The 140,569-nt window shown below is 39.6% G+C and overlaps 9 protein-coding genes across 9 annotated transcripts in view; 7 read left to right on the forward strand and 2 right to left on the reverse strand.

Moving 5' to 3' along the window:
* The window catches only part of dbnlb (drebrin-like b), a gene marked incomplete at both ends in the record, with an annotated part of 16,708 nt that extends 8,027 nt beyond the window's left edge, over positions 1 to 8,681 (forward strand). Inside the window, 6 exons of the mRNA XM_083905047.1 lie at positions 945 to 1,016; positions 1,306 to 1,435; positions 6,643 to 6,747; positions 6,931 to 7,061; positions 7,148 to 7,235; positions 8,545 to 8,681. Of these exons, the coding sequence (XP_083761173.1) occupies positions 945 to 1,016; positions 1,306 to 1,435; positions 6,643 to 6,747; positions 6,931 to 7,061; positions 7,148 to 7,235; positions 8,545 to 8,681 (663 nt within the window). The remainder of the gene's footprint in view (positions 1 to 944; positions 1,017 to 1,305; positions 1,436 to 6,642; positions 6,748 to 6,930; positions 7,062 to 7,147; positions 7,236 to 8,544) is intronic.
* Positions 8,682 to 9,602: 921 nt separating this feature from the next.
* On the forward strand, positions 9,603 to 31,456 carry arid5a (AT-rich interactive domain 5A; the record flags this gene model as incomplete). The annotated part of the gene is made up of 7 exons (XM_083904659.1): positions 9,603 to 9,651; positions 20,754 to 20,827; positions 24,334 to 24,502; positions 24,931 to 24,983; positions 27,607 to 27,704; positions 27,794 to 27,953; positions 30,326 to 31,456. The coding sequence occupies 7 exons, from the start codon at positions 9,603 to 9,605 to the stop codon at positions 31,454 to 31,456; spliced, it is 1,734 nt and encodes a 577-aa protein (XP_083760785.1).
* Positions 31,457 to 34,755: 3,299 nt separating this feature from the next.
* On the forward strand, positions 34,756 to 38,158 carry gins4 (GINS complex subunit 4 (Sld5 homolog); the record flags this gene model as incomplete). The annotated part of the gene is made up of 7 exons (XM_083905246.1): positions 34,756 to 34,854; positions 34,992 to 35,078; positions 36,263 to 36,376; positions 36,461 to 36,558; positions 36,652 to 36,740; positions 37,834 to 37,924; positions 38,062 to 38,158. 7 exons carry the CDS (start codon positions 34,756 to 34,758, stop codon positions 38,156 to 38,158), a joined length of 675 nt encoding a protein of 224 aa, XP_083761372.1.
* Positions 38,159 to 42,087: 3,929 nt separating this feature from the next.
* Positions 42,088 to 44,437, forward strand: ppp1r3c2b (protein phosphatase 1 regulatory subunit 3C2, duplicate b). Its single transcript, XM_083905459.1, has 3 exons — positions 42,088 to 42,158; positions 42,264 to 42,333; positions 43,096 to 44,437. The coding sequence occupies exons 2-3, from the start codon at positions 42,314 to 42,316 to the stop codon at positions 43,961 to 43,963; spliced, it is 888 nt and encodes a 295-aa protein (XP_083761585.1). The 5' UTR covers positions 42,088 to 42,158; positions 42,264 to 42,313; the 3' UTR covers positions 43,964 to 44,437.
* Positions 44,438 to 46,514: 2,077 nt separating this feature from the next.
* phyhip (phytanoyl-CoA 2-hydroxylase interacting protein) lies at positions 46,515 to 55,713 on the reverse strand. The gene is made up of 5 exons (XM_083905436.1): positions 55,594 to 55,713; positions 52,258 to 52,434; positions 49,770 to 49,944; positions 47,705 to 47,822; positions 46,515 to 47,612 (listed from the first exon to the last, which is right to left on the reverse strand). Exons 2-5 carry the CDS (start codon positions 52,432 to 52,434, stop codon positions 47,066 to 47,068), a joined length of 1,017 nt encoding a protein of 338 aa, XP_083761562.1. The 5' UTR covers positions 55,594 to 55,713; the 3' UTR covers positions 46,515 to 47,065.
* Positions 55,714 to 59,076: 3,363 nt separating this feature from the next.
* Positions 59,077 to 65,915, forward strand: polr3d (polymerase (RNA) III (DNA directed) polypeptide D). The gene is made up of 9 exons (XM_083905239.1): positions 59,077 to 59,193; positions 59,973 to 60,141; positions 60,246 to 60,289; positions 61,587 to 61,738; positions 61,852 to 61,976; positions 62,798 to 62,969; positions 63,584 to 63,831; positions 64,923 to 65,075; positions 65,168 to 65,915. The coding sequence occupies exons 2-9, from the start codon at positions 59,983 to 59,985 to the stop codon at positions 65,282 to 65,284; spliced, it is 1,170 nt and encodes a 389-aa protein (XP_083761365.1). The 5' UTR covers positions 59,077 to 59,193; positions 59,973 to 59,982; the 3' UTR covers positions 65,285 to 65,915.
* A 1,254-nt stretch (positions 65,916 to 67,169) lies between these two features.
* gpat4 (glycerol-3-phosphate acyltransferase 4) lies at positions 67,170 to 94,365 on the forward strand. The gene is made up of 13 exons (XM_083905044.1): positions 67,170 to 67,273; positions 69,821 to 70,472; positions 75,121 to 75,190; positions 75,310 to 75,610; positions 79,520 to 79,594; positions 79,677 to 79,766; positions 86,656 to 86,749; positions 86,887 to 87,002; positions 87,094 to 87,149; positions 87,264 to 87,349; positions 90,248 to 90,376; positions 91,505 to 91,584; positions 93,242 to 94,365. Exons 2-13 carry the CDS (start codon positions 70,305 to 70,307, stop codon positions 93,348 to 93,350), a joined length of 1,374 nt encoding a protein of 457 aa, XP_083761170.1. The 5' UTR covers positions 67,170 to 67,273; positions 69,821 to 70,304; the 3' UTR covers positions 93,351 to 94,365.
* A 2,999-nt stretch (positions 94,366 to 97,364) lies between these two features.
* Positions 97,365 to 121,140, forward strand: inpp5l (inositol polyphosphate-5-phosphatase L; the record flags this gene model as incomplete). Its single annotated transcript, XM_083904450.1, has 15 exons — positions 97,365 to 97,450; positions 102,781 to 102,822; positions 104,334 to 104,434; positions 106,243 to 106,327; positions 112,951 to 113,014; positions 114,752 to 114,855; positions 115,077 to 115,129; positions 116,689 to 116,808; positions 117,283 to 117,367; positions 117,631 to 117,726; positions 120,077 to 120,151; positions 120,285 to 120,358; positions 120,433 to 120,544; positions 120,651 to 120,722; positions 121,099 to 121,140. The coding sequence occupies exons 1-15, from the start codon at positions 97,391 to 97,393 to the stop codon at positions 121,138 to 121,140; spliced, it is 1,185 nt and encodes a 394-aa protein (XP_083760576.1). The 5' UTR covers positions 97,365 to 97,390.
* Positions 121,141 to 130,426: 9,286 nt separating this feature from the next.
* nkx6.3 (NK6 homeobox 3) lies at positions 130,427 to 133,966 on the reverse strand (the record flags this gene model as incomplete). The annotated part of the gene is made up of 3 exons (XM_083905476.1): positions 130,427 to 130,648; positions 132,096 to 132,265; positions 133,522 to 133,966. The coding sequence occupies 3 exons, from the start codon at positions 133,964 to 133,966 to the stop codon at positions 130,427 to 130,429; spliced, it is 837 nt and encodes a 278-aa protein (XP_083761602.1).
* Positions 133,967 to 140,569: the final 6,603 nt, after the last annotated feature.

Raw genomic sequence — 140,569 nt, forward strand, 5'->3', positions numbered from 1 at the left:
GTCCCTCAACTTTCTCACTGTCTCGCTGTCCCCGACTGTCCCTCAACTATCTCGTTGTCCCTCAACCGTCTCGCTATCCCCGACTGTCTCGCTGTCCCCGACTGTCCCTCAACTGTCTCGCTGTCCCTCAACCGTCTCGCTATCCCCGACTGTCTCACTGTCCCTCAACTTTCTCACTGTCCCTCAACTGTCTCTGTCCCTCAACTGTCTCACTGTCCCTCAACTGTCTCGCTGTCCCCGACTGTCTCACTGTCCCTCAACTGTCTCGCTGTCCCCGACTGTCTCACTGTCCCTCAACTGTCTCGCTGTCCCCGACTGTCTCACTGTCTCTCAACTGTCTCGCTGTCCCTCAACTGTCTCACTGTCCCTCAACTGTCTCACTGTCTCCCGACCATGTCACTGTCCCCTGACTGTCTCACTGTCCCCCCTACTGTCTCACTGTCTCCCGACCATGTCATTGTCCTCCAACTGTCTCACTGTCTCGCTGTCCCCCGACCATGTCACTGTATCTCAACTGTCTCGCTGTCCCCTGACTGTCTCACTGTCCCCTGACTATGTCGTTATCCCCCAAATGTCTCACTGTCCCCCGACTGTCTCACTGTCCCCTGACAGAGACATGAGGAACTGTGTTTAACTTCATATTTGTAGGGGTCGAGTCTCACGCGACTACATTTAAACTATAATTTGATTCTTGATGCATATCAAATTGTGTATTTAATATTCCATAATTATAATTAGTATTAATGCAAACGGAATAACATATTTATTTACAGCAGATGTTATTTATTTCTATTCAATCTTTACGCATCTGTAGAAAAATACTGAGAATAAATACATTTTTTAGCTGTAAAACATGCGACTCCACAGCTTTGTGTTTGTTTTGAACGTACCTGAATAATCAAGTGTCAGGAAGTGAGTGAGTGTGAGCATGTTGACGTCATCAGGAGGAGCAGAAGGAGAAGGAGTCGGTGCAGAAGAAAGCAGTCAGGAGAGGTGAATCTGTGGAGAAGGCCAATGTGAGTCATCCACACACAACTGCTACACAACTGCCTCTAAACACACGCCTTGTCTTTATTGCACGAGTAATTCATATCATAAACATTAGATATTTTATTTACAGTGTGTTGTATCTCACCTTCACTCTCAAATCTCAAAAGAAAACTTTTCATCAAACGACCTGAGTGGATACAGCCTAAAATATTCCGATATTATTGATAAGCCACATCGACGCAGCCTTAGCCGCCGCCCTGTTAATAATAACCTTGTGTCTGTTGTGCATTAAAACTAATGATTTATCGTCCTCAGGAGGCGGCTTCTCTCATCTCTCAGCGAGCCATGAACCCCAGAGAGATGTTCATGCAGAGAGAGAGAGGAATCACTCCCAGTGGAGTGGACGTCGACGTGCCCTCTGCTGCCCCCACCAGTTCACAGCCAGGTATCGCAGCAAAACAACACCAACACTCAACTGTTAGCTTCTCCTTTTTACATGTCTTTCAATTTCAGTTGCAATTTAACTTTTCAAGTCCAGATTCAGTTTAATATGTGAATTAAAGTGCAACTAAACCACTTAACTATGTTTTTGTAGGTATAAACCAGTGAATATGTGTATCTAGTTAATGCTATTTGCTGATCTAGGTGCACATTCTCACAGTTTAGTGATGAATTTATATGGGATGTGATGAACATGTGCTGCCCTCTCTGGTCAAACACCAGCTACTGCATTTAAATGTTGCCTCTGGCATCTTTGTCCCAGGCTCCTCCCCCTTTTATAAACGCAGGAGGTTTAATTTTTTTGTCGCCTTTCGTTTCATTCGGTATTTTTTTTAGTATATTTTAAGATAAGATAAGATAAGATAAGAAGTCCTTTATTCGTCCCGCAGTGGGGAAATTTCCAATGTTACAGCAGCAAGACAATAAGGATAAGGATAATAAATAATAAACATGCATTACCAAAAAGAAATAGAATCTATAAAGTACAATATATAAAGATATTAACACTGACTATAAAAATAGGTTTAAAAATAGAATGTAGAATGTACATTACAACCGTTCTGCAGAATATACACAGTATGCACATGGTATTTATAGTGTAAGGAAACAAGGCTGAGCTATTAAATAAGGATATGGATATTGCACTGATGAGAAAACTACAGTATAAAAAATTTGACAGTATGAAAAATGACAATATATTGCACTTAAAAAAAGAAATTTACATTATGAAAAAATATATACAGTATATTACACCAATGAAAAATTAACAGTATATTGCACATGGAGTGTGTGTGTGTGTGTGTGTGTGTGTGTGTGTGTGTGTGTGTGTGTGTGTGTGTGTGTGTGTGTGTGTGTGTGTGTGTGTGTGTGTGTGTGTGTGTGTGTGTGTGTGTGTGTGTGTGTGTGTGTGTGTGTGTGTGTGTGTGTGTGTGTGTGTGTGTGTGTGTGTGTGTGTGTGTGTGTGTGTGTGTGTGTGTGTGTGTGTGTGTGTGTGTGTGTGTGTGTGTGTGTGTGTGTGTGTGTGGTCTACTTAGAGCAGTACTTGTTGTACAGTCTAACAGCTGCAGGGAGGAACGACCTGCGATAACGCTCCTTCAGACATTTTGGATGTTTTAGTCTGTGACTGAAGGAGCTGCCCAGTGCTGCAATGGTGTTCTGCAGGGGGTGGGAGACATTGTCCATGAGAGATGATAGCTGATAGCTTTTACAGGGACAGTGCACAATTGAGAGTAATTGAATCTCACACAGCTGCAACTCGGTGTCGGATTTCACTACCAGGCCACGCCCCCTTGCACTGCTCTCCACCCCCCCCCCCCCCCCGCTTAAAATGAGTCTCTAAATTAACGCTAAACTTTAAAAACAGAGGCGCACATACGCAGTACACAGGTACGCTGGTTATTTGTTAGCGCTGCTCTTTTCCTTTAATAAACAGACCAATCCAGTTCCACTGTAGGTGGCGCTAACCGGCGCTAAAAGGAGCTAATGCAGCTAACGGAGCTAACTGGTAAACGGTGCCTTGACTCCGGTGTCGCAGCACGTAAACATGGCGTCATGCGCATCTATTTCACCGTCAGTCGTCATGGAAATGCGTTACGTTTAATTTTTTTGTCGCCTTTCGTTTCATTCAGTATTTTTTTTTGGTATATCTTTACAGGGACAGTGCACAATTGAGAGTAATTGAATCTCACACAGCTGCAACTCGGTGTCGGATTTCACTACCAGGCCACGCCCCCCTGCACTGCTCTCAGCCCGCTTCGTTGGGAAGAGTTAGCTTCAGAAGAGGCTAGTTTAGTTACGCTTTAAAATAGGGACGCAAATCTTTGGGTGGCTCACGATTCGATTCAGATTCTTAGGCTCACGATTCGATTCAAAATCAATACTTGATTCAACCGATTCGATTCATATGATTCTCGATTCAAACGATTCTTCATTCAAAAATTGATACGATGCATAGTGTGTTCAGGCAAATTATGGCATCAAAACAATACAGTTTGTATAAGATAATGTGATAATGTGATCACACAAAGGCAAACATAAGACAAAAGTTAACATTTATTCATTCAAAACAAATAAAAACTTACTTCCTGTATAAAAAAATAACTTGCATAAATAAAAGCTTAGGCTGGCTGCCTTTTTCTCCCAGAAGTTACAAAAATAAACTTTACACAAATAACACAAACTGGTGTTTTGTGTTGTTTTTCAAAACAGACACTTAAAGGTGAAGTAAGTAGTTTATAGTGACATCTAGAGGAGAGGCGGAGGACTTCCGCTACAAGTAAAGCGACGCTTGATTTGTTCTCTCGTGTTTGTCCCTACAGGCTCCTGTAGAAACATGGCGTCTCGGCCCGTGACCATGTTATTTTACATGACTTTTTGAAACACTACGAAAATGAAACTATTATGCAGCGACTAGACAATGCAGGAGCACATAATATGTATAAAAAAGTGGATTTTGGGTTCATATAAACCCATAAATACTACGCAGTGTCCCTTAAAAAAAGATTCACAATCGTGGATGATTATGTAATTAAATTGTTCAGCCTTATTCAACGCCGTCCTCTTCCCAGTGCTGCTCCTCTCCCATCAGACTGTCCAGTTGTCTCTCAGTCATATTTAACCACAGTGTCTCCATCACAGTGTCCATGTCTTCTTCTTCTTCTTCTTCTTCTTCTGCTTCCCCCCTCTCTCTCTCTGTTCTGTGGGTGCTTCCATGTTGTGTTGTCTGGTCTCAGGGCGTCTGCACAGCCCCTTTCTGCCTCAGCAGGCGTATGAATCTGAGCGAGTCGCCTCACCTCAGCGCCGAGCTTCGCCTGAGCCGGCAGGCTCCGCCTCTCCCGTCCGCGCAGCAGGTGTGAGATTCACAGCGACACACAAAACACTCCACACAGCGGCTGCGTCCACATTAGTGCGTTGTTGTGTAAAAATGCACGCGTTAAAAAACGCTGATGGAGCATTTAAGGGTCCAAACCAAGGTTGTTCTAGTTTTGAAATGGGCATAAGTTTTTTATTTAGTTTTTCAGTTAGATTTTTTTGAGTTTGAATTTTGATTGACTAGTTTTAGTTTAGACGCGAGTGACGTCATGTTTACGTTATCTTGACTCCCAATTGTTAAAATAAGTCTCTAAATTAACACTAAACTTTAAAAAACAGAGGCACACATATGCAGTAACACAGGTACGCTAAAGTTATTTGTTAGCGCTGCTCTTTTCCTTTAATAAACAGACCGCTCCAGTTCCACTGTAGGTGGCGCTAAAAGGAGCTAATGCTGCTTTCCGGTCAGTTGTCACAGAAACGCGTTACGTTTTAGTTTTTTAGGTATTAATCAGAATACTTTTATTATCCCGGAGAAAATTGTTAACATTTAATTTTAATCTTAATTAGTTAAGAGAAAGCCTTGACTTGTTGACGCTGAAAAGGATGAAAAAATGGATTATCGTATCCTTTAATTTAATTATTTAATCTTTAAAACCTGCAGGTAAATCAAAAGTCAAACTTCAAATGGTGGAAAGACAAGGCTGAATTTATCTACAATTCAGTTTAGTTTTAGTTAGTTTTTATTTCATTTTTTATAAAAGTCTCCTTTTTATTTGTATTTCAGTTATTTCACTGCTAATTTTAGTTTTAGACTTAAGTTTTCGTTAACTATAATAAACCTGGTCCAAACGCACGAGAATCTGCAAAATTCTCAAAACGATTTGAGAGCCAGGAAAAGCTATTTTTCAAAATAAAGCGCAAGGAACTAAGTGGAGAAAATCTCTAAATGAATGAATGAAGTTAAGGGGATTTTTTTTGTGTGTATGTAAACATTTCCTGAAGCGATGCCTAGTTTACAGAAAAGTTTGTTTTCCACTGGTCCAGACTCAGATCTTCCTGTGAAGAGGAACAGTGACCCAGTTAAGCTGCGCTCGCGTCCTGGTCGCTTGGTTTCGCCCCCAGAGCTCCGCTCTTTGGCTTACTTTCAGTTTCGCTCTATTGTCGTCACAGAAATCCCTTCATCTTCATTTTCTACATCGCTGTTTCTCGTTATTGAAAACCGAGCGAAAACAAAAAGTGCACGGGAGAGAGAGAGAGAGAGAACGCCGTTTCCTGTTTAATCCGGCACACGACAATCTACGCGTTGTGCACGTGAAGGAAAACACGTTCACGTGATTTTTCAGCTCCTTAAATGTAAATATTTTCTTTGCTCCTTATAACAAACTATTTTTCCTGCCTTTTCTGACATTTCATGGACCAAACTAATTGAATAATCTAGAAAATAAGTTGATATAGATGCTGATACCAGGCTTCATCCTCTAAAATGCTAGAAATAATGACCATATTAACAATTCTCTGAGTAGAAAACACAGTTGAGGTTGTTTATGGCGTGAAACCGTCTCTTTTATTGTGATTTAAAAAAGTGTGACATAATCCTTTTGAGTATTCATATACATATAACATGTGAACGCACACACTTATATAAATAAATAAAATGATTCCGTTTAATGTTTTATGATTTTTCAGCTCCTTAAATGTGAATATTTTCTGGGTTTTTTTGCTCCTTATGACAAAGAAATCATCCAAACTGATGTTTTTCAACGTTTCATGAACCAAACTGACGCTGATACCAGGGTTAATCCTCGAAAATCTTTGACTGAGCAGATATCTCAGTAGAAAACACAGTTGAGTTTGTTTATGGCATGAAACAATCTATTTTATTGTGATTTAAAAGGCGTGAAATAATGCTTTTGTATCACAGTAGTGAGGTGCTGGAAAAACCTTGAAAATGGACCTTGAAAGTGCTTGAAACTTTTCATGTCGAATAATTCAAATGAAAACCGTCATAATGTGGACGCAGCCCTCACACAAACCATGACAGACACTGACTCAAAGCTGAGTTTTCTCTTCATCGTTGTCGTGCGTCATCGTCTTCATTGTCTGTTCGTGACACATCGAGCTTCCATTCATCGAACCTTTGTGTGTTTTTGGAGTTTGCTTCTGCTGCTGCTGCTGATCTTCAAACACTGCTGCTTATGCTGCTGCTGCTGCTGCTGCTGCTGTTTTTAAAGATCAGGGATGAAGAACGTCCTCCTGGTGTTCTCCAGCCTGTGTGGGCTTGTTCCTCGTGTTCCTCTGTACCCATGCATGTCTGTGCTTGTGTTTTTGGGTGATAAGAGCCTGATGATGTGGATGAGCTGGAACAGTCCAGGTGTGAGTATGATGATGATGATGAGCAGCAGCAGAAGGAGGCGGAGTCTGCTCCTCAGGACCAGCACAAAGGTGGGGGCCCGTGTCACATGTTCACTCGTCTTCATCTGCTTCTTTACACATACGTGCTTTCTTCCCAGAATGTGGATTATTCCCTCCAGAGATACTGTCATGGTGCTGCCACCTGCTGGCGGACGGACGTCACAGCTCAGACATCAATCACACTGACGTTAGTTAAAATCTTGTCTTTTTCAGAGGAGGCTCCAGCAGCAGCAGCAGCAGCAGCAGCAGCAGCAGCAGCAGCAGCAGCAGCAGCAGCAGCAGCAGCAGCAGCAGCAGCTGTCAACACTCCCGTCCAAGAGCCGACGTATGAGGAGCCGGCGCAGGTGGTTTTATTTACGCCCAGTTTCTTCTTCACGTAAATTAATCCAGACAAAAAAAACAACACATTTGACCCAATGTTTACCGTCAGGTGGAGGAGAATAACTTGTACGAGGTGCCGACTGACGAGAGCTCGGAGAAAACCGTCTGTGCCAGAGCTTTATACGACTACCAGGCTGGTGAGCTGTAGACGTCCTGTTTTTATTTATTTTTTTAAATGGACACCCTACATTAATATTACCATTTAACCCTGACGAAATTAATCAATTACTGAATTAATCATCAAATATCATCTAAATGTGAACATTTTCTGGTTTCTTTGCTTCATATAACAATGAAATCATTAAAAGTGAATCATTTTGGTCATTTTAAATCATCATAATTTCCAAGTTTCGCTCAATTGGTTTATGGAGAACATAATTAAGAGATTATAAAAATGGCTATTAATCGATACCAATTTTTTGTTTTGGACCTATCTGATCAAATATAACAGATTAATGATGACAATGATACAAAAAAAGTCTCCAAACTACAGTTCATGTCTTATATGCAGTAAATAATGTCTAACCTAAATATGAAATACATGAAACGGGTCATAAAAACAACAAAAAACAGTCATTTTTGGATGAAAAAAATAAAGTTTTATCAAGTTTCTGAGATCACAAATTGGCCATTCATTGGCTGGTTAATAAATAATAATCTAACAAGTTCACAGTATGATATTTATTACAATATACAATGTGATAATAATGTAATACAGCTCTGTATATAATGTGTAACATTATTTAGCTTATAATTGATAGCATTAGCTACATATATGGGCCATAAACATTAAAATCTAAGTATTTACCATAGAAATACCTATATTGGTCAACCACTGTTATTAATGTATTGTTCTATCTTTAATATTCAGTGTTTGTTAGGTTTTTAACTCTGTAAATCATCCTTTAAACTTCCCTGATTCTCTGTCCGTCAGCCGACGATAAATCGCAGATAAACAAACGTTTTATCTGCATATAGGCTAAATCTACATTTTAGTCGTATATTACCTCTAATTTAATCACAGATAAACTAGCGCGTCATCTACATAGAGCCTAAATCTACATTTTAGTCGTATATAACCTCTAATTTAATCGCAGATAAACAAGCGCGTCATCTACATAGAGCCTAAATCTACATTTTATTAGTATATTACCTCTAATTTAATCGTAGATAAACAAGCGCGTCATCTGCATAGAGACTAAATCTATATTTTACTAGTATAACACCTCTAATTTAATCGCAGATAAACAAGCGTGTCATCTACATAGAGCCTAAATCTACGTGTTTGTCATATATTACTTCTAATTTAATCGTAGATAAACAAGAGCGTCCTCTACATAGAGCCTAAATCTACATTTTATTAGTATATTACCTCTAATTTAGTGTTTGTGAGGTTTTTAACTCTGTAAATCATCCTTTAAACTTCTCTCTCCGTCCGTCCGTCAGCCGACGACACGGAGATCTCCTTCGACCCCGACGACATCATCACGGGGATCGAGATGATCGACGAGGGCTGGTGGCGAGGATACGACCCCAACGGCCATTTTGGAATGTTCCCAGCCAACTACGTGGAGCTCGTCTAGCCTTCTTCCTCCTCCTCCTCCTCCTCCCTCCTCCTCCCTCCTCCTCCTCCTCCCTGTCCTCCCCTTCCACCCGTACAGACAGTAAAACACACACACACACACACACATCAAGGACCAATGAACACATGTTTAAAAAAGTGGTATCCAAAAAGAGAAAAAAAAGCCATTTCATGAAATGATTGGTGTTGATGGCGTAGTTTAGGGATCGGTGGAAACCTGTAGCCCCTCCCACTCTTTACCTGTAAATGTGATGATGCAGTTCGTTGTCACCGTAATAACTTCTTACATTTCTAGTTCACATTCCTTTAAAAAAAGTGACTTCAGTTCATTCAGGTATTAGCTTTAGGGCTGAGTATCGCTGCTGATTCTCCTCTGATTCACTTAATGAGATATTTCACTTTACACAGAGATTTTCACAGAATTAAATGAATACTTCACCGATTAGCATTTAGCACTAGCTTAATTGTTTTCTTTCTTACGTGCCCACCTGTGGCACTTGTTTCTGTTAGCGTAACGGTAAGACGGCCGACACTGTTTTCATTCTGGGAATGAGGTCCCGTCCGCCATCTTTGCTAACAGTTACAATAACAGGACCAAGTGTCGCTGGTGGTGAGTTGAGAACTAGCTTCATTCTTTTCTTTGTTGTGGCCACCAGTGACACTTGGTCCTGTTAGCGTAAAGGTTAGCAAAGATGGCCTACACTGTTTTCATTCTGGGAATGAGGTCCCGTCCACTTACGAGTGGGTCTAAAAGTGGACCGGACCTCATTCCCAGCATGTAAACTGTGTCCGCCATATTTGCTAACAGTTATGCTAACAGGACCAAGTGTCACTGGTGGTGAGTAGAGAATTAGCTTAATTGTTTTCTTTCTTACGTGCCCACCGGTGGCACTTGTTTCTGTTAGCGTAAAGGTTAGCAAAGATGGCGGACACTGTTTACAGGTACGCCAGGAGGTCCCGTCCCCTTACGAGTCGGTCTAAAACGTGTGGTATTAGAGTTGCAGTTTCGACTCAGTGGAAACTGAGGTTGGGAAGCACAATTTTTCAAAAATACTACCCCTATCCTAGTAATACAAAGCTAAATGCTAAGCGGTGAAGTATTCCTTTAAGAGGGAAAATTGTATAAAAAATGTGCATTTCTCTCACCTGGTACGTCATTAAAATATCAGGATATTATCGGCACAATATCGGTATCGGACGATAATGTATTATTGGAACAGGTTGCAACCTCCTTGACTTCAACTACTACACTTTTTGGTTATTTTTTGCGTACAATGAAAGAAAATCTACATACTGTATATGTTAATGTCACAATAGAAGAGATGAAAACATATCGGCATTGGTTATAGAACTCCCGATATGTCGGCATCTCGGGTGTCCGTTAACGTCAAAAATTATTCGTTAAGTAGTTAACGTAAACACATTTGTGCATAATTTGACGTCACAGTGCAATACGTGTGTTAATAATTGAAGCTCAAACGTTAAAAAACGGATTAAAAAGTAATCCAGTAATGACGGGAAGAATCAGTTTGTTTGATCTCAGCCCTGATGATGATTTTGTTACTTGTAGCAAACGCGTCTGAATATTTCAGGAGACGATGTTTCCACTTTGTTGATGTTTTGCCTCGTTTGTGGTTTTTTTTGCCTTTATTTAGCGTCAGACTGAATTTTCCTCTTTTTTATTATGATTATTCAGATCATTCTTATGATGCAGTTGAAACCTTTTTAGTTTTAGTAAAGTGTTCTGACCGTGGTGGACGTGAATATTTAAGATGAAACTCAGATTATTGCTTGTTTTTTGTTGCTGTGTTTCTCCTGCTGAGAGATTGAAAAACAGGCGGAGTTTCCCTTTAACTGTGACTGAACTGAGTCTCCATGCTTTGTTTTCGTCTCAGTCCTCGAAACGCTGTTTCAACACGTTCAGTCTAAGCAATGATCGTTTATGCTCGGTCAGATTAGAGCGGGTTATAATCTGAGGTTGAGATTATTTCAGATAATCCTGTGGGATATCATACGGTTTGTTTTCATCTCAGTCCGATCATTTCAACACATTCATTCACGCTAAAGTCAAAATAATGATAATTTCTGCTCTCTGATTAACAATATAGATTCTGTCAGATTAGAGCGGGTTATAATCTGAGGTTGAGATTATTTCAAATAATCCTGTGTGATATCATACGGTTTATTTTCATTTCAACACATTCATTCACGCTAAAGCCAAATAATGATAATTTCTGCTCTTGTCAGATTAGAGCGGGTTAATCTGAGGTTGAGATTTGGTGCATAACTACAGATTATTTCAAATAATCCTGTGTGATATCATACGGTTTGTTTCCATCTCAGTCCGATCATTTCGACACGTTCATTCATGCTAAAGTAAAAATAATGATAATTTCTGCTCTCTGATTAGCGATATAGATTCTGTCAGATAAGAGCGGGTTATAATCTGAGGTTGAGATTATTTCAAATAATCCTGTGTGATATCATACGGTTTGTTTCCATCTCAGTCCGTTCATTTCAACACGTTCATTCACGCTAAAGTCAAAATAATCATAATCTCTGCTCGGTCAGATTGGAGCGGGTTATAATCTGAGGTTGAGATTATTTCAAATAATCCTGTGTGATATCATACGGTGCCGCACTGAGGGGAAGTGAGAAAGAGTCCTCGCTCTTTTAAACCTTTTGAGGGTCGGCGAACAGAAAAAGGGCATAATGTGTTTGTTGCGTCATTCATTCATTCATTCATTCATTCATTCACGTTTGTTTTTCCCAGAGTCTCTATTATAATAATAATGATGCACAGACATTCTTCATAATAAAAGAAATAAACAAAAGCGGCAGCATTTCTTCGTATATCTTTTCAAAGGAGTGTTGTGATGTGAAATAACGGAGAATAATCTGAGGGATTTTCAGAGGTTTAACAGTAACTCACACACACACACACACACACACACACACAGCGAGACCAACTCTGTGTTCGCTGTAAAATCAGTTTCCTGGAATAAGACGCTAACAGCTGGGGAATTCACCACGTTAATGCATAGGTTTCATTTTCACAAGAAATATCAGATTTTTATCTTCACCCACATCCTTCACTCACTGCTGTGTGCGAGCGAGCGAACGACACGTCTGAATAATAACAAAATAATAACCATGTACAGTATAATCTCCACTTAACCTCCTGTAGCCGTGTGTCTCTTTCTCACGATCTTTCTCAAACCAATTTCTATACGAGTTTTTATGGACATATTTACAGGTTCAGGCTGTGAAATCAGCCTTTAATGAACCAGAACTCTGTTGTAAAAGAGATTTTTCAATGTTTTAATCCTGGTTAAATGGGTCAAAACTACGGTGGCCCTGAGGTGCAAAACACAAACGCAAATCACAAAACACAAACACAAATCAAAAAACACAAACGCAAATCAAAAAACGCAAATCACAAAACGCAAACGCAAATCAAAAAACACAAACGCAAATCACAAAACACAAACGCAAATCAAAAAACACAAACGCAAATCAAAAAACACAAACGCAAATCACAAACGCAAAACACAAACGCAAATCAAAAAACACAAACGCAAATCAAAAACACAAAAACATTAACTCAAAACGCAAACACAAAAGCAGAAAACACGGATGTTAAAAACACAGACAAACAATGAGCGACAACACTGGTCAATCGCGGGAAACAACGTTTTGCGTTGTTGTTTTTTGAGTTGCGTTTCCGCTTTGACATGCATTTCCGTTGTGTTGTCTGCTTTTTTGTTTGCGTTTTATGATTTGCGTTTCTGTTGTGAGATAATGTTGTTGTGTTAAATGCTTTTGTGTTTGTGCGGGATTCGAACTGTGGCTACCTGTAGTGTGCACTTCTACATGGAACGGCAGATTTGTTTCCCTTTTTGAGTTAATGTTTTTGTGTTTTTGATTTGTGTTTGTGTTTTTTGATTTGCGTGTGTGTTTTTTGATTTGCGTTTGTGTTTTTTGATTTGCGTTTGTGTTTTTTGTGATTTGCGTTTGTGTTTTTTGATTTGCGTTTGTGTTTTTGATTTGCGTTTGTGTTTTTTGATTTGTGTCGTGTTTTGTGATTTGCGTTTGTGTTCTGCACCTCAGGGCCACCGTACAAAACTAACCCAGATCAGCTCTAAATCTACACGTGTTTACAATTGTACAACAAAAGACACACTAAATTCACATAAAAGCTGAATAAACCACTCAAAAATCACTGACGATTATGGTCTGCAGTTTAATTTGAGGCAATATGATGAAAAACGGTTTACACCGTTCGCACATTTGACCCTTGAATTTGAGGAAATCGGTCCTGGAAAGTCTTTGAATTTTATGTCAACATAGGTGTGGGAACCCTATGTTATAGTTAGTCTCCAGGGACGTCCACCATCTTATTTTAGTGTTTTAAGATGTATTTTAAAGGTCCCATTGTGCAAAGTTCTGCTGAAATTATTGAACATTTGGCTGAAATTGAAGCTAAATTAAGCAAAGGTATGTTTTGCAAACATGTATAATCTCTATAATTTATGTTTCACTACATTTTTACAATAGCAACTTATACGAATACGAACTATAGGCTGCATAGTTTTTATAAAAACGCCTAAAATGGAAATTTTAACAAAAACAAATAACACATTTAATAACGTTTAAGCTCGGATCTTGACTGGCTGCTGGTGTTAAATGTGCATTTATTTTAATGACGTTCTAGTATATCAAAAATATGTATGTAAATATCATTCTGCAATTACATTTAATTGAATAACCCTATAATACACAAATCAAATACGACGTTTGAGCAGTTTGCGGAATCTGAAATTTGAGCTGAAATTGTCCTCAGATTTAATCGGATATCAGCTTCGTCCTGAGATGAATCACCGTGTTGTCTGGGCTTTAGTTTCAGGAGAATTTCCACACACTCCTACACGTCGTCTCACAACGCGGAAGCTTTTGTAATATTTACTCCCACTGATGTTAAAACCTGAAGCAAAACCTCTCTCTCTCTCTCTATTAAATATCTGTTGTTATATAAAGTGGAAATGTTCATTTTCTTCGTGTCAAAGCTGTTTGCGCAGCACAGAAAGTGACAGTTTCTCAGCATGACGGGAATCTGAAACATGAGCACATTGTTCTCAGGATTGTGACTCACTTCAGACCAGAAATCTTTCTTTTCTTCTTCTTCTGTTTCGTATTCACAATATTTTCTCCACTCGCTCTGCTTTGAATTGCGTCCATTGCCCTCGACCTCAACCTCACATGTTTGTGTCAGTGAAAGTCTGAGATGAATGGCTGGGGATTTTCTCTTCTCTCATGATGATGATGATGATGTTGATGATGATGTTTTTGCTCATCATCCCCACATTTGTAACATGGTTAATCTGCTGCAGCTGACAACTCAACAAGAGTTTCTTCAAAACATGTCGCTGTTCATTGGAATCAAAATAGGTTTCTTATAAAGTCTCATTTCACCACATAAACGGCAAATATTCTCAAATTTCAATGTTGAAATAATCGCAGATAAACAAACGTTTCATCTGCATAGGGACTGAATCTACATTTTTGTCGTATATAACCTCTAATTTAATCGCAGATAAACAATCGTGTCATCTGCATAGAGACTAAATCTACATTTTAGTCGTATATTACCTCTAATTTAATCGCAGATAAATGAACGTTTCATCTGCATAGAGACTAAATCTAAATTTTTGTTGTATATTACCTCTAATTTAATCGCAGATAAACAAACATTTCATCTGCATAGAGACTAAATCTACATTTTATTAGTATATAACCTCTAATTTAATTGTATATAAACAAGCGTGTCATCTGCATAGAAACTAAATCTACATTTTAGTCGTATATTACCTCTAATTTAATCGCAGATAAACAAGTGTGTCATCTGCTTATAGACTAAATCTACATTTTATTAGTATATAACCTCTAATTTAATTGTATATAAACAAGCGTGTCATCTGCATAGAGACTGAATCTACATTTTAGTCGTATATTACCTCTAATTTAATCGTAGATAAACAAGCGTGTCGTCTGCATAGAGACTTAATACTTAATTGTCAAAACACAACAAAACTTCAAACTCACACCAGATCACTGTTCTTCATCTTGACATTAAAACTGTTTTTAAAACCCAAACCAAAACTTGTTTTGTATCTATTACAAAAAAAAAGGCGGTGAGTGAGTGAGAAAAAAAAAATCCCTCTGAAATTAGGACAGTTTGTCGATATTTGGTTAATTTGACCTTTAAATCTTAATGGTTCTGAAATGTCAAAGTCAGACGGGGGAATCCAACATCCTCCTTTTGACTGATTTTAAAAAACATGTGAAGGAAAAATTCAAAACTCTGTCGCTCCACAATGTTTTTGTTGTTTTATCATTTTACTGGTGACGGAAAAAGAAGGTAGAGTTTTTAAAAGGTCAAAGAAAACAAAGCAGAATCTCTAAAATCAAATTAAATCCAATGCACAAATGATTTATTTACATCGTGTTTTTGTTGAATTATGCTTTTAAAAATATCTTTGTTTATTTATGTTACCGGAATGAAATTTTACACAATATCATTCAAACATTTTCTTTTAAACATTACTATATTCACATATTTGCAAAATTGCAATAAATTCAATTTGTGATTTAAACGATTTGTAGATATTTGAAAATAATCCTAATTTGAGATTCTTAGATTATGATTCATCAGTTTTCAAGTGAGATTATACTGAGTTTGGTTTCGATATATAAAATTCTATTTGAGATTTGGTTCCGAGATAATGTCGTCACTCTTTTGATTTCAGATTTAAATATCTTTTATTTTAATCTGAGATTTGAACAATTTGCCTTATTTGATCGTGAGATTATGACACGTCAGTTCTGGAAGTGAGATTACGAACAATTTGATTTCCATATGAAATTTATCACAGAAATATTCATGACTGTTTTTATTCCATAAATAATAATAATCACTTTATTTTGAAGTGACTTCTGTGTTGAGGTCAAAAAAGCTGCATCTGCTTGGACTCTTTGGCATTGTTTATTTTTAACTCCTATATTTAAGGCAACGGTCAGTCGGTAGAAACCATTTTGAAGAAGTAACTTCTGCCTGTTCCTTAAAACGTCAGCTCTGAACTCTTCTTCGTCCTCATCATCATCAGAACCTTTAGAGAAGCCGTTTACTCAACACGACTCAACTCTGACTCAAAACTAGTTTGAATTTTTCCAATAAAACCCCCCTCATATACTCTGTGTATATTTACTGTCTCACATCACCGTTGAATTCAGTGTTTTTTCTTCTCTGAAATGTCCAAACATAATAATAATTTAATAATATCATTATAATATAATTTAAGCACAGATAAACAAGCGTGTCATCTACATAGAGACTAAATCTTCATTTTAGTCGTATATAACCTCTAATTTAATAGTAGATAAACAACCGTGTCATCTGCATAGAGACTAAATCTACATTTTAGTCGTATATAACCTCTAATTTAATCGTATATAAACAAGCGTGTCATCTGCATAGAGACTAAATCTACATTTTAGTCGTATATAACCTCTAATTTAATCGTAGATAAACAAGCGTGTCATCTGCATAGAGACTAAATCTACATTTTAGTTGTATATTACCTCTAATTTAATCGTAGATAAACAAGCGTGTCATCTGCATAGAGACTAAATCTACATTTTAGTCGTATATAACCTCTAATTTAATCGTAGATAAACAAGCGTGTCATCTGCATAGAGACTAAATCTACATTTTAGTTGTATATTACCTCTAATTTAATCGTAGATAAACAAGCGTGTCATCTGCATAGAGACTAAATCTACATTTTAGTTGTATATTACCTCCGATTTAATTGTAGATAAACAAGCGTGTCATCTGCATAGAGACTAAATCTACATTTTAGTCGTATATTACCTCTAATTTAATCGTATATAAACAAGCGCGTCATCTCCATAGAGCCTAAATCTACATTTTAGTCGTATATTACCTCTAATTTAATCGTAGATAAACAAGCGTTTTATGGTCATTATTTAAAGCTAAATACAACATAAATATGCATACAAGCCACAAATAAAGTTACAGTCACGGTGAATGAACAGATAAATTAAAAAATAAAAAATGGTCTAAATAAAGTCTTTGAACCTCTGGAAATGAGTGTAAATGACACAAAAACGACAATTTCTCAAAAAAAACGTCTTTGTTCCAGAAACGGCTGCATTTTAGGAATCGATGCCCAAATCAGGAACTAAGAGTCAAAGGTCGCTCATTGTTGCTGCTTAAGCTAAAGATTTCTAAGAAAAGCTTTTCGACAATGAATCAAACCATAGTTTTTGTTCCGTTTATGAAGACTTTGTCTTAAAAAGGTGTGTTTTTAGCACACATTAATGAATATAATGAATGAAGCTGATATCTATTGTAGCATCGATACACATCTTAATTTGAATGTCGTGAGCTGTTTTTATTGTTTATATTCAAACCCAGTGTTTGACACTTTGTTTTCTTTCACTTCCCTAAACTCAGAATTGCGTCTGGACGTTAAAGGTCACCACGTTTTATTCTGTCAAGAACAAACTCATTATAACAATAATGAGAAGAATATACCGTGTGACTCATGTAGTTGAAGGGTCTTAAAGATACAGTATGTAACCTACTGTTAGCAACAAAACCCAAAATCACGTCTTCTTATTTAAATATTCAAATATATTTATTTTATCTTTAATTTTTTCCAAATAAATAATAATAGTAGCACCCATATCTTAAAATGGACAAGGGACAAATTATTTTCTGATTGTTACTAAAAAAAAAAATGTTCTATTAATTTTTTAATAACTATTAGCTAGTGTGATCGCATATTTTAATAAGAATAATAAAATGTTGATTTAAGACAAAAAGTGAACCAACTTTCCATCAATATATTGCATTATATTATATTAGATATTATATTGATTTTGATATAACCCTGAACTTTCTCAATGGGACTGAAACATGTTGAATTTAAATTGCCGTCAAATCCGTGATCTGAATCAGATCTTACTGAAATCTACTCTGATGACAGATTATCTAATCCTGCACACATATACCAAATTTTGTTAAAATCCGATAATCTTTGACAGAGATATTATTTCTTTTTTTTTGACAGTTTTTTCCATTGTAAATGAATGGGATTTCTTGACAGTTTGATCGTGTTTTGTGTCGTTGTCAGTGGGTAAATTCTTACCAAAATTTAATCAGAACTTACTTGGGTGATCAGATACACATCACATAAAATTCAGATTGAGCTATAGATTATCTAATCCTGCACACATATACCAAATTTTGTCAAAATCCGATTAACTTTGATAGAGATATTATTTCTTTTTCGACAGTTTTTTCCATTGTAAATGAATGGGATTTCTTGACAGTTTGATCGTGTTTTTTGTCTTCGTCAGTGGGTAAATTCTTACCAAAATTTAATCGGAACTTATTTAGGTGATCGACTACCGATCACCTAAAATTCAGATTGATCTGTGAAGAAAAAAAAAAAATCAACTGCACACAGTTTTTACATGGTTTTCCGTTCAAATTGGATCAGATTAAGATTAGATTGTGTGTGAAAGTAACCAGATGAGATTATTAAGTAAGAAGAAGAGGAAAAACAAACTGAAACAAACCAGAGAAAAAAATGATGAGGCTGCGGTGCCTTCAGTCGACCAATGAAACTCTTGTGGAAACACCTTCCTATTTCGAGGTGACGAGTCGAGGACGGAGCTTCAGAGTCTCACACTGAGGACAGCGCGCACACACACACACATGGGTGAGTGTCACTTTTAAACTTTATTAACACCTTTATTTACACCACATACCGTTGTGTTTTCACTCTTTTTATCGTCAAAACTGTGTTGTTTTAGTTTTGCTAAATCTTAAATACGCTGAAGTCTTTATTCACGTATTCTTCTTTCTTCACTTATTCTCCTTTTTTTGCTGTAAAATGTGATATTTGATGATTTAAATGTCATAGAAAAGTCGTATTTGTAATTCTGAAGAAGAAGTAAATCACAAAGTAAAGTACAGATGTGTGAATTTTCTACTTGAGTGCAATTTTTTTGCAGTTTTACACTCTGAATGTGAAATTGTCCTAGTTTTTATCTCCTATGACAGAAAATGTTGTGTATTTTTAATTTAAAGGACAAACGTGTCACAGAAAAGTCATATTTATACTTCTAAACCCCCCCCCAAAAAAGGACAATAATCTGTCCGACATTGTAGATTATTATGGTTAAAATCGTGTTAAATGAGTGATGGGCTTTAGACGAGCAGTATATTATATATTTTTAAAAAAGCTGACGTGAAAATGCAGAAGTTGCAGCGACTGAAAGCAGAATTTACGGTTCAAGCCGCAGCACAGGAAACAAGTGATCTCAGAAGAGAAGTATATTGGTTTAGCTCAGATGATAATATCGCTGTGGGCGAACAGTCGCTGCTGCTGTTCACGCCGTTTCACTCGTTCACGGCGGCTTTTAATCCCGACTTTAGACTTTAAACGTTCGTCTTTAAAGCGCCGCGTTCCTTCTAAACTGTGCAGAATAACGCGTTTGTTTCACTATCGCCTCGAGTCTCAATATCGGATAGAATTACAGTGCAGCTCACGAGCAGGAAGTGGTTTTGCAGCCTGTGGTTTTATATCAGACTCGGTTTAACAAAAAGGTTCGAGTGACTTTTTTTTTTTTAAATGTTTGTGGGAATAAGTGTCAGAAAATGGACAGAAAGAAAAAGTGCTTTGAATACAAATATCTGTTTCTCTGTAAAAATGTGATCGATGTCTTCATTGAGGTTTTTCCTCTGAAAACCAACATTCACACACATTAACTGTCTTTGTAGAAAGTAGCTTAAAGTAAGCGGATACTTGATTAAAAGTACAAATATCTTTACCAGAAAAGTAATTTTTCTTAAGTTGTTATATTTAGAATGATATAAATACTAGTGCTGTGCAAAAGACGCAAAAAAGACGCTAATGACGCCATGTTTACGTGCCACAACACCAGAGTCCAGGCACCGTTTACCAGTTAGCTCCGTTAGCTCCTTTTAGCGCCAATTAGCGTTAGCCTACAGTGGAACTGGAGCAGTCTGTTTATTAAAGGAAAAGAGCAGCGCTAACATTAACAGTCTTTGTATAAAGTAGCTTAAAGTAAGCGGATACTTGAGTAAAAGTACAAATATCTTTACCAGAAAATGTACATGATGTAAAATGTACATAAGTTGTTATATTTAGAATGATATAAATACTAGTACTGTGCAAAAGACGCTAATGACGCTAATGATAATGTTTTCGTGCCGCGACACCAGAGTCCAGGCACCGTTTACCAGTTAGCTCCGTTAGCTCCTTTTAGCGCCAATTAGCGTTAGCCTACAGTGGAACTGGAGAAGTCTGTTTATTAAAGGAAAAGAGCAGCGCTAACATTAACAGTCTTTGTATAAAGTAGCTTAAAGTAAGCGGATACTTGAGTAAAAGTACAAATATCTTTACCAGAAAATGTACATGATGTAAAATGTACTTAAGTTGTTATATTTAGAATGATATAAATACTAGTACTGTGCAAAAGACGCTAATGACGCTAATGATAATGTTTTCGTGCCGCGACACCAGAGTCCAGGCACCGTTTACCAGTTAGCGCCGTTAGCGCACCTACAGTCGAAACTGGAGCAGTCTGTTTATTAAAGGAAAAGAGCAGCGCTAACAAATAACGTTAGCGTACCTGTGTATTGCGTATGTGTGCCTCTGTTTTTAAAGTTTAGCGTTACTTTAGAGACTCGTTCTAACAATCGGGGAGTCGTCACACGCGTCTTTTTCCGGTCAGTCGTCATGGAAACGTGCGTTAGCGCGCGCTAACGCTCACGCCGTTAACATTCGACAGCACTAATAAATACAGGCCATAATACCAACTCTTCTTCTTCTTCTTCTTCTTCTGATTTTATTTGGTAGTGACGAGTAACAAAGACGAGAGTGAGAGGAAATTGCTAAAGTTGCTATAAATATAAATTAACAAAGTATTTGTACTTCTTTCCGTCTCTCGTCCACAGCTGAGGACGGAGGACAGAGTGAGACGTCGTCACAGGCAGAAGTCGACGCTGAAGACAAGTGGACGATGAACCAGGTAACAGTGTAACCGCACACGTTTCATTGTCTCCAATGATATATTTACATATTTATGTCTTTATTCCACGCACACGTTTATATTGACGTATTGTTTATATTTGAATCGAGGGTCGATGCCGTCAGAATTATGAGATTAAAGACAGAATTCTAAGATTAAAATCAGAATTGTGAGATTAAAGTCAGAATTCTAAAATTAAAATCAGAATTCTAAGATTAAAGTCAGAATTATGAGCAAAAAAAAAATCTGAATTATGAGATTAAAGAGCCTTGTAATCCTGAGATTGTGAGTTAATTTGTGTGATTATTGCCACATAAAGAAATGTTTCTCACAACTCTGTTACAATTTCATTATTAAGAGAAAACGAAGCCTTGTAATCCTGAGATTAACACGTTGTAATGAAAAAACAAGAATATTTTGAGTCTCTGAAGGGTTTGTAGAGAACGTTAATCTCAGCAGATTTGTCCAGATTAACGTCAGTCAGTGCTGGTAAAGATGAAGAAGACGTCAGTTGGACGTCTGTCAGTGATGATGGGGATTATTTTTTATTTCCCTGAGTTACAGTCAGTGACTCCTCTGCTCACAATGACTTTGTTTTCATTTCCCTTTTTTTGTTTGTTCTTAAAGTGAATTCGAGATGGTGGCAAATTCTGCTGATTGTGAAATGAGTAACGAGGGCAGAGTGACGATTGAGCTCTGGCCGTGAGATTATCAGCTCGTCAGATTATCAGACCTGGATATTTCACAGTGTGTGTGTGTGTGTGTGTGTGTGTGTGTGTGTGTGTGTGTGTGTGTGTGTGTGTGTGTGTGTGTGTGTGTGTGTGTGTATGTGCGTAGAGAAACTCGTCACTCTTCTGGTAACTGAAACGAGACGCGGCTCGAGAGACGCGAGCGCTTCGTCAAATTTCCTCCACAAACGCATCGCCTTGGCTGCGAGGCGAGCGGTTTCCTCGGCGACCTCGAGCCACAGTCACACACACACATATACACACATATATATATCACACATATATATCACACACACACATACATATATGTGGACACGCTGACATCAATCAGTCACCCACAAGGTTTTCCAACAAGTGGAAATTAACTGAATGTCGTTTCACAACAGTGTGGAGTCACATCTGCAGCACACACACACACACACACTTCACACACTCTGTGTGTGTGTGTGTGTTCTTGTACTTGCAGCATACTGAGGACCAGTGAGGGTTTTTAGTGAGGACATTTTGGCCGGTCCTCACTTTGTTTCAAATCACTTCCTTAGGTTGCTATAACATGCTATACTCAATTTGTCAAAATTGTCGACATAGTATTGTATGAAGTTTTTGTCAAATTTTGGACCAAACATTTTTGGTCATTTTTAAAAAAAAAAATTGGTCGACATAGTATTGTATGACGTTTTTGTCAAATTTTGGACCAAAAATTTAAAAAAAAAAGTTCGAAAAAGTTTTTCAGCCCTTTTTGCTCTGGGGCTCCACGTGCAGACATTTTATGGTACTGCAACAAAGTAGTTCTTTGTAGTTGTCATTCATGAAGTAGATATTTGTAATTGTGTTGATTTATAAAGTGGAAATGCTGGTCCTCACTTTGTCAGCAACCCAGTCCTCAGTATGCAGCAAGTACAAGAATGTGTGTGTGTGTGTGTGTGGCTTTGACGTTTCCTGTACACAACCATTGATGCATAAAACTGAAAGTTTTGTGAATCACTCACCGAGAGTAAATCAGTCAATCTGACAGAAGTTACTTTACACGATTGTCTTTTTCTTTTTACGTGAACTCTTAGATTCAGAGTGAAATAATGTACACACAGTGGAAAAGTCAGTGTGTGTGTGTGAGAGACGCTGTGCTGTGACTCAGTCGGGGCTATCTTTGGTTTAAAAAAAACAGGCCTGCACCTTCACTATTACTCAGAGTGGAGGCCTAACTTCTGGGAACCAGGAACCACATACAGGAACTGTATTCACTATGAAACCACGGTGAGACCATTTGTTGTATAATGACTGAAATAAAGACACCGCGAGTTAGTGTGTGTGTGCGTGCGTGTGTGTGTCTGACATTGTCCGTTTTGTGGTTGTCAAAAAATCGACTGACGCAAAAAAGTAAAAAAGGTCTGCGGGGAGATTACGCGTCGTAATATTTAGCGTGAGACGCAGCAGCAGCAGCTGCAGAAAGAAGGTCACGGTGTCACGGTTAAATTTCAAATATCATCAGCGTTAAAATAGAGAAACAAACGCCTCCTCCTCCAGTTTCTCTTCTTCACTGCCGTCCATTTAACTGATGACTTTAATTCTGCTGCCTTCACTCTTTCATTTCTGCTTTCACACAAACCACAAACAGTGGCTTTGTATTCACGTCCAGTCATCGCTCCATATCTAACATTTTAAATATACACAGTGTGTCAATAAATCAATAAATCAGTCAATAAGAGCAGTGACAGCAGTGATCCAGGGTGAAAACACAGTGTGTGTGTGAGTGGAAATTTGACAAATGATGTAAATGAGAAGCTGCTGCTGCCTGTTTGTGTTATCAGAGCGTTCACATTCATGTGTTCACAAACACTTTTTAAAGAATTCGGGGAAAATAAGTTCATTCTCAGAGAAAAGTGACACAATTTAGAATTTAAAAGAATTTTAAAGAGAGAATTCATTGAAAAATCTTAGAAATAATGTTAAACATTTGAGATTAAAGTCAGAATTCTTAGGGAAAAAAATTCAAAATTTTGAGGGAAAGTCAGAATTCTAAGATAAAGGCAGAATTCTAAAATTAAAGTCGTAATTCAGAGTAAAAAAAGTCAGAATTCTTAGAAAAAAATGTTAAAAAACTGAGATTTAAGTCAGAATTCTGAGATTAAAGTTGGAATTCAGAGTAAAAAAGTCTAAATTCTTGGAAATAATGTTAAACATTTGAGATTAAAGTCAGAATTCTTAGGGAAAAAAAATAAACATTTTGAGGGAAAGTCAGAATTCTAAGATTAAAGTCAGAATTCTAAAAGAGAAGTCAGAATTCTGAGCTTAAAGTAAATCAGAATTATAAGAGAGAAGTCAGAATTCTGTATATATAATCTGTATATAAAACACAGATTATATCAGTTATATTAAGAGATATAATCTGTATATAAAACACAGATTATATCTGTTTATATAACAGATATAATCTGTAAAACACAGATGATCACAGTAGTATAAACAGATATAATCTGACACAGATGTTGATAAAGGTCTCTCTCGTTGATCTCGTTCTCCTCAGTTTTAGATCATCATAAAAATCACCTTTCCCAGATTAACCTCGTCAGTTTTCTCTCGCTGACCTCAGTGATTGACAGCTCTCTCTCTGCTGCACACAGGAAGTCTGGTGGTTATTATTGAAAGTCGTGGTGGAAAAAAACACTTTCAACATTTGTCTCCCATGAGACGACAGAGAGCGTCTTCTTCCATCTGTGTGTGTGTGTGTGTGATTATGAATTTACCTGTGTGTGTGTGTGTGTGTGCGGTCACCTGCAGGCGTCTCCTCCCGTGATCGAGATCCACGACTCGACGACCGAGTGCGAGGAGGAGTCGAGGCTCAGCCCGGTGCAGACGGAGGAGAAGGCGTTTGTGTCCAGTCTGCACTCGTTCATGAAGGACAAAGGTTCAGCCATCGAGAGGATTCCTCATCTGGGCTTCAAACAGAGTCAGTTCAGCCCTAATCCACCTCTAATCTGGACTCTCTGTCCTTATATACACCACAGTTTTCACACGCTGCAACATCTTTGCTCATGGACACATGTATAGACCAGCAGAGCCAGGAATTGAACTCGCCCAACCACTGAACCTTAATACTTATGGGTTAGGGTTATTTAGAACATGACTTTTCATACTTAAGTACAGTATAAATATCAACTTTAAGACTTTTACCTCAGTAATGTTAGCATTTTCCCTTCCTCTTTGATTCATTTTCAGGAAAAATTAATAAAAACAGAAGGGAAAAATTAATGAAATGAATAAAAAATGGAAGGAAAATGAATAGAAATTGAAGGGAACATGAATAAAAACAGAAGGAAACATGAATAAAAAGATGTGTTTTCGTCAGATGTTTAATTTTTGTGTGTTTTTTTGCAGTTAATCTCTGGAGGATTTACAAAGCTGTAGAAAAACGTGGAGGCTATGAAAGTGTAAGTATATATACAGTACATATACATACATATATATACATATATATACTAGGGATGTGAATCTTTGGTCAGCTCACGATTCGATTCAAAATCAACTCTCGATTCAAACGATTCTCGATTCAAAAATGTATACGATGCGTAGTGTGTTGAGGCAAATTATTGCATCAAAACAATCCAGTTTGTATAAGATAATGTGATCATGTGATCACACAAAGGCAAACTTAAGACAAAAGTGAACATTTATTCATTCAAAACAAATAAAAACTTACTTCCTGTACAAAAAATAACTTTAGCATAAATAAAAGCTTAGACTAGCTGCCTTTTTCTCCCAGAAGTTACAAAAATAAACTGTACACAAATAACACAAACTGGTGTTTTTGTGTGGTTTTTCAAAATAGAAAATAGGAATATATACACTGTATATATATATATATATATATATATATATATATATATATATATATATTTATATGTATGTATATATATATATATATTTGTTTGTTTTGTTTACGTTCCACAAACACCTGAACTGATGTAAGACAGTGGAGTCAAGCGTCTGAGTGGAAAATGAGCAGAAGGTTTTTAAACCACAGAGCAGTTTAGGACAGTTGAGGCGTCAGCGCCCCCACACTGTGGTGATGATGATGATGATGATGATGATGATGATGGTGATGATGATGAGGACACTGTGGGACACGCTCTTCACACTGTGAGACGCTGAGTTCAGGCTCTTAAACCAGAGCTGACCCTTGATCTTCAATCCACCGCCACAGTGTGTGTGTGTGTGTGTGTGTGTGTGTGTGTGTGTGTGTGTGTGTGTGTGTGTGTGTGTGTGTGTGTGTGTGTGTGTGTGTGCGCGTGTGTGTGCGTGCACTCTCTAAAACTCTTTCATCTCGCTGCTTCTTAAGCTGACGCTTGAAGCCTAAACTGTCTTTACCTCTGAGACGGTGTTAACTGTGACACTGAAACAGGTCACACAATTCACACTGAAATGTGTGTGTGTGTGTGTGTGTGAAGCTGTTAAACCACAGCCCTCAAACTTAAATGACCTTAGGACCACTGAGTTTCTAGTTTAGAGGTAAAAAAAATGAATATTTTAGTACAATTTCATCCTTTAAACACGATGATTTTATGTCATTAACTAACATTTCTCACGCTGTGTCTCTGTTGGTTTTAAGACCTTAATGATCTGAGTTTATTTAGGACGACCGTTTTGGAACCTACGACCACAAACTCCTTCGTGCTGCACTTAATCATCTATTTCCCTTTAAATAGGAACATCATTTACATTTAAAGGCGCCATATTATGTAAGAATGTGGCCAAAAACGGTTACTACATTTAAATTCAAAATACAGAGGTTTTCTGACGTAACTGGCAACCCTGTGGTCGCTCGGCAGCTGAGACTCTACTGACTGCAATGATTGGTAGACGGCGGTAGATGGCGCCACATGACGCCAAAACATGATTTCAAAACATAAATATGAATTGCAGTCTGCAAAATATTTGTTTTCATGCAAATATTTGCAACAGTTGATTTAGATTTATTACATAATGCACCTTTAAAATAAAGTAGAAAAATATTTACTCACATTGTAAATGAAGTAGAAGCTTATTTTCCCATAGAGTTCTTTTTGTTGTATCCAGTGTGTTTCCCCCTAGTAGCCATTTGTTATACTCCCTTCAGCATAAAAACCTTATGTGAAATTTGATCATTTAAGATTTTTTTTTAAATCAAATTTTCTCTTTTCATTCACGTGCAAAACTTTTGAGATTAAATTCAGAATTATGAGATGAATTCTCAGAAAAAAGTATGGGGAAGAAAAGTAAAAATTCAGAGATTTTAGTTTGAATTCTAAGAGAAAAGTTAGAATTCTTTGGAAAAATGTCAACATTTTGAGAAAAAAGTCAGAATTGCGAGAAAAGAGTCAGAATTATATATATGTATATATATATATATGTATATGTATATATATATATACATATACATATATATATATATATATATAAAAAGTGAAAGTGTGGCTGCTGACACTCAGTATCTTCCACATACAGTACATGTATGTATATATATATACATAATATGTTTATTATATACATATATATATATATATATGTATATATACGTATATGTATATAATTGTAATGATGAAGTGTTTGTAAAAGTAAATAAAATAAAGTAGTGATAGAGAGGAAAATATTTACTCACATTGTAAATGAAGTAGAAGCTTATTTTCCCATAGAGTTCTTTTTGTTGCATCCAGTGTGTTGCCCCCCCCTAGTGGCCATTTGTTATACTCCCTTCAGCATAAAAACCTTTATGTGAATTTGATATTTTAAGATTTTTTAAAATCAAATGTTTTCTTTTAAATTAAATTCAGAATTATGAGTTGAATATATATATACATATATATATATATATATATATATATATATATATATATATATATACGTATATATATGTATGTATATATATATATATATATATATATATATATATATATATATATATATATATATACGTATATATATGTATGTATATATATATATATATATACACGTATATATATGTATATAATTGTAATGATGAAGTGTTTGTAAAAGTGTTTTTTCGTCTTTAAACAGGTGACGTCACAGCGTCTGTGGAAGAAAGTTTACGACGAGTTGGGAGGAAGTCCAGGGAGCACCAGTGCTGCTACATGTACCCGTCGACACTATGAGAGGTGAGGAGGACAATGATGATGAGGAGGAGGAGGAAGAAGATGATGATGAAGAAAAGCAGTTTAAAAAAGGCACTTGTGTGTTCCCTCAGGCTGGTGCTGCCCTTTGAGCGACACATCAAGGGCGAAGAGGACAAACCTCTGCCGCTGAGCAAACCCCGGAAACTGTATAAGAGGAACGTGGAGAGCAAGGTGAAGAAGGCCGAGGTCAAGAGGTCAAGCTCTCAGCTGGACACGGACGTGGACTCACAGGTAACCAACGGTCTCGTGAACGGAGATATGAGACGATGGGAGAGACTTTTTAAAATGTGACTCAGATGCTCCACGAAGCACAGATGATAAAATTAATAGTTATTTCCATTCAATCTGGGGTTTAAATGGCTTTTTGACCAACGGAAACTTCGGACAATCTATGTCTAATGTTTGATTTTTCATCATTTCTGGCACAAAACTCAACTTTCTATCCGTGTTACGGCCGTTATTTTGATCTTTCTTTATTGTATTAGAGACCTTTAATTGACCTCCGCTAATGAGGTAAATGTTTTCGCTGAAGTTTGTCTGTTAGCAACATAACTCAAAAAAAGTCACGGACAGATTTGGATGAAATTTTCAGGAAATGTCCGCAATGGGACCAGGAACAAGTGATTACATTTTGGGTGTGATCCATGCAGGGGTGGGGGGGGGGGAGGGGGTTGAGCTGCCTTGGCGGAGGTCTGCGCTCTCCGAGTGCTTTTCTAGTTGTATGATGGAAAAGCGCCATAAGTATTAGGACCTAATACAGGGTATCTGCGGGGGGCTTAAAAAGTCTTAAATCCAATAATTTGAATTTAAAGGTGAAGTTAGTAGTTTATAGTGCCATCGAGAGGAGAGGCTGAAATTTACAACAAAGAACTGCTCCTCTGCTCACCCCCTCCCTTCCCTGAGCGCTACGATATCCGCAGCCGGTCAAATGTCGTCCTCGTCGTCTTTCTCCGTGTCAGCAGATGAGGTTCGTGAGGTGAGGGAGAGGGCGAGCTACCGCGGCCGTAGCAGACGAAGCGGAGAGAGTGGAGGCGGGACTTCCGCTACAAGTAAAGAGACGCTTGATTTGTTCTCTCGCGTTTGTCCTTACAGGCTCCGGTAGAAACATGGCGTCTCGCTGCTAACAGTGGCTATGCAACCGCGGCCCGCGACCATGTTATTTTACATGACTTTTTGAAACACTACGAAAATGAAACAAAAACTATTATACATTGACTAGACAATGCAGGAGCACATAATATGTATAAAAAAGTGGATTTTGGGTTATATAAACCCATAAATACTACATAGTGTCCCTTTAAGGCCTTAAAATGTCTTAAATTTGCCTAAAATCGGATAAAAGGTTTTAAATACAATTTTGAAAGGTCTTAGAAATCGTTACTTTTATTTAAAAAGTGCATAAACTTCAGTCTCGCTTTGAAATGTTTCCAGTTTTGAGGATGCGATAACAACAATAACCACAACACGGAACTAAAGTAGGCCACCTGTGCTGCCCGGGGAGAATTTATCGAGCACCGCTAGCTAGTGTGCTGTGCGCGCACCGCGGTGTGTTACAGCTTAGCATAGCAGCGGAGAAAACTTAACGAAAGCCCACAGCTAAGCCGAATTGCAAGTGGCCAAAAACGGTTACTACGCTCAAATTCAAAATAACAAGGTCTTTTTAGGTTTTGTTTTCTGACGTAACTGGCAACCCGTGGTTGCTCGGCAGCTGAGACTCTACTGACTGCAATGATTGGTAGACGACGGTAGGTGGCGCCACATGACGCCAATACATGATTTCAAAACATAAACATGATTTGCAGTCTGCAAAATATTTTTTTTAATGCAAATATTTTGTCTGTACTGTTGTTGTTGGTGAGTTCAGTTTGTTATATGAACATTATTCCTGAGTCTCTGTGACATATTAGGAGGATTTTATGGCCAGTTGCTTTAGATTTATTACATAATGCACCTTTAAAATAAACTTTAATGTATAAAATAAATGTACTCACATTGTAAATCAAGTAGAAGCTTATTTTCCCATAGGGTTCTTTTTGTTGCATCCAGTGTGTTGCCCCCTAGTGGCTATTTGTTATACTCCCTTCAGCATTAAAACCTTTCTGCGAAATTTGATATATTAAGATTTTTTTTTAATCAAATTTTCTCTTTTCATTCATGTGCAAAAACAGACAGACAGAAACTTTTGAGATTAAATTCAGAATTATGAGATGAATTCTCAGAAGAAAAAAAAAAGTCTGGGGGAATTCTGGGGAAGAAAAGTAAAAATTCAGAGATTTTAGTTCGAATTCTAAGAGAAAAGTCAGAATTGCGAGAAGAGTCAGAATTCTATTTTTCTTTTTAAAAGTCTGAGTCGGAGAGAAAAACATTGTGAGCGGAGATTAAAAGTGAAAGTGTGGCTGCTCTAGAGCAGCAGTGGAGAATGATCGAGGCGACTGGAAGATTCCTGTTCCTCCTAAAAGCTGACACTCACAGTGTCTAGTATTTAGTGGCTTTAGATTTATTTCATAATGCACCTTTAATTATTTGACTGCAGAGACCCTGTTATATGTGACGAAATCATGTTTTTCTCCACTAAATTGAGTGGTTTTTTTGTTGTTTCACAGATCCTGACCCACAGGAGTCCTGACGCCGTGATGCGTCCTCGCTCTGCTCTGTGGTCAGACAGACCGTATCCAGACCGCTCTCAACCAAACAGAGACATGTGCTCTCCTGTCTATGCTCTCCTGCCCGTCCCCTCATCCACTCCTTGGACGTCTCACATCTCACCTCCTCCTGCTGCTCCTCCTCCTGCTCCTCCTGCTCCTTCAGAGGTCATCTCTCCTCTGGAGAAGAAGAAGCGAATGGCTCAGGCGAGCCTCAGCATGGCCGCAGAACCTCCGCAGAGCGAGGACAAAGAGCGTCCCTCGGTCATCTGCTGCTCACAGTCTCCGGCCCGGGCGTCGTCGTCGTCTTCCAGTCCGAACTGCGCATCCTCCGACGCCTCCTCCCCGCTCCCTCTGTCCTCCTCCTCGTCCCGCAGCCCGTCCCCTCTCTCCGTCTCATCGGAGGACTGTCCTCCGACGCGACCTCAAAGCTCTGTTCCGTCCACCACTTGCGGTGAGGATAACCGCAACGATGGCTCTCCGTCACCGACTGCTGAGTCGATGCAGAGTCAGAATAAAGACGGCGCGGCGTGGGAGCCGCTCCGCAAACACCTCGCCCTCCGACCTTTCCAGCCGACGCCGACCTCCAGCTTCACCAAGGTCGTCCCGAAGTCGCCCGCGCAGCTCCTGCGACCCGCTCCCATCAGGCCGAGCTACAGAGGCCACCCGAGCCGCTCGCTGCAGCAGGACGACGCCGCTACCGCCGCCGCCGCCAAGAAGCTGAGCCACGCCACGCCGTGGCTTTACCACACGGAGAGGAGGGACAATAAATCCAGGACGATGCTGCAGAAAGTCCACGCTCTGCCGCAGAGTCTGTCCCACCCCGCCGCCGCCGCCGCGCTCCCCGTCCTCTGCGTCCTCTCCGGCTACGACAAGTCGCAGAGAGACTCTCGGCACCTGCCGCCGTTTCACCCGGTGTTTCTGCCCAACAGGATGAGGCTGCCGCAGTCGCAGCTCATGTACCACCGCGTACCCGTGGCTCCGGGACCGTCGGCGTATCCGTATCCTTATTCTTATTCTGTGCCTCTGTTAAACCCTCAGCCTGGATACACTTTACCCGCCGTCAACCCCGTCTATCCGCACAAGCTGTGATCGGGTTTTTTCCCGCCAATCTGTTCGATCCACGCGAACTCTCTTGCGTTTCTGATGGACACGAGGAAATAAAATCGGAAAACTCTGATCCGATTCAGCCCAATCTTGGAAGAGACGGCTGGATTATCGCTCTGTGTATCTGATGGATTTTGGATTGTTTACCGAAGCTGAAGCTGAAGTTTCTTCTTCTTTGTTGTGTAGTAGAATCTCAGAAGTGCCTTACCCAGTGTGCACTGCAGGTCTATATTAGTATATCCTGCATTGGTGTTGGAACCGCAGATTAAAGCGGAACTAGACTGGAAGTTCCAATATACGCTATTTTTTAGTGTGTATCTGCGTCATTACCTTGTTTAAGAAGCCCTGAAGTTTCGTTTTTTTGCCAAACTGTGTTTTATTGTAATCTCGGGCTCAGCGAGATCTCTGAAAAAACCCGGTCCGGCTACGTAAACAGCGGTTCACATGAACAGCAGATCGTCCTGCTCCGGGCACTAGTCCGGGCACATCCGGTTGCGTACATTGAACCGCAGAAGAAGAATAACGTCCGTTGTGGAGGTGTTGCGCTTCTGAGAGCAGGTGTGCTGATTATGTCACTTCCGGGTACTGGCCAATCACAAGACAGTTGGGAAGGCTCTACGCTGGCTGGCCAATCACAACACACTCTGTCTTCTGGGGGTGAGATTTATGTCTGAAATATCTCGGCTGAGGAGAGCGTCAGTAAGGAGAGATTTCTATCGGCTCGTTTACAGCAACTAGGAGGTTTTTGAGCATAAAAACAAGTTAATGTATGTAAGTAGACCTCCATAACTAACATATATGTGCAACAGGACCACTCTATGTGACCTTTAATAAACCGAAGGAAACTGACAAGACATGGCCTCGTCCACTTTGCGTCCACGTAGGGCTGGGGGCGATATGGTCTCAAATCAATATCACGATATATTGAGCAGCTCACCTCGATAACAATAAATGAACGATAAGTTCGAAGCTGCTAAATGACCTCGTCGCCTAATTTGCATAATTGACCATTTGCCTGATATAAATGTCCGAGTGTCTTAAAGGGACATGAACATACAGGTAGTCTGCCTACCTACACACACACAGCCAAAAACAACTTTTATTTTATTTATTATTTATTATTTATTTTTTTAATTATCGATTGAATCGATAACGGCAAAATGACGTCGATTAGCGTCCTAAATTTCGATAACGATACATTTTCGATATATCACCCAGCCCTACGTCCATGTTTAATCCAATAAATTGTAGAATGGAGACAACATTGCGTAAAGTAAGTAACGCATTTGTTCAGCAGTTTAATGGGATTGTAAACACATTTACGCAGGATTATGAAAAACAAAAACAAACTTTGAGGTGCGGTGGAAACGCACACAGACTTATTTTTCAGTTAATGAATTCCTTGGTAATAAAAGTTGCCTGGAAACGTTGGTGGAAAAGCAGTCGTATAAACACTCCCCTCAGTCCGCGCTGATAGTTTTGCTTGACATGAGTCTGTTTTCTACGGTGGCCCTGAGGTGCAAAACACAAATGCAAATCACAAAACACAAACACAAATCAAAAAACACAAACACAAATCAAAAAACACAAACACAAAACAAAAAACACAAACACAAATCAAAAAACACAAACACAAATCAAAAAACACAAACGCAAATTAAAAAACACAAACACAAAAGCAGAAATCACAAACACAAAAGCAGAAAACACAAAAACATTAAGTCACAACGCAAACACAAAAGCAGAAAACACAAAACACTGAGTGAGCTAAAGTGAGTTAATGATTTCGTGTTTTCTGCTTTTGTGTTTGCGTTGCGTGATTTGTGTTTCTGTTTTGAGGTAATGTTTTTGTGTTTTTTGATTTGCGTTTGTGTTTTTTGATTTGCGTTTGTGATTTGTGTTTTTGATTTGTGTTGTGTTTTGCGTTTGTGTTTTTGATTTGCGTTTGTTTTGTGATTTGCATTTGTGTTTTTTGATTTGCGTTTGTGATATGTGTTTGTGTTTTCGATTTGTGTTGTTTTTTGTGATTTGCGTTTGTGTTTTGCACCTCAGGGCCACCGTAGTGCACTGGTAATGTTAGCCAGGAAAACCAAACAGATGACGAATAAAATCATAAACATAGCTCAACTTCAACAACTGTGACGGAAATTACTCAGAATTTTTTTTACCGTAAACTTCACTTCACATATTTACATTTACGAGAAAAACAACCACTTCAAAGACAGAATTTTCCCACATAGATGATATGAAAACATGCAGTTACGTTAAATATGTGGATTTACATACAGATTCTGTTTCCGCTCTGTTCCTCATTGTACTGTGATGTGACGTTTGTTGTAAATATTGTGTGTATAATTATGTTGTGCCTTTTTCAGTGTATTTAAATAGGTCATTATTAAATGATCATGGATGAATAAAAACATATACATGAATATTAAAGCATTTGATTGTTTATTCGTCAACTAAAGACATCTGGGAGGAGGATTTATAATATTCAACCCCAGAAACATTTTCTAATTTCAGTCAAAAATTGAAATTATGAATGTGGGTTAGTGCAGATTAGAAAGTCCAGCGTAAAACAGTTCTCTGTGGGACGTTAGTGTGAACTTTGTGATCAATAACAGAAGCAAGAGTATACAAAAATAGACGAGTTAAGGTTATACACAATAGAAATAAGTATGTTTATGTTACATTTAAATACAATATACAGTATATACACAGTTTTTACGACTCTAAACGTCTAGAAAAAAATAAGTGAATTAAAAACAGTGACAACATAATTTTAAATTACTATATATAATATATATATATATATATATATATATATATATATTTATATAATAATATTTTTTCTGGACTTATTTTGTACTTTCCAAGTCTTATAAGACTTGGAAAGTACAAAATAAGTCCAGAAAAACATGTAGAATGGATATACTACTACTATTACTTTATTTATCCATTTTGGTTAAAATTTTGTTAATAGATCTCGCACTCCGTACCAGGTGGGGGCGCTGTGCTGTTCATCAGCCGCTACGTCAAACCGAGAAGAAGAACAAAGAGGACGTATACGTCACGTCTCGCGAGACTACGGTTCCAGTGGCGCGAATAAACAAGGAGTCCAGTGACAGCTCCGCCGCTGTTTGAGCTCAGTATTCATCGTTTAAGCGCAGTTTTGTTTGTGTTAAAGTCGCTTTAAAGTTTCTTTAAGTGGTAAAGGAACAAACTTTAGTGTCGTCGAGTTCGGTGTTTTTGTTGTTGTTTTCGTGTTTCGCGGAAAGAAAACGATGTCGGACGCTGTGTCGGACGGAGGCAGCGACGCCAGCCACGATGACGGTCAGGAGGACGTGATGACTCCGGCGGAGCTCATCGCGAAACTGGAAGAAGTGAGACGATTATAAGCGGAAAAAGACTTCCGTTTCATAGTGTTGTTGTTGTTGTTGTTGTTGTTGTTGTTGTTGTTGTTGTTGTTGTTGTTGTTGTTGTTGTTGATGATGACGACTGTCTTCATTGTTTGTTTCAGGCTTGGCTCAATGAGAGGTTTTCTCCGGAGCTGATGGAGAACAGATCGGAGGTGGTGGAGTGTGTGATGGAGCAGCTCACTCACATGGTAAACAGAATATATATATTATATCACTTCTATACTCTGTTTACTTCACTTTATTACAAAGTTACTGTGGCCATTTGTAATATATTTAATACTAAATACAAATGTGGTGTTTTTTTTAATCAATGATTTCATTTGTAAAAATGTGTTTTGCATCTGTTGTCAACAAGCATTTAGAGAACTTTGTTTGTTTACATCGCATGTGTCAAACTCAAGGCCCGGGGGCCAGATGTGGCCCGCCACGTCATGTTATATGGCCTGCGAGTGATTAATTGGTCTTAAAAATCTGTGTTAAAAGAGGTCTACCATAAACTACATTTCCCACAATGCACTGCGATTGCGTTACCCGCAAAGTGACGGCATCCCGCCACTAGATCGAAGTGTATCGTTGTACATGCATCATGCGACGAGTGAAATGGAATAAGTCATAAATACAGAAAGTTATTTAGCAATATGTTACGGAGTAGTTACCTTTATTTTACATTTTATTTGGTTACATTTAGTTACATTTATTCTGTTTGACAGTTACATCTGGCCCTTTGACGGTAATGCTGATGTGGCGCTCAGTGAAAATGAGTCTGACACCCCGGCTTTACAGTATGAATGAAATTTAGAAGGTTTCTTGAATGCATCTTGAAGATGCGTCTCTAAAACACTGGTCAGCAACTGGAGGCCCGTGGTCCAAAACTGGCCCACCAGCAGTTAAGTCTGGCCCACTCGAGGAATTCAAAAATGTGATTTACATTTTTTTGTTGTTATTATTTGCTTAACCTCTCAAAAATTACAGTCATGCAGAATTCAGAGCCTTTTATTTTGAAAAAAACTTAAAGGTGCATATAACAAACTGAACTCACCATCAACAACAGTACAGCCAAAATATTTACATAAAATTTGAGTGTAGTAACCGTTTTTGGCAACATTCTTACATATGGCACCTTTAAGAACGTATCCCCCTCCCCCAAAAAAAAAATGTTTACCAGGGTCTTTGAATACATCTTGTTAACTGCTCCCTTGCATTACTTCCATTATTTCTCCAGTGAAATATCTTCAATATAATTTGACCTTTTTCAGTTTTCTTTGCCCCAAATAACAAAGAAATCACTAACACTGAGTAACTGTGTACATGTACTCGGTTGCTTTTCAGGTATAAAAGGCAAACCCTGATTTCTAACCATCTATATCAACAGGAAGAAAACTTACAGCGGGTGAAGAAAGGCGACGCCAAAGCCAGTATCCATCGCATGGAAATCGACAGGATCCGCTTTGTTCTGAGCAGCTACCTGCGCTCCCGTCTGCAGAAGGTAAACAAAAGCAGTACGCTAAATAAATTTTTTTAATTACTCGCTGAAAAAACACAAATTAACCTTCTTCTTTTGCACGTGTAGATTGAGAAATTTTTCCCTCACGTACTGGAGAGAGAAAAGTCTCGAGGTGAAGGAGATCCCTCTCTGCTGTCGCCTGAGGAGTTTGCCTTTGCCAAAGAGTGAGTGTTTTAAAAGTCATGTTGTTGACTGTTTTTATTTTTTATTTTATTTAATGACATTTGATGTTAAATGTGTGTTTGTCTTGCACACAGGTATCACACAAACACAGAGAGCTACTTAAAGGCTGTAGCACTCAAACGCATGCCCTCCAACCTGCAGGCGGTGGATCTGCTCAAAGCAGGTAAAAATCCCTTTATTTTTCCTCTCGTTTTTCCCTGATCTAAATTTGTGATATATTTGATATATATTATATAGATTCATATTTGAAAAATCTGATTGCTCTCGCAGAAAAAGTGTTTTTTCATAGTCGGATGAAGCTAATCAATATTATTGTTAATTATGTGTGCAGTAAAATCACCCAAAATGGCCTTGTTTAAAAGTTCACAAACCCTTGAATATTATTATTATTAATATTATTATAATTATAATAATATTATTATTCACAGGGAAGGACATGCATATATTTATATATATTATATTTTCTGTCTGATTATTAATAACTCAAAAGCAAATTACCATGATTATATTAAAAAGTTTATCAATAGTTGCATTTTCTTCTCCAATGACTAATGCCTAATTTGTAGTGCACATGTCTAACCACAAGGTGGCAGCAGCAGCCGCCATTCAGTTAGCAGAGGATTGCATGTGTGTTTGCAGAAGTGATGAAATTATTGGTCTATATTACAGTATATGACCTGCCTTCCATTACATAACTATATGTTTATGTGTGGGTTGCTTCTTGTATCTATAATCAATCTTAGCAATTAAAAAAAACCAAATAATTAATCAATCAAAACTAACGGTATAATGATTTGATCGCAATCCCTTGTTATTTACGTGTTCCGTTTAATAATTTTTGCATTTTTAGACACTTTTTCTCACCATATGTGAATCTAGGATTGCACCTAATTATATTTTTCTTTATCAATTGATCCATTTATTATTTTTTTCCAATAACTGATTTGTAGTTTGGTTCAAAAAATATCAGAAAATGCTGAAAACTATTCAGTTTTAATTATATTTCTTTTTTTAATCCAGAAAATTCCCACTTGTAAGAAGCTTAAAAATCACTTGTGATGAGGTTAATTATAAAAATGGTTGATTAATTTAGTAAACCATTAATAATCGTGTTCAGCCATTGGTTGTTGCAGCTCTAATTTAGAGGAACTAAAAGTGTGAACAGAAACCATCTCCGTTTTTTTGTCTTTATCGCCGTGTTTTGTTTGAATCCCGTTAAAAGTCAAAGAATCCCATTCCTTCCTCTGTAATCCCAGTACCAGAGCCGTGTTTGGACTCCTTCGTGTTTCTGCGGGTGAAGGAGCGACAGGAGAACATCCTGGTGGAGCCTGAAACAGACGACCAGAGGTACTGACTGCACTGTTATCAGGAGCCAGAAGGTGGCACTGTTGTCCTTCCCCGTCAGTAGATTGTTCTGCATGGATACTAAAACAAAACTATTTCTTATTATTTCTCTTCTTCTGCGTTGTTCCTCCTTCCATCAGAGAGTACGTGGTGGATCTTGAAGAAGGTTCCCAGCACCTCATGAGGTACAGAACGATATCACCACTCGTCTCAAGCGGCGCCGTGCAGTTAATCTGAAAGTTGAGGTGAGTTCTCCGTGTTTTACCCACGTCACGTTCATGTCTGCAGATGTTACATAAGCAGCTGCTTTGACGTTACATCTGGATTCATTTTTAGCTCTCGCTGTTTTTTTTTTATCATTGTCTCTTGGCAACAGAAAGAAAACTGAACAAAAACATATAGTGATGTATTTGGTTTTTATTTATTTTTTATTTTGTTCCAGGTCTTTTTGTTTTTGGTGTAAATGGCTCCAGGTGATCATGAAATGAGCCGCGGCTCGTTTTCATCACACATGGTGATCGGGGGGGGGGGGGGATGAGCAGAGGTCACGTCAGGAAACACCTGAGACGCTTTCAGAGGTTTACACAGCTCCAGGGGAAACGCTAATTCAGCGGAACATGCTAATGCCCACTCGCGGCTAACGAGAAGTGACGGCTGTGTTCGGCAGCCGAGCTCCTTTTATATTTGGAAGCTTTCTATCGTTGGAAAAGGCAGAATTTAACAAGGCCCTGTGCGTTTTTATATCGTGTATTTAAAGCAAAAAACTGCTGCTGTTACTGTTAAAAACAGCTCCAAAATATCAGACAGGAGGCTTTATTGGTAGAAATTGAACAGTATGTTTGCAAAAGTGTAAAATCACTCCAATATTATAATAATAATAATAAAAAAGATTTCATGGTGTCGTAGCCCTTTTTTGAGCCAAGGGCCTTGCTTTACGGATGCCGCCATCTTGTGCCGCCATGTTTCTACAGTAGCCGCCAATGGACAAACTAGACAGAGCACGTGTTACGCATTTTGTGACATTCCTTTTTGGTACGCGGAGGCCACCGTTGTTCCATGACGATGGGAAAAATCTGCAGTTTCACCGTTAATTCCGACACACGTGGACATTTTAGATGTTCAATCAAATGTCCGGGGATTAGAAATGAGCGTATTCCAGGGTCAGCTCAGGTCTGGAGATCAAATCACAGAGTCCAGGATGAAGATGGAGGAAAAGAGGAAGACCACAGAGAAGGAGGACATAAGGGGACAGAAGAGGACAAGATGGAGGCAGATGATCCGCTGTGGTGAAGCCGGAAGAAGAAGAACTTTTAAGAATTGGGAAAATCTGTATTTTAATTTTTAGTCTCTGTGTAAGTAATTCATTCAATTATGTAATTGTTTTCCCCATTAAAGTGCAGGCCAGTTTTGACCACACGTGTTTGTCTGTGTGTGTGTGTGTTTTATGAGCAGCATAAATCATAAAGGACAGGATTTGGATGAGATTTTCTACCGATCTCCGAGAAACCAAGAATGAAATGATTGGACTTTGGTGATGATCCATTTTCAGGATTTATTACTTTAAGAGAGAGGGGGGAAAAACAGCATTGATTTTTGTGATATAGAGCAGTGACACTGGGAAACTGAGCAGTCCTTGGTGGAGTTTGAAAAATGTGAGAAGCTGTCGGGCTTAACTTTTAAAACAAATGTTTATAACCCAGTGACATTCCTGAGCTGCACACAGGAAGTAATCGACCTTGCGTGAAAGGGCAGTCACACGGTGTGGAAATTTAACTCGGATTTCAAACTTCATTTCCAACTTGAAAACTGAGCAACCTCACCAATCCAGGTCCAGGATTCCAGGACGACTGATTTACTGTCAAGTTTTAACCGTTAACATCTAAGCTAAGATGTTCGTGTGAGCAAAATATAAATAATGTTGAGTGCTGTTATTGGGGGCTAGCCTGAGATATGTTAGCTTTTTTCCGACGTGTCAACTGGAACTGGGGATCGGACAATACCACGTTTTCCCCGATATTAGTGCGATACCGTCATTTTAGACCATTGAATCTGTTAATTTGTGCTCATTGAGTCATTTCAAAGACATATTTCGAATGTTCAAACACATATTATTCGAACAAAAAGAAGAAATAAACGGCCCAAACGTCACTCATTTACATTTTCATCATTCATCAGACCGATACCGATAGCCTTAGCCGTAACTGGAACCCGAGTTCTGATGTAAATGGAACGCCACATATGTCTGTGTGTGTCCATGTGTCCACAGATTGCATCCAAAAACGCGGTCATTCTGCAGTTTGACAGGATAACCGATTCTTTCCCTCTGCCTGCTGCTGGTGTATACGGGTCAATGACAAATAAAGCTTATTTAAGTATTTTTTAAAAGTATTTTCAATACAGATGTAATGCATATTGGACATAGAGTCCAAAACAATGTGTTTGAACATGTCTCATATTTTGAATAACTATTCTATATACCATAACAGTTTTGACTCATTTTTTAACAGTATTTTTATCTTCAAAACAAAAAAATGTCAGATGGCACAACCAAATATTTATAATATATATATATATATATATATATATATATATATATATATATATATATATATATATATATATATACATTCCTAATACTTATTTTAAAATTAATGATTTGGCAACTATCCCTTAAGGTGTCTACATAAGATAAACATTATTATTTTTATCATTGTGTTTGTTTGTTGTTGTTTTTTTACAATAATTTAAGATTTTTGCTCTCTGAAGGTCAGGTTTTAAGCTTCCTTAACATCCAATTTTATATCTAAAGACAGAAAAATAATCACACAAGTACACAAATTCATATATTCACACATTACATTTCTAAACCATTTGGTCACTTTAACTTTAACTCATTTATTGGTTTAAATTGGTTGCACCACCTGACGAATAATATGCATGTCACACAAAAATATGCACGTCATGTCATTGACCCATACACACAAACTCTCCCTCGGTCAGGTCAAATACTTTTTGGAGTCATCAAAATACCCTTGTATGTCCATCAGTAGACGATTATGTAACTCAGCAAATATACTGGGCTTGCATCTTGAACCCCTGTGAGGTGACGGGAATGCAGCGACGTGGCGGTAATCCAGACGCCTCTTTAGCGTCACATGATGACGGACGACATGACAGCGATCCCCGAGACTCTGCAAGCCAACGAGCTGTCAACTTCAACTTGGACCGTGTCCTCGTGTAGCATCTGTGTTCACGCTGACAGGTCTGAGAATAGAGACCAGAGGCGATGATTTGTATAGTTTCCACTGTGTCGGTTGGAGACTGTGAGTCGGGTTACATTTACATACAGTAGGAGCTGTAGGTTTGTATGTAAACGTCACTTTAGTGCTTTGTCGGCAGCCGTGTAACTGTTAAACAGAACGTTTATGATGTTACGTTCAAATACATCAGGACATTTTGTCCTCCTGTATATAATCTAAACCAGGGCTCTGAAACTCAAATAACCTCGGGGCCACCGAGTGTCTAGTTTGGTCAGTAAGGGACAAGTGATTGTTTTGATGTGGAACGAAAAAAAAAGTTGACAATGTAAACGTATTTATGACATAGTAACACAGTAACATAACACAGTGATAAAAAACATACAGAAATGACTCATTTAGAGCTGCTCTAAACTAATGATTATTTCCATAACCAATTAATCTGTCGATTATTCTCTCGATGAATCGTTAAAAATGTCAGAAAATGTTACGGTGATCGGTGTTTGTCAAACCTGGAATCTAACGACGATTAATGATTTATTTGTTCATGTGGAGCAAAGACACAAAGAAAATGTTCACATTTAAGAAGCTAAAACAATCTTGTTCTAATCATGAAAAAAGCTTCAAACTGATTAATCGATTATCAAAATAGTTTATTAATCATTTCATCGATTAATTGTTTCAGCTCTAAACTCATCATAATTTGATATTAATTGGGGGGCCACATTCAATCGATTGGGGGGCCGCATGTGGCCCCCTGGCCGCCAGTTTGAGACCCCTTATCTAAACTCTATAAGTATGGTGATCTAAAAACTTATGCAAATGCATATAAACGACAACATTCACCTGATTGGTCGGGAGAGTGAAGAGGGCGGAGCCTACAACACAACCTGACAGATGAAGACTATATATAGCGTCGGATTCTCTCGTGGGGATAAGCGATGACTGTGGCTTCAGACGACGACCGGCAACTCATGACTGTAAGTATCATTTTTGACCACAGATTTTTTTCAAACTTGACTTAAATACCGGCAGTTATAGTTCTATAATATTAAAATGGATTTTATTTGTATTCTGTTTTCTAGAACTCCCACTGAACAGTGAAAAATCACTCAACACTATATAAACTGCCAGGATGCAGGTCTCCAATACACTGTAAGTAAGACATGCAACGATATCTATATATATATATCTTTTTGTCTGGATTCTTAAACATTAAAGTTCATAGTGCATTTGAGCACATTTTTCTGAAACCTTAAGAATGTGTAGGAACATGAATAAATGAATGAAAAAGTGAATTCATGCTGCAAAACAAACAGTTCTGGGAAACTAACCTACTGGGAAAAAACCTTCTGGAATAATAATAATGCATTTTTATTGATAAGTGCTTTTCCAACACTTAACAAAGATTATTATTATATTATTAGATTAGATTATTATAAAAAATAGACAACAGGACGTCACAGTGAGCAGATAATGGAGTGAAATTACAGAGAGTAGGCTATTTTTTATAACAGGTGGGTAAGAGAGTCAGAGTTGCAGATGTATGGTGGGGGTGAATTCCAGAGATGGGATCAGTGGGAGGATGCAACAGGATGAGGTGCTAAACTTATTTGAGAGTTGACAAAGAGCCAGTTTGACCGACTTCTTTGGTCCGATTATCAGAAGACACGCAGCAGTAGCCCTCACTGCATTCAAAAAAGTTGACGTTGATGTGATGCAGAAACATCTAGAAATACAGGCATTTCCCCATCTGACAAACATTTCCGCTCAAGATAATGTATTTTTGCACAAAAAAGACCACATTCGACTTGTTGTGGACTCTGTTCTGCCGTCATAAACCGATAACAGCACCGTTACAGAAGCTTGATGATGACGCGTCTCTGAATTTAATTCTGTATCTTCCTTTATCTTCAGTGGTCTCCCGCTGCTCGACTTCGAGTCGATGGCTCAGTCGGCCGGACTTGTGGAAATTGCTGTGAGGCTGTGTTTGAACCAGAGTAAACAGCTCTGTCCTCATGTTTGGGTTCCCATCCTGAAACCCCAGCGTCCTTGCATCCGCTCTCCGGCGTCGGATCAGATATCCTCCGACTCCTCCGGTCCAGCATCTCTAAGCCACCATTTCTCCACTTCCTTGGACTTGGACGACTGGGATGACGAGGTCACGTCGCCGGCCAAGAAAAAACGCGTGGTCTTCGCCGACTCCCGAGGCTTGTCCCTCACGGCCGTGCGGATGTTCTCCGACCAGGAGGAGCCCTCTGACTTCGACCTGCTGCCGTCGCTGCGGTGTTTGGGAAACATGGCGGAGGACAGCTACAGCTGCACCGTCAGCACCTGCTGCCCGGGTACGCAGCTCAAACTGGGCTTCCCGCAACCCTCGGCAGATTTCCAGGCCTTCCGTGCCAAGTTGGCGGAGAGCATGGTCACGCTGGAGAACTGCAGTGTCGGCGAACAGGTGCTCCAAGGCACCGTCCGCGTCCGCAACATCAGCTTCAGGAAGGACGTCCGAGTGCGCATCACCTTTGACTCCTGGCAGAGCTGCAAAGACGTGGCCTGCACGTACCTGCAGAAACGCTTCGGCGGACCGCACACGGACATCTTTGAGTTTGACGTTGCCGTTCCTAAAGTGCTCGACGCCAAAAGGAAGATAGAATTCTGTTTGAGGTATTTACCAGGAGGCCACAGCCAACCGTTCTGGGACAATAACGATGGACAGAACTACAGTGTTGTCGTGAGCGTGAAATCGCATCTCTGCAGAGGGAAGAACCTCAATGAAAGGGCGTGACTTACTCAGCCTATGAAAGGATGAATATTTTTACCATATATAACATTTTACAACGTAAAACCTGCCTAAGAATGAGTTGTAGCCTGTAGTTTTAGTACGTAGGTTTCGTTCGTTTCCGACCACATTTTTATATCTTGATTTATAACCGTTGTTGTACATAACTGAGCTCCTTTGGACTTCATATTTGTTGCTTTATTTAGATTATTTGTAATCCACACCCAGATACTGAATCTGGTTTCCACAGATGAGTCATGTGAGATTTTTCTAGGGTTGCCAAATAGTTTAGCAAAAAAAATTTCCAGCCTTTAACGCAACATTAATTCATAATGCATGAAATGCTGGGTTTAACTATTCAAAATAACCTTAGGTGTCACTGAAGTAATGGTAGTTAAATGTTCAAAAACTGTACATAGTGCACACATTTAATTTTGTTTCTTTAAAATCTGTGTGTCCATAGTAAAAGTTTGGCTAATACTGAAGTCTATTCACATTTTATTCACAAATGGTTGTTTTTTTTTTTTTGTGTCTCTCTATCGTCATGTCAAACACGTAGTCGATTCTTTTTGTGTTACTTGTGCGTCAGGGAGGGGGATCCCTTTCCCTGTGGGCATTTCTGGAACTCCCTTGTAGGCCAAAGATTACGAGGGTGGCAACAGGAGTGAAGCTAATCTTAGCTCATGTTTGTAGAGCAAGTCCACGACACTGAGTGCAGGGACCTTTGTGATACCAAACAAGAAATCGCCATAGGCACCGATGACTGCCGGGTCAGACAAACGAGGGAATACAAAGACAATCTCAAACCCTGAATGAGCTAAAATCTGCATTAAACAACTTTACATTTCAATTTTCCAGATGAGCTTGTTGTTGTCGGGAAACAAAGACGAAGGCCAAACACAGAATAGATCCTTCAAAAATAATTTATTTCACCTAAATTCATAAACAAGTAAAGACCAAGCAGTGTCAGTCAGTCAGGAGAAGGGTCAAGTCGAGGGTACGGGTGAGTGGTGTAAATCCTGTCGGATCGTTTAACGAGTCGAACAAAGAAAGGTGAGGAGGACACGGCGCGCCAGAAATAGAGTGAGGCTGCGCTCCACACGTACACAATGGAGAGGCGTCAACTGAACTGGCTTCTCGTTCACTTTAAATGTCACTGCAAGCAAATGGCTGCTGCAGAGCGAGCGCTGACCAATCGAATCACATTATTCGGAAATATACAAACACAGGCACGAGCTAATCAAATCGTGTTCATGCATTTAACTCAAAAACAACAGTTCCCCTCCATTGCAGGTGGGGTTTTTTTTTTTTTGCAGGCGCCCAACAGTGTTAGCCTTTGGCCCCCGTTTACACCTGGCATTAGAATACATTTTCTGTCATCAGATCGTGCTTCACCACATGCATTTACACCGGGCATGAACATGCGTCTCTGGTGTCCACATCAAGATCCAATTGCTATCCAATCACAGTCATCCCCCCCTTACATAACCTCCCCGTTGGTGCGCTGCCATATGAACAACTCCTCTTTACTTTTGGACCCAGGGGAAGAATCCGGCTTATCATAGCCACCAGTTGTTGGGTGGAGTGGAGACGCATTGGAGTCTCGATGCATTTACACTTCTGTTCAATGTGGTCACAATGCATCTTCGACCACCTCCGGGTTTGGCTCCTGGTTTTGGCAGATCAGATAATCCGTCCTTGGGTGTATTTTGCACCTGTACTTAAAATTGCTGTCCGAGTATGCATTTTAATGCCAGCTGTAAAGGGCCTTTGAGTTGAGTCATAAAGGAAAAATGTAAATGAAAGCCGTTTGGAAAAAGATACAAAGGGTGAATTCCGATTCCTTACTTAACCCTCAATCTCAAAAATGCGCTCCCTCTAGTCCAAGTGCTGTCCTGATTCTCAGAAAAATTAAGTTGAGGGCCAAGTTTAAGTGCTGTATCACCCTCAATATTGTTTTTTTCCGAGACCACCCTTGGGAGCAAGGGCTACCCAGAATGCATTGCGTGTTTTCACATAACAAAGATGCGAAACGAGTACGCTACAAATGAAGTATTTTCTTTGTTAATAGAGATATAAAAATGATGAAAACCATTGTATTATCTTAGTTTAGGCCCATATTATGGATTACTGACGTCATTGTTGCGTAACATTTATTTTTATTTTACGATCTTTTGTCAATAGCCGGCCGGTGTGGTTTACTTTTCAATAAGCCGTGGTGTGTGGTAACTGTCAGCTGAATATTTGTATGAGTATCATCTTATAACTAACTGACAACCTAATAACTTAACTCGTAATAAATAATCCTGACGTAAATGTGTTCTTCTTCTTCTTCTTTTTTGAAGTTGACAGACTGGACGCAGCTTTCGTGTTATTCTGCCCCCTACAGTCTGAAGACGTATCTGCATTTAAGGGGTGTCCCATTTCTAAGTGACAAAATAACCCTAAACACTTAGGCCAGTTAAGATTAAGGGTTAAGATTGAGGGTTAGGATTGGAATTTGAATTGGCCCAAGGACACCAGAAATTACAGATGACTCGAGCACGACTTCCTCCGTTAATTTGCAGCTTTTCTTTTTGTAAGTTATGATTTGTTCAGCTTTCATAGATGGAACATTTATTCAGTTTCCAGTTGTTATTATCACAAAGTTCAATGACATTTGAAACGCAATATTCTAGTCAGGAGCGAAGAAGGAAAGCAGCACGGTGTACTTCACAAACTTAAACAAGTGGGCTGTTTCCACTGTGTTCTACACTTCTACATAGCATCCGGATGTGGGGCCTAAAGTGACCCTAAAGTGGTCCTCAAATGTGGACCTGTTTTGGCAAATCTCCCTAAAATGGACCATGTAAATATGGCCTTGATATCTTCAGACAAATGTGGGACAACTATGGTAAAGATGTGGCACACTTGCTGATATGTGTGATATGAGGATGCAGTGGCCAACTTTCGGTCCAGATCTGGCAAAGAGCCACCATTCCACACGGTGTTTGGACTTGATGAAAGTGTCAGATGTGGCCTGGATCTGGGCCACAAACATTTTTGCCATGTGGTCGTGACCTCAGCTGTTTGGTCTCGTCTGTCACACTCTCTCAGGTCAGTCTGTCCTCAGCGTCCGACACTGATGTTGCACACTTTGCAGCTCGGGTCTTTCTTGGCGTTCGCTGTGGTCAGACTCATGAGCTGGTGGTGTCCGCTGATTTGCTCCACACTGCCTTGATCCAAGCGAACCGGCTCTGTGAAAAGCACCTCAAGGATGACGTCACTGGCGTGGCAGTACAAAGGCTCCTCCCCCTGCCTCTGGGGGGCGGTGTACGTCAGGAAGGGGTTGGAAGACAAGTCCAGCATCGGTAGACGGGTGCGACAGAAGGTATCTCCCTCTGAGCCGACAGGAGCCAACACCAGCACCACATAGTGGTAGGCTGTGTACATGCAGTAGAAGTCTGCGAAATACAGGCAGATGTCCGGGTTCAGCAGGAGTCCAGCAGGTATCTGGAAACGTAGAGGTCCGTACGGCGAGTCGTTGGGAGGGAGGCCTGTATCGAACTCCGTGTTGCAGCTGAAGAAGACTCCCTGCAGTTTGGCATTGATCGGAGAGCCGTGACTCCCGCTGTTGTCTTTCAAAGATGGACGCATCAGTCCTGCACACTCCTTCCTAATCCAAGACGTAAAAAAAAAACAAAGACAACAGCATTACACTTAATTACCAAAGGCTTGGCTTCAGTTGTGCCTTTGAGTAGCACTGACCTGACATAGTCAAAGTAGTCCGGGTGTTGGTTGCGATAAAACACAGTGAATTTTAGCAGCCTCCCTGCGGAGCCCTTAGCCTTGTCAAGAAGCTGCTGTAGGTGTTCCATGGCATAGTCTGCAATGATGATGGAACTGTTTTAAAAATCGGTGTCAACCAATTCATCACACTATTGTTACCTATTTATGTATCTAAGGGCGCTTTCACACCAACAGCAGTTGGTGCGCACCAAACGATCCATTCGAACCAAAAACTCTAGTTTGTTTCGTTTTCGTTGGTGTGAAAGCATCAATCGCACTCGGGTCCGCACCAAATCGAGCGGACCGAGACCGCCAAAAAGAGGTGGTCACGGTCCGCTTGACTCCGCACCAAATGTCAGACTCTGGTGCGGTCCCTCTGGTGAGAACACGAAGTCAGGTCCAAACCATAGACTGTAGGTCCAAATAAATGGGTCTGCAGTAAATGCCATGGACATAGCCTACCTTGTAGGTCTTTGGAGCAATCTTATAGTTAGCATGACCACATTCATGAAAAGCGTCTCCTCTGCCTGAAATTACGCGCTATACTTCTTCGCCGACTCCAGTGCATCAGCTGATTGTTCTCCAGACGCAGCCGCGACTCATTCTCAAATTGGATATTTTGCCAAAAATGGCCAATACAGAGAATGTAATAAACGAAGATCAGAGCAAGTAGCAATGTGCGAACGTGTTGCTCCATAGTGAGTCAAAATTGGCGCTTTTCTACCAGAAGATATATACACATTGATGAAACGTCAATCGGGCCAATTTTGGTTCGTTTGCTGGTGTGAAAGCGGACCACACTGGAGTCATATGTTACATAATAACAATTGTATTGCCTGGTGCGGATCAAATAATCGAACTAGTGGTGTAAAAGCGCCCTTAGTCCACGTTTGCTTCTTTGGTACACCCTCCGTTGTCCCAGACTCTGCCCACTTTTATAAATGCTGGAGCTGTCGCTACTTACTTTTCTCTCTAAAGCCCAATTTATACTCCTGCGTAAAGTGTTCTACGTAGGTTACGCAGAGCCCTCTGTGTTTTCTCTGGCTGCACAAAATATTTTTTAAGTGTCCGTCACTCCGTCAAGGGACGGGAACTGAGACGGCAAGAGCTGTGATTGGTCCTCAGGACAGGCCGAGCTAAGCTGCTCTGTGCCGGCTCACAGTGCGCACAGAGCGTCCACAGAGGCGGAGCTGATCACCGCTGACAACATCGATGCCAAACTATAAATAGGTCATATCTTAATACACAAACGGCACATGTTTAGACTCTAAATGGCTAATTTCTCACCTCAAATTATCTTAAAACTGCTTTCTGTGACACAGAAAAGTGAGAAACGGTCTTTCTCTCTCGGACGCCATTGCTCACTGTAGCCAAAAGCACAACAACTGTGCGTGGCGACCCCTACTGATCGGGCGGGAAATTGCAGTGCGTATCCGTCACCACGACGGAGAAGTATGAAGGCCCAAGGGGTCTCCGTGGTTACGCAGTCGGATAGCGCATTACGCAGTCGTAGAAGTATAATGTGGCCTTAAGAGACTCAACTCCCTGATCACCTACTGTTTGAAGTCCTCTCGCACTCAACTCTCAGCCCATTTCTTGGCATGTTTTCAAAATCAGGCATTGAGCGAGTTAGCCGTGAGTTTTCGTTGCTGCTCACTAAAACTCTATGAATGGACCTAAAAAAAGCAGCTATCAGCTGGTTTGAAGGATCAGCATCGGCAGTAGAAAAGTACTTGGACAGGATTTTTTTCCTTCCAGTCAGTTGTCCTTAAGGGGACATTTGGGCTTTTTAGGTAACATTAGCAATTTAAATATATCGATATCGATCTAAAATTTTTACACTGTTGTTAAGTGTCTGTCCTGTCTCTGCTAAATGCTATCATTTGTTCTGCAGACACCGACTGTCGAACACTTCTGCATCTTTGGCCGACAGCGCACCGTAAAATAGTGGTGCTGACTTATTGAAAACCATTTGCTCGCACATCTCATTGCATACCTGATCATCCTTGCTACCATCATCCCTGTCACACATGGTGTCTCTTACCTCCGGTGCAGAACTCCACCACCTGGCTCCACTCTGACACCAGGTAGTCGCCATCAGGCTGTCGGACAGCAGTTTGAACGGCCACGCAGTACTCTGTCCGCGGGCTGAGGAACCAGTGTCCCCTCACTGCCATGGGCAGAGGCACCGCCTTGGCCACCAGTTTGGTCGGCACATCCTGGAGGACAGAAGACAAAAGTGGTGACCGATAACGGGGATTACATGACGGAGCTGCTGTGTTTGTTTTCATTTGCATTTCAAAGCAAATGTGAATGCCGTCGTGAAATCAAACCACTTTTATTCACAAATCCTGCCTCAGTAGCCAGATACACCACTTCAAAACCAAGTTACTAGGCTACAGCTAATCAAATCAGCACCTTTGTTTTGAGCAAGGCTTCACAGCTAATTAGCGCTGGCTCAGATAGCCATAGCAACATCTCTGATGCAAGTTTGTTTGTGCCACTTCAGAGAGAGAGCAGTTCCATTCAACAGTCACAACCTGCCTTGACTTCACAAAGGCCGTTTTAAAGGGATTGTTGACGTTGTTTGAGGTTTAGTTTCTTGAGGCATAGACTCATGTATATATATGTATATATACCCCACTCCCAATGGTAAAAAAAACACTTTTATACTTGGGTTTTAAGGGGTTTTATCTCGTAGGAAAGTGTTGAGTCGCCATTAACTACTAGGAGCATTAGCATTTGTAGAAAAGAAAGACCCTAGCATTTGCTAATGTTGCTGAAATTGCTAATTTCTTCTTCATTTGCTGGCTGCAATCCAAATTTTTGGCACACTAAACATTTTGCGCAATAATTTCTCGCCTGTTAGCATAGACATTAGCCTAGCTGTTAGCTGTGAATGATTAAGGTGAACCTTACTTTTTATAATGTTGGAAAGAGCTCAATTTCCTTTTGCTTTATTATTCAGATCAATTGAAGATTGCCAACCCGTGGTTGCAGCTGAGACTCTACTGACTGCAATGATTGGTAGACGGCGCCAAAACATGATTTCAAAACATAAACATGATTTGCAGTCTGCAAAATATTTTTTTTAATGCAAATATTTTGTCTGTACTGTTGTTGGTGAGTTCAGTTTGTTATATGAACATTATTCCTGAGTCTCTGTGACATATTAGGAGGATTTTATGGCCAGTTGCTTTAGATTTATTACATAATGCATCGTTAAGTTTGTTACTGAGCTCCATGGTGTTGTTTTCTTCTGTCTCCATCTTGTTTTGTTTCCACTGTGTACATGACAGTTGTGTTTTGTGTGTTAAAGTGTTACCTTGACTTTCAAGCGTACTTTCAGGTGCTTCAGTGGCATTTTGCCCTGAGCCCACACTCATTTCCTCCCCTGGTGCACTGAGAGTAATTAACGCAGAAGTGGAGTTTTGTGCTGCAGCTCAATTTGTCCATTTTTGTCCACTCTATGAGGACAACAGTGTGTGACTGTGTGTGAGTCACAGCCCCACAACAGCCACAGCTGTTGACTGCACTCATTTTCCTTTATTTGCCTGAATTGGAAGCGACTGAAATGGTGCAACTGTGGTTTTTCTGCAAGGCAACAGAGAGACTGTGTAATGTTAATCCAGTCAGACCTGTCTTATTTTAACAGGCTTTTATTCTGAGTGAGGGGAAATAACTGCACATTGAGGCCCCGTCCCAATACCTCCTCTAACCCTACATTTTTGCCCTAACCCTACATTTTGCGCGTTCATGTGTAGGGTGAAGCAAGGGGAAGTGCGATTTATCCCTTATAATCAACCCTCAAAATGTAGTGAGCTCTGATGCAGGCTTAAAAAGAAGTGGAAGATGAAATTACCCATGATGCTTTGCGAATTCAGCGAGCCACATCTGCCGAGGAACATTTTCGTTGTAATATATTTTCACAAATAAGCACGTTACAATGTCGAATTGTGTTGGAATATGTTGGTTTGATACACATCCAACGGACCGTTGATCTTTGAACACTAACGTCAGAAAATAAGTGACGATTTATGAAAGCAGCTAGCTATCTAGCTAGCGAGCGGCTACCCGCCGAGCGCCACACAGAGCTGCATGACGGCCAAACGCTCTCAAGGCACCCGGCAAACAGCCGCTAGCTAGCTCTGCTACATCTGGGTAGTTTTGTCTGCGTTTTGGATGCGTGTACCGGCGTTCACTTGAACACGAATACCCTGGACTTGTCAGATTTCAATCACGTTCGTGATTTAGCGTTTACGAGGAAGGAGAAAAAACAAACAGCTGCATCCGCTGGTATTTTTCCTGAATGAAAATAGTAGCACCGGCAGAATTGTCAACATGTGACGTAGGTTAGCACGTTCGTTACGTTCACTACGCTAATTTGCATGTAGTGGCATCTCATTACCACTTCCCTCAACGAGGGGAATTTACGGTTGAGGGAACTCAAAACCAAGGGGACATTTTAAGGGGGAGGTGTTGGGACGGAGCCTTAAAATGGCGGATGACGTTCAGGTGTGAAATGGTCTGACCCTGTGTTTGAAGCGGTTTGGATCTTTGCTCTGTTTGCGGCTCAGGTCGATGAAGAAGTGCGTGGCTCGGGCCGTGTCCTCGGGGCTCATGTCCCACGTGATGCGGAAGGAGTCGCAGGACACCTCGCAAATCTGGATGTTACACGGCGTGGAGAGAGGGACGTCCATTTCTGTCATCTGTTGATAGATGAGAAGAGACGACAGTTAGCCTGAGAAGGACGACGTCTGCTAACGTCTCATCTTTAAAGATCCGTGCCCTGGCTTTTTATTCACCGCCTTGCCCTTTTCGCTCTCAGCCTCCTCCACCTCCTCTCCCCTCTCCTCGCCCTTAAGTGACATTTCCAGTTATTACACAACACAGTGCGCTCCCAGCTGAGTGACTGGCCTCTGATTTACCCACCATTTCATAATCCACCTACAGCTGTTTCCCAGCAACCACACATCTGCAGCCTCCTTCAGTCTCCACTTGCAACTCTCAGAGTCAGGGTCACAGCCAATAATCAGGGATGAGCTGATGTAACGCCGGCATGCTTCAATATCGGTCCAATAATCGGTATTGGTATCGGCCCCATACTCCGCATCAGTTCTGAGGACATACTCACTCATACTCACTCAATACTTAGCATTAGTATCAGCCAAATAGACAGCATTGATATTGGCCTGATACTAAGCATCAGTATTGGCCCGATACTCAATACTTAGCATCAGTATTGGCCTGATACTCAATACTAAGCATCAGTATTGGCCTGATACTCAATACTTAGCATCAGTATTGGCCTGATACTCAATACTCAGCATCAGTATTGGCCCGATACTCAATACTCAGCATCAGTATTGGCCTGATACTAAGCATCAGTATTGGCCCGATACTCAATACTCAGCATCAGTATTGGCCTGATACTAAGCATCAGTATTGGCCCGATACTCAATACTCAGCATCAGTATTGGCCCGATACTCAATACTTAGCATCAGTATTGGCCTGATACTCAATACATAGCATCCGTATTGGCCTGATACTCTGCATTGGTATTGGCCTGATACTCAGTCCTCAGCATCGGTATTGGCCAGATACTCAGCATCGGTATTGGCCCGATACTCAGCATTGGTCTTGGTCCTATGCCCAATTCTTGGCATCTGTACTGGCTCAATTCTCACCATTGGTATTGGCCTGATGCCTGATACATGGCATTAATATTGGCCTGATACTCAGCATCGGTCTACTTTTCCCACTAGTTTTTCTTGCAGCAGATGTAGTTATATAATGTGTTATGTTCTTCATTATGTAAAATAAATAATACAAATAACAGTTGGTGAGGGCACCAGTATAGTTCAGCTTATTCAATCTACTGTTTAGGTCCACAGTCACATTGTGGATCTTTAGCTAATATCCAATAATACAGTGCAGCCTTTGGCCAAAAGGAAAAATAATTGTTGTGTGGTTGTTGTGTGTAACAAGGATGAGTTTAAATGAGGTCAAATTCACGATCACTAATTGCTGTGTATGCAAAGATGACTCATAACTCATTGTCTTCTTGTAAACTTCTGTTTTCCTGCACGTATGGATTCTATAATGAGGGGAAAAGAGCGTCGACTTTGATCCGGAGTGGCTGCGAAGGTGCTCTCTGCTCAGGATGATGGACGGGCTGCAGCAGCTCATTAAAACCCGTGAACTGTGAAATGTGTGCGCTGGCTCATTTACACGGAGGCCAGAGGAGATCACACACACACACACACACACACACGCATGCACACACACACACACACACACACATGTGTCTTTCCACATGTCTGTGCATTACAGCTGCTGTTAATCTCGCTCTTTTTTCCCCTCTTTTTCTTTAGTGTGCTGTGTTTGCAGAGAAACTGGGGCAAGAGAAGACTCTCACAGGACGAGTCATCAAAGCCTGTGAGTGTGTGAGTGTGTGTTCTTGTACTTGCAGCATACTGAGGACCAGTGAGGGTTTTTAACCAACAAAGTGAGGTCATTTTTACGTAGCAAGGACATTTTGGCCGGTCCTCACTTTTCCATTGAAATCACTTCCTTATGTTGCTAAAACATGCTATACTCAATTTGTCCAACAAAATAAATTACATTTTGGATGACATAGTATAGTATGACATTTTTGTCAAATTTTGGACCAAAAATTTTGGGTCAATTTTTTTTTTCTAATTTTGGAAGACATAATTTAGTATGAGGTTTTTGTCAAATTTTGGGCCAAAAAAAAAAAAAATAAAATAAAATGAAATCGAAAAAAATTTCCAGCCCTTTTTGCCTTGCAAGACCTGCAGACATTTTATGGTACTGCAACCAGTAGTTCTTTATAGATGTCATTCATGAAGTAGACATTTGTAATTGTGTTGATTTACAAAGATTTACGGAAATGCTGGTCCTCATTTTGTCAGCACTACCCAGTCCTCAATATGCAGCAAGTACAAGAATGTGTGTGTATGTGTGTGTGTGTGTGTGTGTGTGTGCATGCTCCACTTTTGAATCAAACACAGTTCACACGCAGGTTTCCGTCCTGGTTTCCGTGACTGCAAACAAACAAACAAACAAAACCCTGTTATCGCCGCGAGACGCCGCCGCCGCCGATGCCACAGTCGGCTCATAAACCATCGCTGATTAAAAAAACTGAGTGGGTTACGTGGAGCTGTGGAAGCACTCGGCTGTAACACACACACACACACACACACACACACACACAGAGGGATGCTGTTATCTGTGTGAAGCAGCATCATGAAAGAAGATGCTGCTGCTGCTGCTGTGTTCATGCATATGGAGCAGGTCACAAATGGCAACTCTTTTCTTCTTCTTCTCCTTTCACGGTGAAGACTTTAAACACACACACACACACACGTTTGCACGAGGGCAGGAAGGAAATAGCATCATTCTTTTTTTCACTATATCATGTGATTTTATACGAATATACTGACGTTTTTAAAGCGTATCGCATCGGCACAAAAGTGGGTCAAGTGCATCATCACACAGCCGTGAATATAAGCATAAAGTTCCATAAATGAGATGTTAAATAAGAGATATTGTGATAAATAATTCCTGTTTTTGTCACACTTTAAGACTCATTTTGAGCAACATTCGCCTTTTTTATGCAGTTATATATATATTATATATATATTCTGTCATCATCTCTGCTTAAGCCTGCTTAAGAGAAATAAATAAAGTATATTTAAATTGTCCACAGTTGGTAAAACGAGCATCAAATCAAAAAGTCACGCAGCAACATCTGTCTCCATCTGATATCCTGTCGAACACAAACCAGTGAAAGCTCTCGCAGGCGTCACTGAAACGCACCGTTTGAAAAATGACCGTTACTCACTCGTGTCGCTCAGATTCTGTGAAGATTTCAGCCACGTTGGGAAATTGTGCCGCCGTCTTTTTTGCTGCCTCACACACACACACACACACACACACGCAACCTTCTGTTCTGCTGCAGTCGACAGAAGATCTCACAGAGGAATGATCACACACACACACACACCTCTCTCTCTCTCTCTCTCTCTCTCTCTCTCTCTCTCTGTGCAGCCCTAGAGGATGAACTTAGATTTATTTTGTTTGGAGCGTGGGTTTGTCCTCCGGCTTTCTCCCACGCTCCAAAAACATGCAGATGAGCTCAAATTGACCACTCTCTAAATCAGGGTTTCTCAAACCCGCGGCCCCCGGGGCCACATGCGGCCGACCAGCCGATGTCCTGAGGTCCTACGCTCATTTTGAAATGATTCCATTCAAAGATTAAGTCTTTTTAAGCCTGTGTTTTAATTGGCTACATGTATATTTTGATTTAAAGGTGAAGTAAGTAGTTTATAGTGCCTATATTTACAACAAAGAACTGCTCCTCTGCTCACCCCCTCCCTTCCCTGAGCGCTACGGTGTCCTCAGCCGGTCAAACGTCGTCCTCGTCGTCTTTCTCCATGTCAGCAGATGAGGTTCGTGAGGCGAGGGAGAGGGCGAGCTACCGCGGCCGTAGCAGACGGAGCGGAGAGAGAGGAGGCGGGACTTCCTGCTACAAGTGAAGCGACGCTTGATTTGTTCTCTCGCGTTTGTCCTTACAGGCTCACGTAGAAACATGGCGTCTCGCTGCTAACAGTTGCTATGCAACCGCGGCCCGCGACCATGTTTTTTTACATGACTTTTTGAAACACTACGAAAATGAAACAAAAATATGTATAAAAAAAAGTGGATTTTGGGTTCATATAAATCCATAAATACTACACAGTGTCCCTTTAATGTCTGTCTGTTTTAGTCATTTACTGATTCATTTTGCAATTGTTGGACTTTTTTCACTTGACCTGGCCCCTCCTGAGTCCTGACCCAGACTAGAAGTTCACTGGCCCCCAGGTCATTTTGACTTTGAGGCCCCTGAGTCTAAACTGACCGTAGGTGTAAGTGTTTTTGTCCCTGTCATGGAGACACCCTGAGGACAGGTGTCCCCAGAGTGTCCCCTTCAACCCTCATGAATGTATGGATTGATGGAGATTATATAATCTGTAGATTCTGATCATATCTCTGTCAAAAGTAATCAGATTTGAACAATATTTGTTACGTGTAAGCACGAAGGTTGTGCGTTCGATTCCCAGCTCTGCTCGTCTACCACGTGTGAATGAGTATGAAAGATGAGTGAATTCACTCTTTCACCCCAACCTGTCTAGGCAGATGGCCGCACATCTTTGCCTGGTTCTGTGACTGTCGGAGATTTCCGTTTTCTGTTAAAAGGTATTTTTTTCTCTCCACTGCCCCCTAGTGTTTGCTTGTCGTGTGAATTGTTGAGTATCTCTGTTGTGATTTGGCGCTACACAAATAAATGTAATGGACGGATTTGGTACCAATTCCAATACAGCATGTTTCAAGTGTCATTATTTTATCGACATTGAACGATATCCATATATGACACTTTTTAACGTTCTGATCTGGACTTAAAACTCAAAACAATGTATGTAAAACTATTAATTTAGTACAATTATACGGCTTTGTAACTGAATAAAACTCCTCCTTTATATCATTTATACCACTATATGTTTTCTATTCTTTTGTGATGAGCAATAAAGCTTTATATGTGAAATAATTATTTACATGTTTATGTCAGTTTGGAAAAACAAAATGTCTGTATTTGCTCTACTACAGACAGGAGATGACACAGTGATGTCCCAGTAAATCAGAAATATATATATATACATATACATGTGCCAACTGTTTTGCCATATGGACAAACTCTGCGGGGCTTTTCGCCTCTGGCACATATGAAGGCGAAGAGGAGGAGGACGAGGTTGAGGGGGTTTATGTAAGTCCAGAAAAAAGCAGATTTTCACTGGCTTTGATTTTTCATGAGGATTTTTGTTTGTGTACTGGTTAAACATCACCGCTTTACTGTTTTACTTTACTTCTTCGCTGCTAAAACACTGGTGATTGTCGACCGGTTTTATTTATCCTTGGTTTAGCCAGGAAGGAGGTTTAAGATCTCGTTTCGAAAAGATGCAGCAGGAGCACAAATGGTTATGGAGACAAATAATCCTAATATGGTAAAGTAATAATAATAAAGGTCTGGTCCACCATCACACACACACACACACTCACACTCACAGAGAGACTCACAAACACAGGACAAAGAAAGCCGTAGCCACAATAACGCAGATAACGCGTGTGTGTTATGGAGAAGCTTGATTTATTTCCCGCCGTCGGCCTCACATCAGTGATTCACTCAGACTGTAATTAAAGTGCAATCATCCATCATTGGTCACGCGTCTGTCTGTCTGTGTGTGTGTGTGTGTGTGTGTGTGTGTGTGTGTGTGTGTGTGTGTGTGTGTGCAGCCATGTTTGTCAGGGACAGAAAAAAATAGTGACTGCCTTGAGATTCTGACCCCATTAATATAAAAATAAAAGAGAGAACCATATCTCTTGTGTTTTATTGATGTCAGGCACCAGGACTTATTTCCAAAGGTCTGCGCTGAGACTGCGTAAACGTCCTCTAAATGACCTACAGCAAAGATCTGCTCTCATTGGACACTTTTAATGACGCGGCGGCAGAAACATCTGCTGCATCTGTGTCGATATTTTTACTGAATTTATGTGATATTATGTATATTTTTATTTTTTCTGGGTGATCGTGACCCAGTGTGAACATGTCTTTCCGTCAATAATGTGATTCATGTCGTATAAATACATCTTATGATGTCAAATTACAAACCCGTGTCTCAAACAGAAGGATTATTATGATCATATATAGATTTATTAATACTATACATGATCATAATAATCATGATACTATATGTGTGTGTATGTATGTATATATACACAAATAATAATTACTATTTTATTAAACTCCATGTTAAAAGTTGCATATTGTTGTGTTTATTTATTCATTACTTTACCTTCATGTTTATTTTGTAATTAGCAGCTGTTACTGTGTCCTACCTATCTAATTCCACTAGAGGGTGCTATTGTCTGTTGTGTTTGTTTGTTGAAATTTTCTTGAACAGTTTTATTTTACTCAAATACACTTTTTAAAGCCAACTATAATACAATACACACAACAACGGTTGTTTTTGTTTTTTTTGCCATTTATTTATAAATCCATGGTTTAATTAAAGCCGATGCACGGTGCTCTGTCCAGTTCTTATAATAAACACACCCATGGAAAATACGCATAAAAAGATTATCTGATGCTTCCCGGGTTAAATTTACGTATAATCTTACGTATGTAAACGATTTTTAACTGAACACAAAGCGCAGACAACAGTGTTTGCGTCATCCCTGCGCAGCGCTGATCCGCGTGAAGTCAGCGCATGACTACACACCGGAAGTGTGGCGACGCTGTCCGAACTGCAGTGTCAGTGTCGGAGAAGCAGCTCGGCGTCTGCGTTCGTGTCTGTTTTTCTTTACATTTGGACTCGTTCTCAGATTATAATCCCTGAGAGAAACAAACGTGAGTATGTGTATAATCTGTGAAAGTCGGCGTTTGTAGCTGACAGTGTTTAATGTGTCTTTAAACACGCGGACGTTTGTTTTTCCTGCCCTGACTTTGACCACGTGTTGCTGATTTTGTATTTTTTATTTTTGCTGTGTTGACACGAAATCGTTAAAAAAAACTTAAAGTCATTGTTATTTGAATAAAAATACAGTTTAAAGTTATAGTTTGACTGGTTTGCCAGTTTATATATAGTGACTCAACACTTTTTAAAAAACTCCTTTTAGAAGAGGTTTTTCTAAAAAACACTAACGTGTGTTTATTATTATTATTATTATTATTATTATTATTCCCCATTAATCCTAATTTATAGAGAAATCATGTGTTAAGTAATTAAGTTTATTCACCAAAATAATTTATTTATTGGATTAAATTCAACCAAATAAAAAAAAAGATAAAAGAACTAGATCGAAACTTGTATAGTTCTCGTTGTGAAGTCCAGATGATGAAGTTCTCTAATCCTGGTGAGGTCCTCACAAAGGCACCATGTCTCTGATCTCCTCCTCATAAATACAAATACATCTTCAATGAGGCTTTGTTTGCAAGTAGTCACACATACACAGGACAAAATAAAAGTAGAATTATGTCAAAAATAACAAACACAAACGCACAAAAGTGTCAGGTCAAACAGTGTTCAGCAAACATGTATTTTGTGCACTTATTGCACGTATTGTTTTACTCATTATAAAGTATAAATTGTCATGTTGACGCCTCCTTCTGTCTGTTTTATGGCGCAGTATAACCAGGATGGCTGATCGGGGCTCAGGGGACTCCGGTGGTCAGCGAGTGCCGGGTCCTGGAGGGACCAGCGCTGGACTCCTGATGGGCCGCAGACCGCCGTCCTCTGTGGCTCCACGTCTGCCCTCTATGAGGTCACGGGACCTCACGCTGGGGGGGGTGAAAAAGGTAAATGAGTAGATTATATCATCTTATAAATAAAGATATAAAGAGCTGACGCTTTAAATAACCCTGCTTTTGTGTGTGTGTGTGTGTTTTTGTTTCTTTTTTAGAAAACATTCACACCCAACATCATCGGCCGAAAAGCTAAAGAAGAGTAAGTGACGTCCGTACAATTTCTCCACATTTGCATTTATTTCTCACCAACATCTTGTATTTATGTTGCAGTTGGAGCTCTGTGTTTCAGAAAATCAGTGATTTGAGCAATGTATACAAAACAGTGCCATCTCAGTACATGCATGAGTAAAACTAGTAAAATATATCGCGAATAACACAAGGCAGCATAAAAGTACCTTCTAAACTGCTTATTGTTCATTTAAAATATTTATGGCAGTGGAAACAGAAGACTTATTTAACTTGTTCTCCAGCAGATCCCTATTCTCAGCGGGGCTTAAAGTCTCGACTCTCGCCGATCCACGTTCAAAAATGCCGACTCATGCTCCCTGAGCCGCTATGGTGACAGCATGTGCTGTTTGTGACATACTGTTGTGTGTATATATTATATAAGTATTATATTACAGTGTTAAAATGGCAAAATCAGCCAAAAGTAAAGGTTAAAAAAAGTAAACATGCCTTTTAACATCTATGGATGTACAATACAGAAGAATATTAACATTAAGGTGGTTAAAATAGAATACTATATGCAGTATAGACAGTGAGAAACTACAATATTTATAGCGTGGACTTTATTTATCATATGTATAGTGTAAAAGGAATTAAAGGTTTAAGATTGTATGTGTTAAAAAGGGATAAATGAATTAAAAAATAAGAAAATATATATAACGTTACCGTACCTGTGTACTGTGTATGTGTGCCTCTGTTTTTAAAGGTTAAGCGTTACTTTTGAGACTCATTTTAACAATCCGGAGTCACGTAAACATGACGTCACGCGCATCTTTTTCCAGTCAGTCGTCATGGAAACAGCGTCATGCCTTAACGCATGTTACCGCATGACACGTTTCCATGACAACCGACCGGAAAAAGACGCGAGTAACGTAGTAGTTTACGTGCCGCGACACCGGAATCCAGGCACCGTTTACCAGTTAGCTCCGTTTAGCTCTGCATTAGCGCCATTAGCGTCCCTACAGTGGAACTGTAGCGGTCTGTTTATTCAACGAAAAGAGCAGCGCTAACAAATAACATTAGCGTACCTATGAATCACGTAAACATGACGTTACGCACGACTTTTTCCGGTCTGTCGTCATGGAAACGCCTCAATGCTTTAGCGTTAACGCACGTTAACGTACCCAGCACTAAACAGAAATTTGAGGGCAAGATATTTAAGAGAGAAAATCTTTAAATTAATGGTTTAGGAAAGGAAGTGTTTATAATAATAATAATAATAAAAAGCACAAAGCTTAATATTAGATGTTATCTTTTCTCGGTCACGTCAGAACCAAAGCTGAAGGCGGTCAAAGGCGAGAGAGGAGGGACGATCGAGGTCGAGGCCGTGGAGAGCGAGGCAGGGGCAGAGGTCGTCCAGAGGTCATCCAGTCTCACTCTATATTTGAGCAGGGGCCGGCGGAGATGACAGTGAAGAAGAGAGGTAGAAGATCATCATCTGCTGCTCCTGCAGTCATGTTCTCTCTGTGTGTGTGTTTGTGTGTGTGTGTGTGAAGCTTTGTCTGAGTGACCTTTAACCTTTGTCTTTGAACTCAGGAGGTTACGAGAGCGAGCGCGAGGCTGCGGCTGTGGGACCCTCGCCCATCATTAATATTAAGAAAGAGAAGAGGGAGACGGAGGAAGAGACCAAAGAGATCCTGCGCAGTCTGGACAGAGAAAACGTGAGAACTCTGCCCTGCCATGTTTTACATGTTACCCTGATTCAGATGAAACATTCAATTTTAGCATCTTCATTTTAAAAAATTTTTTTTTTTTTTTTTTTTACCAAGGTTGAAACATTAATTTAAAATAAAAATAATAAAATAAACTATATATATATATATATATATGTACATATATTTAATCTATTTTTTAAGAAGACAAAAGTTGAAACATTCAATTTTTTGGAAAAAAAACATTGACAAAAGTTCAAATATAACTTTAAAAAATTTTTTTGACAAAAGTTGATATATAACTTTATAGAAAATTGACAAAAGTTGAAATATACCGTAAAAAAGTTTTCTTGACAAAAGTTGTAATATAACTTTCAATTTTTTTGACAAAGGTTGAAATATAACTAACAAAAATTGGCAAAAGTTGAAATATAACTTTTAAAAAAAATTGACAAAAGTTGACATTTTAACTTTTAAAAGAATTGACAAAAGTTGAAATATAACTTTAAAAAGAAAATTGGACAAAAGTTGAAAGATAACTTTTAAAAAAATTGACAAAGGTTGAAATATAACTTCAACATTTTTTTTTTGACAAAAGTTGAAAGATAACTTTAAAAAAAACGTTTTTGACAAAAGCTTAAATATAACTTTAAAAAATGACAAAGGTTGGGTATCAGGCTTGTGCAGAGCTCGATGATGACGGTTATTTGAATCATGTGTTTTTGTAGCAGGGTAACATCTAAAACACGGCAGGGCTGTGTTCCCTGAGGACCAGGGTTGTGAAACACTGCTGTAGATAATGACGTATGAATCTCTCCTGTTTCTCTCAGTTTGTCAACGACCCCTTCCTGAGGAGCGAGAGGCGGAGCTGCCCCGTCCAGCTTCCCCTCGCCGTGTCGGGCTGGGGCTTCACCGAGGAATTCAGTAAAGAAGAAGAAGAAGAAGTTAAAGACGAGAAAATGGAGGAGGAGGATTGTGAAGTCACAGAGTCCACGGTCAAAGGTAACTGCAGAAATAAAGATAATATTCACATTTAAGAAGCTGAACAATCAGAGAAACTTATTTAATCATCGAGTCATTGATTCCGCCCTAAAAAGAAAACTGTCCAGCAGGGGGCAGAAGAAACAGCATCATAGTGCAAACGAAATGGTTTAAGCTATGCCTAGCTTCTATTTAGCATCCGGTTTAGCAGCTAGTTAGCTGCTGTAATACATTTTGATTTAATAGTTCAATTCGTTCAACTCTTAACACCAAATATCCACCTCATAATATCATCGAAACGTGGTTTTAAATACAGCTGCACTGAATAAATAATTATTAAACGATGACTAAAGTAATCGTCAACTATTTTGATAAGTTTTTGGATTTTTCTGCTTCTTAAATGTGAATATTTCCTGTTTTGTTTTGCTCTCGACCAAACAAATATTCAATTAATAGTTAGTTGTCGCTCTCGTCTCAAATGTGTAGCTCCAATCAGTAGCCCTGCAGTAAGTCGTGTGATATGTGCCTGTGATTGAGGAATAACCTTAATATTCAACTGTATTATGCTACAATATATTATTTCTTAGTTTAGTAACCTTAATATTAATAAAATGTTCCTTGCCCTTTGTCGTCAGTCAAAGAGGAGCCGGTGGAAATCGACATAAAGAAAACGGAGGGAGCTTTCAAACCTCCTCCTCTCCCTGAGCCTGACGTTCTCTCTGACCTCCTGCATGGATGGAGCATCAGTAAAGGGGAGGAGCTCTTCTTCATCCAGCTGCCTGATTCGCTGCCCGGTCAACCCCCCACGCAGGAGCACAGGCCGGTGAAGACGGAGGTGCAGTCTGAGGACGGACAGGCCGTGCTGCTGAAGACAGAGACTCAGGTACAGGATAGTTTAGATCAGGGGTTCTCAAAGTTTTGATACCCGAGGGCCAATTTAGGAACCCAACATTGGACTGAGGGCCGCCAAAGGAAAAAAAAGCAGAAAGAAATCCCATTTGTAATAATTTTAATGACCAGATTGCAGTTCTACAGTTTAGCGTTAACTAATATAATAACACTTTATAATAACTGGGTAATTACCCAGTATTTTGGCCATTGTTCTTGCCTTCTAATTACAGGTTAATACAAAGTAACACATTCCTGTTACCATATATTTACTGGGTAAATAGCTAGTAATTGGGGGCTGTAGCTACCTGCTTATTACCAGCTTATAACCCAATAATACACTAAAATTCACCATATAGAAAAACCCAGTATTTTTGTTTACACTTATTGGTCTGTATCCAGTAATGTCCAATAAACATTTAACAAGCTTAGTACAGGGTATCCGCGGGGTCTTAAAAAGTCTTAAATCCAATAATTTTAATTTAAGGCCTTCAATGTTTTAAATTTTGCTAAATCTAATAAAAAGGTCTTAAATACAATTTTGAAAGGTCTAAAAAATCTATTAACGTTACTTTTATTTAAAATGTGCATAAACTTCAGTCTCGCTTTGAAATGTTTCTATTTCTGAGGACGCGATAACAACAATAACTACAACACGGAACTAAAGTAGGTCACCTGTGCTGCCCGGGGAGAATTTATCAAGCACCACTAGCTAGTGTGCTGTGCGCTCCGCAGTCTGTTATGGCTTAGCATAGCGGCGGAGAAAACTTAACGTAAGCGCACAGCTAAGCCGAATTGCAAGTTCAACGATTTTTGGCTCTTTTTTGCCAGTATGGATTTGAAATGGGTCTTAAATTGTATTCATTATGGTCTTAAAAAAGTCTTAAAAAGTCTTAAATTTGACTTGTTAAAACCTGCAGAGACCCTGTAGTAGCTTCTGGATTAAAACTATCAACTGTAATTCACTGCGGGCTGGCGGGCCGCCATTGGCCCCCGGGCCGCACTTTGAGAACCAACGGTTTAGATGTTTCCTGTCTGTCTGTGGGTTTTAAATTCACCGTGATGCTGACATGATCTTTGAAACAGGAAGAGGAAGCCGAGGAGAACGGCTGTCACCTCAAAGACCTGCGCGAGGGTCTGGTTGGAAAGATGCTGGTGAGGAAGTCCGGACGAGTGCAGCTGGTCCTGGGTCAGGTGACGCTCGACGTGTCTCTGGGAGCGACGTGTTCTTTCTTTCAGGTGCGACGCTCGGCCGTTACTGCGCTCACCGGGTCTTTTAGCTGGTTAAAATAAAGGTGAAATAAAAACACGTTTATTTGTTTGTCTTACAGGAGCTCGTCTCTGTCGGCGCGGAGGATAGAACGGGCGACCTGACCGTGTTGGGAAACATCAAACACAAAATGGTTTGCTCCCCGGATTTCGAGGCTCTTCTGGAAAGCAGCGCTTGACGCTCGCGACAGCAGCGCGACCTCTGACCTCTGACCTCTGGAGGCCGTGACACACGGAGGCACTTTAGTGTCGTCGTGGTTGACCTGATACTCACTCACCGTTACTGTAGACTCTCTAGCTTTAATGACCTACGGCACTTACAGCATCTATAATGGTGCGTTCCATTTTAGTCGGAACTGGAAACGACTGCGCAAAATCTATCTATCCATCTATTATCTCGGGCTAGCCATTGTTAGCAATACCACTAATAATAGCTTAATTTTGCACCATGAATACATTTATATTGTGAAACAAACGCTCTTATTTTGAAATGACCGGCCCCCTACTGACCAAATTAGCACGTTTACAGATAAAACAATGAAACCGCACTGTGATTTACGACGTATTTAACATGAAACTAATATGACAAAAGCGTCAGTTGGATTATTACCGACTACAACTGGAACGCACCATCTGTAGCTCCTTTTTTTTTTTTTTTCTATCATGGGAAACATGGATATGAATTCAGGGTTCAAAGGTCGAGCCGTGTGCCATATTTCAAATACTGTATTAATTTCTCCGTCAGAAACGATGCAAACAGACTGTACATGAATGTAAATGTGTGAATAAAGAAGTTGTTTTTTTATTTATGTTGCTGTGAAAAAAAAAAGTGGCTGTGTCATCTTTATTTCGAAATCAAAATAAATAAAGTGTCACATCTGAACAGAAAACCATGTGTTTTGTTGTGCTATTTGAATTATTACACTTGCAATTATATTGTTTTGTTCCTATTATTCCCTTATTTGTTTGGTTTCCTTTGATTTTAATATTCTGCATATATTGTTAAGAACCTAGTAGGATTTTCTAGGATTCTTTTATATATTTATTCATTCATTTATTTATTTTACTTTGTGAAATGTTGCAAATGCCTAAATTTTTATTATTATTTATTATTATGCATGAAGTCAGACATGTTGGATTTCCTGTTGCATTTTTTTTGCAATTAGCATAATGTTTTTAAAGCCCTTAGGAGTTAGATTCCCACAAAATTTGGGCACACAGAGAATTAACTTTTTCTGTGCCACGAACTGATCAAACATCAACAAATAAAGAAAATGCTAAAAGTAAAGAATAAGCTAATAAAGGGGGCATCCGGATTTGAACCGGGGACCTCTTGATCTGCAGTCAAATGCTCTACCACTGAGCTATACCCCCGTGCCGGATGTAGATGCAGGAAGCTAAATATATAACCATACCCGTACATGATTATGTATATTCTATATTTGAAATCTTACTTATAACAGCATTATTATTATTATTATTATTATTTTTATCATTATTATTATTATTATTATTATTGTTGTTGTTGTTGTTGTTGTTACATGACGTCATGCTCTGAACCCCGCCCCTACCTGCAGTCATGTTGATGTTTATTTATTTTTTGGAATTGTTTCTTCTTCTGATCTTTTTTTTTAATCCAGTTTATTTCATTATATCTATTAAGTATTTAAATCTGATTATTATTCGTCTTATTTTTAGTCGTATGAATTATGTTCCTGCTTTGATCTTTGATCTCAGCGAACACACATGAATGTACAGTAACTATTTATTATAATATACATAATACAAGTACATACCTATTGTTTTGGTCATTCGTGTTCGTTTATCTTTATCGCAAACATTTTCGTCTGAGCCGCGACTGTAAAAGTGTCAGCGCTGCTCCACAGCGCCACTCGTGGTCAGATGTAGAAACAAGATTAAAAAATAATATAATATAAAGAATTTCACGTAGTGTCCCCTTGTGACCACCAGGTGTCAGTGTGTAGCCGGACTGTGTTGTTGTCCGCCTGCGGGAGGAGGAGGCCGCTCTTGTGGATTAGATAACGTAGGCAGCAGCGTGTACTCATGGTGTCCGCCGGGCGGAGTTTAGCTCCAGTCAGACCGTAAGACAAAGACAAGTGATGGACTAATGAGGACATGTACCGGCACTGGACACAGCGTCACTCAAGGTTTGTCCTCTTTTATGTTTTTATTTGTATTATTTAACTCCTTAGATGCTTACACGAGTCTGCGTATGAGAAGGTTTGCTCCGCACTTAGCTAACCCGCGTACACACACACACACGTATATACACATACAGCTGGCAGCGTTAGCTCCGCGGCTACATGCTAACCTCAGCATAAAGACACTTCTTTATTTGGTCCGTGTCGCGTCAGCAGCCCCGGTGTCGCCGCCCAGTTCCAGCTCAGATGCTCGGCTGTTTGTGTGACTTTGTGTTCGGCGTGGGTTTCGTCGTGGGTTTGTGTGGAGGAATGGCCACGGAGAGCCGTGGAGAACTGTGGAGGGTAGCTAATAATAATGAGTATGTGTGTGTGTGTGTGTGTGTGTGAGTGACTGTGGCGGTGTGTGTCCGGGATGTTAGCCCCGTCCCTGCTGCTGCACCAGCCGGGCGGGATGAGGAGGGCCTCCGCTGCGTCCATCGTTATCTCTGTGGCTGCTGATAACAGTCGTGTTAGCATGTGAATGATGAGTGTGTGTTTGCTAAACAACCAGAGGATTAACTGAACTTAACTTAAACTTAACCTAGTACAGATGCACAACCCCCACCCCTTTATAACTATCTTTATAATCAAAGCTATCTTCAAATCAAGGCGAAAAACCTGTTTATTTAGGATGGCTTTTAATACCGAGTAGTATGGTGACACTTTAAAAAATATATATTTTTTATCTTTTATCTTATTCTATCTTCTTTTATTTTGAGCCATTTTATTGTTTTACTGTTTTTAATTACTCTTATTTGTTTCCTCTTTATTTATTTAAAGGTGCATTATGTAATAAATCTTGCCATAAAATCCTCCTAATATGTCACAGAGACACAGGAATAATGTTCATATGACAAACTGAACTCACCAACAACAGTACAGACAAAATATTTTTCAGACTGCAAATCATGTTTATGTTTTGAAATCATGTATTGCCATGTGGCGCCACCTATTGCCGTCTACCAATCATTGCAGTCAGTAGAGTCTCAGCTGCCGAGCAACCACGGGTTGCCAGTTACGTCAGAAAACGAAACCTAGAAGACCTCGGTATTTTGATTTGATTTGAATGTAGTAACTGTTTTTGTACATTTACATTTACACAATAGGACTGGGGATAATGTCATTAAAATACACATCATTTACCCCACTTACAATATTACAGAAGGACATTAGTGCCACTTATGCATATTCTGACTTAATTTATTAGAACCACATCTGATTACAAAAAAAACAACCATACAAAAGAGTCAGATTTCCTATTATTGCTTTATTCTGACTGTTAAAACTCCTTTTGTTTTCTAACAAATATCCCCACGTGGCCCTAATCCTCTTCTATAATAACATAGTTATGTATCGACAATAGTTCCTCATTACATATGAAATGACCTCTAAATTTAAGGTTAATCTGACTTAGAAAACTCTTGTTTTTCATAATAGGTCTTAATCCTCATCTGTAATCACACACTATAAGAAATGGGTTTTTACTGAATCTTGGTTATTTTGTATGTGAGAGTGTTAGGGCCATATTTTTTTAAATATCAGAATAGTTCTCCCAGGTCAGCATAAAGTCAAAATTCTGATTTAAATCTCATAATATTTTTTGTTTGCTTGTTTTCAAAAAGAAAATTCACAAATGGCCCAAAAAACGTATTAATAATCCAGAATTCTGAGAAAATAAAACCCCTCACACTGGCGTAAAATCTCAGAATGCTGATTTTATGATGCTAGTAGCATCTGGCCCTAATCCTCTACTGTTCAATAGTAGGAATTGTTAAAATTAAATGTTTTTTCTCAGGTTTTTAGGATTTATTGTTGTTGTTTTAAACCATTATTAATTGCTGTGTTCAAAAGTGTAATCTCTCAATATCTGACACATTTATCACAACAAATATCGATATTGCCTTTTTTTATATTCTTTTTTTTCCCCATCTCTGATTTGCTGTGTTTTCCTTTTTCGAATTCTTGTTTCTTCGTGTCAGATATGTTCTGCTGGGCGATATATCTAAAATTTATCGTTATCTAAATTTACGACGATAATTGACGTCATTTTTGCCGTTATCGATACATTCGATAATTTAAAAAAAAATAAAAATAAAAGTTGGCAGACTACCTGTATGTTCATGTCCCTTTAAGACACCCGGGCACTTAAATCAGGCAAATGGTAAATTATGCAAATTAGGCGATATCGTCATTTAGTAACTTCGAAGTTATCGTTCATTTATCGTTATCGAGGTGAGTTGCTCAATATATTGCGATATTGATTTGAGGCCATATCGCGATATTGATTTGAGGCCATATAGCCCAGCCTTAGTGTTGATCTTATGGTTGTCGCACAGACAGAGTTTTGTTCAACATCATGTTGGACGCTAATGATCTTCATTTGTCTTTTGATTAAATGAACCAGCAGAGACGAGCCTCAGGCCGGATGATATATTATTATTATTATTATTCTTATTGAATTACATGACGTGCTCCACCATGGATCATCCTGACTCTTGACTTTCATGTTTCCAGGTCCGTGTGACACAGAGCTGCAGAACCACTGGATCTCCAGCAGACACACACACACACACAGAGAGAGGAACCATCTGCTTGGTTTGTGTTCCATTGTTGACTTGTGTGTCACCAGCGGGGAGGTTTTTTCGCTCCGAAAGCAAACATAGTCTGAAGCGGGGACCGACGGAGGCCCGACGGGGCGTCATCGCAGCTGTTTCACTCTTCCTGTTTCCTGGAATTGAATTCAGCTGAGAGTCGGTGACTGTCTCACCAGGAAAATAATGACATTTATCAACGTTGCCCAAGAGGGCAACATGAAGACAGACACTTATATTTGTGTGGATCATCTGCTCAGCATGAAGAGAAGCTCTGTCCTTCACTTTTCTTCATGAAGACCTTCTGACCAAAGGTCCACTTAAAGCCAGGAGGTGGAGCGCTGAGCCTCATCTGCTCCGTCATTTCAACCTTTTTCATCGATTTTCGTCGCCCTCCTGACTTCAAGATGGAGCTTTTCTTCAACCCCTTTGACAACTTGGTGTGTATCCTGCTGGGTATCTCCTTCACCGTGTGGTTCACCCTGCTGCTGGTCTTCATCATCGTGCCTGCCATCTTCGGGGTGTCCTTCGGCATCCGACGCCTCTACATGAAATCCTTGCTAAAGATCTTTGAGGTAAGAGCTTTTGCACTGTACTGAAAACAGATTTACATGGAATAATTCACATTATAGAAGCTGATAAAGTCTGAGAATTCCTTGTTAAAGGTGCATTATGTAATAAATCTAAAGCGACTGGCCATAAAATCCTCCTAATATGTCACAGAGACTCAGGAATAATGTTCATATAAAGTAGAGTCTCAGCTAGCAAGCAACCACGGGTTGCCGGTTACGTCAGAAAACGAAACCTAAAAAGACCTCGGTATTTTGAATTTGAATGTAGTAATTTTTACATATGGCACCTTTAGAGATATTTGAGGTAAGAACTTTGCACTTCACTAAGACAAACACAACATAAAGTCGCTGATAATTAAGCGTCTTTAACGCTAAAACTAGTGGATTTACACAAATCTGCTTAAAAAAGCCATTCCCATTGTTCATCTGACCTGTGGTGTTTCACCAGTAAAATTGATTCAAAGCTCACATAGAGTGATCCTGTTGCACATGTATGTTAGTTATGGAGGTCTACTTGCATACATTAACTTGTTTTTATGCTCAAAAACCTCCTAGTTGCTGTAAACAAGTCGATAGAAATCTCTCCTTACTGAAGCTCTCTTAGGGTGCACAACTAACAATTATTTCGTAATCGATTAACCTGACGAGTATTTTCTCGATGAACGGTTTGAGCCGTAAAATGTCTCTCTTTGTCTGTTTTAATGATTTATGGAGCAACGAAACTGGAAAATATTCACCTTATAGAAGTTGAAAAAGGGTGTTCTAAGGCTCCTTTTAGGGGCAAAATGATTGTTTCGTCTTGTATTTGCCTGCGATGTCACCCGAGTCGTTACAACAGCGCAGCTCAGACCTGAAGCGGAGTCGTTTTACTGATTAAACACTTCCTACCTGCTCAAAAACCTGCGTTTAATCCGGTTCTGAGGCGCAAAAATGGGCTCTAATTTAACCGTCCGCTCTGTTTAACATCCTGTTTGTTTAAGCTGTTGGTCCAGGTTGTAAAAAGCCACCTGTGGTGTTTTTGTGTGTTTGTAAAGCAGCTATTTCACTTCACTTTTATTTACACAATATAGTTTTGATGAAGGGAGGAAGTCGGTGCAGGCTTTTCTTTGAGCTTCAACAACTTTTATCAACACTGTGAGCAGACATGGAGACGTTATTCCTGAGTTATTTAACCTGAGAGAACAGTTACACACAGACTCTGCCGGTTATCTGGAGGAGATATATCCGCCGTCACTTTCCATGTGTAATAATAGTTAAAGCCTCCTCACGGTTGAAGCTCCAGTTTCTTCTTCTTCTTCTGCTGGTGTAGCTTCACTGTCCAACACACACCTCAGACAGAGGATCCTCTGCCAGAAATAAATGGACGAGTGGGAGACCAGACTTGGAGAGAAGGTCAAAGGACACGTTTTTAGTTCAGTCTGTACGAAGCTCAGGTTATTTTTCGAGCTTGTTGAATAAATACAGTTAAACGTCTGTCACGGGCGTGATTTAACATTTTCTCCCCCATTCCCTCACCTGTAATCCCTCACAGGGGCAAACTCCTGCAGCTCTGCAGCCTCCCAGAACCAAAGAATCATGACTTAAAGGTGCATTATGTAATAAATCTAAAGCAACTGGCCATAAAATCCTCCTAATATGTCACAGAGACTCAGGAATAATGTTCATATAACAAACTGAACTCACCAACAACAACAGTACAAAAATATATTTTGCAGACTGTAAATCACGTTTATGTTTGTAAATCATGTTTTGGCTTCATGTGGTGCCACCTACCGCCGTCTACCAATCATTGCAGTCAGTAGAGTCTCAGCTGCCGAGCAACCACGGGTTGCCAGTTACGTCAGAAAACGAAAACCTAAAAGACCTCGGTATTTTGAATTTGAATGTAGTAACTGTTTTTGGCCACATTCTTACATATGGCACCTTTAAAGCTGGAGCTGCATTTTAACACCGCAACGCAGTCATAGAAATTCACTATCACGGCAACATTTAAAGAAAAACACAGTGGGGTTAATGATAAGTGGCGGGAAATTACTTGAATGCCATCACCGTAGAGAAGAAAACCCTGACTGTTGTCTTATTCGCCGTGTTCATTAACATATCCACCATCTTGTACCATCAAGTGTTCCAAGGTACTCGTTATGAGCAGGAACCCACATTAGAGCGTCAGAACGGAGTAGGGCTTCCACAGTTAATCAATTATTAACTGATTACCAAATGACTCAAGTGCCCTTTAAATAATTAAAACAAGCTTTTTTGGTTTTTCAGAGTGAATAAAGTGAGTATTTTCTGGTTTCTTTGCTCCTTCCTTATCATATAGAAATCATTTTAAAAAACGAGATGTTTGACTACACCACCAACACCGATTCATATTTCATCAACGTTTTATGGACCAAGCTTTTGTTCATGATTAAAACAAGATTTCTGATTGTTTTATCTTCTTAAATGTGATAATCTTCTTTGTTTCTTTGCTCCATGTAACAAAGAATTCATTAAAACTGAATCATTTTGGTTTGTGGACAAAACAAGACATTCAAGAATGTCTCAATTTCACCAACAAAAACACACCAATCAACGTTTTTTTTTTTACATTTTCGGACATTTCCCAAGAAAATAATCGACGGATTCATCGATTACGAAAATAATCTTAGTTGCAGCCCTAGTTGAGAGTTAATGTAATTGTTTGGACCTCCTCACAGTATAATAATCCTATTAAAATCATTTTATAGCACTTTTCATACGTACGATGCAGCTCAAGACAGGGAAATTCCTTTTATCTGACTGAAATGCATCAGAATAAAAAGGTTTGAAGCTTTTCTTGGTCGTAACAGAGTTTTCATAGTTTTTTTCCTATCGCATAAATAGATCATATTATTATTTTAAGCTGGAATAAAATACGTTAAACTGTACCTATGGACTGTAAATGTGGACAAAACTGAATTGAAAACCCAGACATAATGAATTTAAAAAAGCATGAGTATGCTCATGTGAGGGAGCAACAGGTTACAAGTGAGTAAAGAGAAGTGTAAACAGATTACATAAGGTGTTTTAGGAGTGGAACTGTAGCCACGAGTTCCTGGCACAAACCACCGTATCTCCCACATTCTTAGAATACTCTTCCTCAAAGTGCCTCTGGCGTCTTTCCAACGGTTTTCAGCCGAGCAAACACTTTAAAGCTCATGTTTGTCAGCTTTTAAACACGCAGACGTCGTCCAGTTTTCACGCAGCAGTCGCTGATTGACGCAGACAGACTGTGAGTTGTTAAGTGAAGCCCGACACGCGTGTTATGAAATGTTCTGAACTTTCAGGCGTCGCTCGCAGCCAGAAGAACACCGTGTCCTTTTCCTGCTTCTCAGACGAGACGTTTGGGGAAAACGTCTGGCACAGGCCGCCACGCGGAGTTTTAAAAACAGAGGATATGTTTGTCACACACATACCGTAGAATAAAACATGAAGATGCTTCTGTGGTCACAGATGAGGTTCTGGCCTGTAATCGGTTACAGGGTGAGGTCAGACTGTGAGAGTCTAGAGTGCGTTTCCTCGAATGTAGTCGTTAATAGTGTCGTCTGTTTGCTACGCTAATGTTTTATGAGCTCCGGTTCAGCCTCAAACAGGAGTCTAAGATGGAAATGTCTTACTTTAAAATAAACTATAGTGCTGTCAAAGGTTAACGCGTCAACTGCGTTTAAGTAGTCTGTACGAGTCTGTAAAGTAACGCTAAACTTTAAAAACAGTCGCACACATACGCAGTGCACAGACCGATCCAGTTCCACTGTAGGCGTGCTAACGCCGCTAAAAGGAGCTAACGGAGCTAGCTGGTAAACGGTGCCTGGACTCCGGTGTCGCTGCACGTAAACATGACGTCACGGTCAGTCGTCATGGAAACGTGTCATGCGCTAACGCCTGTTAACCTATTGCACAGCACTAATAACTCAACTAGAGCTGAAACGATTAATCGATTATTAATGGATTACTAAATTAATCGCCAACTGTTTTGATAATCGATAATCGCTCTTAAGCGATTTTCATGATTAAAACAAGATTTCTATTTGTTTGAGCTTCTTAAATGTGAATATTTTCTTGGTTTCTTTGCTCCACATAAACAAAGAAATCATTAAAACTGAATCATTTTGGTTGGTGGACAAAACAAGATTTTAGAGAACATCATAATTTCCAGCTTTGACAAACACTGATCAACGTTTTTAAACATTTTCTGACATTTTATGGATCAAGCGATTCATCGATTAATCGAGAAAATAATCGACAGATTAATCGATTACGACAATAATCCTTAGTTGCAGCTCTACTTTAATGTAAACTATAGTGCTGTCAAACGTTTCCATGACGACTGACTGGAAAAAGACACAATTGACGTCATGTTTATGTGACTCCCCGATTGTTAAAATGAGTCTCTAAAGTAACGCTAAACTTTAAAAAAACAGACGCACCCATACGCAGTACACAGGTACGCTAGTTATTTGTTAGCGCTGCTCTTTTCCTTTCATAAACAGACCGCTCCAGTTCCACTGTAGGCGCGCTAACGGCGATAAAAGGAGCTAACGCAGCTAACGGAGCTAGCTGGTAAATGGTGCCTGGACTATGTGGGGTTTTTTGGGTTCTTACGCCCCTTTTTTGTTCTTTTTGTCTGTAGTGGGCCACACTAAGGATAGAGAGAGGAGCCAAAGAAAAGAATCACCAACTGTACAAACCCTACTCAAATGGTAAGACGGTGATCAGCTTGCGTCCATGATGTCGCACCATTGCCATCTTCTGGAGTTGGAGACCAAGTCCGCCATAAAGCCGTTGCTAACGTCTCGTCTTTCTTTCTGCCGTGCCGCAGCAATCATCGCCAGGGAGCCCACCTCCTTGGAGGAGGAGATCAAGGAGATCCGGCGGAGCGGCAGCAACAGGGACCTGGACTCGGCCTCTGAGTTCGAGATGTCCGACATCTTCTACTTTGCCCGGCGAGGGGTGGAGAGCATCATGGACGACGAGGTGACCAAGCGCTTCTCCGCCGAGGAGCTGGAGTCCTGGAACCTGCTGACGCGAAGCAACTACAACTTCCAATACATCAGCATGAGGCTGACGGTGCTGTGGGGGCTGGGCCTGCTCATCCGATACGGCATCCTGCTGCCTCTCAGGTAACCAGACATTACCCTTTATTATTTTCATTTCAGTTCAAAACTGTTTGCATTCAGACGAGTCTTTTAGACGTAAACTGTGTAAATACATGTCATGGGATCATTAATGGACGCTGGAAACAGGAAGCTTAGGCAATTAGCAGAGATTTTAGAGACTGATAATGAGGTAGAGTGATAGCAAGCTAGGGATGGGGCCAATCCAGTATCGGTAATGGGTTCCGATACAGTCGTAATTCACGGATCGGAAATTTCCAATCCAACTGTAGGGATTTCCAATCCGATCCGTCTGTCCCGTTTGAAATGTCTTCACAAGTGAGTCCCAGACTGCTCTGCTAGCTGGCTGCAAAAAGTGGAATGGACTTCCTGCACGCCTCCCGTTCAGGAAATCCATTCCACAGTTTACAGCCAGCTAGTAGGCGAGCATTATTGACCAGGAGTTAAGAAAATCAGCTCCGCAACCTCCTGCAGCCGACGTAATCCCAGCCGTCATCTTTTTAAAACGCCTGCTCGCTGAGGAGAAAAAGTACTCCAAGCCGGGGTTTACGTTAGCCGGAATATTCCGGGTTTTGGCTGCCAGGGGTCTGTAGTCGCTATAAACTAGCACATATCATACTTGCCTGTATAAAGGAGTTTATTAAAGCCTTATATAAAATCAACAATGATGATGATGATAATAATATTAAAGCAAACGGAGCATCCGTATCGGCAGATATCCTAATTCAGGGATCGGAAATGAAGAAAGTGCGGTTCGGTGCATCCCGAAGCATACGTTCTGCCCACCCAAACAAAAATGCTGCCAATGGCCAAATATCTCAGGCCAGCGCCCTCTAGTGGACCACGCTGTACATTCTTTAAAACAACTTTTGCTGTTCATTTTGCACTTTTGTGGCTGTAGACGTACTGATGTTAGGAAAGTAACTGTAAAGACTGAACACACTGTGACACACCTGGAGAGGCTCCAGTCTAACAAACCACATCACGTTTAAAAATAGCAACTCCGATGAGACGAGATCAATAATAATGATAATACTGTCATAAAAAAATAGAAACGTCAATACAGGAAACGCATAAAGCAAAAGAGGATCCTGTGCACCACATGTAAACGGATTATCACACACCAGTCTCCCATAATCTGTTTAAAAACGAACAGTAAAACATGAAGATGGAAGAGCGGGTATATTCAGCACTTATGTGGTCAGTGGGAATATAACCAGCCAGAGGTCGATGATAATGGCTTTGTTGTGATCCTCGTTGTCAAACCTGAGGCAGATGATTACTATTATTATTTGACTGCTGAATATCACAGATGAATTATGAATAGGCGTCAACTGTGCGTGGCGGGGGGGTTAAAGAGGCTCGGCAGTTCTTTATCAGTCATATATCTGTGTGTGTGAGAAGCTGCAGGTGTTGCAGGTCACATTTACACATTTACAATCACAAACCTGTTCTCCGGCTAATGCAGCAGCTGTTGATATTCTCATAAACAAGCTAGCGAGGGAGTTAGTAGGAGGGGAGAAGAGAGACGCTTAAGTTTAAGTCCAAAAGAAGTAAAATAAAACACATTCTGGACTCCTGTATCTGAGTGTCCGGGTAACAACGAGGCATGGGACGCCATGAAATTCTCCTGTTATGGTAACGTTTTCAGTAAAAATATCACAGTGTTGCGTAATACCGCTATATCCTCTTGCCAATGTTTGCGTAAACCAAGCAGGGGAGGGGTCGTGTTACCCAATGAACAAACCTCTGATTGGCCCACATCACATACACATGTATGCAAGTTCTTCTACTTGACGCCTGTCTCAATCAAAACAATGTCAAGAGATGTAGTTGGGAGAGCTTCAGCTCGTTCCCCGGTCAAGTGACTGATCCTCCTTTTCCCTCAAGTTATTTCAGCTTTTTTTCAGAACTTCAGAATCTCCTAAAAGAGTAGTAATCCTAAACCTTTTTTTTTTTTAGCCTTGTAGCACTAAATTTAACGCAATCGATGTAAGCTAGCAGCTTTTATATTTGTCCAACATGGCGGCGGCCACCAAAGAGCGGTCTTTTTCAATTTGGCTGTTGCTTCCATTTTTGACGTGTTTCTGCATACGTCGTCCAGAAGATATGTCATATATGTCTCTCTAGTGTTATCCAGGCTAGGTCTCTCACATTCTTACTTTGGTGCAGTCATCATTTTAAAAGTTAGTAGAGATCAAAACAACGTCAAGAGATGTAGTTTGATGAAGTCAGGAAGCAGCTCGATTGGAGAGCTTCAGCTCATTGTCCGGTGAAGTGACTGATCCTCCTTTTCCATTAAGTTGTTTCAGCTTGTTTTCAGAACTCCAGAATCTCCTTAAGAGTAGCAATTTTTTAGCCCTGTCACACTAAACTTAACGCAATGATAATAGAGAAGCGATGTCAGCTAGCAGCTTTTATATTCCTCCAGCATGGCGACGGCCACCAAAGAGCACCCGGCTTTTTTTTGATTCGGCTTTTGCTCTGATGTTTTTCTGCATACGTCATCAAGATGATGTGCCATATATGTCTCTCTAGTGTTATCCAGGCTAGGGGTGAATTCCAATTCCTTTGCTTAACCCTCAATCTCAAAAATGCTCTCCCTCTAGTCCAAGTGCTGTCTCGATTCTCAGAAAAATTAAGCTGAGGGCCAAGTTTAAGGGCTGTATCGCCCTCAATATTGAGATTTTCCGAGACCACCCATGGGAGCAAGGGATACCCAATGCATTGCGTGTTTTCATATAACAAAGATGGCGCCGAAAGCAGCGAAACGAGCACGCTACAAATGAAGTATTTTCTTATATAAAAGATATAAAAATGATGAAAACCATTGTATCATCTTAGTTTAGGCCCATATTATGGATTACTGACGTCATTGTTGCGTTACATTTATTTTTTATTTTTTTTTACATTTATTTTTATTTTATTTATTTATTTTATTTATTTTTTTATTTGGTGTGTGGTAACTGTCAGCTGAATATTTGTATATCATCTTATAACTAACTGACAACCTAATAACTTGACTGACAAACGGATCGTAATAAATAATCCTGACGTATATGTGTTCTTCTTCTTCTTCTTTTTTGGAGTTGACAGACTGGACACAGCATTGGCGTTATTCTGCCCCCTACAGTCTGAAGACGTATCTGCATTTAAGGGGTGTCCCATTTCTAAGTGACAAAATAACCCTCAACACTTGGTTTTGAGGACCAGTTAAGATTAAGGGTTGAGCTTGAGGGTTAAGATAGGAATTGGAATCGGCCCTAGGTCTTACTTTGGTGCGGTCATCATTTTAAAGTTAAAACCCGAGTATGTTGTGTAGATGTTCTGAAACGTCGTCACGGAGTGGAAAGCCTCACCGTCTGCATACGTTTAGTCTAGGCGGAGATCCCTCGGCTTTGACGAACACAAGCTTCTGTGACTCAGTGCTAAGCTCAGTGCTTGGCTCACTTCCAGCTGTCAGTGGGGAGAGGAATCAGGCCACTGCCGCACAGACAGACCCCATTCTAGTCGCCATCCGTCTAATAGATTCTCTCATCTAGTCCAGTGTCAGTTTAGCTCAGGCTTCACCTCTACAATGTCTTTCTAATCCTTGTCCAATTTAATCATCGCCCCTCTCTCTCTCTCGCTCTCCACACCTGAATGATTGCTTAATCCAGATTATGTCAGCCTCCAGTGTGCACTGTCCTCCTGCAGCTTCTGGAGTCCACGATTATTCTCAGTGACACAGCAGAGTGTGACGCTTAGAATTATTAGCAGCGTAGAGCTGGATAACATCACTCTTGACCTTTTGCATGTGAACAGAAAGGTTAGTCTTCTCAGTGAAAGCTTCCTGGAGGAAACTGAGAAGAGAAATGAGTACAATTTGAAGATAGTCTGTGCAACAATGACATGTCCCTTGTGTCTCTTCACCAGAGTAACTCTTGCCTTCACCGGAGTCGGCCTCCTCGTCTTCCTCACCTCGGTTATTGGGCTGCTGCCCAACGGAAGGTACGACTCGCATGAACGCGCTCGCTTTTAAATGTTCCGTTCTTGCCTTTACGCGAAGTAACTTTGTTGCTCTTTGTTGCAGGATAAAAAACTTTCTGAGTCAGAAAGTCCATTTGATGTGCTACAGAATATGTGTCAGAGCGCTGACGGCCATCATAACCTACCACGACAGGTAAACACCTTCATCTGTTCTTGTGAAGCAGGAAGTCTCTGAAAATATTCATAGCTGCGAGTGTGTGAGGATGAAAGGAATTATGGGAAATGTGGTTTTGTATGATGTTGGCTTTTTATCCACATAGAACCAGTGAAAAATAAAAAAAAACTCCTTTTATGTTTTCATGTATACAACAGTGGGGAAACAATGATGTCCTAACCACATAACCACCTCTCGTCATGTTTACAGAAAAGAGGTTCTAAGAACATGAAAAAAAAGGTTGTACAGGAACAGGATGACTAACCTGGAGACCTTTATAAAAACAGCACACAGCAGACAGACTGGTTCTGTAAAAGCACTTTATTTACTCTCTGTAAGACAATAAACACAGGGCAACAAGTGGCTCTCTGAAAACCACACGTGTAATTAGAATTCATCAGCATAGTATGCATAGTTTTCTAAGGCTCGGTCTGCACTGCCCTGTCTGACACACCTGTGCTCTAACAACAGATAATGTAATCATATTAAAACACCTTTACATAGGGATTATGCAAATTAAGCCTGCAAATATTTCACAATACAAAGAGAATGTCGGTGCGAGGCTGCTGTTACTGTGCGTTACTATGATCTCATGTGTGTCCTGAGATGAAAAACCAACATGTCCATTAAAGGTGAAGTAAGTAGTTTATAGTGCCATCTAGAGGAGAGGCTGAAATTTACAACAAAGAACTGCTCCTCTGCTCACCCCCTCCCTTCCCTGAGCGCTACGGTGTCCTCAGCCGGTCAAATGTTGTCCTCGTCGTCTTTCTCTGTGTCAGTGTCTGTGTCTTTCTGCCCGCGACTTTTTAAAACACTACAAAAATTATACAAAAACTATTATACAGCGACTAGACAATGCAGGAGCACATAATATGTATACAAAAGTGGATTTTGGGTTATATAAAGCCATAAATACTACAGTGTCCCTTTAAGTAGAGAAACTATATTTGCTGTTGTGTTGTCATCTAAACGGTTAATGATAACACGTACAGTATGATCGCACAATAAATCGCACGGTTACTCGATGGCTCCAGAGCGAAATGCTCCAATACCGTTGATGTTTTCGGGGCGAGAGGGGATTTGCGCTGACGTTTGCGTGCCGTTTCCTGCTGTTCACTGCACCTTGCGGCTCCCAGCAAAGACCGCTAGAAAACGGCTCCTCGACTATAGAGTGCCGTTTTGGTTTGGTCGTTCTTCGCCGACATCAACAAGCCTTTTCCTCTCTTTCTGGCCGTCATGTGTGTCGTAATCCCAGTAGATTAGTGCTTTCTGAGGTACTTGGATGGGGCAGTGTGGCGACAACCATCATTGTTGACGCTTGCATCACCCTTCTTCCTCATTCTCATGCTCCGTTTGAATTTCAGCAGGTCTACACGCCTTAACGCACTGAATTGTCGCTGTGTGATTGGCTGATTATACATGTGTGGTTGGACAGATATCTTAAAATCATGCATGTTCATAGAGGAAGAAGAAGATAGTCTTCCTCTTTTTTTATTTCAAGCGTCTTTGTGGTGTTTCCTACTTCTTACTCTGACAGCTTTATTTCAGGGTATCCGCGGGGTCTTAAAAAGTCTTAAATCCAATAATTTCAATTTAGGGCCTTAAAATGTCTAAAATTCTCCTAAAATCATAAAAGGTCTTAAATACAATTTGGAAAGGTCTTAAAAATTTCTTAAAAACGTTACTTTTATTTAAAACATCGCTTTTTGAGGATGCGATAACATAACTACAAAACGGAACTAAAGTAGGCCACCGGTGCTTCCCGGTGAGAATTTATGGAGCATAACTCGCTAGTGTGCTGTGCGTGCGCCGCGGTGTGTTGCAGCTTAGCATAGCAGCAGAGAAAACTTAGCCGCTAACAGCTAAGCCCAATTCTTGCATATGGGTAAGTGCAAGTTCAACAATTTGTGACTCCAATTTCCCTTCATGTCTTTTGTACTTTTTTGCCAGTGTGGATGTGAAATGGGTCTTAAATTGTATTCATTATGGTCTTAAAAAAGTCTTAAAAAGTCTTAAATTTGACTTGTTGAAACCTGCAGAGTTTATTTACACATCACAAAGTTTGTCCGACAGATTACTAATGGCGTTTGTCGCTCCTTCACAGTATCGCTGTGCTAAATTACTCGTCAACTATTTTGATAATCGGTTTGAAGAACACGATTTCTGCTTATTTTATCTTCTAAATGTGAATATTTAAGACTTTTCATGATTAAGACAAGATTTCTGATTGTTTTAGCTTCTGTGAATGTGAATATTTTTCTTTGTTTCTTTGCTCCTCATAACAAAGAAATCATTAAAACGGAACCATTTTGGTTTGTGCACAAAACGAAGACAATCGAGAACATCGACATTTCCAGTTTTGACAAACACCGATCAAAGTTTTTTAACATTTTCTGACATTTTATGGACCAAACGATTCATCGAGAAAATAATTGACAGATTAATCGATTGCGAAAGTTAGCGTTAGCTCTACTTCACAGGAAAGGTTAGCACAATCGCTCCAGCTGAGGTTACTTCATAGTCACTGCATCCCTGTTTCTTTCTTTTTACAAGAACCGATCGCACACATGTGGAGCATTGGAAGAGCTTTACAGGAGCTTGATATTTGTTATTATCTTCAACTCTAACCCTTCTCATCCTCACGCTAGAATATAGATAAGTCATCCATGCATCGGTTCTTAAATCTAAATCGCAGTGACTTATGAACCTTGGCTTCAAAATGACATCACAAATCAAATCCCATCCTAAATCTCTGGCACAAACGAGTGCAATTGTTTTCCCTCGCGTCGTTCAGCCCCGACTCCAATGACTCTTTGGCAGCATGAGCTGGTTTTGTTGTTTTGGCAAAAGAGTGAGGTAACAAATAGAGGTGTGAAGACTCTCACAAATCAATTTCTCAAAATGGATTCCGTATGTCTGCTCTGCTGTTGTCATGAAATCAGAGCACAGTGTATCGCAAGATTGGGTAACGTTTATATTTGGGGGAAATGGGCGTAACATGTTTATTTAAGCTAAATTTGACTGTGAAACTTGTGCATAACCTGAAAAAGTTAGGTGATTTTACTCCATTGTGATCATAAAACTAAGCGGTTTTGAAAAGAAACACATTGTGCCGATCAGAAGTCAAGCTTTAAAGGTTTTAAAGTTTGTTTTTTAATAAACCCCCAGCCCATTAACCCATAAATAGTGAATGTAATATTAAAAAGCCCCTAAGAAATTGGTGACTTGGCCCATTTCTGGCACTTTCTAACACTTTGCGTCCCTTTTTGGCAAATACTAGTACAGCTGTAATTGTAGGCAGTCTGTGTATGTACCAGAATATTTTGCACTATGAGCCAACTCTAGCCATTGCACCTTAATGTTGTTTATATTGTTACCTCTAATTTTGTAAGAGCCAATTGTGACTGTTCTACCCAAATGTTGGTGGTACTGTAACTGGCACCTTTTTGCACTATACGCAAATTGTATTGTACCTGAATGTTGGTGGTTTTGTTACTTTTACCTTTTTTGCACAAAACTGGCAGCCGTAATAAAATAAATAAGTGCTAATTAATAGTTAGCTAATTTCTAACATTTTCTATCTATTTGTATCTGTTTAGTGTTGCATGTAGCAGTACATACCTAACATATATATGTATGTGTATATATGTATATATGTATGTATATATATATATATGTGTGTGTGTGTGTGTGTGTGTATATGTGTGTGTGTGTGTGTGTGTGTGTATATATGTGTGTGTGTGTGTGTATATGTATGTGTGTGTATATGTATGTGTGTGTGTGTGTGTATATATATGTGTGTGTGTGTGTGTGTGTGTGTATATGTATGTGTGTGTATATGTATGTGTGTGTGTGTGTATATGTGTGTGTGTGTGTGTATATGTATGTGTGTGTGTATATATATGTGTGTGTGTGTGTGTATATGTATGTGTGTGTGTGTGTATATATATATATATATATATGTGTATGTGTATATATATGTGTATGTGTATATATATGTGTATGTGTATGTGTATATATATGTGTATGTATATGTGTATATATATATACATGTATGTATATGTGTGTATGTGTATGTATATTTGTGTGTATATATATATATATATATGTGTACATATATATATATATATATACACATATACGTATATATATATATATATATACACATATACGTATATATATATACACATATACGTATATATATATATATACACATATACATATATATATACACATATACGTATAAATATATATATACACATATACGTATATATATATATATATATATACACATATACGTATATATATATATATATACACATATACGTATATATATATATATATATATATATATATATATATATATATACACATAAACGTATATATATATATATACACATATACGTATATATATATATATATATATATATATATATACGTATATGTATATATATATATATATATATATATATACGTATATGTATATATATACGTATATGTATATATATATATATATATATATATATATATATATATATACTTATATACGTATATATATATATATATATACGTATATACGTATATATGTATACATATATGTATATATGTATATATATATACGTATATACGTATATATGTATACATATATGTATATAAATACATAACCCTATAGTAGTACAGGGGTTGACCGGCCCACTGGCTGGACAGCCTTCAGAAAAGCTGTCCCTCTGGACATTTTAGTTGAATAGCCCTGGTTTAGAATCTTTGAGGATAAAGATCTTGGTTTTGACGCCTGTTAACAAATGTTTGGAGGCGCTTGGTAAGAGGAGACCAGAACATTTTTGGCTTATATAAGTGAATCCTCTGGGGTGCAGAGTTAGAGTCTGGATATAGGGGGCCTCTCTCTGAATGTGAGATTACATAACCACACACGTGTGAGCGCTCGTCCTCGAGCCCGGTGACGGCTGTTCGTCCAGTGTCTGTAGCACCGCGATGTTTTAATGTACACGTCATGGTTCGTGTGATCCACTCTTACTGATTCAGATGTTTTTCTCCGTGAGGAACGATGGCACACAGGAAGTGGAGGAGGAAGTCGATGTGTATGAAGTTTTTTTAAATCTTAAAGTGAAAAACGCACCGACACAGAGCGCATCTAAGACCAGGATCCTGGTCGTGTATTGTAGTTCACAGCGTGTGTGATATGATGAACGCCTGTTGTTGTTGTTGTTGTTGTTGTTGTTGTTGTTGTTGTTGTTGTTGTTGTAACGACTCGGTCAATTCCAGTCTGGTGCTAATAATACACGAGTGACTCATGAAGATTTCCTCTGAGTCTCTATTTGAGATTGTAACTCAATCTCTGGAATGAGGACTCTAGGGTTCAAACCTTTAACTCGGACGCAAGAGTCGCTTTGTTTTTCTCAGGAAGACCTGGAAAGTGGAAGTGGATTCGGGGCGAACCTACAGTGTATTGTTAAGCTCCACATTGTTTTAGCTCTTGATGTCGAGAGAGAGAGAAAAGAGAATGTTTTGAAACAGATTTGCTCTTTTAGCTATTTATTATGTTAATTTGGGTCCATAAAAGTTTGGGAAACACTGGTTTAGAAGACAAACTCTGCCTAAATGCTCTGTGGTTGGATGGATTATTGGTTCTCAAAGTCGGACCGCAGGCCAATGGCAGCCCGCAGAATAATTTCTGGCGGCCCGCAATGAATTACAGTTGATAGTTTTAATCCAGGAGCTACTAAGCTTGTTAAATGTTTATCGGACATTACTGGATACAGACCAATAAGTGTAAACAAAAATACTGGGTATTTACCTGGTTTCTATATGGTGAATTTTAGTGTATTATTGGGTTATAAGCTGGTAATAAGCAGGTAGCTACAGCCCCCAATTACTAGCTATTTACCCAGTAAATATATGGTAACAGAAATGTGTTACTTGGTATTAACCTGTAATTAGAAGGTAAGAACAATGGCCAAAATACTGAGTAATTACCCAGTAAATTATAAAGCGTTATTATATTAACGCTTAAATTACATTATATTAACACTTATATAACTTAACGCTAAACTGTAGAATTGAAATCTGGTCATTAAAATTATTACAAATGGGATTTATTTCTGTTTTTTTTTTTTGTTTTTTTTTGTTTTTTCTTTGGCGGCCCTCAGTCCAATGTTGGGTTCCTAAATTGGCCCTCAGGTATCAACACTTTGAGAACCCCTGGATTATATAAAATAAATGGTCGAATTTTATTTTCGTAATGTTCTTTTTGACAAGAATATTTAATCTGTAACTGTGTGTGTTTGGACTCGTACTACAATCATTTCTTTATACCATGACCCACGTTTTAATGTAGTGACTAATCAAAGACCAGTTTAGTAAATTACTTTATTTTATGCATCTTTATATTTGTCAAACGCGTATGCCAAAAATCTTCACTAAAATGTTGAGATAATTCTACAAATTTACCTGGGGACCCCCCAAAAAATCCCCTATGACTCATCTCTGTGTCCTGATCCAGGTTTTGGAATCCACCGATCCCCCCATCCTCTCCTGTCATATGTGTCTGATTTTAATTTTAGTTTAGGGAGCGGCAGCATCGCAGCGTTAGCCATGTTGTTATTCTGCAAATGAATTCTTTGTGGTTTTTACGAGAGAAACATTTTTGCTAACATCTCCGCTCCCAGATGAACACGTGAATGTCGGTTAACTACGACCATTTGAGTTTTAGGAGTTTATTAGTACAAATAAATCACTTGTGGTTTTGATGTGATGCGATCCAGATGTGGACCAAGACCCTTGGAAAAACCAGAACCACTCTGGAGTGATGCTACACTCTTATTAACACTCATCTCTCTTTCTTTTGTAGTGAGAACAAACCCAAGAATGGAGGCATTTGCGTTGCCAACCACACCTCACCCATCGATGTCATCATCCTGGCCAGTGACGGCTGCTACGCTATGGTAACGATACAGGAAACGTTGACCCTGCTCCTATTTCCTGTTCCTGTGTAAATGTCTTCTCTCTTATTAATAGACGTGTTTGTGTGTTTTTGTGTGTGTGTTTGTGTGTTTGTGTGTGTGTGTGTGTGTGGCTCCAGGTCGGTCAGATCCACGGTGGTTTGATGGGAGTCATTCAGAAGTCCATGGTCAAAGCCTGCCCTCACATTTGGTTTGAACGCTCAGAAGTCAAAGACAGACATCTAGTGGCCAAAAGGTAGCATTACAACCACTATCTCAGTCATTTAAAATCATTTAATCAAGTTAATAAAGTATTTTCAATCATGATCTTTATCCTTGTTTTCCAGGTTGAGTGACCATGTGGAAGATAAATCTAAACTACCCATTCTAATATTCCCAGAAGGTGAGTAATGATAATAATAATAATAATAATAATAATTTTAAAATGCTCTAGTTTTTTAAAGGATTTTGTTATTATTATAATAATAATAATAATAATTCATCTTAAATCTTGCAGGAACCTGCATCAACAACACGTCAGTCATGATGTTTAAAAAGGGCAGTTTTGATATCGGTGCCACAGTCTATCCTGTGGCCATTAAGGTAAGAGAGTCACTTAATATCATAATTTATTTTGTATTAATAGTAGAGGTGGGCACTAGGTTAGCGCATGACGCCGTTTCCATGACGTCTGATTGGAAAAAGACGCGTGTGACGTCATGTTTACGTGCCGCGACACCGGAGTCGAGGCACCGTTTAGCAGTTAGCTCCATTAGCTGCATTAGCGCCGTTATCGGTGCCTACAGTGGAACTGGAGCTGTCTGTTTATTAAAGGGACACTGCGTAGTATTTAAATCCAGTTTTTTATACATATTATGTGCTCCTGCATTGTCTAGTTGCTGTATAATAGTTTTTGTTTAATTTTCGTAGTGTTTCAAAAAGTCACGTAAAATAACACGGTCGCGGGGCCGCTGTTGCATTGCCACTGTTAGCAGCGAGACGCCATGTTTCTACTGGAGCCTGTATGGACAAATGCGAGAGAACAAATCGAGCGCAGAGACGAGGCTGAGAGCGGATCTTTTTGCGCGTTTAGAACGGAGGAGCACGCGTATTTTGCAGCGGATAAAGGAACACCAGTACCTGACCGTACGCCCGCAACCACGGAGAAAGACGACGAGGACGACATTTGACCGGCTGAGGACACCGTAGCGCTCAGGGAAGGGGGGGGGGTGAGCAGAGGAGCATTTCGTTGTTGTAAATGTCAGCCTCTCCTCTAGATGTCACTATAAACCACTAACTTCACCTTTAAAGGAAAAGAGCAGCACTACAAATAACTAGCGTACCTGTGTACAGCGTATGTGTGCCTCTGTTTTTAAAGTTTAGCGTTACTTTAGAGACTCATTTTAACAATCGGGAGTCACGTAAAACTTTTCCGTACAGTCGTCGTGGAAACGGCGTCGTGCATTAACGTGCATTAACGTGCGTTAACGTGGGTTAACGTTGACGCCGTTAACCACCGGTAACGCGTTAACGTGCCCACCGCTAAATAATAGATTAATGTTGCATTTATGTTGTGAAAACATTAACATTCCATATCAAAACAAACACTTTTATTTTGAAATGATGTGAAATATCATGATAAAAATGATTATTTTGATGTGTTTTTCTCACAAAATTTGACTTTTATTCACTTGACCAGGCCCCAACTGACTAAACTAGACACTTGGTGGTCATTTGAGTTTGAGACAACTGCTTTAAAGGTGTATTCTGAGAGTTTTAAAGCAGTAACGCACAGTATTTCATGCTACTTTTCTTTGTTCCATTTGCACATTGACAGTTAGTTTCAGCACAAACCTAAAAGTCTGTTCTTGCTGCTCATGACTCAGTTCTGTCTGCAGCCAAACACCACGATGATGTTTTTAACCACACTCATCATTTCCCTTGACAATCATGGTGCTGTTATGCAAAGTTAATTGTTCCCTCAGGGTCAGACTTACAAACAACTTCTTCTTACAAACAATGCTGACACTCCTCAGGTGTCTAAGGGTGTGTGTGTGTGTGTGTGTGACTGGTTAAGTATATTTGTGGGTAAAAAACTAAAACCCTGGAGCGTTTTTCCCTCCGTCTGTAAACCACTGATCAGACTGTGGTTGACTTTAAAGGTGTGGTCTTTACCTCTGCAGCTGTTCTCCTCACAGGAAGTTCAGCTCTTTCACCTTCAATCATGCGTTCATTTACTTGTGAGTGAGTGAGTGATGATGACTATAATTACACTGCTCACCTTCACTGGTTCCCCTCTGTGTTTTTAAAGACGTCCCTGTAGGAGAGAAGTGCTGTTGAAGAACTTTAAAGTGCATTGAAGGAGGAGAACTTTGAGCTGTAATGACACACTTCTAACTGTGGAGGGCAGCATTCAGCCTCTGAGACGTTTTCTGTTGTGTTTATTTCACACATTTAAATGCATGAGTTGGTGCACTCACAGTAGATCATCAGTGTAGAACAGTGTTAAATAGTTTATGAATGATTTGACCTAATTTCTAATGCTGGATTTTGGCCGGTTGTGGCCCGCGGGCCTCGGGTTTGACACCGTTGGAGTAGAGGAGTTAAAGGCACCATATGTAAGAATGTGGCCAAAAACGGTTACTACATTCAAATTCTTTTAGGTTTCGTTTTCTGACGTAACTGGCAACCCGTGGTTGCTCGGCAGCTGAGACTCTACTGACTGCAATGATTGGTAGACGGCGGTAGTGGCGCCACATGCCAAAAACATGATTTAAAAACATAAACATGATTTGCAGTCTGCAAAAGATTTTTTGTAATGCAAATATTTTGTCTGTACTGTTGTTGTTGGCGAGTTCAGTTTGTTATATGAACATTATTCAGGATTTTATGGCCAGTTGCTGTAGATGTATTACATAATGCACCTTTAACAAGGATTTCTCAGCTTCTATAATGTGAATTATTCCGTGTAAATCTGTTTCCGTAAAGTGTTTTATTTAATGATTTTAGATAATGTTCATATAACAAACTGAACTCACCAACAACAGTACAGCCAAAATATTTGCATTATAAAAAATCTTTTGCAGACTGCAAATCATGTTTATGTTTTTAAATCATGTTTTTGGCGTCATGTGGCGCCACCTACCGTCGTCTACCAATCATTGCAGTCAGTAGAGTCTCAGCTGCTGAGCAACCACAGGTTGCCAGTTATGTCAAAAAACAAAACCTAAAATTTTGAATTTGAATGTAGTAACTGTTTTTGGCCACATTCTTACATATGGCACCTTTAAAAGAAAAAAAAAAAAAATTAGAAGAGAGGAATTTCCCTTCGAGGCGTCATCAAGTACAAAACATTTACATTTGAATTAAAATGTGGTGCACCTGATATAGGGCAAAAAGAGACGTAATTCAACCCAAACTGTGACACAAAGCAGTGTAATGTTGAAGCGTTAACTCACACACATCTTTATCGTCACTCTGCTGTGTTTTTATTCCTCGCAGTATGATCCCAGATTCGGAGACGCCTTCTGGAACAGCAGCAAGTTCGGAATGGTCAACTATCTGTTACGTATGATGAGCAGCTGGGCCATCGTCTGCAGCGTGTGGTACCTTCCTCCCATGTCGAGAGAGGTGAGAATACACCGTTTACTACATTGGTTCTCAAAGTGCGGCCCGGGGGCCAATGGCGGCCCGCAGAAACATTTCTGGCGGCCCGCAGTGAATTACAGGTTATAGTTTTAATCCAGGAGCGACTACAGGGTCTCTGCAGGTTTTAACAAGTCAAATTTAAGACTTTTAAAGACTTTTTTAAGACCATAATGAATACAATTTAAGACCCATTTCAAATCCATACTGGCAAAAAAAGTGCAAAAGACATTGAAAAGACAAGAAAATTGGAGCCAAAAATAGTTGAACTTGCAATTCGGCATAGCTGTGCGCTTACGTTAAGTTTTCTCCGTTGCTATATTAAGCTATAACAGACCGCGCCGCGCACAGCACACTAGCTAGTGGAGCTGGATAAATTGTCCCCGGGCAGCTCAGGTGACCTACTTTAGTTCCGTGTTGTAGTTGTTGTTATCGCATCCTCAAAAATAGAAACATTTCAAAGCCAGACTGAAGTTTATGCACATTTTAAATATAAGTAACGTTAATAGATTTTTAAGACCTTTCAAAATTGTATTTAAGACCTTTTATGAGATTTTAGGAGAATTTAAGACATTTAAGGCCTTGTTAAATGTTTATTGGACATTACTGGATACAGACCAATAAGTGTAAACAAAAATACTGGGTATTTACCTGGTTTCTATATGGTGAATTTTAGTGTATTATTGGGTTATAAGCTGGTAATAAGCAGGTAGCTACAGCCCCCAATTACTAGCTATTTACCCAGTAAATATATGGTAACAGAAATGTGTTACTTGGTATTAACCTGTAATTAGAAGGTAAGAACAATGGCCAAAATACTGGGTAATTACCCAGTAAATTATGAAGCGTTATTATATTAATGCTTAAATGACATTATATCAATGCTTATATTACTTAACGCTAAACTGTAGAACTGCAATCTGGTCATTAAAATGACAACAAATGGGATTTATTTCTGTTTTTTTTTCCTTTGGTGGCCCTCAGTCCAACGTTGGGTTTCTAAATTGGCCCTCAACACTTTGAGAACCCCTGGTTTACTACGTACGGCCAATGTTTTCAGACTTTCTTTTAGTTTTCTTGTGTCTTCACTGGTGTTGACCTCTTCACCCACAGGAGGGAGAGGACGCCGTGCAGTTTGCTAACCGAGTAAAAGCAGCCATCGCCAGACAGGGAGGACTGGTCGACCTGCTGTGGTAAGAAAACACTCGTTATTCACACATCAGCGCTGCAAAATCATATTTGTCTTTCATTCTTTACTCGACGGAGCTTCTGAAGGAGGAGAATATGTGACATCGAGGCTTCACGTCCTCTTCCCTGTGTCATCGATCACAAATGACAGTAGTGTAGAAACTTAATGATATTTTAATTAGAGCTGTCAAATGATTAAAAAATGATGAATTACTTCACCAAACTGTTCTTTTGGGTCTGTGTGAAAAAACTCATGCACACACACAGAGAACATGGCAAAATGTTCTAATTAAGATTTAAGTTGCAGTAAAACATGTACAATAGATGTTGAGAAATGCATGACGTGTTTTCATGATGGTGTCATGGATCATGGATGTATAATATGAACTGGATAGAGCTCCGCCCCCTCTGCCTTGAAGACAATTTTTACATGGTGGCCACTGTGGGTACTGCAACAAAAAACCCCATAAAAGCCCAAAAAGCAATTTTCCCATTGTAGGCAATAGTAAAAGAGACGCCTGTAAAAGTGTCCACAGGACACCTCGAGACATGGACACAGGCTTTTATAGATCTTTATATGGTAGTGACACTACTGCGTATGCTCTATGGGCCCAATGACCCAGAAGTCAACGCGAAAGTCAAAACTTTTTTGGCATATGCGCTGGGTGAGCAGCTTCATAGGAATGACCGGAAGCGAAGGGGCGGAGCTCTATCCAGTTCACATAATACATCCATGGTGCACATGCTTACATCAGGCAAATGGTCACTTATGCAAATGAGGCGATGACGTCATTTAGCAACTTATCGTTCATTTATCGTTAGCGAAGTGAGCTGCTCAATATATCGTGACATTGATTTGAGGCCGTATCGCCCAGCCCTAGAGGAGGGATTGGGACGGGGCCTTTTATGTGTAAGGGCCAATTCCAATTCCTATCTTAACCCTCAAGCTCAACCCTTAATCTTAACTGACCCTCAAAACCAAGTGTTGAGGGTTATTTTGTCACTTAGAAATGGGACACCCCTTAAATGCAGATACGTCTTCAGACTGTGGGGGGCAGAATAACGCCAAAGCTGCATCCAGTCTGTCAACTCCAAAAAAGAAGAACACATTTACGTCACGATTATATAAGTTATTAGGTTGTCAGTTAGTTATAAGATGATACTCATACAAATACCACAACCACGATCGCGTGTGCGCACCGGCTGGCTATTGACAAAAGATCGTAAAATAAAAATAAATGTTACGCAACAATGACGTCAGTAATCCATAATATGGGCCTAAACTAAGATAATACAATGGTTTTCATCATTTTTATATCTTTATTAACAAAGAAAATACTTCATATGTAGCACGCTCGCTTCACTGCTTTAGACGCCATCTTTCTTATGTGAAAACACGCAATGCATTCTGGGTAGCCCTTGCTCCCAAGGGTGGTCCCGGAAAATCTCAATATTGAGGGCGATACAGCCCTTAAACTTGGCCCTCAACTTAATTTTTCTGAGAATCGGGACAGCACTTGGACTAGAGGGAGCGCGTTTTTGAGATTGAGGATTAAGCAAGGAATTGGAATTCACCCTAAATATCCACTTAAAATCATTATTTAAGCCTTCTTCCTCATAGACTCCATCACTAACCGTCCCTCTCTTCCTCTTCCTCTGCAGGGACGGAGGACTGAAGCGAGCGAAGGTAAAGGACACCTTTAAGGAGGAGCAGCAGAAGCTCTATAGTAAAATGTTGGTGGGGACGCAGGAGGACCGCAGTCGCTCCTGAAGGATGTTTATCGGAGGACGACTGACTGACTGACGGACTCAGGCTTCAGCGTGGACTCTCTCTCCTGGACAGACGTCAACAGTTGCTCCATTCGGCTTCCTCTCCTCGGTCACTGCCACAGCTCCACGGCCTCGCGGCGTGTTGCGTTAGCATGGCGGCTCCCGGTCTCTCCGAGTCTCCGGCTGCTGGAGCCTCTTTTGTTGGCGTAGCTGGACGCTGTCGAAGCCTCGCACATGTGTTTGGAATCAGAACGAGGCGCTCACAGAAAGAGCATTGTCTTCCTCGGCGGCAGTTGGGAAACCCTTTCTTTGTTCTTCTCTATCATTGAGTTCCCCCCGACTTTGTTTGATAGTTTGAATGTTTTTAATTTGTCTTAACGTTTACAGAGCTCTTTGTACGTTTTAGTCTATCTTAAGCTTAAAAAAAAAAAAAAAGTTGGGGTTTCCATGCCCACAATGTTTTGGAGATTTTGTTACATTTACAAATATTTTTATGAGAAAACAAAATAAGACTTGTATTCTAATGTTTTGTTTGTGTTTGGCATTATTATTATAATTATTAATAAGACTTCACTGTTTTTTTAAGGGGCTTTTATTTCCACAGAATGTGTAAACTTGTCACATTATGAAGTGGATTCTTTTCATTCAGAACTTCTTTTAGATGCTACAGAAAAACCATGTAGTGGAAGAAGAACGATCGCGGTTTTTATCTCCTGGTCAAAACATTTCAGACGTCGTTTCTCCATCGACTTCCTGCTCGCGCAGCGATCGTCGAGCTAGAATCATTTTCACGAACTGTTGTCTTTTATTTCCACACGTGATCTTTCCCCCACTTGGCAGCAGCCTCCTCCTCCTCCTCCTCCTCGTCTTCATCTTCAGGGAGGGTTTTTAAGGACGGACAGAGTGCAGCTGTGAGGAGGAGGAGGATAGTTTGTCTTCTTCATCCCTCCGGTCTGCTGCTGTGATCGGGTCATCGTGTCAAACCTGTTCATCGAAATAAATGTTCAAGAACGTGACTCTGACTTTTCACTCTGCTTTTTCCTTAAAGGTTTTTACGTCGCTCGTAGGAGTCTGAAATCTCGTTTTAAAGCCGAAAAAGGTTTTTTCGTCGATTTGACCTTTGACGTTTTTTGCGGCTGTCGATGTCAGACGTCACCTGTAACCAGGGCTGCAACTCGTGATTCTTTTTCTTCATCGATGAATCTTTTGGTCCATCAAAATGGCAGGAAATGTTGTTTCTCAAATGTCAAAATGATTAGTTCGAGCAAAGAAACCAGAAAACATTCACATAGAAGAAGCTGAGAAATCAAAGAAACTGGTTTTAATAAGTGTTTTCAGCCCTAATGGGGGATACCATATCAGAATCAGAATACTTTATTAATCCCCGGGGGGGAATTGTTTTTGTTCCAGATGCTTCGTGCAAAGTAGGAAGAAATACAGCGCGAGTAAACGAGAGCTAGATATACAGATATAAATAAAATAAAATACAATAATAGTAGACAATCTGGAAATATATACAATATACAGTGAAAGTGAGTATAAACAAATGAAAAGACTACATTGAAGAGCTGAAACGAGTGAATGAGACAATTAAATTTTGACATTTCTAATATTTTAAATAATAAATAATAAATTGTCAATAACATATTATGTATATAATGTAATGTAGCACTAGTCAGATATTGGGAAATCTTAGCGTTCGTAGCACTGGAGAGGAGATGTTTGGATGGGAAATGTTCAACAAAACTTTTAAGACACTTTTAACATTTTTAAAAGCAAAATAATACTCCTGTACCTTTCAGTTTGACTTTGTCGTTGTAGGAACTTTTCTTTATTTTTAAATTCAGTGCAAATATTTACTTTTGACTGCGACGATAAAACAGACTTTATTATCCCTGTGGGGGAATGCAGCCTTTCCAGTTTGATTTATTGTCCTGTAACAACACAGTCTTTACATGAGCTTTAAACACTACAGCACATACAGGCTTGTTGTTGTTGTTGTTGTTGTTTTTGTCCATGCTCTGCTCATTCTGCTCATTCTGCTGCAGCTGCTTCACCTCCTCAAACCCTCAGGCGTCTCCTTCTAAAACTGCCTCCAACAAACCACCTCAGTCTCCCTTTCACACACTGTCCCTTCCGAACCGGTGACGGACGGACGGACGTGGCAGCGTTAGGGTAACACTCTGAAATGGACCTGTTGACGCTGGTGAATAAAGCACAGAGAGGAGAATGGAGGTTATGAGTCAGAGGAGTCAGAGGAAGCAGAGACAAAAGCTCGGAGACGTTTGGCTGCGAGAACCAACGCCATGGTTGAATCGCTCATTAACGGCACTATGGAGCCCAGAGACTCAGACTGTGAGCTGGCACCAGAGTCTGACTTTAACATCTCTGTGTTTCACTGTGGAGAACATACTACTATACATATATATATATATATATATATATATATATATATATATATATATATATATATATACATATACACATATGATACATGTTATATAATGACTGGAAACTGACTTTAACATCTCTGTTTCACTGTGGAGAACATACTACTATACATATATATCTATATATACATATATATACACATATGATACATGTTATATAATGACTGGAAACTGACTTTAACATCTCTGTGTTTCACTGTGGAGAACATACTACTATACATATATATATATATGTGTGTGTGTGTGTGTCTATACATATATATACACACATGTGATACATATGTGTCATAAAATGACTGGAAACTGACTTTAACATCTCTGTGTTTAACTGTGGAGAACATACTGCTATACATATATATATATGTGTGTATGTGTGTGTATATATATATATATGTATACACACACACACATATGATACATGTTATATAATGACTGGAAACTGACTTTAACATCTCTGTGTTTCACTGTAGAGAACATACTAACATATATATATATATATATATATATATATATATATATGTATATATATATATAATATAACATAATACATGTTATATAATGGCTGGAAACTACTGATCTATATAAACAAAAGCAGACTTGCCGTATTCTGTGCTGCACAGTGTTAATGTGGGTCAGGGGTATCCGTGTGGTCTTAAAAAGTCTTAAATCCAATGATTTGAATTTAAGGCCTTAAAATGTCTTAAATTCTCCTAAAAACTCCTAAAAGGTCTTAAATCCGATTTTGAAAGGTTTTAAAAAATCTATTGACTACATAACCACAACACGGAACTAAAGTAGGACACCTGTGCTGCCCGGTGAGAATTTATCGAGCACCACTAGCTAGCGTGCGCGCCGCGGTGTGTTACAGTTTAGCATAGCAGCGGAGAAAACTTAACGAAAGCCCACAGCTAAGTTGAATTGCTCGTGTCTTTTGTACTTTTTTGGCATTATGGATGTGAAATGGGTCTTAAATTGTATTTATTATGGTCTTAAAAAGTCTTAAATTTGACTTGTTGAAACCTGCGGAGACCCTGATAATGTTGGTGTGGTTAATTGACACTGTGTGTGTGTGCGTGTGCGCGCGGGACATGAGGAAGACTGTAATTGAGTGTTCGGCGGTAAAGTGGGCGGAGCCTCGCGTTTCTCACGCGCTGAAGACACACACACACACACAGACAGACAGGAGACACGGACCTGTGAAGTGAGGACAGCAGCAGATGCTTCGTGTCTGTTAAGAAGACTTTAGTCCAATTAACGGACAGGAGGCGGAAATCCGCGCACGAGGGCACCGAAACTACAACAACTGCAACTACAACCGCCGCCGCTGACGACCGTTGGTCGCGAGCGCAGCCGCCGCAGCCGGTTCAAACTCCATGACGCTCGCGACAGATCGTCAGCGGACACGGACACGAGCGGTGACGGGCCCGGTGTGAGCGGGACAGCGAGTCGGTGTAAAAGTCTCTCCGTGTTGTAGAGGAGGAGGAGGAGGAGGTGGTGCCGCCTCTTCAGGCCTGAGTCGCGCGCGCGTCATCCGGGCGACGCCGCTGCGGAGTTTCCTGGGACCGTGTTGTGCGCGTGAAGGCTTGTTAACATGGAGACGTTGACTGACGTGCTGCTCGTGACCGCCAATGTCGGCACACTCTTTGACAACGTGAGTAAACATTTAAAACACACACACACACAAACACACAGGTCAGATTATAGTCGGATTATAGATTTAACAGTGGCGCGTTCTTCTTCCTGTGTGTGTGTGTGTGTGTGTGTGTGTGAGCTCTCACACACACATGGAAACTACTAAAGTGTGTTGTAGTTTGTTGTTGTCGCTGTGACGGTTCACGGTGTTTGTGACAGAAAACCGTGTTGTTTGTTTTTGTTGTGTCAGCTGTCAGCAGCACGTGCTTCATGTATTCATCCGTAAAAAAAAAAAAATTAAAATAAAGTTGTAAAAGCAAGAGATGCGCGAGCTCACGTGACGATTAATCGATTCTTTGATGAACTGACAACGACTTTTAGAATCAATGTTTTTTTTTTTTAAGTGAGGAGGTAGGAGTTAGTCTTTCAACTGGAAGGTTGTGGGTAAAATTCCTGCTTCTGCTAGTCTATATGTGCCCTTGAGCAAAGACATTATGTAATAAATGTAAAGCAACTGGCCATAAAAGCCTCCTAATATGTCACAGAAACTCAGGAATAATGTTCATATAACAAACTGAACTCACGAACAACAACAGTACAGACAAAATATTTGCATTAAAACAAATATTTTGCAGACTGCAAATCATGTTTATGTTTTGAAATCATGTTTCGGCGTCATGTGGCGCCACCTACCGCCGTCTACCGATCATTGCAGTCAGTAGAGTCTCAGCTGCCGAGCAACCACGGGTTGCCAGTTACGTAAAAAAAGAAACCTAAAAAGACCTCGACATTTTGAATTTGAATGTAGTAACCGTTTTTGGCCCAATTCTTACATATGGTGCCGTTAACCCCAAAGTTCTATATAAATACAGACCATAATACCAACTCTTCTTCTAGATCTCCTTGATGAACTTGTAATCATTTTACACACTACAACATGGGGTTAAGTGTCTTTGCTCAAGGACACGTAGACTTGCAGAGGCAGGAATTGAACCCACAACCTTCCAGTTCTGCTCCTATGGTCAATTTTAGAGAGTCCAATTAAACTTTGCATGTTTTTCAACTGTGGGAGGAACCTGGAGAACCTGGGTTCTTCCACACAGAAAGGCCCTCAGTCAATCTGGGATTCAAACCGGCAACTATGCCTGGAAAATGACGATGTTCTCTAACGTTCTTTCTCACTTTTAATGATTTATTTGTTACGTGGAGCAAAGAAACCAGAGAATATTCACATTTAAGAAGCTGAAAATTCAGAGAAACTGCTTTAGTCGACGATTAGTTTAGAAACGCATAAGTCACAGTGTGTTGTTTTATGGTGTAGTGAAGACCTCTGACTGTAGCTGAACCATTCAAAACCTTCACTTTAACATGCAGCGGATTGTAGTTCAGTCTGGACTGGGTTAAACGTCGCAGACAGAGCAGAGACGACGGCTCTGACACTCATGGAAAATTGGCTCTGGTCCATATTTCCGGTTTCCTAATCTGGCTCCAGTGAAAACATGTTAGATCCCTTTGTGGGAAATATGTAAACAGATGAGAATCTTCTCTCCTGACTGAGGCGCTGATGCTTTTCTATAAGCAAACGCTGCTCAGCGTTCGGTCTTTACCTTCAGGATCAGAGCGAGTCTTTAAGCACATCATCATCACAGGCTTTGAAATCCTCTTGTGGTTCAGTCCAGGAGCCGTTTAACTCTTTATCTCTGCTCTGAAAACATCCCTGCAGCATCGACACGCTCTCAAATAAGGATAATTATGAGATAATATATCACAATAATAACATTTATCACAGTGAAAAGCAACCTCACAGTAAACTTATCATTATTGGGATCATGAACGGAGAAAAACAGTTAATATTTGTGTTTTTGTTTTGTTAATATTAGTGATTAAAGGTCGACTGACGGGTGTTTTCTATGACCAGTAATTGATGCCAATTTTAAAATATAACTGTTTTAATAATAGCAAATAATAATAAAAAAATGCTTAACAGTATTTACATTAAAGTAACGTATATACTAAATATTAAATACTTTAAATGGGTAAAAAGAAGTTTTTATGAGGACAAAAATGCATATTTTATAATCATTAATAAATATAATTTTAAACTATACCAAATGTTAGCCCGATGTATTGTTCCATCACTATGTAATAAAACCAAAGAGCGTTTTATCAAAAGTTTTATATATAAATACATTTGAAGAAATATTGTTTGTCTTTGTAATTTTTTGGTAACGTTAGTACGTAATTTTCATAACATTTTTACGACTTGTTTTTGCAGCAGTGAACTATTTTGAAGTGTTTTATCGCAACGTCTATCGTGTTTTTTTGTAATAAATTATTAACGCGTGTAAATCTTTTTTCCATTTTGTAGCAGTTTTTGCTACTGAAACTAGTATTATTTTACCTTTAAATAACCTGCTTTTTTTTTAACATTTTGTACCATTTTTAACGTAATTTTTGTTTACCTGTGTACATACACAACATACAGAAAATCATATTACAATTAGGAAGGGTGCAATTAACGATATCGTCATGCTTTGTCTTAAAGCACTTGTAATAACTTGATTGTGGTGAATTTTTGTTATTTAGACGATTAAGAAAAATACTCGCCAACATACAGATGTAGTCATTTATTATGAAGTGCCACAAGGGGGAGCCTGCCTTTTTCCTCCAGTCATTCCAGGTCCTAATGATTTATAACAATCCCTATGAAAGATACTTAAAAATATACATCCTTCAAGTCATTGAGTTCATCTGTTTCCTCTGTATCTGTAAAGCATAAACATTTACATTCGACCAAATGTGAGCAGATTTTCTGAGCGTTTAAATGAAGTTAGTGCGAGGACAGACAGAAGGTTAATTTACGACTGGATGAATCTTGACCAGAGTCAGATCCACTGCGGTTCATGTTCATCATGAGGAGACCTTCACGTCCTGCATAGTCCATGCAAATCCACTATGCAAAGCCTTTCCTTTGCTGTTGTGAGTGTGTGAGTGCACCTGGCTTCACCCTGTCGCCACACAGTGACCCAAAAATCCTGACGCAGCCATCAATCGCTGTGACGCTGCTGCCTATTGTTGTTGTTGTTGTTGTTGTTGTTGTTGTAAAACCGGAGAATCCTGTTATGATGACGATCACAAATGCAGTCATATTTTCACGTATTTGTCACAGCTGAACGACGCAATAACTGAACGCCAACATTCAGAAAGGATGTTGGCGTGAATGACCGAGTTCCATTTACGTCGGAAGTCGGAACTGGGAATGACGTCGACCCGCAGAGTTCACCGTGGTCCGGTAGAGAAATGCAAACCATGACTCGTACGAGTTGTAGTTGTTTATGACGTCTTTTTACTCGTCAAAAAACGACAGTTTCCGACGTCTGAAATTCAGTTTTTACTCGTGTGTGTGTGGGGGGGGGTTTGTCACTACAGGTAACCTAGAAATGAGTTGCAGATAATCTGGAATTACCAGTTTCAGATATCTACAACATCATCGTGACTGTCTTCAGTTGAGGATAATTAACCCTTTAAGGTACTACTCAACTATTTGGTCGACCACACTTTAAGTCACTATATCGCATTGAAAAATGCATCAAGCTGAACTCGCTAACACTAAATTAATGTGACTTGTTCTGTATTTTGTACTTTATGAATTATGCAAACCAGGTTTATTATGAACAGACGTCTCAACCGTTTGGTAGAGGCCTGTGTCTGAAATACTGCAGGGTCTAATACAAAAATAATGAAATATTAGGGCTGTCAAAATTAACGCGTTTAACGCAGGATGATTAATTTGTGGAATTAACGCGTACATTTTTTTTAACGCATTAACACACTTTCTCACTTTCATTGCGCTACGGGTAGACGTAAATGACTGCTCTTACTGAGCAGTTACATTGTCTAACTAACGGGGACACAGACTTGAACAGCAGCTAACATTAGTGTCAGAATGCTAGCTGACGCTAACGCTAACTAGTAGAAGCAGTGCTTCAAAGGTGCTGATGAGGAATTTCCTGCTGTGGGTTTAGTACCTCCAAGAAAACTATTTCACTTCTATACTTTATATTTTGTTTATAATGTGAGTTATTTACAGTGCAATGTAAAAAGTTTTTTTTAAATTATTTTTTTATATATTTATATTGTCTTATAATGTGGGTTCTTTACACTGTAATGTTTATTTTTTTCCTAAGTTTGTATAGGTTTTTTAAAAAGTTATTTACAGTATTTTATTGTTCTTTACATTTATATTTTCACATACTTTATATAAATATATATATATATATATATATATATATATATATATATATATATATATATATACATTTTGATTGTCGTTATTATCATAAGTAAATAAAACAAAATAAGAATTTAATAAGAAATCATTTTTCCTTTGCTTTTTTCTTGACGCGTACCTTTAAAGGCTTAAAAAACAATATTTTTAATTATAATGAAAAAAATATCTTGAACTTGAATGAAACTTATCTATTTTCAGTTGCGAGCGTGACAATTTAAAAATACATGGTTTAAAATGACCGTATCTGACTAATATCAGCATCAGTAGCTTGTGATATCGTTATCATCCTTAGTTCCGATGGTTGTTTCATATTGAAAATCATGAATTGTTACCCAGAAACATTTATTCCAAACAACCAAAAAGATTCCACTGTATTTCGTCTCAAACAGAAGGAGCAGAAAATAAAACTAAAGGGGTTTTAATCCCCGTTAAACACCTCTGAGGCGCTGCGTCTGCTCTGATCTGCTAAGTCGTCCTCGGCCTTTTCTGTGTGAAGATTATCTGTCTGATTTTCTCTCATCTGTGTTTTACTGTCATTGAAAACACACTCGTATCCAGATTATTACAGTTTACACTTGTACTTCCTGGAAACAGAAGCAGCGGAATGTTCCGGATTAGATTTCCACACAGTTTGTATTTCCTTGCTCAAGAGCTAGCGTCAGAGTTTCCGTGACGACGTCATCCTTTTTGACCTATTTTTGTTGGTTAGTTAAAACCCAGAAGTCATTATTTAAAGAAAAAATAAAGAAAAACCTTTTATTTCTATTATTTATATGGCCTTAAACTTACAAGTATGAGCTCTGATTAGCAGAGGATTAAGAAGTGTAGCTTTAGCTAGCCAACTTAGCTAGCTAACAACTCTTTTTCATTACTCTGCGTAATTAAAATGAAACGTTAAGAAAGACCAATATATTTTTGATTAAAACTAAAGTAAAATTATAAATGTTGCGTTCACAGGTTGTTGCTCTGCGCTTGAGGACAGAATACATCCATTTTCTTCTGTTTCTTCCAGGAAAATTTGTAATTTAATGACCTTTCTTTTCCTTTTCTCTTCACAGTTGGGTGAAATTGAAAGCGAGTGGTTACATGAATTGTACAAGGTAAGTCGGATTCATCTGGCTCTTGAATTCTTAAATTTATTCTCTTCATTTTTGTTGAAATAAAAATGGAATTATATGTAATTGATTGATTTATTATTGATAAATTGAAATACACGTAACAAAGAAATATTAAATCTGTGCTAAAAATGAAGTCAGTCATAAGAACTTTCAAGAACATAATTATAATACAATCTTGTACAAAACTCACCACCGTTTTTGTTCAGAGCTTTATTTTTCCTCAAGGGGAAATTAGTTTGTCGGTTGGCGGTATACAACGCAATAAAACAATAGAAACACAGTAAACATTAGGGCTGTAACGATACACAAACTCACAATTCGATTTGTATCACAAACATTTACTTATATAACAACTTAATGTAACATTTAATAAGAAATATTTTGGAACACTGTGAACAGATTTGAACATAAATAAATACTGTTGGAAAAATACAAAGTAAATCATCAATCAGACTGGGATTTGTCCCCAAAGCATGCTGGGAAGTGTAGTTCTTCATGAGAAGCAGTTTTGTTCCGGTGGAAATAACTTGTTTTGATAAACAGGAAAGGTAAGACAACATTTCTGCTTGTATTTCTTGAAAGTCAGTTGTTGTTTTGCTCTTATTTTGGGGCTGGATCCGTGAATCTTGTTCATAGAGTGATAAAAATGGTACCGTTAGAATCTGTGAATTCTCCGCTGTTTACATAATCACGCTGATGCTCTGGTGTCGCTTTTAAACACGTGCGCTGTAACGTTTTTTTTCACCTCCTGCGGGTTTGATCCATCCGTGTTTTAACTGTGTTTGGTGAACATAAGAATGGTTTATATGAGCTTTTATTTGAGTTTCTGACCTTTCTGTGGGTATGCAGCATGTCTGTGTTTGTTAAAGTTAGACATGGTTTTATGACGCTTTTGTCGCTGCGTCTGATGCTGCCCCCGGTAAAGAAGAGATTAACGCGTTGATGATGACCATAATTAATTAATCACACTTAATGCGATAATTTGACACCCCTAATAAAAATAATAGTAATTTGAAAAGTTTGGTAGCACTAACAGCTCATATCATGTGGCTGACTGGAAAAATAACTGGGAGTTAGAAAGGGCGTTTCACGATTCTGTTTTCTCACGCCACGGTTCGTGGCTCTGAGTATCGCGATTACGATTTCGATACGCATATCGTTACAGCCCTAGTAAACATGATAATAATAATAAAAATGCTTTGGCTCGTGTAGACCGAGCACAAACGATCATAATTAGATTTCAGGTTGAAGAAACAGCAGCAGAGCCACAGCAGCCAGCTAAAGTCTGACACCAAGAAAACCAAATTATTGTCTTAGTCCGACTAAAATTAGACTTTAACTAAAAAACCCAACAGAGAAACAAACTCCCCATGACCTCTCACGGATGGTTGACTCCGTCCTGTAACTCTCTCTTGTTTTCACCTATTTCTTCTTCTCTTTTACTCATTACTCTCTCTCTCTCTGTGTTTGTTTGTTTGTTTGTTTGTTTACAGACCATTTACAGCCATAAGCCACAGTTCATCGCTCTGCACTTCCAGGAGGTCGGAGGAAAGGACTACATGATGAACATGGGCCACGCAGACAACTTCTTCAGGTTTGTACAGTTAAGATTCACCCGTTTATTTAGAGGTTAGATCGTAGAGTACGTGCTCTACACACAGCACAAATGCCCGCATCTAAAATAAAATTAAATAAACATGAATCCAATATTCATTTAGCAACTATCAGCATTTACGTCAATTTATAGCTCACGTAAAAACTAAACGATCACGTTTAAAGACCCGTTTTTGTCCTTTTGACGAATGTTCAAATAATACCACATTTCTTTTTTGTGTAGGAGGGTATTTTGTTTATTTTGTAAATTAAAATAATCCAGGAAACTGATTAATTGACTTAGATTAAATATTTATGTTAAATAGAAATAAAACTAATCTTCTAATTGTCTAATTTTACAGCACTCCTGAAAGCTTTCACATTTTTAAATGTGAAAGCTTGAACACTTGAATTGTTTTAAAAAACAATCTTTCTTCATATTTATTGATTCTGTGCTTTTATACGGCGGCTGATTTAATCACACACTTAAATAATCTGTGTCCTTTCTCTTAATTTGGACATTTTTGGGATCCAAAAACACTTAAATTTCCTGATGAATAAAACTGTTGGATTATTCCCTATTAACTAATCCCTGATTGCTTCATTATGCCATAAATCTGTTGAAAACATGCAGAGATTAGTGACTGGAGATAATCTCACTGTGGATTTTTGTTGGTAGTTTTTCACGAGATTGTTCCGACTTTATCCAGAGATGACAGTAGAGAGCTGTCAGGAGAATCTCCAGAGAAAGTTTGCTTTCACACATACATACAGCTGCTTCGCATAATCTCTGCATAATCTGTGGACTTCAGTGCATTTTAAATCGGCCGTATTTGTAGCATTTATCAAGTGAAACTTCCCTATATTTATTTTCTCTTATGAAGGACAAAACATTGAATTCAATTCATGGTCGATTCAAATTCAATTCAAACTTATTTTTTGGTGCCACTAGGGGGCAGTGAATAGCAGCAAATGTAAAGCCAAGGAACGAGGATACAGAATAAAGTGTTCTCATAGTTGATAAAACGCATTAATGACATAATTCAGTGTAATACACAAACATGTTAATGTGTGATGGTCAAAGGGACGAAATATTAGAGTAATTATAGAGTTAATTTTACAGGGTATCCGCGGGGTCTTAAAAAGTCTTAAATCCAATCATTTGAATTTAAGGCCTTAAAATGTCTAAAATTCTCCTAAAATGTCATAAAAGGTCTTAAATACAAATTTGAAAGGTCTTAAAAATCTATTAACGTCACCTTTATTTAAAACATGCATAAACTTCAGTCTCGCGTTGAAATGTTTCTATTTTTGAGGATGCTATAACAAAACTACAACGTGGAGCTAAAGTAGGCCACCTGTGCTGCCCGGTGAGAATTTATTGCGCACCACTAGCTAGTGTGCTGTGCGCGTTACAGCTTAGCATAGCAGCGGAGAAAACTTAACGAAAGCCCACAGCTAAGCCGAACGATTTGTGACTCCAATTTTCCTTCATGTCTTTTGTACTTTTTTGCCAGTATGGATTTGAAATGGGTCTTAAATTTTATTCATTATGGTCTTAAAAAAGTCTTAAAAAGTCTTAAATTTGACTTGTTGAAACCTGCAGAGACTCAGAACCCTGAAACTGAAGAAGAGAAATGGAACTCAGCCATCATTCATCATTCATTTGAATATTCACACCTGTGATTTTTCTACAGTGACCTCTCAAAATGGCTGTTGTGTAAATAGCCCATGACTATACACAGATGAATGAATTAACTAACTTATAATCATTATTATTATTATTATTGTGAATATAATTTCCTCCAGGAGCATTGAGTCAAGTCAGGAAATGAAAGACTACAACAGAGTCTGCATCTACGTGGATAACCAGTTCCAGGGAGGCGGTTTCACGGTAAGAAACAACCTTCTTTTATTTTCTATTTTTATTATTAAGTCAGTGTGTAGTTCACACCTGCCTCCAGTAGATGGAGCCCTCCTCCTCCTCCATGTTTATCACTGTGTGGTCGCTGATGAAAAGCTGCTTGTAGAACACAGTGAGCACAAGAATGACCTTCTTCTTTTCTTTATTACAAAGCAGGGAATCGTAGCTTAGATTACATGTGTGTATTTAATTAATTTAAAGGTTATAATTTAATCCCTTACCAGGACCATTTCCCTCAAATTCAAGCACCAAATGTGCTGAGATTAATAAGATGTGAGGGCGTCTTGTAAGATCGTCTTCATCCATGATGGCCTCCATGTTTATTGATTTCCTTAGGATCTTGGTCAGAGTCGGTCTTTGTAAAAATTTCTTGGAAATTCCCAAACTTTCAAGGATTAAAGGACCAGTGAGTCAGATTATAAATAATGGACTTTATAAACTAGCTTCAGGTCATTTGAGGGGAAACTCAAAGGATTTTTTTAAAGTAACGTTAGTGATTTAAAAAACCTTTTAAATTGTCAATTAATTGTTGTTTTAGTTGTTAACCCTGAGGGATTCAAGATGGCCTAAAGTTAGGATTCTATAATCCCTCAGTAAATGTGAATATTTTCATTTAAACTGAATAGTATGTAGAAACCAAGTGTTCAATAATCCAGCCTGTCTGTAGAAGATATCAGTGACCGTGCACATCGTCAACTGGCCGATTATTATTGAATTGGTTGGTTTGAGAGTTGTTTTTTCAACAATTGAAATACATTTTGAGATTTTAAAGCTTAAAGCTCACATAGAGTGGTCCTGTTGCACATATATGTTAGTTATGGAGGTCTACTTACATACATTAACTTGTTTTTATGGTCAAAAACCTCCTAGTTGCTGTGAACGAGCCGATTAGAAATCTCTACTTACTGACGCTCTCCTCAGCCGCGATATTTCAGACATAAATCTCACCCCCAGAAGACAGAGTGTGTTGTGATTGGCCAGCCAGCGAAGAGCCTTTCCAACTGTCTTGTGATTGGCCAATACCTGGAAGTGACATATTCAGCACACCCGCTCTCAGAAGCGCAGCTCCCCCCTCTGGAACGGTGGATGCACTGCTCCTCATTATCAAAACATTGTTTTAACAGTGTTTAAAAATAGCTTCTTCACGACTCCCCACCGCAGTCCCTTTGATGACCTTTGACCCGGAGTCAGAAGACACTGTCGCTCGTGAAACACTTCCACAACGGACGTTATTCTTCTTCTGCGGTTCAATGTACGCAACCAGATGTGCCCAGACTAGTGCCCGGAGCAGGAGGATCTGCTGTTCAGGAGAACCGGTGTTGACGTAACCGGACCAGGTTTTTTCAGAGATCTCGCTGAGCCCGAGATTACAATAAAACACAGCGTTCTCAACAGTGGCAGAACTGTTTGTTTTGAAACTTCAGGGCTTCATAAACAAAGTAATGACGCAGATACACACTAAAAAACAGCGTTAATTGGAACTTCCGGTCTAGGTCCGCTTTAAAATGTAAGAAATCATTAAAAAGCTGAATCATTCTCATATGAGAACGTCATTATTTCCAGTTTTGACGAACACCGAGCAACATTTCTTAACATCTTACTGACCAAACCTGTAGAAATAATCACGAGTTGCAGCCGTAACGATTAGCCAGCTTTACTCTACGGTTTACGGTGTGATAATCAAACATTGGGCTGACTGTGAGTGTCTGAAAAGTGTCTGAAAGTCTGTGTGAAACTATTAACCCTCGCTCCTCCCAGGTGATCCCAGGTGATCCCTTCACACTGTGCTCTGACAGTAGAGGTCAATGACAGCAGCTGGAGACTGAAGGTGTGTGACGTTAAAGAAAAAAAAAAAAACAACAAGATGGGGGAGTCAATGACCAGGTGTGTGTGTGTGTGGGGGGGGGGGGGGGTGTGACGACAGGCCAAACTCAATACATTTAACTCTAGATTAAAACTATTGATCGCAGCCTATTTGTGCACGATAAATAAAGTGTGAGAGGGGGTTGGACGACAGCTGGGACTAAGTTTCCCCCTGCGCTCCACTCTTTGCACCCTCCACTCTTTTGCCCTGAGAGACCTGCAGACCCCCCCCCCCCCCACACACACACATACACATACACACACACACACCACCACCACCACCTCCACTCCTAATGCCTCATTCTCATTTCGTCGGTGCCACCTGCATTGATTTTCAATTTGTTTCCTCTTGGCTGCAGATCATCAGTTATAAGGCCAAGAGAGAGTTTGTGTGTGTGTGTGTATGGGGGGGGGGGGGGGTTCCTTTCAGAGCTGCAGCAGTGCACGGCGCAGACTTGCATGCATTCTCAGTACAAATGGTGTTTTGATAAAAAATCACTTGTAAGTCAATATTTTTTTATTAAACTGTGCACAAACCTGATTGATGAAGATCGCTGCCTGGCACAGTCTGTTGAGCTGTGTGTGTGTGCGTGTGTGTGTGTGTCTTCAAACACGATATTGTTACACGTCCCGACGTAAACGAGGCCATATCTTATTTTTAGCTAATTGACAGAACGTTATCCTGGGATTTTCCAGCAGTGAATGATGATGATGGTTTCGCTTCATTCATGGAGTCAAAAAAAAAAAAAAAAAACTTCTTACACCAAAGCAGTGAAAGTCTGCAGCGATTCATCTGTTAACGCAGTGGCTCTAAAACTTTTTATACTTAAGAAACCACCTGAGAAAATACTGAGCTCTCTCAGTAACAACGTTAGAATACAGACCGAGGAAAAGGAGCAGATTTAATCCCCAATATAAGATAATTTGCTCACTCATCATCCTCCTCTTCCTCACGTATACTTCATACACTGCTGTAGTGGGATTAGATTAAGATGAAGCGAGATATAAGGTGACTCACACACAGCTGCCCTAAATGAACAGCACTGGATGGTTAATACACCACTGTGTATAAGCTCTTTAACCTGAAAATAGATTATTATTGTTTGTTTTACAAAAAAACCCTGAAAAAAGTAGTAAATCACATTATTATTTCTTGATTAAAATGTCAAATTATAGTTTTTTTACTTACATGAGATTTAGTGGCTGAATGTTATGCTGAAGCCTGCTGTGTTGGCTTAAATTTGGGTGATTTCAGTTGTTTATTTATAAAATAACAATAAAAGTCAATTTTTAAGCACTTTTCACAAGGTAGAAACGTACCACAGTTTCGGAACCATGGGTTTCATTCAAATTTCATTTTATGCATGTTATTTAAAACATAATCACAGAAATGCCAACTGAAAAGGTTGAGAAAATTGTGCTTAAATCGGTTTTTAAAAAAAATTCCTGCAGGAAAATAAACCCCCAAGGATCAAGAAAAGAAGAGAAAAGGACAACGAAGAAAATCACCTGGGGAAAACCAGGGCTCTTTTCTTTATATACTGATAATAAAAGCATCTGTTGGCCCGGACTCAGTGTTTAAGAAGAATATGACTCATTTTGTGAGCAAAACACTCAAAGACACACAAAGAAAAAGACACAAAAAAACATGCAATGTGTTTTTCTTTGTTTGGACAAAATTCTTAGTTTCTGTTTTCTTTATCTTAGGGTTTTCCTCGTGCCTCGATAGTTTCCTGTTTTAATTATATAACTTTTCCTAGTGTCTCACTCTCTTTACTTTCTGTCCTGTGATTGTCTTCCCTGACCTTAAATGATCCACTTTTTTGCTTTAGTCAGTTTTACTTCCAGCGGTGTTGGATTTGTTTCACACACACATCACCTCTCGTCCTGCTGTTTTCCCTCTAAGGCTTAAGCTTTACACGACAACGATCTGAACACAAACCGCAAAAGTGGCATTTTGTGAGTTCCCACTTTTTATTTCGCGTTTAGACGAGCGTCTTTGGGTGGAAAAGTGTGTGAAAAATGTTGTAGTATGCATGCCAGGTGGCTAGGTGGCGCTGTGAACAGGGTATCCGCGGGGTCTTAAAAAGTCTTAAATCCAATCATTTGAATTTAAGGCCTTTAAATGTCTTAAATTCTCCTAAAATCTCATAAAAGGTCTTAAATACAATTTTGAAAGGTCTTACAAATCTATTAACGTTACTTTTATTTAAAACATGCATAAACTTCAGTCTCGCTTTGAAATGTTTCTATTTTTGAGGATGCGATAACAGAACTACAACAAGGAGCTAAAAATAGGCCACTTGTGCTGCCCGGTGAGAATTTATCGAGCACCACTAGCTAGTGTGCTGTGCGCACGCCGCAGTGTGTTTCAACTTAGCATAGCAGTGGAGAAAACTTCATGAAAGCCCACAGCTAAGCTGAAATTGCAAGTTCAACGATTTATGGCTCCAATTTTCCTTCATGTCTTTTGTACTTTTTTGCCAGTATGGATGTGAAATGGGTCTTAAATTGTATTCATTATGGTCTTAAAAAAGTCTTAAAAAGTCTTAAATTTGACTTGTTGAAACCTGCAGAGACCCTGTGTGAAGCACTGCCATACAACAACACCAGGAGCGCAGGAGCGTTGAAACTTCCTTCTACTTCTCTCTAGTAGAGTAGAGTAGCCCACAGTCGAAAACCAAAACATTGACTCAGCTTAATTGCTGAAATGACTCCTGGATAGGTATCAGAGCAGCTAAGGCAACTTGAATGTCGGACTGATGGATTTTAATCCCACATGTTTGTTGTTGTTTGTCTGTACTGCACATGGATCTGACGTCAACGCATACGGGAGGCTAGCCAGCGTGAGCAGTTCAGAGCGCACTTTTGCAACGGTGGATCGTTTTTTTAAGATTTCCACTCTAGAGGGTGGCTTCATTTTTTTTGCGTTTTTAAGCCCCAAAAACGCCGTCGCCGTCTCAACGAAAGGCACATCTGATAAAACATTTTGTCGCTTTCACCCGGGAGCGTTGTCGTGTAAAGCCAGCCTCAATGGGACCATAATTTAAATTAAATTGACGTCATGTTCAATCAAAGAAGAGCTAAAGCTCATTATTGAGGCCATTAACTCGTCAGGAGAAATATTTATTGACGTTATAAATCAAGTGAGAAGCAGAATCCTCTATGTCCTGTAGACTTCCATTCAAATGGAGTCGCCCCCCCCTGGTGGATAACTGCTACTTTACTTTATTATTATATATTTATCTTTATATTATTAAAACAATCACGTGTAGTAGATTTAAATAGTGATTTCAGACGTGGCCGTGCTCTCGCCTCAGTCCCTTAAGTCGCTCACTAATTGCCGCTCACTGACTTCAGTCGACAATGTAGACTCTTCCATTTTATTAAATGAGGAGGACTTTGGCAGAGAAGATAAATGAAGTCTTCAGGGAGAGATCTCTCATGCTCCGGCTGGACTCGGTCACGCCCCGAGCACTCTGATTTTTCACAGCGGTGTCAGACAGCAGCCCTCACTGCTTAATACCTTTTAAATTGTTTTAATTTTCTGTCTTTATTGATCTCCTGGGGCATGATTAATCAGATCAGTGGAGCAGGCAGTTAGTACATTAAAAATTGTCAGGCCCACGTCAGGGATGATTGGGTGCTGAAGTGTGTGTGTTTGTGTTGAAGTGTGTGTTTGTGACGTCTGAAGTTTCATGTGTCTTTCACGCGCGGCGACAATACACTGTGTCGCACTGCATCATTTAATTCATCGCTCACAATTCAAGCGAGCGCGGATTTGGAAATTAACAATTCCATCCGTCACGGCAGCAGCAGCAGCTCATGGTTTCTCCCGCTTTTCAGTTTCACTTTCATCATGTTTTTCTGTCTTCATCGAGGGTCGCCGAAGAGAAACTCCACGCTCTGTTGTTTCATTTTTTATGATTTCATTTTCTTTATAACCTTTATTTAACCTCTTCTTTCACAAGAAGGTCTGAAGTAGGGATAGATATCACTTTTGTCTCCGCCCGCCCCTGCTCTGCTGCTGTACGCACACAAACGCTCCCTCAGTCAGGTCTGATAGTTTTGCTTCACAGAGCCCGTTTTCATAAAAACAACAACAATGGAAGTAGTGCTGAAACGATTAATCGATTACTAAATAAATCATCAACTATTTCGATAATCCATTAATCGGTTTGAAGCTTTTTCATGATTAAAACAAGATTTCTGATTGTTTTAGCTTCTTAAGTGTAAATATTTTCTACGTTTTTTTGCTCCACATTACAAAGAAATGATTAAAGGTGCCATATGTAAGAATGTGGCAAAAAACGGTTACTACATTCAAATTCAGAATACCGAGGTCTTTTAGGTTACGTTTTTTGACGTAACTGGCAACCCGTGGTTGCTCGGTAGCTGAGACTCTACTGCAATGATTGGTAGACGGCGGTAGGTGGGGCCACATGCCAAAACATGATTTGCAGTCTGCAAAAGATTTTTTTTAATGCAAATATTTTGTCTGTACTGTTGTTGTTGGTGAGTTCAATTTGTTATATGAACATTATTCCTGAGTCTCTGTCACATATTAGGAGGATTTATATAACAGATTTGAATGGGATTTGTTTAAATAATGAATATTTCTCTTTAAAAGGTCTAATAACTGATACATTGTGTTGCTGCAGGTTTTCATCGGTTCATCAGATATTGTGTTAAATTTGACTTTATGCTGTTTTTTGTTTTTATCTCCTCAGGCTCTGGGAAGCATGTACTTCATCCACAAGACACTGAACAACATCTATCAATACGACTTTAACGGTAAGAACTCCACTCCCTATTTTTTTTATCTGTTATCTTACTTATGGGCTTATAAGTAGAGGGTTGCTAGTTCATATCCCTGTCAGGTCAAAAGGCTGCGGGTATCCCTGAGCAAGGTACCCAATTCCCATTGTGAACTGAACCCTCTAATTTGACCCCAGTCATGAGGACGCCACGTCCAGTGTAGGCCGAGTCCTGGTCTCAAGACCAGATAAATGGTAGGATTGCGTCCGGCTTAAAATCTCTGCCAAATCAAACATGGATGTAGAGGGAGAAGCCAATTGATAAAAGGAAAAAAAACTGCTGACTTGCTTTCACTTTTGCTTTGTTTTGTTGAGATTTCCTCACCCTCTCCTGATAACGCTCACAAACACCAGGACCTCGTGACTGTCGAGGTCGTTTCTGGGAAATGGACGACGTTTCTGCAGAATCTGAGCGACGCTTTAACACAAAGAACTCCTGACACAAGGAGACCAGCAGTAAAACGTGTAGTGCACGAGCTGCCATCGCATTAAGACATTCAGTTTTCTTGTCTTCTGTTTGAACAAGAACTTTGAAATGATTCTTTTAGTTTGAGTGAAAGAATTACATGATAAAAAACTGCCTCAAGTAAATGTGTGATAACAGAGTGACTGATGAAAGGCCATTCATCCAGGACCAAAGCCCTGATAGATAGATAGATAGATAGATAGATAGATAGATAGATAGATAGATAGATAGATAGATAGATAGATAGATAGATAGATAGATAGATAGATAGATGGCTAGCTATCTAACTAGATAGATAGATGGCTAGCTATCTAACTAGATAGATAGATGGCTAGCTATCTAACTAGATAGATAGATGGCTAGCTATCTAACTAGATAGATAGATGGCTGGCTAGCTAGCTAGCTAGTTAGTTGGCTATAGCGATAGATAGATAGATAGATAGATAGATAGATAGATAGATAGATAGATAGATAGATAGATAGATAGATCGATCACACATTAGTCTGTTTAGGAGCAGCATAACCTAACATGAAGTAAAGTTTGGACTTTGATAATGTGGTAATGTGGTTTCAGTACGAGGAGCCCACATCCAGTGTAGTCCTAGTCCTGGTTTGACGCCTGGATAAATGTGAGGATTGCATCAAGCGTAAAAAATCTCCACTAAATCAAATATTTTTAGGAAGGCTTCACCCTCTCCATCCACAGGTTTGCCTGGCACTTTTCTGAGCACACTAACAACAAAAACCCAAAATAACTTTGCACCGTTACAGTGAGTCCAGTTGAGTCAGAGCAACGTTGCATATGATTCATGTCATTTCCTTTTTTCTCCATCAGTAGTGGGACGTCCTTCCTTCCTGTGTATAATCACACTTTGATGCCCCCCCCTCCACTTGTGGCCAGGATATTTGCAAAGAGCCTGCATTTAAAGTGGAGCCGTTCTTTTCCCCCCTGCTGCATAGTCCAGTCACGTTAGGTGTGAAAAAGCTCCTCACAAAAGCTTATGGAACAACCATAAACATCCTGCAGCTGCCACTCGCCGCAAAGGCCCAAAACCGATTGTTGTTCGCCAAACGCCGTCTAATGGGCCCGCGTATAGATCCGCCTCATCACGTATGCCGCTCTGATGAGGTTAACACCAGTTTATTGATCGCCGTTTGCATGTTTTCTCACTCTTTTACATGTCACGCCTCTCTCTCTCTCTCCATCCATAACTCTTCTCACCCCCCCCCCCCCTCTCTCTCGCACAGTTAAGGATTTTAAAGCGGTGTCGGGGCAGAACAAGTACGTGGGCTCTCTGGACGGGGTCACCACGGTGGAGAAAGAAAAATTCCCAAAGAATTTCTGGCCTGATGTGAGTATGCATGCATGTGTGTTGGGATAAATGAGTCTACTGGGGCTGGAGAGGGGAGGAGGAGGTGAGGAGGAGGAGGGGGTCACTGTCTCCTGCTCTGACAGGGAGATGAGACAAATTATGTGAAAGAATCAATAATGAACACTTTGTCCCTTCAAAGACGCTGAGCGCGTGCCACAGTTTACCGACTCGCGCTAATCTCTAATCTCTGTGTGTTACAGTTCAAGTGGTCCAGGAAGGGCTTCATGAGGACTCGCTGGATTATACACAACCAGTATGTACATCATTGATAGCTTGCTTTCACTTTTTGTTTGAGTTATTTTCCCCTCCCATCTTCTCCCTGATAACGCGCACAAACACCACAAGGTCGATTCTGGGAAACGAGACCGCTGCGTTTCTGCAGAAACCGAGCGAGAATTAACTCGATTTAACACAAAAAGCCTGACGCAAGAAGACAAGCAAGCTTTTGTTTCGGTTGATTTGCAAAAAACAAATGTATTAAGAAAGGAATTCAGTTTTCCCATCATTTAAGTCATTATTTTCTTACTTTGAAATTATTCTTATAGTTTTAGCTAATTGAAAGAATTACATGACTAAAAAACTGCCAGATAGATAGATAGATAGATAGATAGATAGATAGATAGATAGATAGATAGATCAGATACATCAGTCTGTAAATAAAAATATGATTTAAAAGGCAGAAACACGTGTGACCATTAAATGGTAAGGCAATAAAAACAGACAAGGACACGAGACAAAGTAAACAACTCCTTATAAAGACATCCTGGGGGTGTGTGTGTGTTTATAGGTCACAAAATCCTCTCCGTGATAAGAACAGGGTTCCCATGGGTCCTTGAAATCCTTGAAAGTTTGTGAATTTTAACATGAATCATGGAGTAAACTTTGGAATTTGATAGAACTTTGGTTCAAAAGCTAGATAGATCGGGTTGTAATGTGGTTTCACAGGATCTTTAAAGAACGACAGGTGCAGTAATAATCCGAATAAATAATAAATTTATTGAGAATTTTTTACTGAAGATAAGATAACAACATTAAACACAAGGCAATAAAAACAGACAGTAAAACACTTTAAGCCGATAGACTGTTTACACACGTGAGTTGTAATTAGCTGTTTATAGATCTGTGTTTATCTCATTAGGAAATGTGTCTCATGCTCAAAGGGTCACTGATAAACAAGAGAAAAACATCACGTAATGTTTGTATTTCAATTTCATTCTGATTTTAAACAGTCAATAATTAAAAGAGTTGGCACTAATTTCAGGACCATGTGATTATTTTTAATTGTTATTCATTTGCTCCTTGACAGAGAACAGGGTTCCCATGGGTCCTTGAAATCCTTGAAAGTGTGTGTATTTTACAACAAAACGTATAGACGGGTCATTGAAAGTGCTTGGATTTTGTGCGAGAAAGAAGTGAAACTCTGGCTGAGTCGTAATTACTAGCGGTGTTGTTGTGGACACTGTCCACTGTCTCTCTCTCTCTCTCTCTCTCTCTCTGATTCCGTGCAGAACAACGAACGAGTAAAGCTAAGCAAAAGAGCAAGTAAATGACGACGTGATGTCTGGGAAATGAAAGTTCCAAAATCAATTCGGTCAAAAGACTGACTTTGACCGAGATCCCAAAAAAGAACAATCGCTCGTCCAGATGCAGAGAAGACACTGCCCTCCCGTCTTACCAGGCTGTGTCAGCACATTCTGTCCTTGAATTTGAGGAAATTGGTCCTTGAGATTCACCTTTGATTTCCTCCAGAACTACTGTATATTTTGTGTTAATGTGTGTGTTTGTGTTAACGTGTGTGTCGTCTCTCCACAGAGGTCTGGATCTGGTCAACGTCCACCTGTTCCACGATGCCTCCAACCTCACTGCCTGTGAATCCAGTCCGTCCGTTTACTCGGCCAACCGCAAACACGCGCTCAGATACGTCATCAACAGGTCACATAAACACACATTAACGGCGTCAACGTTAACGCACGCCGTTTCCATGGCGACTGACTGGAAAAAGACACGCGTGACGTCATGTTTACGTGACTCCCGATTGTTAAAATGAGTCTCTAAAGTAACGGTAAACTTTAAAAACAGAGGCACACGTACGCGGTACACTGGTTATTTGTAGCGCAGCTCTTTTCCTTCAATAAACAGACCGCTCCAGTTCCACTGTAGGCGCGCTAACGGCGATAAAGGAGCTAACGGAGCTAACACAGCTAACTGCTAAACGGTGCTCGGACTCCGGTGTCGCGGCACGTAAACATGACGTCACAATCGTCTTTTTCCGGTCAGTTGTTGGAAACGGTGTCATGCGTTAACGCACGTTAACCTAGTGCCTAGCGCTAATATATATATATGTATATATGTATGTGTGTGTGTTTATTTACAGTTTAATAGAAGTGTGTGTGATTCCTCCTGCAGGATATCAGACAGCTGCTGCTCCCCGCTGCCTTTCTTCCTGTTTGGAGATTTTAACTTCCGTCTGGACACGCTCAGTCTCGTCCAGGTACTTCACCTCTGAACTGCTCATTGTGCATCACAGCTGCCTGAGATTCATCTTAAATCCTAAGTGTTTGTGGCACAAAACATGGCAGCGGCATAGTTAATGTGACCCAAACGACAGTCATGTGATCAATAAGAGCAAAGTAGAAAGTGAAACTTGTTGACGTTTGCATGTGAAGTGTAAGTCCTCACGACTTGTGTATCAGCTCGACCTTTTGACCCACACTCTTACACACACCCTGTGTTTATGTGTGTGTGCGTGAGCAGCATCTATCCACGACAGCTGACGTTCAGACGGTGAAGAAGGACAGCAGCGACAAAGTGGAGAGAATCATCTGTGAAGAGAAAGACAACCATCATCAGGTGATCAGAAACTGTGTCCAAGTTCAGGTGTAATCCGTCTGTCCTGACTGTGTCCACAGATTAGATCACAACGACCACATTCAGAGGTGGATTAAGAACAAAACCCCCTCATTGTCTTCATTTATGTCGTACGGTTCCCTGACAGTAGCGCTGTTCCCAAGACGCCACATGTGACGTCACTCTGGGAAATAAGATTTGTCTGGGCTTTTTATAGCCTTTAGGAATGTTTTTCAAACATGAAACTCCATTATTTAAACATATAGAATATAAAGATCTATAAACGCCCGTGTCCATGTCTTGAGGTGTCCTGTGGACACTTTTACAGGCGTCTCTTTTACTATTGTGCTCAATGGGATGGGATGGGATTTTTTGTTGCAGTACCCACAGTGGCCACCATGTCAAAATTGTCTTCAAGGCAGAGGGGACGGAGCTCTATCCAGATTTCATCATCCAAGGTTTTTACTCATTTCTCAAAAAAAGGATCGAATTTTAGGGCTCCTAAACGCGTTTTTCATAGTTTTAAATAATGCGAAAACGTTCTAATTCTCCTTTTTTGTTTGGCGTATGCTGTGTGTATTTTAAAAAAAGAAACCTGGCGGGACCTTCCGGTGGCGCAGAAGCAAATGGCGGCCTAAAAGACCTGCTCCTAAACGGTTGGATATTTATCCCTTTTGAAGAACATTACGATAAAATGATTGAAACGTAGTATGGAAGGGGATAAACAAAAACGATTAAATGTAAACGAGGCTCAAGACGCGATAAAGGAGAGTTTGTCGAAGAAACACGCAGCAAGGAGGAGGAGGAAAGCTAAGAGAAAATGGCGGCGATGACGAGGCTGAAGAAGCTAGCCCAGCCATGCGGGCCATCGATAATGTGATTCGGATCTGATTCGGTGAAATTAGTGAATTTCGACTTTTCTTTCGCGACGATATGAAGGAGGAGTTGAGCGAGATTAGAGGAGAAATCAACCGAAAACTCCAGGTGACCTACAGACCGCCATAGCACGAGTGGGGGGAGGCCTAGCAGCGCATATCCGACATTGAAGACTGGGACACGGCAGCGAAAGGGGCTCTCGCCCAGGTGCTGGAGAACCAAGAGGTTCCTCAGGCTAAGCTAACAACCTCCGTATATACGGAGTAGCGGAGGAACCAGAAGGGTCCAGTCTACCGGAGTTTGTTACGAAGTTAATCAAATCAGAAATCGACCCGCGGTCCGCGGACATTGACCTCGGAATACAGCGCCGCCACCGGGGGCTCTTGCCCCAAAGGTCAACGCTTTTCCGAACGCCACGTCCAGCTTAAGTGAAGGTGTTTTTTGACAACGGCACCCGTCTACGACGGTGCGGCAGAGGCGGCTACAGACACGAAGAAGTGGGAAACGTTAAAGAGCCAGCCTCTGCGGAGCTGGAGCAGCGGAGAACGGCAACATGGGAGAAGGCAGGGGCAGATCGCCGCAAACAGGTGGTGGACCGAGGGCGGATAAGAGAGAGACTACGGAGCTTTCAGCGAGCAGGAGCATCTGAGGGTAAACCTCTCCACTCATCGCGTTGTGAGTGGCTGGAGCCATGTTCATCTACAGCGGGTAAAACCAGTGACTGTTGATTGAAAGAGTGTCATTAATCCCCATGTAAAGTTGATGACTTATTATCACACTTTAGCCTGTCTACCAGGAGAGTTATAAAAACTCTATATTTAATAGTTAAGTACTATAGTCCTGCTTCTATTTAAATCTACCTAAATTATACTTTTTTTTCTTTTCTTTTTTAAAATTGTTATAATTGTAAATTATACATGCCTTCATAAGATGCCTGTTGAACTTTTTATTTTTTGCCTCTTTACTATGAGAGTTTAAGAAATGTTATACCTAAATTGATGTCCCTGCTTAAAAAATAGAATTCATACTCTGGTTATTAGCTAAATATCCAAAAAACACAAACGGTCACATTTAACTATACTCCCCACCCAGATACTAAAGGGAAATATAACTTTAACTGGGACTCGCCCAAGATAAAATATTTAGGAAAAAATCTTATTAAGGATATGTCTAAACTGTGAAAACAACTACGGCCTCATTAATAAAGAGATCAAATCTGACATTTCTAGGTGGATAGATTGAATAGTGAGACTTCGTATTAGGATGTATGTGTATGTATCCATGTCTGATTGTGTGAAATAATATCTCTAATTTAAATGTAACACCCATGATGATCTCCTGATCCTCTGTAAATTAATAAAATAATAATTAAAAGTGTTTTTTTTGTTTGTTTGTTTTTTAAGAAACCTCGCTCGTGTGGATGTCGCCTCAGTTTTTGTTCTTTCTCCTCTAACTTTAATCTTCTCTCTTCACGCAGGTTTTGCTCCAGATTGAGGAGAAGCGGTTCGCCTACCTGCACCAGGCCTATTTCAGGGAGGACAACGTCCCGTCGGTGAGGACTTCTTTTAGCTTCTCCCTGTAGGGGGCGCCACAGTGATCCACATATTTGATTTGGCAAAGATTTTAAGCCCGGATTCCCTTGATTCCAGTTTTCTAATAATCAGCCACGTCTTCTGTGTCCTCAGCTTCTGAAATACGACAAAGAAGTCGTAGCCTTTCACGACGTCATTAGCGAAGAGGAGATCAAGTTTCCGCCCAGGTGAGAGAGAACTTTGCTCTGAAACCATGTTTTACTCTGACTGTGACGTCCTCACACTCTGGTCTCGTCCTCAGTTATCCGTACAGTGAGGAGTTCACTAAACCCACGCAGTACATGAACACTCGCTGTCCTGCCTGGTGTGATCGTATCCTCATGTCACACAGCGCTCAAGAGTTCATCCACAGGGTCAGTCACTGCTTTACCCTCATTGGATTTCAATTGTACTTATATTAAACCACTGTTTTAAGTGGGACTAGTTCATGTTGTCATGTGATCCAATTCTTTGTTCCAGAGAGACGACGACGGCGAGAGGAATGTGGTTTACAACACAGTGGGTCCTGACGTGTGCATGGGAGACCATAAGGTAACAATTTAAAGTTTACACTGCAGACTGGAAGTGAACATGCACATGCAGAGAAAGTGACAGTGGAGACAAACAGGAAGTGAGCGTGCACATGCAGAGAAAGTGACAGTGGAGACAAACAGGAAGTGAGAGTGCACATGCAGAGAAAGTGACAGTGGAGACAAACAGGAAGTGAGTGTGCACATGCAGAGAAAGTGACAGTGGAGACAAACAGGAAGTGAGCGTGCATGTGCAGAGAAAGTGACAGTGGAGACAAACGGGGAGGGAGCGTGCATGTGCAGAGAAAGTGACAGTGGAGACAAACAGGAAGTGAGTGTTCACGTGCAGATGCAGAGTGAAAGTGACTCTGGTTTGTTTTTGTCTTCTTCTTCTTCAGCCCGTCTTCTTGTTCTTCTCACTGAGGACAAATCAACACTGACTTCCTTCCTCTCACAGGTGAATAAAGGTAAGAGGTTCATGTGTGAATGTGAGTGAGTGACTTTGTTATGGATGTGAATATAATTTATGATATTGCATCATTATCAGCATCATCATTGATTGTAGTTAATTTCCATTATAAAGATAATTCTGAATGGAGGTTAGAGTTAAATGTAACATACAGTCCTAGTGATTTATTTTCAAGTACTACTTTTAAATGTTCTTTTAAAAATATGCATCTAACCTGTTCTTGTCACATTTTTTCAAATTGGATATATCTTTTTCATGTCGGTCAAAAAACACAGTAATTTTTTTGTTGGTAACAAAATTTAGCATTTTGTTAACTTAAAAATAACATTTTGTAACGAGTAACATGTTTTTGCAACATTTTTTCAGTGTAAGTAGAAAACAGAATAATTGTAAACGTAACATTTTTTTCCATTTTTGGAGTAAAGTACATTTTATTAACATTAAAAACATTGTTCAACATTTTTGTGCTATGGTTAATAATATTTTATTATAACTATTACTGTGTTTTTGTAATATTTATTAAGAGTTTTTTTTAATGAGGGTAAGATTTTTGTAACCTTTAGTTAGTTTATATTTTATTGATGTAAATCATTTTCTGTTTTTTAATGTTTTAAAATCATTGTGTATCACTTTAATAACACGTAATGTTATTCATGGTTCATTTGTTTCCAGAAAACATCTGTAATTTTGCACATTTTCTGCACAATAGGAGACCATTAAAGCATATTTAGTTTTTAGATTTTTGTCTAAAATGACTGTGTGACCCTACTGTCCCAGTAATCACAGTAATTTTGCTCTCTGGTCTCTGGAGAACCATCATCACCCACTGTGGCTCAGTGGAGTCAGGATATGAACTAAGATGAAGTGTGTGTGTGTGAGTGAGTGTGTGACACCAGCGTGGTCTTGTGTGTCAGTGTAGCTGCAGCAGCAGAAAACCATCAGCACCTTTTTCCCCTCTGATCTATGTCAATTGAATCGTCTCCAGCGTGGCTCCTCACTCTCGAGTGTATCTGCTCTGTGTTTCATTAATTACCCCACACACACACACACACACACCCCGGTGTCTGGAGACACATCATTTGTGCCGGACAGCATATCGGCATTTTTACGGCCATGGTTTTCTTTTGCAGCTGTTGAAATGTGTTTGTTTCAAGGATGGAGCGTTTTTTCACCACGCTCCATTTTCACCGGGCTGCAAAATAATGAGACACACACACACACACACACACACAGCTCACCATCATGAGAAACAAAAGCCGTTGTTTCCAGTGCATCAGTGTCTTTGTTTGTCTGCAGAGACGTTTCTTAGAAGCTCCTTAACTTACGTACTGTTCTTACTCGACTCACCTCGTTTGTTTTTGCTTCTCCATCACTGACCGAACCTGGTTCCTCTGCTTCTTCTGACGAGGTTCAGCTGAGCCGATACTAAAAATGTGACATCGGCAGACTAAAGGTCACTGATTGGTCAGAGTGTCGTCACTGGACGGTTCTGTGAACAATTCACTGATTCTAATGATTCAGTTACAGTGAAAACAACAAAAATGTGCTTTTTCTTCTCCTGAATTTGTTTTGTATTCTGTTCCAGTTTGATTTTTATTTGAATGGACTCTCATCTTTAATTCTGTGTGTGTGTGTGTTTGTGTGTGTGTGTGTGCAGGTTCACCTCCTCAGAACGACTCCTCCCTGCCTCACTACGAGCCCCGCCCACAGCTCACGCCCAGCTGTCGTGAGTTACTGAGCCACTTTTCCACATTCGCTCTCTCTCTCTGATGACTCCTGACCTCTGACCCCAGTGACACTAAGGACTTTAAGAAAATGTTTACTGTGTTTTTCTTTGGTTTTTTTCCCCCCGATTCACTGATGAAAAAACTTTTGAGTATTCCTAAATGTTTGATTCAAACAGTGATTCCTGCAAGCCCTGGTGGCTACTGACAGTACTGCAGGCGGGAGACAGCTTCCATATTATATGTATTATATATATATATATATATATATATATATATATATATATATATATATATATATATATATTCCAAAAATATTTTACTTGAGTTAATTAAACGTGATAACAGCAAGCTTAAAAAAATGTTTAAAAAATCCGATTCCCCCCCCACTGACAGTCTGAACAAGGCCTTTAATATCAATAATATTGTAATCCAGTATTACAAAGCATATTGTGGGTAATCTCCCCCCCCCAAAAAACCCCGCTACCAACACAAAAATATATTGTATTATTTTATTATATATAATCTTAAATACAAAAAGGTCACAAGAACAGAGAAAAAACAAGATAAATAAATGAAATACAGTATATAAACACCCAAGTAAATTGCACAAATCCTTCATCACAGGATCTAATAACCATGCTTGAAAATTCATATGAATTTACATAAGAGTTTTGTTTTGCATCATCCTAATACCACCTGAACACTTCCAGTTATGATAGCACACCAGTTTTGTACATGGATAGAGAAACAAGTAGATAATTGACATCTGAATTCAGTGCTCAGACTGTAGCAGATTTTTCAACCTGGAGTTTTCACCCTGTTTACAACTGAGAGCTTCTTTGGTCTTTTACTTTGATCCATGATGAAGATGAAGACTTGACATCATTATTAACTTTCACATTACCTTTTGTCAACACTGTCTGTTTGCCCGTCAATCAACTGGAGTCACGTAGATGACTGCATAACACCGTTATACGCTGTTACTCCCAACACTGGTCACCTGTCCGGTTGTGAACCTGTTTGACAGTGATGTGATCAACTGTCACAAACACACATATGTGGAATGTCCTCATTCAAACAAAATCAAAGGCGACACACACACACTGAACAAAGACCATTCACGTGTCATTTTAGTCCACGGTAAACGGTTCGGTTCATGTTCAGAACGCTTCATGATTTTAAATGATTCAGTGATCGTCGAGTCTTAAAAAGGGCCCCTATCAGTCGGCAAAGTGTGAAAGAAGATGACTCTTGTTTTTGTGGTCCTCCTCAGTCTCAGTACAGGAGATGTTGACTTCTTCACTCACTGGGACTTCACAATGCGCTAAATTCCTGCAATTGTGCTGAGCTCCGCTTTGTCCATAAAACACAAGTAGTAACAGCTGCAGCCTGCGGGAAGGTCCAACCCCACCCACATCCAACTCCACTCTGTTCAGGACAGTGGGGATTTTGGACTTCTTTGAAACTTGCTGCATTTACGACACTGCTGGGCCGCTCAGTGAGGTCAGGTATGGCCATGTGGGGCAGAGGGCGGCACGTTGGTGAAGCCCACGTGCCAACAGTCGTGGCTGGGAGTGATTCTTTCTCCCTTGATGTGGCTGTGGAAGGCGATATGGCAGAGGCAGTTGGTTATGCCACAGCAATTTGACATCGTATCTGTGACGGAAACAAGTTGGTGTGGTTGGCCATTTGTTCTTTTTAAATACAATCTGCCACCTTCTGAGACCCAGAAGGTGAGCACAGATCCGGCCCTGTAAAAGCGCCGGGTAACGCGGGCCACCCAGCGTCCGGTCAGTGAGGTCAGGTTTGGCCTGACTGGGCAGATGCCGGGCCTGGGCCGAGGGTGGCACGGTGGTGAAGCCCACGCACATAGTCGCTCCACTTCGTGGCGATCGTTTCCACCTGCACCCTCAGCTTCTCATTGACCCTCACTGCCCGGTTGCTGAACACCAGGCCGTCTTTATGTGACCCCGACTCTTCTTGCGTGGAGGCAGTCGTCGCTCAGGACGATCCGTGTTCCTTTGACCTGCTGTGGAAGGTCACAGGTTCAAGGCAGATGCCGCAGTTTATAATTTTTAGAGATGGTTTGCTCTTTCTTATACGTTTTTATTTCATTTTTTTATTAGTTTTAGTGGTTAGTCTTGTTTTTTTGGACTTATTACTGCTCAGCGTCCCCAGAGACAAACCATAGAGACGACCGTTGCCTCTCAAATCAGCTCTTTTAATGAATTGCTCTGGTCATTGGTTAGTTGGTCTACTGTTTTGGTCCACAGCGAAAATATCTGAAATGCTGAAGAGAGTTGGACATTCATGGTCCCTGCATGACCATTTCAGTGTCTTTGTCCACGAGGCTCACAATTTAGATTTGAAAACAGACGTTTCTAAATACTGCTGCCTCCAAACTCATGGTTGGTTCTTACGTTAGCTGTGAATTAAAAAAAAGAGCTATGTTTACACTGACTATTAGTTTTTACTTTCATCTCTTTGTTAGTCCCATAACGGAAATCCTTCCACTTATTCTTCACAATTGTTGTTCCTTGCTATTTGTTAGTAGTATTTGCTCAAACTAAGCAAATAACACATTTTTTCCAGTTTTTTGAGTTATTGACTCTTAAGCACATTTGCTGGCTGATGATGAGAATTTTAGCTCAGTGATGTATTATTTTTTGAATAGTTGAATATATTGAATAAAGATGAGCACAAAAATGTAACAATCACCATCAAGGTTGATGTTTGAACCATATATATTATTAACACACTAACAAAAAAAAGGTAACGGGTCAGAAAAAAACAGGTCCAGCGTCAGGTCCGGCAGCAGGTCCAGCTGCATGTCTGGCAGCAGGTACAGGACAGGACCTAGAGTTTACTCCCAGTACTCTCATCTCTGAGCCTCACTGCCCGGCTGCTGAACACCAGGCCGTCCTTATGTGTCCCCAGCTTACTGCCTGGCTGCTGAACACCAGGCCGTCCCCATCCGTGTCCCTGGCTCTTTCTGCATGGCGGCAGTCTTGGCTCAGGACGATCTGTGCTCCTTTTACATGGCTGTGAAAGGCCACAGGGTCCAGGCAGGTGCCACAGTTAGCACAAATTGATAAAATACCTATGAAGGAAACATAAACACAGGGTTAGACAGCCAACATTTAGCAAAACACGACAGAGAATATGATTTACCCAGGAGGAAAATGGACCTGGTCTGACCATGAAGGTCAATGACGGCCCACAGTGGCAGGTTGAGGCCCACATGACGGAGAAGTTGCTGTGGTCTCTTGTTTCTTCATTTCAAATATAATTTGCCACCTTCTGAGACCCAGAAGGTCGGCACCGATCCGGCCCTACAAAAGTGCCGGGGAAAACGGGCCACCCAGTGTCCAGGCCGGACAGTGAGGTCAGTTATGGCCTGACGGGGCAGAGGCCGGGTCTTTGCCGAGGGTGACACGGTGGTGAAGCCCACGCACAAAAAGCCGCTCCACTTTGTGCAGAGCGTTTCCACCTTCACCTTCAGCTTCTCATTTACACTAGGCCGTCCTTATGTGTCCCCGGCTCTTTGTGCATGGAGGCAGTCGTCGCTCAGGACGATCTTTTCCCCTTTGACCTGGCTGTGGAAGGCCACAGGGTCGAGGCAGGTGCCACAGTTGTCACAGATTTACAATATACCTGTGAAGGAAACAAACACAGGGTTAGACATCCAACATTTTGCTAAATAAATCAGTATTACTTTGAAAAGAAAACATAAATCCTCGGAGACTGAAGCTGAAGCTTATTTTACAATTTTTACCTTTACAAAAACTGAAACTATCGGCTCCAGTTTACTGGAAACACGATCGCTGGTTGGCAAATGACAAATATTAGTCACAGCTAAAATGTACTTTCATATTTATACACGTTTGCAATCGAACTTTACTGCACACACACACACACACGTCTTTAAAACTGTGTAACCAATTAAAAATATTCCCACAAAATACAAAAATACAAAAATAAAGCAATAAAATACAAAAAATATAAACAAGAGCTCGTAGTCGTAGACAATCTTATCACAAAGGTCTTTTTTTTTTCATTAATTCTGAAACACAGTTGAAATAAGTTGGGGGGGGTTTTTCCAGCAAAAAAAAACAGAGCAACATTTTATTTTTATTCAACTTTTTCTGAAAAACAGAGCTGAACTCTCTGGTTTCTATGAAGTTTGTAATTATTTCCTAAAAACTCTACTACGATAAACTTCCGTCATCGTCAGTTTGTCATTATCTTTTTCTTCCCTCGCTCAGAGAAATCAATATTTGCGATATCTCGTCAAACAGAAATCTGTTCCACACGTTTATGGTCAGGGTTTTAGTTTAGGTTTTGAAGTTTCCACTTTATTTCATTTGCCAAAAGAGTTTCACTGTCATTGAGGTGTGTTTGTGTGTAGAGTAAAGCAGGTTTTTCGGTCCTGGTCCAGGACACAGTGTCCCTGCTCTGACCTGATTCGTTATTTTCTCGTCTTATTTTGGTTTGTGTCGTGTCCACTGTTGTGTTTCACTGTCATTATAATGTCAGGATTATGGGTTTGTTTTTGGGCTTAAATGATGACATAGACATTTTTTTTTTTTTTTTTAAACATGTTTGTGTTTTGCTTCTTAATGTAATTTTGATTTTTCTTTTATTTTGAAAAGCTTGGTGGGGACAGTTAACATTCTTAGAAAACGTCTTTCTTTCTTTCTTTCTTTCTTTTGTGCATAAATTACTCTGTCAGTTAATGTTTTGCTAAATCTCACCCTAACAAGATTAAGTTCATACTGTGTAGATTGAGCACAGATTATAATCTCAGCAGCTCATGTTGTTCTGTTGTCTCGGCAGTGGAGATGATTGTAAGGCCAGTATTTTACCTTCAGATGAACTCAACACTACATTCATTCATTTTGTAAATAAAGTATTCCACTCATAAAAATCTGTCCCGTCACTTTTTACTGACTTGAACATCGACACTGCACTTTTACAGTTTGTTGGTTTCATTCTGTCTCAGTGAGTTTATCAGAGGTCTCAAACCCGCGGCCTGTGGACAACATAATACAACTCAAGTTATAATAAGTCACTTATTATGTTTCTGTTGTGAGCTGTACATCGTTTCATGTCGGCGAAGACGCTTTTATTGTGAAATATTGTCACAAATATTGATGTCATTTAAAAAATATGGTGATGTAATTTTCAACTCATATCTACGGAAGAGGGTTCGGGCCAAACTATAGATAAAACGGCATGAATTATGGGATTAAAGTCAGAATTCAGAGGAAAGAAAGTGAGTTTATGAGAAAAAATGTCAGAATTCTGGGATTAAAGTCAGAATCCTGAGATTAGTCAGAATTCTGAAAAAAAAAAAAAATTCTGAGGAAAGAAAGACAGAATTCTTGGATTAAAGACAGAATTCTGGAAAAAAAAAAAGAATTCTGAGGAAAGAAGGTCAGAAGTCTGGGATTAAGTCAGAATTCAGAGAAAAATAACACCAGAATTCTGGCATTAAAGTCAGAATTCTGAGGAAAAAACATCAGAATTCTTGGATTAAATTCAGAATGCTTTAAATTCCCCTCCTCCGACACGCTCTCTGATAATGAGTCACAGATTAGAATCAGGTGTGTTGGAAACAGCAGGTTAAAACTCTAAAACCTCTAAAAACACATGGTGCAGCAGCTCATACAGGACCAGGATTAATAATCCCTGCTCTCTGCTGTGAACCACAAACGGGAAGAAACCACATATTTGACCTTGAAAATGTAAGAGAAAAAACTTTTATCTTCTTGTTGTACAGTTTTATTAGTGGTTGTTTGTTTCTGGTTCAGACTGACGATAAATGAACTGTGAGGCTTTTGTCAGTGAAGTCACTTCCTCTCGTTTCTCAGGATTCTGTCCTGAATTTGAGCTCTTTTTTTTCTTTGTGGCAGAAGAAAAACGAGGAGGAAAAATAAATCAAATGTGCTTCTCCTGAGTGGAGTTTTTTAGAGCCGATCCATCAACTTTTGACTTCAAGTAAATCCACATTTATAAGATGGTGAACAACAGACTCTGGTAAAATATAAACATTTAGAATATTTGTTTATTTATCGCGTTTTGCAGCGAGCGACGATAAGAGAAAAACATTTAATTTCTCTGTGTGAGAACAGACGGAGTCAAACTGTTCTGCTCGTATTGATTTTCCGTCGTCTGACGCTGAGCGACCCGAGCGCCGCCTCATTGTCTTCAATGAATCCAGACCAGTGAATCACTGCAGCTTTGACCTCTGACCTTTGCACCTTCGTTTTAAACTGTCACTCCACTTTGGCTCAAATAAACACCTCGTTATTTTCTGTTTTCTGTCTCATCTGACGTGAAATTATAAGACTTTATCATTTGCAGAAAAGTAAACTCATCAACTTTATTGATTTTTTGTATTCAATTAAGTCTTTAAAAAAACACCATAATAAAAGTTGCACAATAGTTTCTTTCATCATTTTTTTATGTTATTTTCTTTTGTTTATATTTTATATTTTTTGCCTCTGTGATATTATCCTTTATTTTGTAATTGTCCCTCGTTGACCTCTGACCCCGTTGCTTTTATAACAATATAAGTTACCCACGTCCAGGATCAATAATGTCTGATGTATATAATAAATTAATTAATGATAAAGTGGAAAAATCAGTCTTTAAACTTTCATCAAATTGGCTCATTCATGATAAATAAATAAATCCACTTTTATTTTAGCTGTTATTGATTTAAAACACGTGAAACAATGTCAGGTTAGTGTTTTCTTTATTTATCAGGATGATTATGATCAATAACATGCAGTTATTTTTTTATTTTTTTTAAAATATATGTTTTTTTTACAAAATGATTCTCCGTCACGTCGTCGTCACAGTGAACACAAACGGATTCTTCAGTGACTTAGAAAAGTAAACATTTGTTTGCTGTGAACATGCGCAACTGCCCTTTAACGTCACTCTGTATTCAAAATGGATCGGATTTGAAATTCTTATCTAGTCGTCATGCAGGTCTGCACAAGTGTGTGTGTGTGTGTGTTCTTGTACTTGCGGCATACTGAGGATCAGTGAGGGTTTTTAACCAACAAAGTGAGGTCATTTTTACGGAGTAAGGACATTTTCGCCGGTCCTCACTTTGTATTCATTGAAATCACTTCCTTAGGTTGCTATATGCTATAATCAATTTAAAAAAATAATAATAAAAAAAGAATTAAAATTTTGGACGACATAGTATAGTATGATGTTTTTGTCAAATTTTGGACCGAACATTTTGGGTAAAAAAAAATTTCAAATGTTGGATGACAAAGTATAGTATGACGTTTTTGTCAAATTTTGGACCAAAAAAATGAATAAATAAATAAAAAGTTTTCCAGTCCTTTCTGCTCTGGGGCTCCACCTGCAGACATTTTATGGTACTGCAACCAGTAGTTCTTTGTAGATGTCATTCATGAAGCAGATATTTGTAATTGTGTTGTGATTTATAAAGTGGAAATGCTGGTCCTCAGTATGCAGCAAGTACAAGAATGTGTGTGTGTGTGTGTGTCAGACGTGGTGCGGTCCGAGGCGTAGCACGGAGAAAGCTCTGCGATGTTTGCGCAGCAGCAGTCGGATCTTGTCGTCGTCAGAGTCCGGGTCCAGAGGTTTGTTGTATTCCTCGTCCTCCACCTCGTTGTCGGACGCCGGGTTAGCGTGGTTTGTCTGCGTGGAGCTCGGCTCCGTCGTGCTCTTCTTCCTCCACTTGGTTCGTCGGTTCTGAAACCAAACCTGAACACAACACGAGGCTTTCACTGATTGTGGGCTTTTTTACTCTATGTTCAGATTATGTTCAGATTATCAGGCGGAAGGACGGACTCGTATCTAATATTTTAAAAGTTTAATACGATTGTGTCCATCTGCAGGCTGCGAGGGGGCGGGGCTATAAACAGGGGGCGGGGCTGCAAGAATGAGGATGAAGGATGAAAACATTTTAAGAACTATGTTGAATTGGATTATTGGAGATTAATAGAGAAGGAAAAAGAACTTTGAACTACAAATTAAGAGCTGGAAAATAGAAGAAGAAGTTTGTCCAAACCATAGAGTTAGAATTAGCAAAATAAAAGAATGAAAATTGAAAGTATGAAAAATATCTTATACATTTTAAATTTAAACTGTTAAAATGGTCCAATAATCCATCTTGGGGCCAAGATCTCATACTGACTTCTGAATTCTCGTGTGATTTGGACAATTTGAAGCCTTGCCCCCGTCGTGCACTCCACACACAGAGTCCTCTAAATGGATGTGGCTCAGATTAGATTTGTTTCTTTAATCCACAAGGCTTTTTTTTTTTTTTTCTGCCGAGTGTTGACGACGCCGTCATGGACGTCGAAAAACTGAAGAGCGTATAATCTGGATTATCCGTAATCTCCCGCTTCTTGCGACGCGGTCGCGTTCAGATGTGAAGCCGCTCGTAGTTCAATGAAATCCGAGCTGTAAAGAATCTTGATTTGAATCAGATTAAGAACATTACAGCTGATAATCTGAACACAGCCTGAAAACACTTTAGCCAGAGCTTCCTTTTCTCTGGATTTTAAACATTTACATTTAAATCTAGAATAGATAAATACGTCCATTCAGTTCAAACCATTGTCAGATTTGCTCATAAAAGGCGGATTAATCCCATCGTCTCCACACGACCAAGGGAAAGATTTCAGAAGTCGATTCTACTGCAAAAATATTCAGCAATTTAACTCGGAATAAATGCTTATTTCAACAGTAGTGGAGAGATGATGATGATGATGATGATGATGATGGTGGTGAGTCAATAATGACCTCGCTTCAAAAAACTGAACTGAGCCTTTAACACAATCCTACAAAGGAGTATTAAGGTCGACCAAAAAAAAAAAATCTGTCACAAAAAAAGGCAGAAAAAAAAAAAAAATTGTGACGGATTTTTTTTTTTCGGATTTTTTTTTTTTTTTTTTCTGGTTGGCCCTAATACTCCTTCGTACAATCCAGACTTCATTTAATCATTTGAATAAAAACCTTCTTTATTCGCTGATGACTGTCTGATATATAACCCTAATCCATACATATTGAATTATTCAGCTTTCTGCTAATTTATTCACTTATCAACTGTGGTCATAATGATAATAATAATAATTAAAAAAAAAAGATTTTACAAATAAAGACAAACAAATAATGCGATAAATCATTCTTATGTGTTGTTATTTACCTTGACTTGTGATTCGCTCATTCCCAGAGAATAAGCCAGTCTCGCTCGCTCGGGTCCGGCCAAATATTTGGTTTGTTCAAACGTTTTCTCCAGAGCGAAGATCTGATGTCCGCTGAACGTCGGTCTGGTGTGTTTCTTTCTGCCCGACATTTCTGCCAGAGGACCTCCACCTGGACAGAAACATTAATATATTATATATATATATATACATACATACAGAGGATATATATACATATACATACTGTATATCTGTAACGGACTGAACCACTGAAAAAAAAGGAGAAATGTTCATTTCAACTCAAATTTACACTGAGAATCAATAAAATGTTGTTTCCAGATGTTTAATAACAATAACGACCGCGGTTTAATTCATCAACCAAACATTAAGAGAGAAATAATGATTTTAAATAATTGCCTTCATGAACATTTTGAATAAAACTCATTAATCATCTCATCAGTTATTTTTTAATAAACACATTTTCTAAATTTCAGCTTCTTAAAATGTGAATATTTTTTCACCATTTTCTTCATTTTTTTACCAAATTGCAAATGAATAAATTCATAAAACAAACGGATTGATCTATTTTAGGAGCCTTTAGTACAATATGAATATTATTTAGTGAACAGGATTTAATCATTTGACTTTGTCTAATTGTTTATTCTATAAATACGTCTTTAAATGCTTTATTGACATTGATGTTTTTATTAATGTTTTCATTTTTTTTTTTAAATAAAAAACTCTGGAAATTTCTTTGAGCTTAAGCTTAAAAATCATTAGTGTAATTATTAATAAGCTATTTTCTGTTTTTAAATATCGTAGGGTTTTCATGTTGCAAATGTTTCTCTTCTTTTATTTATTTATATTCATAGTTTTCTATTGAAAATAACTGCATTTCTTCTCTTTTCCAGGGTTAATAAATTAAACTTTAGACATAAGTTAAAATGCTGCTTATTTTTAAAGGAACAATGCAGTGAAAACAAGTGTCAAATATCGTATATGTTGTTTTTTAAAATGAAGACTAATAATAAGTCATTTATAAACTATATATGTTGCCTTTTTCATGATTTCATCCAATTGTGTGAACTTTCAACATCAATAATTCTTTTCTATTCTGTTATAATCTGGAGCTGCGATAAAGAAACTATGTTTGACAGTTTCTTAAAAGTTCTTTGCAGCTTCTTATGTGAATATTTTCAAGGTTCTTTTGCTACAAACATTAAAATGTGAATCATTTTGGTTAAAACATCTGAGAACAAGTTCAGTTCAGTTCAGTATAGTTCAGGGAAAATTTAGAAAACACAGATCAACAGATTTCAACATTTTCTGGCATTTTATGAAACAAAATGGAGAAAATAATCAAGAGATTGCTCGAATATGTAAATATGAAGTGTTGTTATTGTTGCTGTTGTTGTTGTTGTCACTCACTGTTACACTGCTGCCTCCCTGCTCTCCAGTCACAGCCGCTCTCTGCCCAGCAGCTCACGCCGCGACTCTTCACGGAACAGTCGGACGCCGTTGGTTTGCTGAAGCCGTTCAGCGACGCGCTGTAGTCACGGCTGTAGTAGGTCATGGTCGCCGCGCCGCCGACGCTCGGGCTGAAGCCGCCCACACCGGAGTATCCCGACAGCAGGGCGGCGGCGGCGGCGTTGGCGTTGGTGGCACCGCCGCCGCCCGTGGAGCTCATGCCCATCATGGAGCGACTGAGGATGTCGCTGATGCCGTGCGGCGTCTGCAGCTGGCTGTTCAGGCCCGGCCCGAGCTTGTAGTAAGAGTTTGGCACCGAGTACGGACACACCGGCGACTTGAGGTCCGAGGGGAACTGGTTCAGGCCGTTGTTGAACAGGAAAGATCCCTGGATGTTTGGATCCATGGGGGAAACGTTTGTATCTCAGGGAAACATCCAGTAAAGTCCGGGGCCGAGGGGGAGGAGGAGGAGGAGGAGGAGGAGGAGGAGACCTGAGCCGAGGCCTCTCTTCTCCAGGTTCTCAAAGCACTGACGACTGAGTCTGAGATGTTGGTTCAAAGTTTCACCTCCTCAGTCCTCCTCAGCCAACGCTGTGGCGCCTGATATCTCCATATCTGAGGATTCTGCAGGTCCTGGATGAAGCTCCTGAGTTTCTCCTAAAGACACGTCACCTCCTGTGGACTCTGGTCTGTCCTCAGAAATCCTAAATGAGCAGACACCTCGATAAAGACGGGGCACATTAGAAGGCGCTCCGGGATTGGCCGGACTCTGACGCTGCTCTCGCCTCTTTCCATTGGCTCCTCGGTGAAAGCCAAGCCGTTCTTATTGGAAAGGCAGCAGATTGATAGTGATTTGAACAGGTGGAGAGGGAACGAGTTGATTTTCTGACGGCCTGCCATGTCTGACCACGAGGAGGAGGAGGAGGTTCTGTCCCTCTGCTTCAACGCTGAGGGAAAATATAGATTTTAAACAAAGAAAAATGATATCATTTCTTTGTTTAAAGGTGCATTATGTAATAAATGTAAAGCAACTGGACGTAAAATCCTCCTAATATGTCACAGAGACTCAGGAATAAAGTTCATATAACAAATTAAAAAAACTAACATAAAAAAAAATATATTTTGCAGACTGCAAATCATGTTTATGTTTTGAAATCATGTTTTGGCGTCATGTGGCGCCACCTACCGCCGTCTACCAATCATTGCAGTCAGTAGAGTCTCTGCTGCCGAGCAACCACGGATTGCCAGTTAGGTCAGAAAACGAAACCTAAAAGACCTCGGTATTTTGAATTTGAATGTAGTCGCCGTTTTTGTCCATATTCTTACATATGGCGCCTTTAAATGAACATAAGCCAACCCAATCCCAGACCAAATGTGCATGCATGTTAAACAGTTAAAGGTCCAGTTTGTAACATTTAGCAGGGATTTTATGTCAGAAATTTAATTTACTACACATGAGTATATTTGAATGAAAGTTTAAAGGTGCATTATGTAATAAATCTAAATCAACTGGACCATAAAATCCTCCTAATATGTTCATATAACAAACTGAACTCACCAACAACAACAGTACAGAAAACATTTGCATTAAAAAATATATATTTTGCAGACTGCAAATCACGTTTATGTTTTGAAATCACGTTTTGGCGTCATGTGGCGCCACCTACCGCCGTCTACCAATCATTGCAGTCAGTAGAGTCTCAGCTACCGAGCAACCATGGGTTGCCAGTTAGGTCAGAAAACGAAACCTAAAAAGACCTCGGTATTTTGAATTTGAATGTAGTAACTGTTTTTTGCCACATTCTTACATATGGCGCCTTTAAAAATAATAATAAAAAAAAAATATATATTTTTTTTTATCAAAATGTGCCTTTTTATTTAGGTTTTGTGTGCAGGGATTAACTAAACACCCACAGAGAGGTTTTTTTTCTGTTTAATCTGACCTCATGAACCTGGCGTTTAACCCTGAGAGCTCACAGACCCGTAGTCAACTGTCGTGGGAATAAAACACAACTCCTTATATGGACGTCCTGCTGGTCAAAGTTATCAATCATTTTATTGAAAATTTTTAGTAGTGATATAAAAAAAAAAAAACACTGACACAATTAAATCTTCCACGTTTCCTGTAAACGATGACATGAGGAGAATGAAACTCCAAACAGGAGAGTTGTAAATGAATCACCAAACAGGAATTTAGATGCAATTAAAATCGTCTGCAGATGGAACTTCCATGTGGAATCGGTGCTGTTTCAATGTGGGCGTGATCATAGAAATAATAGTTTAATAATAATGAATTCACAACACGACATGTTTTAAATAATGTGTGCAGAATAAAAGCGTTCATCGGTGAAAAGTGAACAAATCTAGAATGAAATGATTGTGTTTCAAACACACACTGAATCACATCTGCAGTGTTTGTCATGCTCATGTGATCCCGGTGTGTGTGTGTGTGTGTGTGAGGAAAAGCCATCTCTGTGTGTGTGTGTGTGTGTGTGTGTGTGTGTGTTAGTAACTTTCCCAGAGCGATGATGTCGTCCGGGTTTTCCATTCTGGGCTCTTCCTGTCACATGATCAGGATTGGACCAATCAGGCAGAGGGGCAGTCGCCATGTGTCTCAAACCTGTTTGACTCACTCTTCATTCACTCACTGATCATTCTGTCACATCTGAACTTCCCTAAAAACCGCAGTCCTCGTTTTTTTTTAGGGAAAACTTTTCCATGATATCACGTGGATGATCCCAGAGTTTCCCTAAAGTGTGACCTAATCTCAGTGCTTTTCTTAAAGAGTACATTGTCATGTGTGTGTTTTTGTCCCCATTCAAAGTTGACTGAGCCTGTGCAAATACATGATATGACTATGGAGTGTGTAGAAAAATACATACCTTCTTCCTATGTATGTACCTACCTACTGACCTACCTAGCTAGTTACCTACTGACCTACTTATGTATGCACCTACCTACCTAGTTACCTACTGAACTACCTATGTATGCACCTACCTAGTTACCTACTGACCTACCTATGTATGCACCTACCTACTGACCTACCTATGTATGCACCTAGCTAGCTAACTACTGACCTACCTATGTATGCACCTAGCTACCTAACTACTGACCTACCTATGTATGCACCTACCTAGCTAGCTAGCTCACTACCTACCTACCAGGTATGTTACAAACATAGGTTTAAACCTACCTACCTACCTACCTACCTACCTACCTACCAACCTATCTATGTAAATTAAAAAAAAAAGATTTTAATTGGATATAATTTCCTGTTTCGTGATTCATTTACATCTCTCATGTGCCGAATGTGTTGCATCACATCGAACGGCATGGAGTTTCATTTTCCTCATGTCATCATTTACTGGAAACGTTGAAGATTTATCACTACTAAAAATCTCAACCTACCTATGTATGCACCTAGCTAGCTAGCTAGCTACCTACCACCCTACCTTCCTACCAGGTATGTTACCTACATAGATTTAAACCTACTGACTGACCGACCATACCTACCTATCTATCTAGCTAGCTACCTACATGTATGTATGCACCTACCTAGCTCGCTAGCTAGCTTCCTACATTCACAGAACTACAGTCGTCTTTTTCTACTTTAAACATGTGTAATGTTGTACTTGAGAGAATAAGATGTTTTGTTTAATGTTTAATGATAATTTTTATAAGTTTGCTGTTGCTTTGATAAAATGTTGAGACTTTAATTTCTATAGTTTATGAGCAGGTTTCCCACAGAGTGAGATAAAACGAGAAAGAAATGAGTGACATTTACAGTAAATACAGCTCACTGATATATAACTAACTGCAATTCCTCAGGTAAATTTCCAGATCCTCCCTTGGCCACACCTCCTCCTCCTCCTCCTCCTCCTCCTCCTCCTCCTCCTCCTCACATTCACTTTGTGAGTGATTCAGTTTTGTTTTGATGAACATGTGCTTGTTTAAAAGCAGACACTCCCACACTTTTGACAACATAAGAGAAGAAGCAACTCACATACGTGAAAACACTTCCTCTGTGAAGACGAGAAGAAAACAGCTGTTTGTCTTTGGATCATGAAGCAGACGAGCGGTGAGATTACTTTACTTTACTTTAAATATCAAGTTTCAAGTTGCTGAAAATGTAAACATTGTTTTTTTCATCGTATTGATCGTATTGAATTGTTAAAAATGTATGTATATTATTATCTTATAATTACTGTAGATTATTTATTTACTAATGGACACTAAACAGTTTTATTTGATCAGATTTTTAGAAAAACATATATATATATTATACTATACTATATTAGAATTATATGGATTATATTAATAATTTGAATTAAAATAAATTAAATAATAGTCAATAAAAGTAAAACGTAAGACAGTGTTTGCCATATTTATTTATTTTTGTACAATCAATTTTATTTAATCTTTTTCTTCTTTTTTTTTACGTTAAATAAATAAAATATAACACTGGTTATATACACTGGTCCATCAACTGTGGATTAGAATCCAGAGGGATAAAGGAACAGAGAAAGAGTCAGGATTAGAAGAACCTTAATCTGTGATTTTGGACTGAGAGGTGAAACGCTGCCCTCTACAGTTCAGAGATTTAAACTTCTTAAACACAGAACTCTTTAAAAAAAAAAAAAAACATCAACTTTTTAATTTAATCCACAGTTGCAAAAGTTCTTCTTCTCTTAATATAATAATGACGTCAGTGCAGACTGTGACACTTAGAGAGTGAAACGCTGCCCCCTACAGTTCACAGTCGAGTCTGGACTTCAGCACAGAAGCTTCACGAATCATTTAAAATCATGAATATAACGCAGACACACAGACGTCCTCGCCTTCCTTTGATACACGTGTGTGTGTGTGTGTGTGTTACTGCGACAATGACACACTTGAATGGTCTTTGTTCAGTGTGTGTGTGTGTGTGTTTGTTTGTGCAGCGTCGACTTTGATTTTGTTTGGATAAGGACATTCCACACGTCTCTGTCAAACAGGTTCATAACCGGACAGATGACTTCACTCAGGGAGAAGAAAGAAATGTCATCAGTTAAAAACCAAACTCTAAAACGTACACAGAGCCAGTGACAGACAGACGGGGTTAGAAATAAAGAAAAATAAAACACCAAACACCTAAATAAGAAATAAACCGTGCATCAATGTTCAAAACACTAAAAAAAAAACAATGCTGTCGATTCACTTTTAAATGTAACATCCATAATAATAATAATAATAATAATAATAACACTTACACTTCTTACAGGAAGTGACCGTGCCACATCATAGCAACAATAATATGCTTTAGTCTTTTAAGGGTCATTGAACTTAAATTAAACAGTTTTATTAGAGGTAATTAAGGGAGATAATCCAAACGATTTCACATATTTGAACATTAAAATAGAGTAAAGCACTTATTTTTTAAAGCAACGTGCTCACACTCGTAGCACTAAAAACATATTTAAAACATATTATTATAAGTCTGGAAAAGACCAATTATTATGGATTATTATTCAAGAAAAGACCTTTGAGATAAGATTGTCTGCTACTACAAGCGCTTGTTTATATTTGTTGTATTTTATTGCTTTTTTTTTATTTGTTGCACAGTTTGAAAGGTGTGTGTGTGTGTAAAAGGAAGTCATTACATGGATTATGACACTGATTATTTTACAACATCAGCAGTAAAGTCAGATTGTAAATGTGTAATTATGAAAGTGATCGAGTTAGAGTTAGGTTTAGTTTCAGTTTTTCTAGTAAGTAACTGTGTTTTTGTAAAGGTAAAACTTGTAAAATAAGTTTCAGCTTCAGCCTCCGATGATTTATGTTTTCTTTTATATTTCTTTTCAAAGTAATTCTGATTTATTTAGCAACTTTATTACCAAAACTGACTGAACCAATTGGGATCAATCTGTAACCAAATCACCACCAAAATCTAATCATTTCTTAATTGAAGTATTATCTTCTCTGTCTCGTGTGTTTTGCTAAATGTTGGACGTCTAACCCTTGTGTTTATGTTTCCTGCACAGATACAAAGATGTCAAAGTGCCGCGACGCCTTCTGCCTCGGCCCTCTCGCCTTCCACGGCCGCGTCGTGGGAGAACGCGTTCGCCTGAGCGACGACTGTCGGTGCGCGGAAAGAACCGGCGACACGTTCCGGAACGGCCTGGTGTTCAGCAGCCGCGCGGTGAAGATCCAGGAGCGGCTCAGTGTGCGCGTGGAGGCCGTCGTCTCCGCCAAGTGGAACGGCGGTCTGCGCGTGGGCTTCACCAACGTGCCGCCCTCGGCCCAGACCCTGCCTCTGCCCTGCATGGCCATACCCGACCTCGCTGAGCGGCCCGGACACTGGGTGAATGTCGTGCACGAATCCTTGTGCTACGCCGGTTCTGTGCTGACGTTCTGGGTCTCAGGCGGCGGCAACGTATATTTGGAGCACAACGGCTTAGAATACAAACTTCTGAGTGGAGTGGACCTCACTCGGCCGCTGTGGGCAGTGATTGACATCTATGGACAGACCAGGTCCATCTCCCTCCTGGGTAAGTTTCCTCTCAGATAACAGATCACAGAGGTTGGCTTTGCTTAGAAAAGCAGGTTGGGGCTTAGAAACGCAAAAACATTTATTGAAATGAATTTTGGACCAAAAAATGTTGGTCAAATTTTGGACCAAAAAATTTTGGTCAAATTTTGGACCAAAAAATTTTGGCCAAATTTTGGACCAAACATTTTTGGTCAAATTTTGGACCAAACTTTTCTGGTCCTGTACCTGTTGACGTCAGATCCATGTGCAGTACAGACAAACAACAACAAACATGTCGGATTATAATCCATCAGTCGGACGTTCAAGTCGCCTTTAGCTGCTACTTGGCGCTACGAGAGAGAAGTAGAAGGAAGTTTCAACACATTCACACGCTCCTGGTGTTGTTGTATGACAGTGCTTCACAGTGCCACCTAGCCACCTGGCATGCATACTACATCAAATGTCACACACACGCGTCACCGTGTGCGTGCAGATTTCCAC

This window comes from Microchirus variegatus, assembly GCF_963457635.1.
Source record: "Microchirus variegatus genome assembly, chromosome: 18".
Lineage (NCBI taxonomy): Eukaryota > Metazoa > Chordata > Actinopteri > Pleuronectiformes > Soleidae > Microchirus > Microchirus variegatus.

Coding starts and splice junctions, on each gene's coding strand:
- ppp1r3c2b (XM_083905459.1), top strand. CDS start 42,314: ATGCAGGTCTCCAATACACT. Junction 42,334..43,095: donor ATGCAGGTCTCCAATACACT/GTAAGTAAGACA, acceptor CTTTATCTTCAG/TGGTCTCCCGCTGCTCGACT.
- phyhip (XM_083905436.1), bottom strand. CDS start 52,434: ATGACAGAAATGGACGTCCCTCTCTCCACGCCGTGTAACATCCAGATT. Junction 47,823..49,769: donor GGTGGAGTTCTGCACCGGAG/GTAAGAGACACC, acceptor TCATCATTGCAG/ACTATGCCATGGAACACCTA. Junction 47,613..47,704: donor GACTACTTTGACTATGTCAG/GTCAGTGCTACT, acceptor GTCTTGGATTAG/GAAGGAGTGTGCAGGACTGA.
- polr3d (XM_083905239.1), top strand. CDS start 59,983: ATGGCTGATCGGGGCTCAGGGGACTCCGGTGGTCAGCGAGTGCCGGGT. Junction 60,142..60,245: donor CGCTGGGGGGGGTGAAAAAG/GTAAATGAGTAG, acceptor TTTCTTTTTTAG/AAAACATTCACACCCAACAT. Junction 63,832..64,922: donor TGCTGAAGACAGAGACTCAG/GTACAGGATAGT, acceptor TCTTTGAAACAG/GAAGAGGAAGCCGAGGAGAA.
- gpat4 (XM_083905044.1), top strand. CDS start 70,305: ATGGAGCTTTTCTTCAACCCCTTTGACAACTTGGTGTGTATCCTGCTG. Junction 70,473..75,120: donor CCTTGCTAAAGATCTTTGAG/GTAAGAGCTTTT, acceptor TTTTGTCTGTAG/TGGGCCACACTAAGGATAGA. Junction 86,750..86,886: donor GTGACGGCTGCTACGCTATG/GTAACGATACAG, acceptor GTGTGGCTCCAG/GTCGGTCAGATCCACGGTGG.